The 144,179-nt window shown below is 48.9% G+C and overlaps 2 protein-coding genes across 5 annotated transcripts in view; one reads left to right on the forward strand and one right to left on the reverse strand.

The window, feature by feature from the left end:
* Positions 1 to 15,684: 15,684 nt before the first annotated feature.
* LOC140718646 (pre-B-cell leukemia transcription factor 2-like) lies at positions 15,685 to 66,281 on the reverse strand. 4 transcript variants are annotated; one of them, XM_073032682.1, is made up of 9 exons: positions 65,440 to 66,281; positions 65,142 to 65,215; positions 33,483 to 33,727; positions 32,400 to 32,590; positions 28,609 to 28,744; positions 27,262 to 27,310; positions 22,663 to 22,751; positions 21,941 to 22,024; positions 15,685 to 20,153 (listed from the first exon to the last, which is right to left on the reverse strand). In XM_073032682.1, the coding sequence occupies exons 1-9, from the start codon at positions 65,703 to 65,705 to the stop codon at positions 20,061 to 20,063; spliced, it is 1,227 nt and encodes a 408-aa protein (XP_072888783.1). In that variant the 5' UTR covers positions 65,706 to 66,281; the 3' UTR covers positions 15,685 to 20,060. The 4 variants fall into 4 exon arrangements, with proteins under 4 accessions (XP_072888783.1, XP_072888775.1, XP_072888779.1 ...); XM_073032674.1 differs by having other exon boundaries at positions 27,154 to 27,310; XM_073032678.1 differs by having other exon boundaries at positions 28,594 to 28,744.
* Positions 66,282 to 122,419: 56,138 nt separating this feature from the next.
* Positions 122,420 to 144,179, forward strand: part of LOC140718662 (uncharacterized) — a 42,478-nt gene continuing 20,718 nt past the window's right edge. The window contains exons 1-3 of the mRNA XM_073032694.1: positions 122,420 to 122,656; positions 141,746 to 142,077; positions 143,711 to 143,923. Coding sequence (XP_072888795.1) covers positions 141,772 to 142,077; positions 143,711 to 143,923 — 519 coding nt within the window. The 5' untranslated portion in view covers positions 122,420 to 122,656; positions 141,746 to 141,771. The remainder of the gene's footprint in view (positions 122,657 to 141,745; positions 142,078 to 143,710; positions 143,924 to 144,179) is intronic.

Genomic DNA, 144,179 nt, shown 5'->3' on the forward strand with positions numbered 1-144,179 from the left:
CTATGGGCACAGTAAGACTCTAAGGATCAAATGTCTGGGTAGCAAGGTTCTACAGACGTACCATGGAGAGCATTCTAACTGGCTGCATTTTCATCTGGTATAGGGGGGGGGGGTTGTGGTGGGGGTTACTGCACAGGATCAGAGTAAGCTGCAAGGAGTTGTAAAACAGGTCAGCTCCATCATGGGCACGAGCCTCTGTAGTATCCAGGACATCTTCAAGGAGCAGTGCCTCAGAAAGGCAGTGCCAATCATTATGGTCCCCCACCGCCCAGGACATGCCCTCTTTGCATTGTTACCATCAGGAAGGAAGTGCAGGAGCCAGAAGCCCCATACTCTCTGAATCGGGACCAGCTTCTTCCCCTCTGTCATCAGTTTTCTGAATGGACATTGAAACCATGAACACTACCTCACTTCTTTTTATTTCAAATTTTTGTATTAACTTAACTAGTCTATATATATATATATACACATATATTGTAATTTATGATAATTTTTTCTCTATATTATAACATATTGCATTGTACTGCTACCACAACATTAACAAATTTCACAACATATGCCGGTGATATTTAGCCTGGTTCTGATTCTGATTTTAAGGATGGAATATTCATGTCGGGAGATTCTAAGGATGGAGTATCCAACAAATGAGATGGAATGGTTCAAACATGAAGACGCTAAGAATTCCATCCCAAGTAACAGAATATCAGGGATGAAATTCTGCTCTCTAATCTCCTCAACTAACTGCTGATTCTCTATTACACATTACCAGTTTTCTTATCGAAGATTCTAGCTAGCCCTCTTTCTGGTTTGATCCCTCTGTTAGAGCCCTAAATCTCTACTAGCGTTTCCTCCTTCTTGACAATCCTAATGGTGTGTTTTGAGGATGTCATCAGGAGAACAGAAACATAGAAAACCTACAGCACAATACAGGCCCTTCGGCCCACAATGCTGAGCCGAACATGTACTTACTTTAGAAATTACCTAGGGTTACCCATAGCTCTCTATTTTCCTAAGCTCCATATACCTATCCAGGAGTCTCTTAAAAGACCCTTTCGTATCCACCTCCACCACCATTACTGGCAGCCTATTCCACGCACTCACCAGTCTCTACGTAAAAAAAACTTAACCCTGACATCTCCTCTGTACCTACTTCCAAGTACCTTAAAACTGTGACCTCCCGTGATAGCCATTTCAGCCCTGGGAAAAAGCCTCTGACTATCCACATGATCAATGCCTCTCATCGTCTTATACACCTCTATCAGGTCACCTCTCATCCTCCACTGCTCCAAGGAGAAAAGGCCGAGTTCACTCAATCTATTCTCATAAGACATGCTCCCCAATACAGGCTACATCCTTGTAAATCTCCTCTGTACCCTTTCTATGGTTTCCACATCCTTCCTGTAGTGAGGCGACCAGAACTGAGCACAGTACTCCAAGTGGGGTCTGAACAGGGTCCTGTGTAGCTACAACATTACCTCTTGGCTCTCAAACTCAATCCCACAGTTGATGAAGGCCAATGAACCGTATGTCTTCTTAACCACAGAGACAACCTGCACAGCAGCTTTTAATGTTCTAAGGACTCGGACCCCAAGATCCCTCTGATCCTCCACACTTCCAAGAGTCTTACCATAAATACTATAGTCTGCCATCATATTTGACCTACCAAAATGAACCACCTCACACTTATCTGGGTTGAACTCCATCTGCCACTTCTCAGCTCAGTTTTGCATCCTATCAATGTCCCATTATAACCTCTGAAAGCCCTCCACACTATCCACAACACCCCCAACCTTTGTGTCATCAGCAAATTTACTAACCCAACCCTCCACTTCCTCATTCAGGTCATTTATAAAAATCAAGAAGAGAAGTGGTCCCAGAACAGATCCCTGAGGCACACCACTGGTCACAGACCTCCATGCAGAGTATGACCCATCTACAATCACTCTTTGCCTTCTGTGGGCAAGCCAGTTCTGGATCCACAAAGAAAGGTCCCCTTGGATCCCATGCCTCCTTACTTTCTCAATAAGCCTTGCATGGGGTACTTTATCAAATGTCTTGCTACATCTACTGCTCTACCTTCATCAACGTGTTTAGTCACAACCTTCATCAATGTGTTTAGTCACACATATATATTACAAAGATATGGTACTTCCAGGAGGACTTCAATAAGCTGTCATATCACAGATTGTTGAATAAAATTAAAGCATGTGATATTAGGGGAAATATACTGAGATGAATAGAGCACTGGATAATAAGCGGAAAACAGAGGGTCAGAATAAATGGGGTATCTTTGGTTTGGTAGTGCATTGCAAGGTTTGATGCTGGAACCCCTGCTGTACATGATCATTTCAACTATTTACATTTGGGGACCAAGTGTAGTATATCTGAGCTTGCTGGTGAAACAACATAGGCTGTAAGAAGGATACATCTGGGCTTCAGGCAGTTGTAGACAGCTTGAGTGAAGAGATGAGGAACTGGAATAAGACCATAACACCAAAGATGGAACATAGCATGGAAAATGTGAGGTCATCCACTTCAGTGGAAAAAAAAGGGAAAGAGAACATTACTTAAATGGCAAGAAATTGGAAGAGATTGCTTTTCGGAGGGACCTGGTTCTCCTCTGCATATTCACAGGCAAGAAAAATGGGGAGGACTTTAAATATTAGCTTTATTTGTCTCACGTAGAGTGAGATGCGTCATTTGCATCGAATCAATCAGCAAGGATTATACTAAGGAACACACAAGTTTTGACACTTCTCCGTCACCAACAACTCACCTATCTATTGCATACCCGCAACTCACCAGCCCTAACAGGGAGGAAACCGGAACATCCCGAGGAGATCCACGGGGAGAACATACAAACTCTATACAGAGAGTGGAACTCGAGCCCTGGTCTTACAGCTGGCACTGTACAGAACTATGCTAGCCACTACACTAGTGTGCTGCCCTTTGAGAGGGTATTGCAACTGAACTGGGTCCTGGTGTGACAGAATGTGGTCTAGTCTCTCTAACCTGGGGAAGGACACACCTGGAATGATGGTCTAGTCTCTCTAACCTGGGGAAGGACGCACCTGGAATGATGGTCTAGTCTCTCTAACCTGGGGAAGGACGCACCTGGAATGATGGTCTAGTCTCTCTAACCTGGGGAAGGCCGCATCTGGAATGATGGTCTAGTCTCTCTAACCTGGGGAAGGCTGCACCTGGAATGATGGTCTAGTCTCTCTAACCTGGGGAAGGATGCACCTGGAATGATGGTGCTCCACAACTTTCTTCTGACGTTTGATAGGTTCGAATTGCATTTTGATACTCCTGCCAGAGTGAGCCTGAGGTCACAGTGTCAAGATAAGGTGTTGAACATTCTGGATGGAGAAGAGAAGGAACTTTCTATCCCAGAGGGTATTGAAATACAGTGGCTGAATATATTCCAGAACCAGGTCGTTACGTTTTTGCCATTTTAAGAGAATGAAGGAAGGTGGGAATAGTGCAGGGAAGTGAAGCTAAGGTGAACAAGCTGTCACAATCTGTTGTGCAGCAGACATGATAAGCCAACCGTCTTCCTTCTCCTATTCCTTTTGTTCATAATAATGACATAGCTGGTCATTTGAGGATTGGTTAGTCAATTACATACAGCTCAGTTGCAGTGTGTATTTAGGAACAGACGCCCCTGAGGATGCAGTGCTTGAGCTGCCAGCTCCAGTTGCCGTGTTCCCCTAAACAGCAATGGGGAAAAGGCAGGAAGGTGGAGATGAGTCCATGGTCAGATCAGCCATCATCTTATTGAATGGCGGAGCAGGTTCAACAGGCCAGATGGCCGACTCCTGCTCCTATTTCATCTGGTCTTATGTTCTAAGTAGCATCCCATGACAACTTCACCACTCCATATACTTGCCTTCCCACCCCCACCCCCACTCCCAGGCAACAATTGATCAATGACACTAGATTTCATGGAATCCAGGGGTAGATTAGCAGCTTTTTGGGGTAAGTCTAATCAGGAGGATTCAGCTGTATGTTCAATTCTGTATTTTTGAAAGTATTGCTGACCCCGGTGATGGATTGCATGGATAGGGAGATACTTTATTGATTCTAAAGGAAATTATAGTGTCACGATAGCATTACAAGTGCACAAATATACAAATATTACAAGAGAAGTAAGAAAGAGTAAAAAACAGTTACCTCAAACATTCTAACGGGGGGGGGGGGGGGGTCACCACTCCCCCAGCTATAGGGTGATTCATTATAGAGCCTAATGTCCGAGGGTAAGAATGACCTCATATAGCGCACAGTTGTCTTAGTCTATGGCTAAAATTGTTCCTCTGCTCAGCCAAGGATGAGAAACATTGTTCAGAATTGCCAGGATTTTCCATGGGATTCATTGTCTACCACAGCCTCCAGTGTGTCCAGTTTGACTCCTATAACAGAGCCAGCCTTTCTAATCAGTTTATTGAGCCTGTTGGCATCACCCGTGTTGACATTGTTGCCCCAGCACACAGAAGATTGTACTGGCGACAACAAACTGGCAGAACATGTGAAGGGGAGGCCTACGTACTCCAAAGGACCTCAGTCTCCTCAGGAATTAGAGGCGTCTCTGGTCCTTCTTGTACACAGCCTCTGTGTTGGTGCTCCACTCAAGTCTGTCATCCAGGTGCACCCCCAAGTACTTGTGGTTCTTAATCCACCTCCTAACCCTAGTAACAGGGAGCCGTGCAGGCTTATCATCTTCCTAAAGTCTGTCACCATCTCTTTTGTCTTACTGATATTCAGCTGCAAATGATTCAGCTTGCTCCATTTGACAAAGTCCTCCACCAGGGCCCTGTATTCGTCCTCCCATCCCCCCTTTATACACCCAACTATTGCTGAGTCATCAGAGAATTTCTGCAGATGACATGACTCAGTGTCGTATCTTAAGTCCGAGGTACACGGGGTAAACAGGAAAGGAACCACACGGCTCTGAAGCATGAGAGCAGCAGAGCAATTGAACAATAAAGCATTACTTCTTTAAAAATTCTTTCTGCTTGCTTTGATTTTTAAAATTTGTTAATTATGCTTTAAAGTGTTTCTAGTTGATTTAAAAATTATTTTTTGAAAGGTTTAAGTAACTTTATATTTTAAAAATTTATTTTGAGTGTTTATTACACAGTGAAAGACTGACTACATTGATGACTGAAAAGCTGGGGTCTGGGGTGTGCTGCATGTCAAAGGTTCACCTCACTTCATTTCCCAGATCAACACATCCCTCAAACCTCACCCAATGGACATCCCAACTTAGAATCTCACCACTCCGACATTCTGTCCTCTGAACCCTACTGCCCTGACATTCCAATCGTAGAACCTCACCAACCAGACCTCAGAACCTCACTACTTGGACATTCTATTCATGGATTTGCACCAGTCAGACATTCCACCTCACTCACAAAATCCCTCGAGACCTCGCAACCAGTTTGAACCTGGCCTCTCGACTCCATGTACATGTGGGCTGTGACAATGGCATTCCTGATCTTGAGAGGGCCAGCTTGAAGGAATAGGGACCAGGATTTTTCTTGTGTGTGTGTGTTTCTTTCTATATACGTATATGACTGTTATATTAATTAAAACACAGAGGGCCGCTTGACTCATTGAGTCCATGTTGACTATAAGAACAATCCCATTCCTCTAATTATTTACCGGTATCCCCTTCCTTCTTGCATTCCCATCAAATACACGTGCTTATACGGAGGGCATGCAAACTCCACACAGACAGCACCCAGGGTCAGGATTAAGCTCACCTTCCTAGAGCTGTGATGTGTGAGGTGACATGTCTCCATTGCCACCAATGACAGACTGCGTAGCTCTCTGTGCACTTGTTTCTTTTTGTTTCTGTGGGTGTGAGTGTTTGTGAGTAGAAGCATAGAAACCCTACAGCACAATACAGGCCCTTCAGCCCACAATGCTGTGTCAAACATGTCCCTACCTCAGAACTACCTAGGTTTTACCCATAGCCCTCTGTTTTTCTAAGCTCCATGTAGCCATCCAGGAGTCTTTTAAAAGACCCTATCGTTTCCGCCTCCACCACCACCACCGGCAGCCCATTCCACGCACTCACCGCGCTCTGTGTAAAAAACTTACTCCTGACACCTCCTCTGTACCTACTTCAAAGTTATTAACTTACCAACTACTGAAGTAAGACTCGCTGGCCTATAATTTCCTGGGCTATCCCTACTCCCTTTCTTCAATAAGGGAACTACATCCACAACCCTCCAATCCTCCAGAACCTCTCCCGTCCTGATTGATGATGCAAAGATCATTGCCAGAGGCTCAGCAATCTCCTCCCTTGCTTTCCACAGTAGCCTGGGGTACATCCCATCCGGTCCCGGTGACTTATCCAACTTGATGTTGTCCAAAAGCTCCATCACATCCTCTTCCTTAATATCTGCATGCTCAAGCTTTTCAGTCCGCTGCAAGTCATCTCTACAATCGCCAAGATCCTTTTCCGTAGTGAATACTGAAGCAAAGTATTCATTAAATACCTCTGCTATCTCCTCTGGTTCCATAAACACTTTTCCACTGTCACACTTGATTGGTTCTATTCTCTCACGTCTTATCCTCTTGCTCTTCACATACTCCACAGTGAAGACGGATACAAAGTACCCATTAAGTTCATCTGCCATTTCTTTGTCTCTCAACTACCTCACCAACATCATTTCCAGTGGTCCAATATCAACTCTCAGCTCCCTTTTACTCTTCATATAACTGAAAAACTTTTAGTATCTTGCTTTATATTACTGGCTAGTTTACCCTTGTATTTAATCTTTTTCCTTCATATAGCTTTTATAGTTAATAAACCAAAACCAACTCCAATTTCAATATGTGTGCTAGAGGGCATAAGTTCAAAGTGAGAGGGGGAAAGTTTAAAGGAGATTTAGAGCATAAGACCATTTGAAAGGTTGATTTTTTACATGGAAAATGTCTTGGTCTGAAACATCAACTGTATGTTCTTTTCCATAGATGTTGCCTAGCCTGCTGAATTCCTCCAGCATTTTGTGTGTTAGATCAGTCAGTGCTACTGCTACTGGGACCTGGGAAACCAGATTCAATCCTGATCTCTGTTGTCTTCTATGCAGAGTTCTTTCCGTGACTGTGCGGGTTTCCATCTCCCTTCCCTGGTGCTCCGGTCTCCTCCCAAAATGATGTGCAGCTCACTAAATTAGCAGTACACTAAACTGCTCCCATCAGCTGAAGAGTCTTGGGGGGGGGGGGGCATGGGGATCTGGAAATGTGGGGCAAGTATACAGGACAAATGTGTGGAATGTGATTGCATAGACTCAGTGGGCCAAACAGCCTCCTTGTAGGCTTGGGATGAAGACCGTGTTGGACTATTGCAATATGGATGGTGCAGATATAAAATGGTGTGTTTATTCTATTCTCCATCGGCAGGGGACCTACCACTTGTGTTTTTGACATACGCCCCGTGGCTAAGGAGTATTGCAACCAGGAGATGGCAACCTTGGTCTTCCTGAAGCAGGGGAATTAACTTCCGTGCTAAAGTTTAGTCATCGTGCCTGGTCATTGGTTCCTGCCTGGTGCGGAGGTTTGTTTCATTCCCAGTCTCCACCCAGTCACAGCAGGAAGTCAGGGCCTCCGTCATCTCCACAGGGCCTTGGGCAAACCTGTCCCACAGTTCTGGCTGTGGGGCTCACACCTCGGAGTCGAGGGTTCAATCCATCCCACAAATGGTGCTCCCCAGTGTGGGGCAGAAGGGCTCTGAGCAGTCAGCAGATGCAGAGCTCCTTCCCACCAAGCGCTTGCTGAACCACCACTGGGTATTCTGAAGGAGATGCAAGGATCCTGCAGCAGGACAGGGGGTGGGGGAACATCAGTCAGCAGACTGGCGACAGGCACCTGTTTGGAATGTCGATGGCTAAACACTGCCTAGGCCGCCTCTGAGGTCCCTACTTCTTGAGGGATGCTTCAGACAGGAGAGTCCACTCATAGGAAGGCCTGGGGCATAGCTTAGCACACTCCATGGTGAGGCACCCCAATTCTTTGGCATCGTTGACAGCGTGGCACTCCCACAGTGTGCCACTTGCAGTGAGTCACCACCACAGTGTGGCACTCCCACAATGCCAGACTTGCCAGCATGGCACTGCCACAGTGTGGCGCCCCTGTCAGTGTTGCACTCCAAAAATACCACTGAAGCCCTGTTTAGGCAGACGGTGGTTGGGTAGTGAGGGTGACCCAGTGAACTTGCCAAAGTGGTGTTTGGGTAGAGCAGGCACATCTTGTGACCCATTAGTTGACTGGTTTTCTTGCCTGTGACTAGTTGATTTGTTCTTTGACTCCGGACACAGACCAAACCTCTCCTCATAGGGCAAACCACCCGCATTTCCCCCCTTTGCCTTCTCCAGGTCTCAGTCTTTATCTCAGACCTTCAGCGGCTGCAGTATTTTTGCTCCCGTGTCGAGCGGGAATGACCTCTGACTCTCGCTGGGTTCTGAGCGTGAACCTTCGCCACCTCCTCTCCATCTGGGCCTCCGCTCCCAGACCACGGGAAGAATGTAAAAGTGAGATTTATGTGAACTCTTTTATATAGAGCCCTACGCTGTCCTTTTGAAGAGATTCCCAATAAACAGAAAGGAGGCCAGGCATGTCCAATGACATATTAATGACTTCAGCAGACAGCCGCTTTACTCTCTTTGACTGGGAAATATTTACTGCTCATAAATGTAATGGCAACCCTGGGATCTGTAAAAAGGGACTCTGCTCCTCACAACACAGTTGTGAAGTTCATTGTCATGTTCAGCTCTTTTCTGGGACATGATAGATGGGGATGATGGAGTGAGGGTAGGGGGAGGGGTGCTGGGATGTGGCGACTGTGTTAACACAGTACATTTATAGGAACTTTCCTTACCCGGCATTTCCTCAGGATTGAGAATGACTTGTTTCCTTCCCTTGTTAGTTGCTGCTTGTGGGATCTCCTGACTGATCCACAGGCATTGGGCTAGAGGGGAGCCAAGTGTGTTCAGGCAATCAGATGGTCATAGTGGCATCAGAAACTGGTCCTTTGACTAAACCCGTCCTTGCCATTCAAGGTGCTGTTTAATTTAGTCTCATTCGCCCGTGTTTGCCCCATAAACGTCAGGCATCCCTACCTCTGTATTTATCCCACTGTCTTAGAAATATTGCAATTGCTCACTTCCTCTGGCAATTAATTCCAATACCCCACTACCTCCTGTGTGAAGAAGTTGCCCCTCAGGTGCCCTTTTAAATCTCACCTTCTTGCTTTTAAACCTATGCCCTCGAATTACCCCTCAAGGATTAGAATTGGATTTAGCTTATTATTGTCACTTGCACCAAGGCACAAGGAACGACTTGTATTGCATACCGTCCATCATTACATAATGCATTGAGATGGGACAATAACAAATGCAGAATAAAGTGTTACAGTTGCAGAGACAGTGCAGTGTAGGTAGACAATAAGATGCAAGGTCATAACGAGGTAGAGTGAGCCAGGTAGTGTGTGGTTTTAGGGTTTTGTATTTTCTTCCCAATGGGAGGGAGGAGGAGAATGTCCGGGTGGGTGGTGTCTTTGATTGTGCTGGTTGCTTTACTGATGTAGTGAGATGCGTAGACAGAGTCTTTGGGGGGGTTGATTGGTTTCCATGATCAATGTGGCTGTCTGTGTGTGGAGCCACGCAAGATACAAGCAGCCTTTAATGAATATTTCTCATCTGTACTTACTGTGGTAAGAGGACAAGGGAAGCCAGTGAGTTCAGGGAAGAGACTGTCCTAAAATGTGTCAACAACAAAAGAGAAGATGTGTCGGCGGTCTTGACATCTGTGGTGCAGTGTATACCCTCTGCAGCTTCCAGCGCCATCCCTCGTGCTTTAACAGGGCCGAAACACCGCAGACTTTCCTGTGAAATATTGTTCACGCCCATGGGAGCACCAAGAGGGAGGTGAAATGTGGGCAATGTCCTATATCTCCTCAGCAAAGAGGGAAGGAGAGACAGAAGGCAGTCATGGACCAGGCTTCTGGAACGGCCAGAAAAGCAGTGAGGCTACACTGATACATCCTCAGCGTCTCAGGATGAAGTAGGGAGGGGCAATAAGTGCTAGCCTTGTTAGGGAACAGCAGATCCAGAAAGATGACTAACTAAAACATTTAAAACAAAATCAAAACCAAAGCATTGCTCAGCAAGACAGGCAACATCTATGAAGGGGAAGAAACTTAATGTTTCGGGTCAAGATGTGGTCCCGATAAAGGGTCTCAGGCCGAAACATTGACTGTTTGCTTTCCTTCATAGATGCTGCCTGGCTTGCTAGGTTCCTCCAGCATTTTGTGTGAGTTGCTTAAGATTTCCAGCATCTGCAGAATCTCACGATATGTACTTGCTGTTTTAAAGTGAGACCACCCACTAATATAACAATATCCACCAATCAGAAATGCCAGCATAAGGGACAGTCATATATGAGCAACAGGAACGGACTTTGTGGGAGAGAACACTGCTAGATACCCACTCACTAGGCCTGAGGTCTATCGGAAGCAATTCTGGTTGTCCCACTACACGAAGGGTGTGGGATCTTTGGGAAAAGTGCAGAATGGGTTCACCAGGAAGCTGCCTGGATTAGAGAGTATAAAGAGAGTTTGGACAAACTGGAGCTGTTTTCTCTGGAGCGACAGAGGTCTGGCTGGATAAAATTTTATTAGATTATAAAAGGCATAGGGTGGTGGGGTGGAGGTAAGTTTCTACCAAGAGAGGTATGATGTGGTCCTTCCCTCTGCTCGCCTGCAGGTCACTCTGGGCAAGGTGTGGCACCTGTTTCGCACCCCAATCAGGAAAACATGAAGCTGTTGGAGCAGGTGGCGGATGACTGAGTTGCTGGTGCACGTCACAAGTCCCAGTTATGCAACCACTGATGCCATGCAGACAATCTCTTTAGAATATTGCTAACAGCTGGGGTCACCCGTCTTGTAAAGACCCGGCCCAGAAGGTGGTAATGGCAAAAATTTGCCAAGACCAATCAGGGGTGTCAGAGCATGGCCTATGACAGAGTGGTGTTGACTGGAATGGGCTGCCGGGGTGGTGGAAGGGGCATTAATGAGGCTGTTGGACAAACACATTAATGTGCAGGGAATGGAGGGATGGACCATGTTCAGGCAGAACAGGTTTAGTTTAATTCGGCACTGTGTTCTTTGCAGACTTCAGATCAGTCCATGAACACTCTCTTATTCTACTTTTTCACTAATTACTTTTTATAACTTTATTGTAATTTTATATCTTTCTCTGTACTGCTGCAAAACAATATTATACAAGACAGTGAGAAGGAATCTTGATTCTAAATCTGTTCTACGTTCTATCTTTTGCGAGGACTGCAGTCAAACACAGCACAATGCAGCTGGAGACGGGGGACATGTCAGATGACAGGAGTATGTTGACTGTCTCTGATCGTCAAGAGCATTTTGAAACAGTGAAGGGGGTCTGGGACCCTTCTGGACATCAGAAGACCAGTAGGGAGGCCTGGTCAGGCCTTGGATTCCTGGTTAAGGCCTAAACTTCAGGGATGAAGCCTCTCCACCAGCCCGAGGTTGATTGCCAGGCCCAAGGGTTACTCGCCAGGCTGAGGTGACCACAGACCTCTCATAAGTGCAGGATCTTCCTAACGATCGACACAAAGGAGGAGTTAAGGCCTAGAGCACATCAACCATGATTATTCTTGCACAGAGGACCAGGGTTGAGAGGCTGAGTGGCCTGCTCCTGCTTCTAACATCCTCGGGTTCTCCTTCATATCCCAACTGGCACCGATGACGAGGTGGTGTCCTGGTGGGACTGGCCAGATGAACCACCTCCAAACACTACTTTATCCTTATCCTAACGGGAACAGAACTGCAAGCACACACTGCTGTGATGTTATGTACCCACCCGAGTCAAGCCTCAAGTCCCAACTGGCCATTGAGCCTCCACCCAGGGGTGTCAGTACACCTCAGGGGTGGGGCTTGTTCTACAATGACTGCCTTATGTGAATGGTTTAGTGAGGGCTTGGTGCTCGGAAAGAAGTCTGTCCGTCCAGAAGAATTCATAACTGGTTTCGTCTTTTTCATACCATGAAAGTCATCCAGCTTGAAAACAGGCCCTTCGGCCCACTGGTTCCATGCTGACCATCAACCACCCATTTACATTACTGTTCATTAATTCCATTTCCTCTATTCTCTCCACATCCTCACAAACTCCCTCATAGCAACAACACTGTAACCTCCATTCCCTTTTCTTTAAATGCCTCAGTGTAATTGCATATGATCTGTCAGGATGATACACTGAACAAAAGGCTTTCCCCTGCATCTCAGTACATGTGCCAACAAAAAAATAAAATTAGATACCCCATTCACCTGCACACAACGGACAATGCAGAATGACCAACTCCCACATTTTTGATTGTGGGAGGAGATTGGAGCATGGATCAGGACTGAACTTGGGTCTCTGGCACCATGAAGTAGTGGCTCTACTAGCTGTGCTGCTCTGCCTCCCTGTCCACTCTCAGCAGCCAAAAGCCTACAGGGTCTAACACGGGTAACAACAGAGTTAGTGGAACATATTCTCTGAACAATTGACCTCTAATAAGAATATTAGAAATTTAAAAACTTATTTAAAAAGTAGGGCAGTAACATGACCCAAGCCCTGGTTTGAAGAAAAATTATTTCAAAACAGTGCAAGAGATATTCTTTCAAAGACTGGCACTTTGTGCTTTAAAAGTAAAAGAAATGAATTAGCCCCTACCCTTCTGACCATTACTCTCTCAAAGGTCAGGTTGCAAGGTCACAGTGAAAATGCTAAATGGGGCCCTAAAGGTAGAGCAAGGGAAAGGCAGGGAGATTTCCAGACAAGGCCTGCGTTTGGAACCATTTTTGAAAATCAGAGTCAAAGATGGATTTGCCACTTTCATATCTCCATTTGGATAACCTGTCATTAGCTTAACCTGAGCTAAATGACTGTACCCGAATCTGTGGGTAAGTCCCTGCACCCACAGTAAACCCACACTACCCTAGAGAAGGCTTCAGGCTGTGACAGTAGTCCTGCTTCCTGTGGTTACTAATGGGAAATAGTTCCTCTCCCACGCCTCCAATGCTACAGAGTGACTCTGGGATGGAGAAAGACAGGAAAGTTCTAAAAGGTGCAGCCAGTGCATAAACATTTCTCCAACAATGGCTTAAGCTACCACAGTTCTCAGCTATCAGTAAGCTCCTTTCTCTTCCTCAAGTGTTGACCCATGGGTTTGGAGGATGAAGCTTTTGTTTCAGCATAGCTAAGATGCTGCCTCATTTTTTTTTATCTGACTCCCATGCCAATTTAATCCCCCAATTCACTGGCTGTCTCACAACCTCCTGCATTGTTTCACTCAGTGCAATTTTGTCTTCCATTTTCACCCTGCCTCTGCCCCCCCCCCCCTCAGCTCAGTTGCTATGGAAACCGGGCCTTCGTTCCCACACCGGTGACTAGGCCAAAGGCTTCTCTGCTCCTGGGGTCGCTTCCAATTATCTGGACCTGCAGGGCACTGAGCAACGCGATCCACTCAAAATTTATGAGCTGTTGGCTCATTGCCAGGAATTTCCAGCTGTTCTGAGTTTAACCTTGATCCCTGAACACTGCAAGATCACATCACCTCCAACAAGGGCAGTGGCTCCTGGCTTCATTCAAGGCTCTCCTTCCCTGCCATAACACTGCGCTGGTACCGGATGCGGAGCTTTAAACTACAGTTTTATCCATGGTCAGAATCTGGATGGAAGCGGCAAGGCCAGCATTTTTCCACCCATCCCTAACTGTCCCTTGAGAAGGCGGGGGTGAGCAGACACAGTCTTTCTGGTGAAGGCATCCCACTGTCAGGGGTCAAATTCCAGGATTTAGACTCAGCGACAATTATGGAGAAACAATTTATTTTCAAGTCACAGTGGTGCACGGTTTGCAGGTGGTGGTTTTCTCCTGCATCTGCTGCCTGTTAACCCTCCATCTCATCACAGAGACTCCAGATGCTGAAACCCAGAGCAGGACAAACTGACGCTCCGTCATGTTACCTCCATCTCACACACCCATCATCAACCCCATTTCCATTTATCATCTATTACGTACATTTCCTCTCCAAGAAGACTACAACCTTGTCGAGGTTTGGAGGCTTGTATGCCTCAATGAACCCGAGAGGTTGGCCGGAGTCAGGTGCTTTATGCTTTGGCTCTCATACGGTCGCTCAGGCCAAACAGGTCAAGGGATAGAAGCCAAACATTCCCTCCAAGTTCAGGGGTTCAGCTCAAGGCTAACAATCCTGACTGGTAAAACAAAACTGTTACGGAAACAGCAATGAAGAATCCTTCCACATCTGAGTACGATGGTATTTCTGAGTTTACACCTGGGACTTGCATGACTGACGGTAGTGAAAAGTGAGCTACTGACATGATGAAGGAAGCCCTGAACACTGCCAGAGACTGAGGATCTTCATTGCTGCCCTAAATGCCAGCAGTGTAATGGGCAGTAAGTTCACTCATTTCCATCGATGCTGCATGACCTGCTGAGTTCCTACAACATTTTGTACAGGCTCCTCATCGTCAACCCCACCTCTAATCCTTTCTACCTCTTACCCACTCACTATGGGGGCAGTTTTCAGCAATTAACCCACCAGCCTGTAGATGTGGGAAGAAACTAGAGCATGGAGGTGGTGGGGGCAGAGAACCCACAGGGTCATTTCCACACACGGACAGCACCTATGATTGGGATCATTTCCAGGTCTCTGGAGCTGAAGTCTGAGCCAGCTTGGTGGGACTCGAATTAGTATTCCTGGATAAGGATATTGCTTGTACCAAAACCTGAAAAAGTATGGTGAAATAAGATTCCCCTCTCCCTCAACACCCATGGCCATCGAAAGGTCCCCAACCTCAAACAACATAACCTGGCCCAGGAGTAAAGGGCTCATAGCCTCCAATTGGAGCACAGGTGGGGGTGGGTCAAGGTAGAGAGAAAGGTACAGCGTTAGGGAACTGTGAGAGGTTACTGAGAAGATCAACGTGCTCTGGACAAGAGGTTACAGTGACAGCGTGAGGGCTAATGGCAGAAGGGAGGAGGATAGAGACAGATGAAAGGGTGGGAAGATAGGTTGGGAGGGGAGAGCAGGAGTCAGATCAGAGGGAGGGAACAAGCAGAGGTGTCAAGGGTCAACATATAGACAGTGTTAAAGAAGGGAGATTTGAATGGAGAGGGAATTGGGACAATGAGAGGGTGGATGGATGACAACAAAGGGGATAAGTGAGAGCAAGTGGGAATTGCAAGCAATGAGAGAGAAGAGCAGGCATCAGCAGAGGAAGGTGGGAAGAGCCGTGGGACATTGAAGATCAGGACAGGACACAATGCGGTAAATTGGTCGGTTAAATGGCCGCTGTGGAAAGTAGGTAGGGTAAAGTCTGGGTGGGAGAAGAAGAGTGGGAACTTATGGGTGTTTGGGGCAAAAGGGATGGCAGGGAATGGATTGCCCTGAGAGCTGGCATTGACTCAAATGGCCAAATGGCTTTCTTTTATGTTTACAGAGATGACTTCCCTTCACTCGCTGGTTAGGACAGGAGCAGCTGACTGAAAATCTTTCACTGTAACCCTATGCGGTGTCCCAGGAAGTTAACCCACACTTGGGTATCCGGGAAGGAGAGAAACTCCTTAACAAGACACGGGAAGAAGGTTTGCATGGAACAATAAAGTTTATTGAAAGCAATCATGGTAACTTAGCAGCACAGAATGGCAGCATAACACTGGAGGAGACATTCCTGGTCTCGGCAAACCCCTTTACAAAACGTCATCTCAAAACAAAAACGAAGCCAAACTTACTTTTGGCAAACCTCTTGCTCAAGGCTCCTTGACACCGTCAGTCCTCAGCCCACAAGCCAGAGACTGGGGCAGGTGTTGGGGACAGGGCCTATGGAGAGCGAGGGGGTGGGGGTGTTGATAGTCTGGCTAGGGGTTGGGGAGGGCAGAGTAGGGGTGGACGAATGCCACGGACCTCTCTACCCCTGATGCCAGGATCTGTCTTGCACCACAGGTACCCCCTTCTGTCTCTCTGCCAATGACCATTCAAACGGAAAAAAAAACCCAAAACCACAGCCCATTCCCCATCACAGCCATTTTTTTTCCTTTCGCTCTTTTACTTAACAAAAAAAATGTGCACATTTGTAAAGCATAACAGAGAATACATTGAAACAGTTGGAAAAGAAGTATCAACTAAACATAATAGAAATTCAAAATCAGAAACCATTCAGAATTTCAAATCTAACCTGATAGGGCCCCTGAGTTGAGGCAATGTTCAAAGTTGGGCCTCTTCCCATCCAATCAGGGGCACTGTGCCATTTTATGGTGTTTAAGAACTGGCAAGGGAAATCTCATAACTCACAACTCCACATCCCCACCCCAGCAGGTTTACCTTCTTTAGGCTGGGGAAGAAAGGCACGAGTCCCAGGGTGGCACAGGAGGGCCAGTATTACTGTGTAAGGGCCAGTATTTTCAGTCGGCTATTTTGCCACTGGCGACTCCCTCTGCCATTTGCTTGGCTTGGACTGGAGTTGCTGTGGAACAGATAGATTTAGGAAGGGTGTGGGAACTAAGTCTTGAGTGTGGGTAACTATCTCTGGGCATTTTTCCCCTTCTGTATTTCTTGGGAACCATCTCAATGGTGTACAATGATGTACAACTTTCAGCACTTATTCCCTCCTCTCCTGCCCACCCAAAAATTAAGAGCCACACGTTCAAAGTGGACATTCTCCATGGACATGCAGAAGGCAACAGGAAATGTTATGGCGGACGCACACTTTCCCCCTCCCCCATGGAACAATCGCATAGTTGCACCAATAGTGGCTTTCCAGAGATAGTTGGCTGCAGCCAGTGCCTCTGGATGTTGGTGGTTGCCATGGTGCGTTTAGAAACCCTGGTGCTCTGGTAACCTGAAAGACAATTCCACTTGGTCCCTACCCTCCTGTGAGGGTGGAAGAAGAACACAGCAGGAGGCCACACATGGAACCTGAAGGGGCAGAAGCAACAGGCAAGTTGCCTGAGGCCCAAGAGCTGACACACTCACTCAGCCTAGGCCACAGCCTTTTCTAGCACCACTTATCAGGATGGAGTGAAAGCGGGGGTGGGGAATGACAATTTCCCCCAAAACAGATACACAAAAGATCAAACAAAAAATAACTCAAATCCATCTCTTATTTTGATCTTCATCCCCTCTCCCCTTTGAGCTCAGAAACCCTCCAAGTAAGATTTGAAAAATTTGAAAAAAAAACTGGTCTCTGATTCACAGATTTTAATAGGTAACAATCAGCCTGCCGCTGCCTATATCCCAGGATGCGTGAAAACCGTGACAAAATTATCTTTTTTTTTTGTCAGCGCCTTCAACTTAAAATCATTACACACTGCAATTTTGTGCTGACTTCAAAAACCACTTTACAAAGAAAAGAAAAATAAACAAAAAAATGTTCTAGTGTGAATGTCAGAGGTAGTATGTGAGCACTCTAAAACTGGTAAAACATGTAGTAATTCTATTGGTTTATATGAGCTTGCATGAGGTAATAAAGCCGTTTTTTATTTTTTTTTGATTGGCTAATCATGTACAAATACTTCTTTCTACAGTATATACACTGTGCCCGCGAGTTAGCACGACTAGTTCGCAGTGTTAAAAACGTCACTGTAAAACCCTAGTCATCAATGCGTGGCAGACAAAAAGAAAAAAAGTATTAAAACACTGAGAGAGATAGACCTGGAGAAAAGGAGGTCTTCTTCCCGCTTCCCCCGAAACCCGCGACAACGCAAAACCACCCTCCCGCCCGACCCCACCAAACGCAAAAACGTATAAAGTGTTCACCTCAGAGGAGGAGAGATTGGCTGAGGATTCCCCTCAATAAACCATGGGGGTTGCTGTACCAGTGACACCAAGCAGATGGGAGGAGGGTGGGGGGCTTTGGAGAGAGGAGTGATGTCCACTTTGGAAGGTAGGAATAATTCTCTTGAAATATGGAAGATCTGGTAACGTTGACCTCAATGGAAGCAGGGTATTGGGAGGGAGGGGAACGGGTTAAGATGATGCATGCTTAGCTGACGCAAGCACTTGAGGGATTTCTGCCCCTCTTCTATTTCTCTTGGCCTCTCCAAGAACTCTACACCTGCTTCCAATGCAACAGACGTATCAAACTGCCAGCTCATGAAGCAGTCCTAGCACCTGGGCCCCACCACCCCAAAAGTTTCCCCTGCCAGGTAATCTCCCTGCATTTACATCAATTCCACCCCTCACCCACACTCTTGGGGGCAATTTTCAGGTTCCATTAAACCTACTCTTTGGGATTTGGGAGGAAACTGGAGCAGCTGGGGGAAACCCAAGAATGTGCCAATGGCAAGCAGGACCTGTGGAGAAATCGAGGCCCAGAGGATATATTGGGGGTAGAGTCAGTGGGACCTCTGCACTAACCCTACATACTTGCCTGCGCCACCCACTCCGCCTCTACCACTGGCTGCCATTCCTGTCAATCTTACAGATTATGTAGACAATTGGTTGATTCTCAGGTCTCAAGGAAGGAGAGCAGTCAATGAACAATACAGGTTGAGGAAACAACCTTCTTTTTGACTGTTTCTGGCAGTTGCAGCTCCAGGAAACCTGGGCAGATGTGAGTTGGACAGGGACAGGCAGCAACAGCCAGGGCACAACTGGTGCCCCGGTCTCTCCTTCAGGTGAGTACCCCACACTAGGCCCAGGGTCATGGGGTGCTCCCAGATCTCTGGCCTGTGTGAGTGTGACTGAGGGTGGGGGGGCTCTATCATTCAGCTGGCAGGTCGCAGGTCTGGACCAACACAGGAAGCCATTCAGCCCATCAAGCTCTCGTTGGCTCATAGAGCAACATTATCTTTTTCTCTCTTCCACTCTAATTTTCCCTGTAAGCTGATCTCCCAGCATCTACCAATGCCACACTGTCCATGATGGAGAGCATACAGAGGATGTCAATCACACCACGCACTCACCACACTGAAAAATAGCACACACTCATACAGGCAGAAAAAACACGCAGCACACACACACACACAGAAAAACACAGATCAGACACACACAGATAAACCCAGACCACATACATGCATAGAAAAATTACGTATGCACACAGAAAACTCACCACATAAAAACACACACATACATACACCCTGAGGGAGAAGTAGAGAAAATGTAGCGGGGTAGAGAGGGGTTGAGGGAGAGAGGAGTGGGGGACAGGCAAGGGAGCATGGTGGAAAGACAGAGAGAAGAGTAAAAGAACAGTGGAGAGTGAGGATAGTGAGAGATAGAGGTGGAGAAAAAAAAGTGAATGGGCAAGAGGAAAGAGTACATTGAAGAGAGGAAGAGTGTAGGGGGTAAGGTGAGAGGGTGGCGGGACAGTAAGAGGAGAGATCACAGTGAGGACGAGAGTGTGAGGGAAGAAAAACAAGAGGGAGAGAGAGGGGGACAGTGGGGAGGGGGAGACTTGAGCTGAGAGGTTCAACCACACCACACAAACTGTGTGTGGGACAACCATAAATTGACTCTGTCCTACCTGGGCCAGGTCAACAGAAAGCCTTCCCTCAAACTCCTCCCCCAACAGAAAAGACAAAGGCCAAGGTGAGGTGCACCCATGCGTGCCTCCGATCTGCAAAGCCCCACACTTATATCCCACAGAACCACACACCTCATGAGTAACTGCACATCCCAGTGGAATGGTTGCCTTCCTGGACAACAGAGGGATGGGTTGACCCCACCAACGGTCCGTGTGTCATGAGCAACCATTTGTAGGGACAGGACAGGATGGAATGTGGGAGGGGTGGTGGTGAAGTGGCCCATCCTGGGAGTGACATCCCTCTTTAGGGGTTATTCCTCCAACACCTGCCACCCTCTGTACACTGAGGTCCAAGGTTTTACAGTGAAACACACAAGGAGATAGGTTAGTATCAAGGTCACCCCAATGTCTGAAATCATCCTCTCCTCTGTCCTCTTCTTTCTTATTGGTCAATGCTGGAGACAAGCCCATCAGATCAGGGAAAGGCCCGGTTTCTCGGAGATCAGTTGGAGGTATCAGAGTGCACACTTCCAGGCCCTTCTGTGGGAGAGGTTACAGAGGATGGGGTGGCTGCATCCTGCCAGCCTCCATTAGCCTGGAGTCAGAACGGAAGCAGAGTTACAACCTGGGTAGCACAGGGGGAGGTCACAAAGCTTGCGGGACCAAACTCCAAACACTACCACTGAATTAATGGTGACCCCCAACCCCTGACCAAATCCCATCAATGGCAAACTCCAATCCACCCCCAATGCCTGACCAAACCCCAGTCCAACTCCTGATAAAAACTTAAACCCAACCTGCTGATTAAACCATGAGCTCCCCAAGAACCAACCCCTGTCCAAACCCCAAATTAAACCCTCATCAAACCCCAAAACAAAACTCCTGGCCAATCCCCAATCCAACCCCGGGACAAACCCTAAACCCAATCCCTAACTAAACTACGAATCACAAACTCTGACCAAACCCTAAAAACCAGTGCTGACTAAACTGCAAATCCAACCTCTGAGCAAAGCAAAACGCCAACCCCTTACCAAATCCCAATCCCACTCCTGACCAAACTACAAGCCCCACTTTGGCCTGAGCCAAGCCCCAAAGGTGATTACATTTCAAGCCACCCCTTCCCCCCAGGATGCCATCTTCTCCACCACCTACCGAGGTCTCAACCCTTTTCCAACCATCCATTGCAAAGAAAACGTTGGTCTCTCCCAATGGGAAATCTGCCCTGAACTCTGCACCATTTCCTGGCTTCTGAATGTGTCCCCTTGGGCCGATCTCTTTGGCTCAAAGGGAGTAGCCTTTCCCTTTCTCCTCAGTCCCAGCTCTAATGCTCTCATGGGCGTAATGGGCAGGGACCCATGCTCCAGCTGTAGCCTCACTAGTAGCTCACACAGTGTTAGCAATAATATTCTTCAGGGCAAGAACAAGATCACCTAATGCTCATGCCAGTGGCATCAGGAACCCAGAGTAAGGGCTGGGGGTGATCCCAAACCTGGTGCCTTGTAACTCGCACTGTATCCTGCACACCCACCAGGCACCTCTCTGTAGCCCATGTCCCTGTTGCCCTATGGGCGATCTAATGGAATAGCAAGATCCACAGTAGGTCACAAGGACATTAGTCAGGCATCTTTTGGTATTATTCACGGTATCAAATGATATGGTGAGAAGGCAGGTGTATGGGGTCGAGTGGGATCTGGGATCAGCCATAATGGAATGGCAGAGGAGACTCGATGGGTTGAAGGGCCTAATTATGCTCCTATTTCTTATTGTCTTCTGGACACGCCAGGGTGACGGTGAACTGTGGGGTGTACATTGAGGAGCCATGGGCTTGTAGGAAGCAGAATTCTTTAAATCAGGGCCTATGGGATTATTCTGTGCAGTTGAGGGTTTTGGTCCTGTGACCCAACTGGGAGATGGTAGCCCAGTCAGAACAGGAACCCTCCAGATATCCGGACTTAGAGAGCTTCTCCGATTTTTTCCCCTCATCTCCTAAGTTTCCTCCTTCCATTTCTCGAGTTCCCCCCACCTTTGTCGCTCTCTCACTCCCTCATCGATGGAATTCCCTCTCTCCACATTGCCCACCTCCTTATTCCTTCCAACTGTTCCTCCAACCAACGGTTCATCCTAAAATAACCTTCCTTCATCCAACATCACCCAGTCACTGTCCCTCACACCCCTGTACATCCTGACACCCAGACCTTCCACCAACAGCACCCCCCTCCCCCACCCCACTGAGCTCACACCAGGCTATGGGTGGGCGAGACACGGAGGTGCTGGTGACTCTCATCCAAACTCAGGGATCCACCTCTGTGCTGCACCCCCAATCACCGACCCGACCTCCCCTCCACCGTTCCGTCACCCTTCCCCCAAATCCCTATGACCTACCCTCACGTCCCGTGGGCTGTACATCTGGTTGGCGGCCAGTCCTTCCCCATAGGGCTGGTTGAGGGAGTGATGGAGGGTCTCCACCTGCAGGGAGGGAAGACTAAACCATGAGTGTCACCCCAAGAGTCCTCCCTCCTTTTCACCCCCACATTCCCAACCCCACAAACCTCCACTGCCACCCCTTCAGTAGCCCAGCATCAGATGGGGCCTCGTCTTCTTTTCACAGGCCATTCAGCCCGCTCCCTCCCCTCTGTCTTGCAGTCAGACTGGGAATCTGGTGGGTAGAGTGGGCAGAAGGTTCGGGCGACAGCACCATGGTGAAATGGTTCCGCTCCTCCGTGTCTCACCCTCAGAGCTTCCACCCCAGGGTGCTCTGGCAGAAGGTTGCAGGAGGCTCACACCTGGGAGTGGATGGGTTGCCACAAGGGGGAGGGAAGGAATTGGGGTGGGAGGGAGAGAGATGGAAGGAACAGGTATGATCAGGGATAGTAAGGATGATAGAAGATGGGGGAGGACAATCGTGATTAGGAAGGACAGACTAAGGGTTGGATGGGGGTGCGATCGAGAGCGAGGTAGTGCTGAGGGAGGGAGATGGGACAAACATGAGAGGCTGATAATCACAGGTGACATCTGCTGCAGACCACACTCCTTCCCCCACCCCAGCGGAGCAGCCCCACCCATGATTCGCGAGAGCTCACGGGGTGAGGCTGCGAGTTACTGACCTGTGCCCCTGGGTAGGAGTCTCCATTTAACCCCTGCATCCCCATGAACATGTCTCCGGAAGCAGACAGATTGAACGAGCCAGAGGAACCTGGAGAGGGGGAGAAGGAGAGAACGAGAGCACTCGAGGTCAGCGGCAGGTCTCCATAGGGCACGGGGCTGGAGCAGCCAGTGACAGAATATTGCAGCAATAACCCCATTTTCAGTAAGTACCCCCTTCCCCTCCCTACCCACCAGCTTCTGCAACAAGAGCAAAGCACCAGCTGTTCAATCCCAGAGTAATTCTCAGTGAAATGAGGATCCTGTCACTGTGGTACCATGGACAAGTGTACACAGGGAGAAGTGGCTCCAGGCGCAAGGGACACAAAGGCAAAGGCAGACCGATACACACAGAGCCACCCAGTCCTTGTTGACCATCAATCATGCACTTACACAGCTCCCATTTTATCCCCTCACATTCACGGCCAACACCCCCACCCCCAGCTCCCACCTGTCATCCCACACTGGCCAATTAACCCAGGGTCTCTGGAGCACGTACTGCTTACTGATGACGTCAAGGGCAAGAAGACGTGCACAGGAGCGTGCCAGGGTCACACAAGGACTGTTACCGTGAGGGCACAATTTGTACACTGACCAATTGCTGGTTACTTTGGTGGAATTTCAACCGGAGAGGCAGTTGGAGCAGCCAACGGAACAGACGGGTAAGTTTTAGCCGAGGATCCAAACTCATTCTGTAGTAGTGGCTCAAAAAATGATAACAACCACCGGTCTGAGCAAAAGGACCTCACCCCAGCCCCCATGCTGAAGCAATCTGCGGGGAGGAGAGCGGGAGAAGCACAGGGCGGCCTTGAGCTGGGAGCTCCTGAGGGGCTGAGTGGTCTCCCCTCACTCCCATCTCTTGCACTGTCAAACCACCGGTGATGCAGTGTTCAGTGTTTGTCTGGATTTTCTGGAATTAACTGGCAGAAACATCAGTGGAACGGGGTTCATAAGGCAGGAGGCAGAATGAGAGTCTGAGGTTGGTGGAACCAGGTCATGGTAGGGTGAGACGGGGGGTGTGAAGTCCTTGCAATCGTGAGAATCAGATTACACCTCCTGCAGCGGCAGGTAGACACCCAGTCAATCAGAAAACCGGGCTGAGGTTTTGGGAGGCAAGACTGACAACTGGACCAGAGCCTCCCGCAGGTTCAAGTTCCAAGCACAGCAGCCCCAATGTGGACCCCAGACCAGGGAAATGCTGAGAACCAGCTATTAAACCAGAAATAGTGCTGCCACTCATTAAATGTGTGAATGCACAAGTTATTTTATCTTGGGGTAGCATAGCTTCTTTAAGCTAAAGTATACTCTGTTGCATTCAAACTGACGTTGATGGGACCGTAGAACCGCGTAGTGTGTCAGCCTCACAATGCAATAAAACACCCTGCACCAACAGACCATCAACTATTTTTAAGGTATAGGCACAAGAGATTCTGCAGATGCTGGAAATTCAGAGCAACACACACAAAATGCTGGAAGTCTCTGTAGGCCAGGCAGCATCCATGGAGGAGAATAAACAGCCAACGTTTCGATGAAGGGTCTTGGCTCCAAATGCTCACTGCTTATTTTCCTCCACTGATGCTGCCTGACCTGCGGAGCTTCTCCAGCATTTTTTCTGTTGCTCAACCCTTTTTAAATACCTTGAAAATAAACCTTTACCATTCTGTTGATAATTACATTATCAAGGAATAATTTAGGAACAGCTTCTTCCACCACCAGGTTCCTAAACGGACAATGAACTCATGAACAACATCTCACTAGTTTTGCTCTCTTTAGAGAGCAAAAAGTACTTATTAAAATTTTTAAAAATCAAACTTTTCCTGCTGTAATTTAGAGCCTATTTTTATGTATTGCACTGTATGGCTGTCATAAAACCAAGATCACGACATATGCAAGTGATAATAAACATGATTCTGATTATTACTCCTTCTTAAGTGAACGACCCCCAAATTCTGAAGTGGTTCTAGATTAAAAAAACTTGCATGATATATCTCCTTTCAACTACCCCATCTCATCTCAAATGCATGTCCTCCTGTAATTGACATTCCTACCCGGGGGAAAAGATTCCTTCCACTATATAAACTCCTTTCATCCTCCAACACGCCAAAGAAAACAACCCAAGTGCGTGCAACCTCTCCTTGGAGCTGATACACTCAAATCCTGAATAAACTTTTTCAGCACGTTTTCCAAAGCCAGTATATCCTCCAGATAACCCGACGACTACAGACTCCCCAGAGTCAAGTGTGTATCAACAAGTCACCTCTTGTTCTTCTAAACTCCATCAAATGCTGGCTCAACCCGCTCAATCAGTCCTCGTGAGGTGGCCTCTTCATCAGAGGGAACCCTGGATCCCTGGCAACCCATGGTCAGAAGTGTGACTGAAAGAAAGGTCATTCCAGCCCTTTGAGGACCATAGCAGCAGGGGTAGGCCACTGGGCCCCTCGAGCCTGACTCATCATTATTTAATCCACAGCCGATCAGACTGTAACATCAGCTTGATGTTCCCACCTAACACCAAACATTTCACCTCTCGGTTCATTAAGAATCTGTCCAGCTCTGTTATAAAAAATATTCAAAGATTGTTTCTACCACCCTCTGGGGAAGGCTGCTGAGGACTCTCAAAGAAAATGATCGCTCTATTTTTTCCCTGAAATGGGTAACACCTTGCTTTTAAACTATTAAGTGCCCGTGATGCTGCTGTATGCAAGATTTTCGTTACACCATGTATACGTTCTTGTACATTGAGAAGTTTCAGATTTTCCCCACATCCGCTCTATTGAGAATCCTTGGGATCTCAGCAAACAGATGACTGGAACACAGATCTCCCAACTGGAAAATCACTGCTCATATCCGGACACAAATCCTGGACAAGAACCAGGGGAGCAGGTGGGAGGACATTTGGTTGGCCTGGGAACAGGACTGAACAGTCCCAGTAGAGATCAATTCCCAGCAGAACCTGCATAGTCTGCCTTACAGTCCTATAGCAATATAGTATGGAAACAGGCCCTTCAGTCCACTGAATCCATGCTGACCATCAATCACCCATTTACAGTAATTCCTTCATTCTCCACACATTTGCATACCACCAGTACTACCAACCAATTACACGCTCATCAAATCTACAGTGGCCAATTAATCTATCCTTGGTATGTGGGAAGAAACCGGAGCAGCAGGGGGAAACCCACGCGGTCACAGAATGTGCAGACGGTGTTCGAGGTCAGGATCGAACCCGGATCTCTGGAGCTGTGAGGCAGTGGCTCTACCCACTGTGCCGCTCACTCGCCAGGATGTTAAAGCAAATAACATTAACCATCTAGGATTCCACCCCCACCTCTGGATCACTACATAACATCACCCTACCACATGCACACTCAGCAAAGCCAAGATGGATGTGTGATGCCCTGTGGTTAAATAGTAACCACTGGCCACTGGTCAGTGAAGCCACACTGTACAGTGTTGAGCGTTGGCAGGTCCACAGTGGGGATTCTGTTCACCGCAGGCTGGAAGAGATTGTGAGACAGCCAGAGAGCGCGCCAGAGAGTGCATGGGCAAGAGAGAGAACCTGGGGGAGCGAGCAAGCGAGCAGGAGAGGCTAAAGCGGGGATCAAGGGAGCGAGAGGAGCAGATATACAGAAATCATACAGAGTGAGCTCGACGGAGAATGGGAGAGATATAGAGCATGAACAAGAATGCATGAGTGTGGGAATGGGAAGGGAATGATATGGAGAGGGAGGGAACCAGTCTGGGAGAATAAGGGGAGAGTAAGGGGGTGAAGGGGTAGAGTATATTTGGTGGAATGGTAGGGAGAATGATGGAATGAGGAGAGTGATAATGGGAATAAAGGGGAAACAATGTGTAGAACAGGGATTTCCAACCTGGGGTCCACAGATCCCTCCGTTAATGGTAGGGGTCCATGGATAAACAAAGGTTGAGAACCCCTGAGGTAGAGTGAGGGTGGGTGGGGAGGCAAACATGCATTTCAGCGAAAGGTTGAGGTGCAAGGGGAGACCTCTCAACCAATGACTCAGCTGCTTCAGGAACTCATTGTCTGGGGTGGGACAACAATGTGCAGTCCCTCCTGCATTCACTGGGCCAGTTAGAAGCAGAGAGAACTACCCCAGCACCACCCCCAGGGGTCAGGAATAAGGGAATAGCATTGCAAGTGAGACAGGTAGCAGAGTAACATATCCCAGAGGCCACAGAACCAAGCCCCAGAGTACCAGCAAGCCACATCCCACAAGAGAAACAGCAGGAAATACTTGCAGCAAGGAAACAAACATCAAACCTCAGAAATACCAGAAAAGCACACACAGACCGGCAGGTACGGTTAAAGATACTGCGGGAGGAATTCTTTCTTGCCTTAAACCAATCGGGTTGTCCTTTTAATTTTTGCCCCACCCCTCCCCAATGACAGAGCCAATCAGTGCAGAGGAGATGTTGCTCAGTTAGCAGCCTACCTGCGGAGGTGGGAGTGGTGGGCGAGTTTGCTTGACTGTTCTGAGAGGCAGCAGTCGCATTGACGGCGGTCTTAACAGCGTAAATGTTAGCCTCCTCCTGGAACTTACCAATGTTCTTCTTATATCGAATGCGCTTGTTTCCAAACCAGTTGGACACCTGCAGGGAAAGACACGAGGTCAGACAGAGCAGCGAAGGGGGTTGGGTAAAGAGCAGTAGGTAGAGTGGGGAGGGGTGCGAGGTGGAGGGTGAGGGAGCACGGTGGAGGGGGTGAGAAGCTGGAGACAGAGAGGAAGGGGATGGTAAGGAGAAAGAGAAAGAGGAGATACTAGGAAGGAGGGGTGAGGCTGGACCCTGGACTTATCTCGGAGCTGCAGCAACCACTGCAGCCCCAGAGGTTTGCACTGACCTCAGCCACCCCATTTCCACCCCCCGCACCCCCCGCAGCGCTCTGAAACCACGGGGCTGAGGCTCAACAGGAAGCTATTGAAAACTTTGGGTAGGCTTCTACCCTACCCACCTCCCTGAGGTTCCCTCATCGACTCCTGCCAGACAAAGTAACCCTTTCCTTTCTCCCCTCCCATTTTCAGGCCTTCCTTTTACTCTCCGTATTCCGCTGCCCCGAACCCCTGGATATTAGATACTGCGGCTCTCAGACCCTCACCTCTGGTCCAAACCCAACCTCTCCCCTTTCTCGTCCCACGGACAGCCCTTCCTGGTGCACCATCTCCCCAGTACCCCCACTGAATTTCACCTCCCTCCTCCCCCACCCAAGTGCCCTCTTGCCCAGCGCCATCTGTGTGAGTCTCTATTCTGCCTGTGACCCACGTAGTGAATACTCCAGGTTCCTCCCACATCCCCAGTGACATGTGAGTCTGTAGGTTAATAGGCTGCTGTAATCTGCCCCTAGGGTGGGGTGAGCGGTAGAATCTGGGGGAGTTGATAAGGGAATAACTGGGGAGAGGGATGAGAATGCCTGACAAGCTGGCACAGACTTGATGGACTGAATAGCCTCCATCTAAGCTGTGCGAAATAGGGGCAATAAAACAGAAACTAGCACGCAACCATTTCCCCAGCCTGATGTCCTTTCTGCTGGGTATATGTTACTCAACAACCTCACCCGCTACCCCACAGACCAAACAAAATGCTTGCATCCCTCCTCACCACATCCTACCAGCTATTTGAGGAAAGGAGTACCTGTGTTTCCTCCCCAATCTTGTTCTAACTCTACAGCTGCTAGCTCTGTCAATCCCTTCTTGCAGTGGCCACCACTTGACCCAGCACTGATCATTTTGATGCACCTCCCCTTGTCCCAGAGCAGGGAACGTCTGAACACCACATGAGACCAACAGACCCTAGCGTGGCCTAAAATCCTCTCTTATGGCTGGCCCACCAGCAGGACACTCACACCGTATACCCAGAGAAGCTGAAACGGGCCTAACCTGGGATACACTGACCTGCGACACAGTGATGCCACACTTCTTAGCCAGTTCCTCCTTGGCCTCCTCACTGGGGTACGGGTTACTGAGGTGGGAGTAGAAGTACTCATTCAAGATTTCCGTGGCCTGCTTGCTGAAGTTGCGCCGCTTTCTCCTGTGGAAGTAAGGTTTGGAGGTTACTCCTGTGGGCTCAGACTGTGTCAGATAGGAAGGCCACTCAGCCCATCTAGCTTGCCTTGCTGTTCAGTATGATCTGGCGCATCTATTCCAGATCTCAATTCCACTAGATCCTCCACCCCTCACTTCAGTACTTCATCTGCCCCCACCAGTGATTCCTCCTGCACAACACGCCGGGGACAGAAATTCACTGCCCTCTGCCAAAAGAAATTACTACACGCATGGTTTTAATTGATACTAGTTTAAAAACAAGATTCCCTTGTTTGAGACAGTCCTGCTGGTGGAAGCAAAGAGCCACTGGATCCAGCATGAATCTAAAACAAGCTGGAAATCCAGCATGTGTTACTGTTTGTGGTACTAATTTCATCCCTCTTGTATCCCCTCCACCAGCTGTACAGAGTTTCCCAAGGGCCCAGACCCTAGGCTTCCCCCAACCTTAATTCTCCAAAACGAATTAATCAAATATACCCCTTAATCTTCCACAGGAAAGCTGGCCATTGTTTGTCTAATCTCCCTTGGAGTTTTGTCTCACTCTGATCAGCCTCCACAGCAACATTACCGCTGCACTCTTCACTCCATCTGCCTCTCATGTTATCTTCTCCCCGCTTTGCCTGCCTCCACCCATCATCCACCTGCTATTGCATCCAACTCTAACCCCCCCCAACTTCCTCAAGCTGCCCATCACCTTAACCCTCAGCCCTCATCATTCCACCAATCAACTTGTGCTCCTCTCCCAGTCCTTCCCCTCTCCTCCCGAAACCAGCAATCTCTCCTCTCCGCTCCCATCCCTCATGCAAGATCTCCACCCGAAACATTGGCAATTCCTCTCTCCCTCACAGATGCTTCTCAACCAGCTGAATTCCTCCAGCGGATTGTTTGTTGTTCAGTCTGGTTAGTCTACTCTAGTTGATCCAGGAGTGGGTACATGGGGCTTGGTAGTAAAAGAGGATGGTGTGGACTGTGTGGGCCAAAGGGCCTGCCTGCTTCTGTGCAGTAATGCTTGATGACACTTCTGACTTCTTAACTGTTTTAGATACTGGTCCACATTGCTTTCTATCCCTGTCCACAGTGCACTGGTGATTTTCGTCTCAAAACAACCCTCAGGCCCTTGATTGCCACTGGTTCCGGCTACACACACCATAGAATATACTGTGCCCCACCCTCCAACACAACCATGAGCTTGAAGACCTGCAGAGCTTCTCCCCAAGCGGGGGAGCCTTTCATGCACTCAGAGTCACAGACTGATCACGCTGATTGGCACTTCTCTAACTCCTGGAGGAACGTTGTTTCATTTTTAGTGAGTACTGTACCAGCAGTTTATGGTCAAAATGACAATAAACTTGACTTGACTTGAAGACTAATTCTGGATCGGGCACCCAACCGGGATAATCAGGGGCCATAGGATTAACAAGCCAGGCAGCATTTGGCACAGAAGTTTCATCATCGTATGCCAGAAAGTGACAAATCATCTGGAGATCGACTCAGTAAGCTCAGGGAATACTGAAACATACTAAATCACAGAGAAGAATCGGACAATAACTGTGAGGGAAGCACACTGTTTTGGAGGGCTATCATGGAAAGTCAGGGTACTGTTGCATTATTAATATGTGATTTCAGAAAGGACATTTTTTTTAAAAGGTGCATTGTATTACCACTGGTGGAAAAGGGCAGCACATTCACCCCACTGTGGGACTCCAGAGACGGGGTCGCAACCAAAAATGCCTACAGTCCATTTAATTAAAACCATAAGGCACAGGAGTAGAATTAGGCCATTTGACTCATCGAGTCTGCTCCGTTATTTCATTATGGCTGATCCATTTTTCCTCTCAGCCCCAATCTCCTGCCTTCTCCCCATATCCCATCATGCCTTGACCAATCAAGAATCTGCCTTAAATATACATAAAGACTTGGCCTTCACAGCTGCCTATCGGCAATGAATTCCACAGATTCACCACTCTCTGGCTAAAGAAATTCGTCCTCATCTCAGATCTAAAAGGACACCCCTCTATTTTGAGACAGAGTCCTCTGGTCTTAGACACTCCCACCATAGGAAACATCCTCTCCACATCCAGTCTATCAAAGCCTTTTACCATTTGGTAGGTTTCAATGAGGTCACCCCTCATTCTTCTGAATTCTAGTGAATTCTAGTGAATACAGGCCTACAGCCAGCAAACTGTCTTCATGTGACCAGCTGTTCAAAACTGGAATCATTTTCAGGAACCTCCTTTGAACCCTCTCCAGTTTCAGCACATCCATTCCAAGGGATCCAAAACTGCTCACAGTACTCCAAGTGAGGCCTAACCAGTACTTTATAAAGCCTCAACATTACATCCTTTTATATTCTAGTCCTCTTGAAATAAATGCTAACATCACATTTGCCTTTGTCATCAAACTCAATCTGCAAATTAACCTTTAGGGAATCCTGCGCAAAGACGCCCAAGTCCCTTTGCTCCTCATTGTTTTGCATTTTCTGTGCATTTAGAAAATAGTCAACCCCTTTATTTCTTCTACCAGAGTGCATGGCCATATACGTCCCAACACTGTATTCCATCTGCCACATCTTTGCCCTTTCTCTTAATCTGTCCAAGTCCTTCTGAAGCCTACCTGTCCCTCCACTTACCTTCAAATTGTCTGCAAATTTGCAACAAAGCCATTAATTCCAGTATTCAAATCATTAACAATATAATGTAAAAAGAATCAGTCCCAATATAGACCTCTGTGGAACAGCAGTGGTCAACCAGAAAAGGCTCCCTTTATTCCCACTCTTTTCCTCCTGCCAGTCAGCCTCTGCTTTATCCATGCTAGAATCTTCCCTGTAATACCACGGGCTCGTAGCTTGTTAAGCAACCTCAGGTGTGGCACCTTGTCAAAGGCCTTCTGGAGATCCAAGTTCACAACATCAACTGATTCTCCTTTGTCTATCCTGCTTGTTATTTCTTCAAAGAATTCCAACAGATTCATCAGGTATGATTTTCCCTTGAAGTAACCATGCTGACTATGGCCTATTTTATCATGTACCTCCCAGTACCCTAAAACCAAATCCTTAACAATCGACTCCAACATCTTCCAAACTACCAAGGTCAGACTAACTGGTCTATAAGCACAATATGCTGGAGAAACTCAGAGATGCCTCCACAATCTCTTCAGCCACCTCTTTCAGAACCCTGGGGTGTACACCATCTGGTCCATGTGTTTTATCTATCTTCAGACCTTTCAGTTTCCCAAGAACCTTCTCTTTTCTAATGGTAACATCACACACTCATGACCCCTGACTTGTGGAACTTCCAGCATACTACCAGTGTCTTTCACAGTGAAGACTGATGCAAAATACTTGTCCAGTTCGTCTGCCATTTCCTTTTCCCCCCATTACTACCTCTCCAGCATAATTTTCCAGTGGTCTGATATCCACTCTTGCTTTTTTTTTTACACTTCATGTATCTGAAGAAACTCCTCAGATGCTGCCTGACCTGCAGAGTTCTCAAATGTTTCAGATGTTGCTCCAAATTTAAAGCACCTGCGGGCATGTGCATCTATTCTGGGCTACCCCAGTCTGCTTTCAGGACCCTAGCAGTTCAAACTCCCCACAACCCCAACAAGCCCCCCTCCCCCCATCTGATTCCCCTGCCACTGACCTGGCGTCGAGGAACCTTGACCTCAGGATCATGACCGCCTCGCATGTGCTCTGCTTTAGCTGCATCTGGATGGAGCTAAACTTCCGATGGATGATCCCGACCATCCTCTCGATCTCCTTGGGAGAGATCGGCCGTGTCCGACTCTGTTCCCGAAGGAGGTTCATCACATGCGTGGTAAATTCGTTGCAGGCCTACGTGTGGACAAAAGCCAGTGGACAGTCAGGAGGAGTGGCCTGTGCTACAAGCTAGTGCGCAGCCCAGGAAAGTCAGGGCTGAGGTGGTGGTGGGGAGGGGGAGAGAAAGAGTTTCAAACACCCCCTGACTAACACGGCGCAGATCCCCAGAAAGGAAGGGGGAATCTTCATAGGACAACAAGTAGAAAGAGGGGGGTTGTGCAAGAGAGAGAGAGTCAAAGGCACAAAGCGTGTAGAGTGAGGAGGGAGAACAGGAAAAGGGTGGATGGAAGAGAAAGAGGAGAGAGAGAAAACAAAAATGAAAGGGGGAGAGTGAGAGAGACAAGAACGGAGAGGACAGAGAGAAGACAACGAAAGCCATAAATAATCTCAAGCTCTCACCCAGAGTACAGAACCATGAAGGCACAGAATGAAGACAAGAAGGCTTCATTTCATCTCCTTCACATTTCAAAGTATTATTGCCAATAGTGTAAGAAGAAGCTTTACTGTGTCAACGCTGTATTGTCCCTTGTCCCAGCAGTGTGTGATGAAATGGCGTGGAGGTGACTTCACTCTGTCCCTGCCCTGGGAGTGTGAGGTATGACACTGTGAGAAAAGTTCACCCTGAATATAGTCAATACTGCATGAGACAGGACGGTGTAGAGGGAGCTTCTTGCTGCGTCTAACCTGTGTGGTCTCTGCCCTAGGAATGTGGGACAGGGTGGCACGAACAAAGCTTTGTTCTTTTAACAAGTGCACTTCCAGTCACCATCATAAGATTTTGCAATGACCCGGGCAATGGTATTTCACAGTGAAGCCCAGTAACCCAACTTAACCCTCTGCACAGTTCCCCACCCCAGCGGACAGCCCCCACCCCCCCTCGCGATCCCAGAGCCCCCTCCCCCGCTACCTGCTCATATTTCTCCAGCTCCGTGTGGTAGATCTGCCGGATCTGGGCCAACTTGGCCCGGTAGTCAGAGTGCTCGATGGAGTTGTCAGGGGAGACCCCGCCGGAGGCAGCCGCTGCCGCTGCGGCCGCCGCTGAGCCCCCGCCCTTCTCGGGGCCAGCCACGCCCTCCGCCAGCAGCATGTTGTCCAACCGCATCAGCTGTGGGTCCACGGGCTCCTCCTCCTGGCTGCTTCGGATGCTCAAGCCTGCAATGGGCAGCAGCTGGGTCAGGTCATCCCCGTCAGGAACCCCCGTCCCCCACCTTGCAACTCCCCGCCCCAGGCATAACCATCCGAGCCGTCGGTGTCCACAGTGACGCCGTGCTTTAAGAGCAGGACATCTCGTGTATTACAAGGGAATCAGGATATTCCATCACTCCAAAACTCCACATGTCCCAAATCAAATTTATGGTCCAGTGCACAAGTACCAAGTATCTTGTAAGATAACATAGACCCTCCATCTCACAATCTACCTCACCATCTTCCACCTTATTATTTACCCGCACCGCACTTCCTCTGTAGCTTTTACACTTTATTCTGCATCCTGTTATACCCAAAAGACAGTGGGGGAGGGGGGTTCACAGTAATTCATGTGGTGGTCCGTAGTGTTTTGTTGCTAAGTTACAGTGAGGTCTGTGAGGCTCATTTCATGAACCTTTTGGTTGCAGGAAGGTAGCTGTTCTTGAACCTCTAGGTATGGGTCCAGGCTTCTGAACCTCCTGTCTGGAGGTGGTGAAGAGCACACAACCTGGATAGTGGGGATCCCTGGTGATTGCTGTCACATTCATGTTGTCAATGGTGGGGGGGGGAGGTTGTGCTCGTGATGGGCTAGGCTGTGTCCATAGCTCTCTACAGTCTTCAGTGCTCCTGGATGCTGGAATTGCCACACCCGGCTGTGATGCAGAGAGCATACGGAGTGGGATAGAGGCCAGGGTCCAGGATGCCGACTGGACAGAGTTTCGGAATCCACAACTGAGGAACAAGGATCATGGGGTGGTTTGCAACCGGAGAGAAGGTTCAGAGTACCAGTGTGTTCCCTGCTCCCTCTAAACTCACAATGTTCACTAGAAAGTCTAATATCCTACTGTGTAAATTGTTAAAAGTGAAATAAAAAGCTATCTGGGTATAAAGAGGAGACAAATCCAACAGTCTGGAAAACCGACCAGCCTGGCACTTTTGTAGTCCGGAGAGAGCTGAGCCAGATTATTGGAGTTACACACTACTTCCCTGCTCTCCGTACCCTTTGCTCGGTAAGTTCTCGGCCACGATAATAGATAAGTGGCAGCTGATCAGTGCATGGCAAACCCCAGGATCAGCGATGAAGAGGACCAAAGCATTTAAAGGTTGGCAATGGCCAGCCGGTAAAGCAGCATCAAAAGGGCCAGAAGGCACATGGCCTCATCGGTGGCATACCTTTGTTCTGCAACGAGGAGGCTCAGAGGATCACCCATGGAACTGGACCAGCATCCAATTGGTCATGGCCCCACGGGCACAGGGGTGCAGGCTGGGATGAGGCAGATGAGTAAAAGGGGATTAGGGGACGTGAGAAGGAGGGGGTGACAAAACTGGGGAGGGCAAGGATGGGTAGATGAGTGGGAGATGGGGTGGTTGAGGATGAAAGGAACTGGGGAACACAGGGAAGTGGAGGTGACAAGGGAATGGTGGGGGTGGTGAGGTTGGGCACGGAGGGCTTGACATGGGGATAATGCAAGTAAAGGGGAACTGATGGGGAGGTGGGGAGGTAAGGTTGGAGGAAGGTGAGAATGGGGGAGGTGGGGAGAATGAATGGAGGCAAGGACAGGGAGGTGAGGACAAGGGGAGATGGGAACAAGAAGGGGCAGTGGGGAGGGCAGGATTAGGGCAGAATTGGTGAGGATGGGAAAAGTGAGGTGGGGGTGGGCAAGAAAAGGGGAGGTTCGGTAGTTGAAGGTGGGGGGGGGTGAGAGTGATAGAGAGCAGGTTCCGAGTGAAGCTGGGAGAAAGGCAACAGATGCAGGTGGGGAAGGCGAGGACGAAGTGGCCTTTTGAATCAACCCCCCCCCCCCCCTCAACCATACACCTATGGGATGGTGCAGACTTCCGACCACCTTCATATTCCCTCCCGGTAATCCCCACAGGAAGTAGTGGTAGGGTTGAGAAGTCTTTATGTCTTCTAGACCCCCTTGGTGCCGCAGCTCCATCCGCACTCCCTAACCCTCCACATGGGTTCGGCCTGTGCCTCTACCGAGACTGTGCCCCTGTCCTTCAACAACCTCCAGAAGTGACCGCCTCCCCTCCCCTTTCAGGTAGGAGGAGTGGTTGGACATTTTTACGGGGGAAGAAGATTTATCCGCTGCCCCAACCTCGAGTGGTCGGGAGCTGGGGCCTCGGAATGGAGGCCTGCCCAGCTCTGGGAGGGGGTAGGAACCGTTGCCGGAGGACGGGACGGGACGGGGCGGGGAGGGGCCGAGGCAGCGGAGCGAGGCCCATGGTGCCGCCGCAGCGCCCAGGTACAATGCAATGGGGAAGGCCGGCCCCGCACTGCTTCACTCCAGAACTGTCGCCATGGCGACAACCTAGCAATGACCTCCTTCCCTCGCCGTCCCGCGGAGTGGGGGGAGGGTCGGGGAGCAGCCGCCACAGGAATGTCCGCAGCGGGGAGGGGAACTGGGGACGGCGGCCGAAAGGAGGCAGGCAGCTCCTCCTCCTCCTACCCCCATCTTCGCCCCGCACCTCAGTCCTACGGATTCACACACACTCCCCCATCCCTAGTATCGGTCACACACACACAAATGGACTCTCTCTCTCTCACACACAAACACACTATTGTGCTCTCCCGTTCTCTGTCACACACGAAATTGCACCCTCTCACAAACACACTACTGTGCTCTCTCTCACACACAAAACAATCGCACACACACTCAGATCACAAACAAGAGAAAATCTGCAGGTGCTGGAAATCCGAGCAACACACACAAAATGTTGGAGGATCTCAGCAGGCCAGGTGGCGTCAATGGAAAAAGCAGAGACTCCAGTCCTGCAGAAGGGTTTCGGCCCGAAACGTTAACCGTACTTTTTTCCATAGTTGCTGCCCGCTCTGCTGAGTTCCTCCAACATTTTGGGTGTGTTATACACACACACACATTCATTCTCTCTTCTCTCTCACACACACCCTCAAATTCTATATAAAATTGGTTTATTGTCACGTACCAAGATTCAGTGTATACTGTGTCTATAGATCAGATCATTACACAGTGCATTGAGGTAGGATAAGGTAAAACAATAATCTCTCTCTCACACACACACGCACCCACACACTTTGATACACTACACACCTGCCAACTCAAGGCAGAACTTGTTCATCCAGAAACTTTACACCTCAGGAACGCTGAGGCCGAAAATAAAATCCACCGCTGTCACTGCCCCATACAACTCCAGCTCGCCCATCCCCCGTCAATCATGGCAGCACCTCCGTGCCCAGTCCCATTTTCCCTCCCGAACCCCTCTCCCTGCACTGCCCCCACCCCCCGCAGAATCAGCCCTCAACCACGGGGTGTGTGCACTGACTGCAGATCGGAGGGAGGGAGCTGGACTGGCATCAACCCCCGCAGTAAAGTGCTTCTCAATGTCCCTGCAGTACCCCCCCCCCCACCCACCCCAACAACTTCAGGAAACCCTTTGCCAATTTTTCCTCTGCTGGAGAGACTGCTTTCTACTTGTGCACAGCAAGATCCCAAGGTCAGTAACGTGGCAATCATACACACACCACTTTCCCTTTAAGATATATTTGACAGAAATCAGTCCAAGGCCACCCCTCCACCCTAATGCCAAACAATGCCACGAACTTCACAAAATGGCAGGTCGATGCTCGGCTTAGCTCATCACCTGAGCGAGTGCACCCTCTGACACTGGCACTTCTTCAGTGCAGCCCAGCACTGCCCGCTGTCCTCCCCATACACCCAGGGCCGCCAAGGCTGTCCCATGGACCTGTTCCGCCATTCTGAGCAACGTCAGCCAATGCAACACGAGTGCGGGGAGGATGTGAGAGGGGGAGGGTGTTCACGCATCTTCCAGACACCCCAACATCCTGGAGCACCATCTCCATCTAGTCTCCCATGGGATCAAACTGTGCCCCTGGCCGTCACTCCAACGTTCCCTGAGATCCCTTCCAACATCCCTCCCTCCCCCAACATTCCTCAGGACACTCCCTTGTTGGAGGGTTTAAGACCAGAGATCCCTTTTCCAGCAAAGAAAAAGGGGAGGTTGGCTGGAATTCCCTGGAGGGGAGGGAGTTAGCTGAAGGAACTGGATTTATCCACAACCCAACTGCGGGCAATCAGCTGCTTACTCCAAGGGATGTTTAGTGCACTCCACTGGGGAACTGGATGCCCTCTCTCCCTCCTGTGTTGGGACCTTCTGGGGATTAGCCAGCCAAGCCTGGTCTAACCCTGGGACCCGGCACAGGCTGCATCTCTGTGAAGGAGCACTACATCTTATTTGAATGCAGTGCATGGATGCAGCATGTGAAGCACCTTACCCGATGCATCATGGATTCATATGGCAATTGCTCTGCCCGGGACCGTAAAAAACTGCAGAGTTGTGGACACAGCCCCAAGGTTCACAAAACTAATCCACTGACTCTGTCTACATTTCTCACTGCGGTTAACATAATTTAAAAAAACGTTCAACCCGGTCATTCTCTCTCCTCCCTCTCCCTTCGACAAAAGGTTGAGGACACAACCACCAGACTCGAGGACAGCTGCTAGCCCACTGTTACAAGAGTTCCTATACAAGACCTGTAGGATAAAGATGAGCTCGTGATCTCTCAGTGTCACGTTGAAGTTGGTTTTGTTGCCAGCCAAAAGCCACTTCCACTGTACTGGTCACCAATTGACCCGTTTAGAAGTTGTGGCCACTCTTTCCCATTGGCTGGCTTGCTTGCCACACCGCCGATTTCCAGTTTGGGGCGTCTCGGGTACGAGAATAGCATGCGAGGGAGGTTTGTGTTCTTTCTTCAGCGACCCAGTGCTGAAAGAGCGTTGCAGACTTAGACCCCACCCCCTCCCCCCACGAGTATCCGCTCATAAAATGCTTAGTTCTTTGGTTTTATAATTTGGGGAGATTTAGCGGAGTACCCATTCAACTAAAAGGCAACTGAATGTCCAGTTTTGTGGTTTTGGGTAGTTTGAACGAACACTTTTTCCAGTTAGAGGCCTGGTTTAGTGTTTCACTGTTCATTTTTAAACGAGTAGTTAATGTGTCTATTTTAAATCTGTATGCTGTTTCACTCGTTGGATCCTCAAACCTGCCCCCCCATTACACTCCATCTACCTCATCATTGCCCTTGCACCATATTTATCTGCCTGCGCCGTTTTCTCTGAGACTGTAACACTATATTCTGCCTTCTGTAATTAGTTTACTCTTCGTAGCACCACAATGTACCTATACATGAACTGGTGTGTCTGAATAGCGTGCCAAACAAAGCCTTTCACTGTAACACAGTACATGTTACAGTAATAAACCAATAACTAGTTACTAACCTGTCCCTGACTGTTTGAATCTTTGAAAAAAAAGCCTCTTTAACCAGGCCAGTTAACAACTGGAGAGACGTGTGGTGTCAAACTCCACAATCAGCCCTGGTGAGATTGTGCCTGACGGTAACAATCACAGTACCTCACCCGCCAGCACCCACACCCACCCTCCACCGCCAACCCCAAATTCTGCCCACCCCATGCACAGGTCAGAATCCATTAGAGAGTCTGCTACCTCTGCAGGTATCTGTCCCCAGGCAACCGCAAATCAGTTAGGCCTACTTGCTCAGGCCTCAACAGGCCCAGTCTCCAGGCAACGAGTGATCAGGTTAGAGCTTCAAGCTGAAATAACACATTCGTATTACACAGAATCTGTGCTGCACCTGGAATACGAGGCAGGTAATGGGCATGTTTAGGCAGGAAATGTGGATCCAGCTTACACGTACTGAGAAAGAGTATTGGCCTGCAAAGTCCCTGCTATAGTTTAATCTGGCATTGCCCTTTGCGTTCTCACATCTAGGGGAAGAAGGGCCAAAGGTCATTCGGTAAGCCAACTCCAGAAGTCTGGATTCCTTGCTGGAGTGGCGAAACTGCACATTCCTGAGGCCTGTGGGTACCTTCCATTGGAGTCGGTGCTAGAAAACAATCAAACCCGGCTGATGGAGTTGCAACACACTACATGGAGAAACACACACAAAATGCTGGCGGAATGCAGCAGGCCAGGCAGCATCTATCGGGAGAAGCACTGTCGACGTTTCGGGCCGAGACCCTTCGTCAGGACTAACTGAAAGAAAAGATAGTAAGAGATTTGAAAGTAGGAGGGGGAGGGGAAAATGCGAAATGATAGGAGAAGACCGGAGGGGGTGGGGTGAAGCTAAGAGCTGGAAAGGTGATTGGCAAAAGGGATACGGAGCTGGAGAAGGGTAAGGATCACGGGACGGGCATTTGGCCCAGCAAATTCATGCAGACCATCAGTCACTCATTCACTCTAATCCCATTTTGTTATATCCTCCAGTGCCATCAATCAGCCACCTCCCCACAGATCTACCATTCATCTAGATCCTAAGGTTAATTAATCTACCAACCCAAACAACCTTGGGGTGTGGGATGAAATTGGAGCATCGAGGGTCGCGTAGATCAGCCACAATCCCATGGAATGACAGGGCAGCTTTAATATGTGGAGTGTCCTTGCCCCACTCCTATTCCCTTGTGTTTCAGGGTGAGCAGAGGACTGGAGGAGGTGACGGAGACAGGGAGGGGTCAGACCAGTGGGGGTGGGGGGGAGTGGCATTTAAATCAGGTTGGAGGGGAGGGTGTGTCTGTTGAAAAGTTGAGGAGGGGTGGGGAGGGGGGGGGGCTTTCCAGGCCGAGAGATGTGGTAATCCTGGGGAGTGGGACAGTGGCCTAAACCACCTCACAACAGCCTGCTCCATCCCAGGGCAACAGAGCAGGCGCAGAATGAGGTCGAGACTGTCCTCATTGCGGCCCCGAGCCCTGTCCTCTCTGATTCCTCCAAACCTCATCAACGAGGCGGGATTCCCACACTGTTGAGCCCTTGACAGCTCACTTTGATTAAAGATTGTGTTAAACGTGGGATCCAGCACGCTGGCAACCTCCAGTGAGCGATACACTGTCAAACATGTTTAAAATTACACCCATCACAGGGAGCTCACACATTACTTGTGCTGAGGAATGAAATTATATCACTCTGGGGGTGCTGTAAAGAGGCAATGAGTGACTTGTGAGCTGTCTGTTTTATAGGGCTGCTGTTTAATACTGTAATGCATTACAGCCATCCTGTCCCCTTCACCCCAGCTACACAGAACAAGCTCACTGCGATAGAGAGCGGGAGTCGGCTCTGGAATTGCCGATGCTCTTCCCCGGCCACATCCGGGAAGGCTGCAAGAACACCGGGAATGCTGGCAGTACGTGGAGCCTGCCCCACTCACTGTGTGTGCCGGGGAGGGGTGGGGGGGTCACCCGAGCCTTCCTGAGAGATAGCAACAGCCTTCTTGCCAGCTCCATGGAATGCCAGGCCTGCCGTGGATCAAATTGCAGGGAGAAAGTGTTCAGGAAGGGGGAAATACGTCAGGGCAGCAGACTCCCATTGACCCGGATTTGGTGCTGTCCGTGTGGAGATTACAAATTCTTCCTGTGGTTTTGTAGTCACCAGAGGCACGGGACAGAACAAGGCTCTTCAGCCCACTGAGTCTGTGCTGACCACCAGACACTCATTTACGCTAAACCTACACTAATCCCTTTTTATTCCCATCTACAACTCCACCACCACCCCCTCCCTCACATTCAACCACCTACCCGTACACCGGGGGGGGGGATACTTACAGCAGACAGTTCACCCCAGCGACCTGCACGTCTGTGGAATGCGCAGGTAAACCGACATGGACGAGAGCTGAGATTTTTCTCTCTCAGTGGATGGTGAGTCTTTGCAACTCTCTCCCTCAACAGGTGGCAGAGAGACATGTGGAAGGGGATGCAAGTGTCAAGGTCACAGTCGGAGAGGTCACTGTATGGTGAAGCAGGTCCTGGGGCAAAATGCCTTCCTCTCACTCTTAAATCAATCATTGTAAGGTGACAGGGAGTGGTAGGCGCCTGGAATGTGCTTCCAGGGGCAGTGGTGGTAGGAGGTAGGACAGCAGTGCTCAAGAGTCTTTTGGACAGACACATGAACAGTCAGGGAGTTCTGTAGGAATACACAGCAAGTCCAACTTAAGTTGGCAACATATTCGGCACAGACATGGCAGTCCAAAAGACCTATTCTCGTGCTGGCACTGCACTGACACAACAAGGAGAGTGTGTCCTCTCTCGTCCAACACCCTCCCCTCTCTCTCTCTCTGCTGGTCACGGTGTCAATGGCAAGATGAGCCTGCGTCATGGGAAAGGTCAGGCGGAAAGTGTGCAAGGAACCGGGACGCGGATCCCAGAGACCCCTGAGAGCGCCAACACGGCCCCTCATCACACCCGCTAAAAATACCAAACGTAAAAATCAGCAGGAACCAGCACAGCAGAATCTCAAAATTCAGGTCAAACTCGGGATGAAAAAAGTAGCGAAAAAAAAAAACCAAGAATCTCATTGCTAATGTATGCAGAAATAGATTTAAAAATAACACCAAAGGATTTGTTCGAGATGACAGATATACCAGATGATAAATATGGCAGGAGCAGGCCACTCTGAGACTCCAAACTGTTCCACCACTCAGTGAGATCGTGGATTGTCCAACCCTCACGCCTCAGTGTTATTTCACCCCTCACTGGTCAGGCGTCTCCCCACCACCCATGGGTTAAGGGAGTTTCAAAGGCCCACCACCCCTGCAGAAAGAAATCTCAGCTTTAGGCAACCCCACCACTTGCAGTTCTAGCCACCCTCTTAACAAAAAAGGTGTGGAGGCTTTGGAGAGGGTGGTTCACCAAGTTGCTGCCTCAGTGAGAGAGTGTGGGCTACAAGCAGAGTTTGGGTGCTTTTTGCTCTGGAGCATTAGTGGTTGTGGAATGACCTAATAGAAGTATATAAAGTGTAGGCATAGCTTTAAGGTGGGACAGGGGAAATGTAAAGTTTATATGATAATTATTTTTTTTAAACGCAGAGTGCTGGGAGCGTGGAGGTACTGCCAGGGTAAGCATATACACGTAGGAGCCATTTAGACAAATTGCACAACGTGGCAGAATTGGACCATCGAGTCCACTTTACCATTCGATTGTAGCCAATTTATTTCCCTTCTCAACCCCATTCTCCTGCATCCTTTGACTAATGAAGAACCTATCAACATCCACGTTAAACATACCCAACGACTTGGCCTCCGTGGATTCACCACCCTCTGGCTAAGGGAACTCGTCCTCGTGGACAGGCAGGGAACAGAGAGAGACGGACCACGTACAGGCGGATGCACCGTTCGCACTGCGCCTCATGGTCCTCACCGACATCGTTTGGGCCTCTTCCCTGGTGTAGGATGGCACAGTACAGCAGCAGTTGGTGAACCAGTGATTAGGGTTCAATTCTTGGCTGCTGCCTGTAAGAAGATTGTACATTGTCCCTGCGGTCGCTTGGGTTTCCTCCGGGTGTTCCGGTTTCCTCCCACGTTCTGACGATGTATGGCTAGGGCAAGGTAAGTCTTTTGCACTAGAAGCACGTTGACACATGGGTTGTGCCTCACCTCCTCGGACTGTGTCGGTCACTGACGTAAACAGTACATTTCACTGTATGTTGCAAAGTGCACATGACAAATAAAACTAATCTTCCCGTGCTGCGTTCTGAAACCCCTTATTTTCAAACAGGGACCCTCAAAGCTGCAAGTTCTCCCACATCACCCAAGAAGATGGGGATCACCTCATTTCTCCCCACAAAACCTCTACCCCAGCCTCAATACAGTCACTGGCTGGCGGCATTTTCCCCACTTCCTGTCTCCCTCCACCTGCCTCCTCCCCTCTCCCTGCAGATGTTCATTAAATCTGTCATGTTCCCCGAGTTACCGCTCAGCAACCCTGACCGGATACGGCGTGGGTCACTCCCCCAGGAAGCAGTTTGGGCAGAGGAAGGCCACATTTCTCTGGATGTGACTGCTGGTGTGGTCTGGGCAGCGGTTAAAGGTCACTGTGGGGCCAGGACCACCGGGGATGATGCTGGGGGTGGAGTTGAACCGTCACTGTGAGGCCAGGACCACAGGGGATGATGCTGGGGGTGGAGTTGAACCGTCACTGTGGGGCCAGGACCACAGGGGATGATGCTGGGGGTGGAGTTGAACCGTCACTGTGGGGCCAGGACCACAGGGGATGAGGCTGGGGGTGGAGTTGAACTGTCACTGAGGGGCCAGGACCACGTGTGGGGATGATGCTGGGGGTGGAGTTGAACTGTCACTGAGGGGCCAGGACCACAGGGGATGATGCTGGGGGTGGAGTTGAACCGTCACTGTGGGGCCAGGACCACAGGGGATGATGCTGGGGGTGGAGTTGAACCGTCACTGTGGGGCCAGGACCACCGGGGATGATGCTGGGGGTGGAGTTGAACCGTCACTGTGGGGCCAGGACCACAGGGGATGATGCTGGGGGTGGAGTTGAACCGTCACTGAGGGGCCAGGACCACCGGGGATGATGCTGGGGGTGGAGTTGAACCGTCACTGAGGGGCCAGGACCACAGGGGATGATGCTAGGGGTGGAGTTGAACCGTCACTGAGGGGCCAGGACCACCGGGGATGATGCTGGGGGTGGAGTTGAACCATCACTGCGGGGCCAGGACCACAGGGGATGATGCTGGGGGTGGAGTTGAACCGTCACTGTGGGGCCAGGACCACAGGGGATGAGGCTGGGGGTAGAGTTGAACCGTCACTGTGGGGCCAGGACCACAGGGGATGATGCTGGGGGTGGAGTTGAACCGTCACTGAGGGGCCAGGACCACAGGGGATGATGCTGGGGGTGGAGTTGAACCATCACTGCGGGGCCAGGACCACAGGGGATGATGCTGGGGGTGGAGTTGAACCGTCACTGTGGGGCCAGGACCACCGGGGATGATGCTGGGGGTGGAGTTGAACCGTCACTGAGGGGCCAGGACCACAGGGGATGATGCTGGGGGTGGAGTTGAACCGTCACTGAGGGGCCAGGACCACCGGGGATGATGCTGGGGGTGGAGTTGAACCGTCACTGAGGGGCCAGGACCACAGGGGATGATGCTGGGGGTGGAGTTGAACCGTCACTGAGGGGCCAGGACCACCGGGGATGATGCTGGGAGTGGAGTTGAACCGTCACTGAGGGGCCAGGACCACCGGGGATGATGCTAGGGGTGGAGTTGAACCGTCACTGAGGGGCCAGGACCACCGGGGATGATGCTGGGGGTGGAGTTGAACCGTCACTGAGGGGCCAGGACCACAGGGGATGATGCTAGGGGTGGAGTTGAACCGTCACTGAGGGGCTAGGACCACCGGGGATGATGCTAGGGGTGGAGTTGAACCGTCACTGATGGGCCAGGACCACCGGGGATGATGCTGGGGGTGGAGTTGAACCGTCACTGAGGGGCCAGGACCACAGGGGATGATGATGGGGGTGGAGTTGAACCGTCACTGTGGGGCCAGGACCACCGGGGATGATGCTGGGGGTGGAGTTGAACCATCACTGAGGGGCCAGGACCACCGGGGATGATGCTGGGAGTGGAGTTGAACCATCACTGTGGGGCCAGGACCACAGGGGATGATGCTGGGGGTGGAGTTGAACCGTCACTGAGGGGCCAGGACCACCACGTGTGGGGATGCAAGGTCAGGTGGGAAGTAGGTCCGAGCAGAATGTGGTTAAAGATAGTTTAACCGGAGGCAACACAGTAATGGGTGCAGGGAACACACTGCCAGGGGTGGGGATGGAGGCAGATACATTAGGGACATTTAAGAGATTCTTAGATATGCACATGGATGAAAGAAAAACCGAGGTTTATGTGGACGGAAGGGTTAGACTGATCTTTAAATAGGTTATATTGTCGGCACATCATCGTCGGCCAACGGGCCTGTACTGTTATATGTCGTACGTTCTTTAACACCAGGCATGGGGGGGGGGGGGAGATTGCAGGAGAGTGGAAGTGCACAGAAGGGGGGGGGGTCTGAATATAGACAGTGGGAAAATGGCATGGGTGAGATCAGGACAGAAAGTAGATAAGAGACGGTAGGATGGGGGAGGGAGAATGAGGGGGTGACAGGGCTGCAAAGGTCCCATAACATCAGCACAAAGATAAGAGTTACCTCTGGGCCAACATTAACCCCTCAATCCAGTCATTATCACCCCCCAGCATTTATTACTAACTCCTTGGGCCACTGCAGACCTTCGGAAGCAGTCCCTATGGTGCTATTGGTGGAGGATTTGTTCCAGGGTTTGGACCCAGTGAAGGAACAACAGTAAATTTCTCAGTAAGGAAAATCTGGTGCCGTTTGTAGACGTTGCACACTGCAGCCTCTATGACCCAGTAGAGAAGGGAGGGAGTGATCAGGGTGGGAGAGGCAAGCCCGTGGAGAGGGCTGCTGGCTTCATCCTGGTTAGTGCCGAGCCTCCCGAGAGCTGTTGTAGCCACAATGACGCAGGAGGTGCCAAGTATCCCATCGTACTCCTGACCTCCAATCTGTCCTGCCTCTGAGAAAGAGGCCACCTGGATGTGACCAAATATCCCAAGATGTCCTTCTCTAATCAAAGGGTCCAACCACACCCCAAATCAAGGTCTATCTCAAAGCACCAATCTGACACAGGAAGGAAATTCTGACCGGCTGCTCCATAAGTCAAAGGGCACGAGGCTTCCCAACTGGGGACCCTCCCCATTTTACATCCCACCTCTCTGCACCCCTTCACCAACCTTCACTACAGTACAGCCAAGTGCACCCCTTCCCCTGGTGGTCCATGTACAATGACACCCACACCCCTCCCCTCTCCGCAGCAGCCGCTGAACCCCCCCACACTCGGACTGGACTCAGTTGCTGGGATAAGCTCACGGTCTGTCCCAGTGGACCACGTCCCAGGTTCTCCCGCGGGATGGCTTTGTGGATATAGGAAAATTTCATTCTGTCCTGTGGGAAAGCCACAGCCAATCTCACATCCGCCCCCGGGGAAACATTAGCAGAACAAACCAGAGTTTGACCTGATCCGAGCAGCGCATCCATCGCAGACTGAGGCGCAGGCAGGGAGTCATCGATCATACCCATTCCCTGCAGCCACCGGCTGGCTCCGTGGGGAATGTACTTGGCAATGCACAGGCACTCCCAGGATCCCGTAACCTCCCACTTCCAATTGCAGCAGAGTAGCTTCAGGATTTAATTCAATTAAAATCTTCAAAAAATCCAATTAGCTCCCAAATAAACTCAGGGCGGGTGTGAGACTGTGAGACTGCCGGTGGGGAGATGGTAACAGATCAGAAAGAAACAAAACCTCACCAGGCTCCGATAGGAACCGGCGGTTAGAGCTGCTGTCTGGAGGGGCCAGGTTCAATCCCAGCCTCCGCTGCTGTCTGGGTGCAGACTTTGCACATCCCCGTCACCCCACGGGTTGCCCCTTTTCCTCCTGCCTCCCTGACCTGAGACATGCGAGCTGATGGACCTAACTGGCTGCAGTAAATTGCGCTTGGTGGCCAGAATGTGAGGCGAATACCTTACAAGTAAAATCAGTGGAGAATTGTATTCCTCTGTGAGCTGGTATAGGCTCGATGGGCCAAATGGCCTCCACCAGGACTGACACCACAGAGGATTCAGGGTCACTCCCCACTAGCACCAGAGACTCAAACAGATCAGCCACTCAAGTACCATTATTACAGGTGCAGATAAGAGGCAGCATATCCTGTGGTGAGGGACACCCCTTCAGTCTTTCCACATCAACAAGGTATATATAGGTCAGTAATCTGAAAGAACACTCTATATTGACCTGTGTCCACCAACTCTCAACACCATCCAGGACAAAACAGCTGATCACCCTGTACGCTTGGCTTTCCCTTCTTCCATGACCAGCACACAGAGACAGAATGCAGCGCAGTCACTCTCCCAGGCTACTCCATCAGCATCTCCCAAACCTGCCATCTCCAGTGCCAAGAACACCAAGGGCAGAAGACACAGGAGCTCCACCTTCCCCACTTACAGATGATCCAAAGCCCAAAATCAAAAGAGACGGCAGAGTTTCAGACTCAGCCAACTCGATCACAGCCACAACCCTCCTCGCCATCGAGAACATCTTCAAACTGCGGTGCCTCAAGAATATCGCATCCTTCATTATGGCCCCTCACCTCCTGGGATATGCCCTCTTCTCATTACTACCACCAGGGAGATGCTGGAGCCTGAAGACCTACGCTCAATATTTTAGGAATTGCTTCTTCCCTCTGCCATTAGTTCTGAATGGTCCATAAACCCACAAAAACTACCTCACTGTTCATCTTTTATACTATTTTTATGTCTTGCGTTGTACTGCTAATGCAAAGCAAATTTAAAGGCCTACACTCAATGGTCATTTAATTAGATACACCTGCTCGTTAATGCAAATATCTAATCAGTCAACTCAATGCATAAAAACATGTCGACATGGATAAGAGGTTCAGCTGTTGTTCAGACCAAACATCAGAATGAGGAAGAAATGTGACCGAAGTGACTCTGACCATGGATTGACTGTTGGTGCCAGATGGGGTGGTTTGAGTACCACAGAAACTGCTGATCTCCTGGGAATTTCACACACAACATTCTCTAGAGTTTACAGAGAATGGTGTGAAAAATTAAAATCATCCAGCGCGTGGTAGATCTGTGGGCATGAATACCTTGTCATTGAGAAAGGTCAGAGGAGAATGGCTAGACTGGTTCAAGCAGATAGGAATGCGACAGTAAGTAATCGATGTCACTACAGTGCAGAACATCTCTGAATGCACACCTTGAACTCGGTGGATGGGCTGCAGCAGCAGAAGACCATGAACACACACTCAGTGGCCACCGAGTGCATTTCTCTGATAATAAACCCAATTCTGATTTTTGCAGTTGCCCGCCATACCAGCCTGACTAGGAAATCCATTGCCAGTCCCTCACCGTCACTGGGACTCAATCCTGGAACACCCCCTGACAGCACAGCGAGAGTACCTGCACGGACGGGATCACAGTGGCTCAGAAAGGCAGATCGAACCCCCACCCCCACGTGTCAGCTGGGGATGGCTGGCTACGGTACCAACGCTCAGGTCCTGATCAAATGAATGGTATGTGCTCCCTGCTCCTGTGAGAAGTTTACCAGGCAGCGAGCAACATCGAAACTTCACATCCAACTCCCACTCCCAAAAGCAAGTGTAGGACAGTGAAACCCCAGGTTTGACCCACAAGAACACTCTGGAACCCTCCACTCCCTCAAACCAGTCTCAGGAACTTCCTCAAAGTGGAAGAACGTGGCACTGAAGGATCGGGAGCAAGGCAGGGCACAGACCTGTGCTCTATTCTTCCGGTGGTTCTGCACCCCACCCACGTCAGGCCAGAAGTCACAAAGCAGTTGGGAACTGGACACCCTAGTCCAGTGTGATGGAATCAGCAGCCCCAAGTAGAGCAATGGGATTGAGTATTCTCCTTATAAGTCATAGATACAGGCCATTCAGCCCACCATGTCCCTGCTAATCCTTTTACTCACCTACACCAATCCCACTTCATAGCTCCCTGAAAGTGGCGGCACTGGTTAATAGGGTGGTTGCTTGCCCTTATTAGTCCAGGCACTGAATTCCAAAGTGAGGAAGTTACGTTGCAACTTTATAAACTTCTAATTAGGCCTTATCTGGAATATTGTACGCAGTTCCAGTCACCCCATTTATAGGAACGATGCCGAGACTTTTGAGAGGGTACAGAAGAGGTTTACCAGGATGCTGCCTGGATGAGAGGGCATGGGCTATAATGAGAGGCTGGACAAACTTGGATTGTTTTCTGTGGAGTGGGCAGAGGCTGACGGGAGATCTGTTAGGGGGTTGTAAGATTATGAGGGGTCTAGATACAGTGGACAAACAGTATCTTTTTCCCAGGGTCGAAAGGTCTAATGCCAGAGGGCATTCATTTAAGGTGAAAGGGGGTAATTTCAAAGGAAATGCGAAGGGCAAGTTTTTTTTAAAAACACTGAGTGGTGGATACCTTGAATACACTGTCTGTAGAGGAAGAATAGAGTCTTTTAAGAGGCATTTAAATAGGCACACGAATGTGAGCAGAATAGAATAAGGACATTGTGTAGGCAAAGGGGATTAATTAGGTTCTCCAATTGATTTCGACTTTAATTAGACTGGCACAACATTGTGGGCAAAGGGCCCGTTTCTGTGCTGTATTACCCTTAGACTATCACCCTTCTAATTAAGTGTCTGTCTCAATGCCTCCTGAATGTCTTGATTGGGTCCGATGTGAAAATCCTGCACTTGGAAGCAGCAAGAGCAAGCAGTAAAAACCAGTCTTACCACCGAGAAACGGGATCGCCCGGTTTCTGTCAACAGACCTCTGACTGCCTCCGGCAGCCATTTCAGAGAAAGGCTCACCTGTTTTCCAGCATCCTGGGAAGAACACGCCCCTCTGGAGTATCACTGAAATACTCGCCTCCTCCTTCCCAACTCTGCTCCATAAAGGACAATCGGGTCTACCCTGTCCCCAGAGGACAGGATCTTCCCAGCATCACCTGTCCTGAGTGCAGTGGTGAGGCCACATCTGGAGCATTCTGCACGGCTCTGCTGCCCTCAGTTAGGAAAGGATCTAATAGTACTGGAGATTCACTAGCCTAATTTCTGGGATGAAAGGTTTGTCCTGTCACCAGCAGTGAAAGAAGTTAGATCTACATAACTAAAGAGATTAAAGATTAGCTTTATTTATAACATGTACATCAAAAAAATAAAGTGAAATGCGTCGTTTGTATCAATAACCAACGTTGTCCAAGGATGTACTATCAGGAAGCCTGCAAGTATTGCCACGCTCCTGTCGCCAATGTGGCATGCCTGCAACTTTCTAAGCTTATCCGCGTCTTTGGAATGCGGGAGGAAACCAGAGAATGTGGAGGAAACCCATGCAGTCATGAGGAAAAGTTGCAAACTCTTTACAGTTAGAGGTGGGAATTAAAAATCACTGGCGTTGTAAAGCATTACGCTAACTGCCACACTACCGTGCTGCGCACTTCTTGGAATTCAGAAGCAGTAAGGTGAGAGGGGGAAATGTTCAAAAGGGATGCACAGGGCAAGCTTCTTTTATACAGATTGGTGGGTGCCTAGAACGTGCTGCCAGGGGTGGTGAAGGAGGCAAACACAATAGACAATAGTTTTAAGACAGACAGACACAGAAAACACAGGATGAATTCAGACAGTCAGGTAGCATTTATGGAGAGGAATACACAGTCATGGTTTCAGGCCAAGACCTTTCATCGGGACTGCTCCCTGCTCTCGAGACTACTTGACCTGCTAAGTTCCTCCACAAACAAGAGAAAATCTGCAGATGCTGGAAATCCAAGCAACACTCACAAAATGCTGAAGGAACTCAGCGGGCCAGGCAGCATCTATGGAAAAGAGTAAAGAGTTGACGTTTCAGCTGTCAAGAGGATCTAGGCCCAAAATGTCACCTCTTTACTCTTTTTCATAGATGCTGCCTGGCCTGCTGAGTTCCTTCAGCATTTTCTGTGTAGTGCTCAAGATATCCAGCATTTCCAGAATCCCATGTCTATCTTTTGAGGGATAAACAGAGGAATAATATTGCAGAGAATGGAAGGTTATGGACCACGTGCAGGCATAAAGAAATTAGTGTAATTAGGCACCCCTTTACCCTACTCTTTCCCCCTCCCTTTCTCTCCCTCACTTCATATCTTTCTTGTTCTCTCTCTCCCTCACCCGTATCCCTGCCTCTCCACTTACCTCTCTTCCTCAGTATCCCCCTTTCTGTCCCAAACCTATATCGATCTGTTTCCCTTCTCTCTCCCTGTCTGTCTGTCTGTCTGTGTGTCTCTCTCTCTCTTCCCCACCTCATCTCTTGTATCCCCAAAACCCTTCAACGATGGGTCAATGAGTTTACTCCTCGGCACCTACCGAAATTTAAATTTTTCATCACCAGGAGTCTTTAGTCTCAGGTATCTAGCCTGAAGCTACAGAAATAACTCCTCCCACCTCTGTGTGAGGTTTGCTTCCCACTCTATACTTCCTCCTAGGGTGGGAAGCAAGGCCTGGGGATGGTGTTGTCCCCTCTAATGAGCCTTCCGGATGGACCATGGGGTGAATTGGTGATGTGGAAGAGAGATAGTCCGGGAAGCGGGGGAGGTGGGTTAGTTTGCTGAGGTGGGACGTATTATGATTCATATCAGTCGCCAGCCCCCACTCTCCAGTAGGTCACTGGCAGATCTGAGAGACTATGCATGGCTTGTTAATTTACAGGCTTCAAAAAAAAAATTGTGCAAAATCAGCTTAAAAGGAAAACAAAATAGTGAGCAGGAAAAAAAAATCAGGTCAAAGAGAGAAAGAAAATGCACCTGTGAAGAAGAGGAGTGTGTTTGCTAAAGTACTGGATTCTGTCAGATTACAGAAATCAGAATCAGATTTAATATCACCAGCATATGTTATGAAATTTGTTGTCTTTACAGGGCAACAGTATAACGCAATTCACAATAAACCAGAAGACCATATGGGAGAAAATTAGGCCACTTGGCCCATCGAGTATGCTCCACCATTTCATCATGGCTGATCCATTTTCCCTTTCAATCCCAGTCTCGTCTTCTCCCCGAATCCCTTCATGCCCTGACTAACAAGAATCAACCTCTGCCTTAAGTATACCCAAAGACCTGGCCTCCACAGCCACCTGTAGCAACAAATTCCATAGATTCACCACTCCATGGCAATAATAATAGAGAAAAAATGCAAATTAAAGTCTAATTAATATATAATATTTAAATTAAAGAAGTAGTGCAAAAATAAAAAGTATTGAGGTATAGTGTTCATGGGGTCAATGTCCATTCAGAAATGGGATGGCAGAGCAGAAGAAGCTGTTCCTGGAGGGAATGAAGGGATTTCTTGCATAGCGAAGGGGGCGACCAGCAATGTAGAATGGACAACACCCACATCTTCAAGATCCACGAGGAGACCAGAACGCCTGGAGGAAGGCAGCACCGGAGGTTAGGACAGAAACAGGGTTTTGTGCCGCTTTATCGGTTTCATTCTCCCCACACTCCATAAGCCCAGAAGACGTAGAAGAATTAGGCAAACCAGCCCATCGAGTCTGCTCGGCCATCCCAGGGCTGATTTAATTACCTCCCCCCCCCTTCAACCGCATTCTCTTGCCTTCTCCCTGTAACACTGATGTCCTTACTAATCAAAAACCTATCAAACTCTGCTTTGAATACACCCAATGATTTGGTGGTCTGTGGAAAATAATTCCTCAAATTCACCACCCTCTGGCCACAGAAATTCCTCCTCAACTCTGTTTCATAGGGACGTCCTACCAACTCCACTTCCAGCCCCAGGTTATACCCCTCACCTACACTCTGGGGAATGGGTTCGGCAATTCGCAGCCACTCTGCCATGGCTCTGCATGTGTTCAAGATATGATTACACGGGGAGAATATGCAAACTCTGTGCAGACGGCCCCGGAGGGTGGGTGGAGGCAGTAATCAGAATTAATACAACTGGAATATGTTGTTCTCTGGAAGCAGTATATTGCAAAAGGTAACAAAAACTATAAATTAATTTTATATACAAATTTAAAAGTAGTGCAAAATGAGAGGAAAAAATAGTGAGGTAGTGTTCATGGGTTCATTGTCCATTCAGACATCTGATGGAGTGGAAGAAGCTGTTCCTGAAAAGTTGAGTATGTGTCTTCACTCTCCAGTAAGAAGATGACACGTCCTGGGTGAAGTGGGTCCTTAGTGATGGATACTGCCTTCTTAAGGCATTGCCTTTTCAAGGTGACCTCGTGCTGGGGAGGCTAGTGCGCATGAATTTACAACTTTTGCAGCTTTTCCGATCCTGGGCAGTGGCCTCACTATACCGGACAGTGATGCAACCAGTTAGAGTGCTCTCCAAGGCACATCTGCAGAAATTTTCAAGTATCCTTGGTGACATAACCAATTCTTCTCAAAACTCCTAATGACATTAACTGCATGACCCAGGATTGATCTTCAGGGATGCTAACACCCATGAACTTGAAGCTGCTCACCCTATCCACTGCTGGTTTCTCGATGAGGTCTGGTAGGTGTTCCCCTGACTGAAGTTCACAATCAATTCCTTGGTCTTACTGATGTTAAGTGCAAGGTTGTTGATGGGAACCCACTCAACCAGCTGATCTATCTCGCTCCTGTATGCTCTGCCAACAATAGTTGCGTCATGTGCAAATTTAGAGATGCCATTTGAGCTGTGTCTAGCCACATAATCGTGCATGCAGAGAGTAGAGTTGGGGTCTAAGCGCACGTCCATGAGGTGTTCCAGTGCTGATGGTCAGTCAGATGTCATTTCTGATCCACGCAGGTTGTGGTCACCCGGTGAGGAAATCGAGGATTCAGCTGCAGAGCGAGGACGGAGGTCCAAGTTTTGGAGCTTGTTGATTAGAACTGAGGGTATGATTGTGTTGAACGCTGAGCTACAATGAATAAACAGCAGACTGACGTGGGCATTACTATTGTCCAGGTAATTCAAAGCTGAGCGGAGATCAAGTGAGATTGCACCCACTGTAGGCCTATTGTGGTGATAGGCAAATTGCAGTGGGTCTAGGTCCCTGATTAGGCACTGAATGTTGCAGGGTCTCTGTTGATTCTAGCTATGACCAACCTCTCAAAGCATTTCATCTCATTAGATGTAAGTGCCACTGTGCTCTGGTATGATTGCTGGCCTTTTGAAGTAGGTGGGAACTTCCAACTGCAGCAGAGAGACACTGAAGATGTCCTGGAACACTCCCGCCAGTTGGTTGGCACAGGTCTTCAGAGCCCTACCAAGTGGGCCATCAAAGCCTGATGTTTTGTCCTCCTGATCTCTCACTCTCTTGAAAGATATTCTGACGTCAGCCTCCAAGACGGAGACCACAGGGTCACTGGATGCTGCAGGGATTTGCACAGATGTAGTTTTTTTCCACTCCCTTTCAAGGCATGTATAAAATGCTCATCTGGGAGTGAAGCATCACAGCTCTTCATGATGTTAGGTTTCCCTTTGTAGGAAGTAACGGCCTGCAAACACTGCCAGAGCATCCGATTCCGTCTCTGACCTCAATTGGAATTTTGCTCTTAAAAAAGCTTTCCATAGGTCTAGCCCTCAGAAGACCCTGGATCTGCCGGTTCATCCAAGGCTTTTGCTTTGGGAATGTCTGGTACATTCTCAACTCATCCCCACAGGTTTTGATGAAGTCGGTGACAAATGTGACTAATCATTCAGATTTGAAGATGAATCCCTGAATACTGTCCAGTCCACCAACTCAAAGCGCTCATCTGCTTCTCTTGACCCTTCTTGGCTTTCACCACTGGTGCTGTGATCTTTAGTCTCTGACCATGCTCTGGGAGAAAAGTACAGCCAGGCGATTAGACTTTCCGAAGTGTGGGCGTGGGATGGCATGGTAAGTTTTTTTTTGATAGTGGTCAAGTGTGTTGGCTCCTCTGGTTCCACGGGTGATATGTTGGTGGTAGTAATTCTGAGACTTCAAGCTGGCCTGGTTGAAATGCACTGCAAAGATAGGGTGCGCTCTTCCATGCCTGCTTAGCTTCCCGAGTGCCTGTCTGACATTGGCCTGAAATGGAATGCACACTGCTACCAGGATGATGGCGGAAAACCCCCTCAGCGGATAAAAGGACCCCATGTTCCAGATTGGGTGAGCAGGGTTGACACAGAACGCCATGTCTGTATACCACGATGAGTTAATCATAAAGCATATACGCCACCTCCATAGACCCTGGATATCTTCTTCCCCTAATGCCCCCCACCCCTCTGAACTAGAGCCAGGAATTACCTTTGGGGAGATGACCAATGTTTCCTCTAGTTTGTAACGACCAGTGTGCGCAAAATCAAAGTGGTTTTCGGTTTAACAGCTAGCAAAACACTGTCAATAAGAACTTTGATCTCCTCTGGGTTCGATCATTTTCGCTCTCGTTCATCTGCGCTCTCACAGAGCATACGTAGCAGGCCTGCAGCGGGTAATGAAGGATTTTCTCACTGGAGCTTTTGCACAATGTCCAAATGTGATTTGTTTGTTAAATAATGCTTTAAAAAGCCATATTTCCAAACATCACTTCACTTCTTCCCACCTTCGAATTCTCTAACAACTTTTGCATTGCGACAATACACGCAGGTAACACCAGTTTCTGTACTGTACAAAAATATTTCTCATAGCTGCACGCTCCTGACCTCATGAGCTTTTGGTGTAGCCGTTTCTACTGCTTCACTAAGCCATTCTGCTTCAAATGAATAGTTCTTTTGTGCTTCACCCCTTTGTTTCTTTGGAATTCGACATAGTGAATCAATAAATTCTTCAATGAAAACAGTGCTAATGCCAGTTCTAAAAAATCGACAAATCATCACAAACTCCACATTGTCAACACCACCCCCATCAGAAACCAGAAAAGGAAATGTGATTGTGTATGATTGTGAAATATATGTAACATGTCAATGAGGTAGAGGGCGGCAACCTTTGTGTGCAGTTTAAATTCCTTTGTGTGCTAGTAGCAAAAGATGTGTGCGCACACACACCTCAGAAGAAACATTAGGTGTGACGACGGAGCAGGTATCCCTGCAAGGGCAGCCCACCTAATCAGAGAGTAGCTTACATCAACATTGTCTGCAAAACAGCCACAAGAGGAAGAAATTTAAGTAACTTCCACCCCTCAAGGGAAGGATTATTCATCCTGTTAAAAGACGACAAGGACACTGGATAAAGATCCCATCGTAAAATACTCCTTCGAGGTCTTTCTCATCAACCTTAGAGGTGAGACTGCAGCAGGGCTCACAGACACTGAGTGTGCCCTCGCACTACAGACAGGGTGATCACATCCCCTTTAAGATGTCAGGAGCGCACACAAGCAAACCAGCTTTAATGGAGGCAGAAGGGGAATAAAGGAGACCCATAACATCTTATGAAGACATCGGTCATTTTAATGAGAGTTATAAAGTGCGCTCTCAGCCCATTTATAGAATGAATGAAAGATCAAATGTATCGAAAATCTCTACTTTAATGGAGTCTCATTTATTAAAAGGATACATGAGGTGTAATTATTGAACCACCTCCCTCAATGCTTCTAGAGAAAACTGCTGCAGGACACTGATGCTTCCTTATAATTTCAGTGGATCGCAACTTTTCCTGACACCCACACAATCCCAATAGATTGTGGCCATTCCATCTCTGCCAAATGGATCATAATTCTCGCCCATTCCTATAACTCCTGTGGGCCACAGACAATCCCACCCCACTCCGACAATCCCAATGGTTCACAAGGCTTCCCACTATTCCCAACAAATTTCACAACACATGCTGATTCCTGGCATGCAAGCAAGTGGGTGGGTGGTGGTAGGGTGAGAAAGGGGCTTGTTGTTCTGTTAGTTCATGTTAGTTCTGTTAGTTCCACGTTTTGTTCCGTGGAATATGGAGGACATGCTATGTTGGCACCGGAATGTGTGACGGCATTCATGGTCTTCTGCTGCTCACTGTGTTGGTTGTTAAGGTAAATGCGTTGCCGCATATTTTGATGTGCCTGAACCTGATAGCAGACATCCCAACCCGTGCCGAACAGATCACAATTCCTCCTACCTTCTCCTCATCTCTGAACAACTACGCTGGTTTTCACTGGACGGCGATCGGCCAGTCACACAATCCTGATGGATTGTAGGCAGCCCCACCATCCCAAATGATCGCACCAACACTGCCCCTTCCCGACAATCCCAACGGATCGCACCAACACTGCCCCTTCCCGACAATCCCAACGGATCGCACCAACACTGCCCATTCCCGACAATCCCAACGGATCGCACCAACACTTCCCCTTCCCGACAATCCCAACGGATCGCACCAACACTGCCCCTTCCCGACAATCCCAACGGATCGCACCAACACTGCCCCTTCCCGACAATCCCAACGGATCGCACCAACACTGCCCCTTCCCGACAATCCCAACGGATCGCACCAACACTGCCCCTTCCCGACAATCCCAACGGATCGCACCAACACTGCCCCTTCCCGACAATCCCAACGGATCGCACCAACACTGCCCCTTCCCGACAATCCCAACGGATCGCACCAACACTGCCCCTTCCCGACAATCCCAACGGATCGCACCAACACTGCCCCTTCCCGACAATCCCAACGGATCGCACCAACACCATCCCTGCAAACCTACTAAATAGTGCCCCTGCCCTGATGCACACCGGTGACCCAAGCTCTCTGCTTCCAGTCAGTGCCCCCCCCCTCCACACGTGCCATCAGTGCTCCACACCACACCCCTCCCCACAAAAGCGACTTGTTGAAGGGCCATGTGTCTGCACCACACAGCGAGAAGGCAGATGCTGCCAGACTCACAAACCTCGCGCAGGGCAGACTTTGGGGCCACAGTGAGGCAGGTAGCTGGGGAGAGTGAACTGAAAGACACAGGAGGCTGCTTGGCCCGTTGGTTCCATGCCAGCTCCCAGGTTTGCAGTCCCATTGGTCCATTTGTTCCTCCATGTGTGTCCACATTCTCTCATCTACATCCCCACTAACTGCCCTCAAATACAGTCTTTCATCCACACAGTAGAGACAATTTCCTGTGGCCAATTCACCTACCAGCCCACGTTTTTTGGATGTGGGAAGAAAATGGGGCATCTCAGGAAAGGCTCTTCGTCTCATGTTCTCAATATTGATTGCTTACTTATTTATTCTTCTTTCTTTCTCTTTGTACTTACGCACTGGTTGAACTCCCAAGTTGGTGTGGTCTTTCATTGATTCTATTATGGTTTATTAGTCTATTATGGATTTATTGAGTATGCCCACAAGAAAATGAATCCCAAGGTTGTATACGGTAACATACATGTACTTCGATAATAAATTTCCTTTGAACTTTGATCTGCAGCACTGCTTTCAATTCTCATCACCCCATTACAGCAAGGATGTGGAGGCTCCGAGGAGTGCCAAGAGGCCCCAGAACAGCTTCTTCCACCAGGCCATTATGCTGATAGAATTATATTTCCATGTTATATTGACTGTCCTGTTGAACGTACTATTTATTATAAATTACCATAAATTGCACATTGCACATTTGGATGTAACGTGAAGATTTTTACTCCTCGTGTATATGAGGGATTAAGGAAGGAAGTCAATTCAATGCAAGAGGTTCAGCAGATGCTGCCCGGATTGGAGGACACACGCTACGAGGAGAAGATGAACAAACTTGGGTTGTTTTCTCTGGAGCATCAGAGGCCGAGGGGAATTCTGACAGAATTTTATAAAATTGTCAGAGGCACAGATAGGACAGAGAAGTGGAATATTTTTCATAGTGCTAAAATGTCTAATACTAAAGGGAATGTGTTTTGGTCGAGAGGGGGAAAGTTTAAAAGAGATGTGCACAGATTTTTTTTTTTAAAACAGTCATGGGTGACAGTGGAGGCAGATGCAAAAGAGGCCTTTAAAAGGCTCTTAACTAGATATATGAATAAGCGGAGAATGGAGGGATATAGAACGTGCAGGCAGAAGGGATTAGGTATCATTAGCTGAATTAATTAAGCACACCTTGTGGACCAAAGGGCTTGTCCCTGTACTGCACTTGTTCTAGGTGTACACTGAAGGGGTATCTTGTATACATGCAAATTAGGAGCAAAAGGCCGCTCAGACTCTCGTCTGCTACGCCATTTTGCAAGTCATTGGCTAGTCTAACTGCAAGCCCATTCCCTCAGTCACCCCTCAGTCTCTCACTTACTAACCACATACCCGGCTCCGATCTAAAAAACGTTCAATGACTTTGCCTTTACCACCCCGTGAGGAAGGAGTTCCAAAGATACACCACTCTCGGTGAGGACATCTCCTCAGCTTCTTCCTAAATGGACACCTTTTGTTGAACGGCCTCCTTGGCGGTAATCAACACCTCTTCAGTGGAGACATAAAACATAGAACAGTACGGTCCAGGAACAGGCCCTTTGGCCTACAATGCCAAGGTAGCTCTTTAATGAAAGGACATCTTTAGGACCAATCCCCCACCCCTCGTTCTAGGCTGTCCCACTAGAGGAAGTGGGATTCTGTCAGACATCTTCAAGAGGATCAACATGTCAACATCACAGAAGGAGATGATTTTCCTCCAATGAGTTTGTAGTTCTATTGGGGGGGAGGGCTGCAGAGGGGTGGGGAGAGGATGCAGACCTGGGAAGCCATTGATTCAACAGAGATGGGCATCCATTTCAGACGGAGATCAGGCATTTCTTTGAGGTGTAAAGTCTTCACAACTCTCCTCAAAGGCAACATTCAAGTGAGGTGCTGAAACTTTCCATCCACCATCCCATCAGAAAGCAGACAGAGGTCACACAGCGGGTAGAGCCACTGCCTCACCGTTCTGAAGACCCGAGTTTGAACCCGACGGAGAGACAGAGAGAGAAAATATGTGGAATTTGCACTTTCTCCCTGTGACCACGTGAGTTTCCCTCCCAACCCCCGGTTACTCGGACCTCCCAGGTCCCAGCGTTGTGTAAGCCGGCCACTGAATTGTCCGCAGGGGGGTAGAATCTGAGGGAGAGGGCGACGGGGAGGTGGAGGAAATAAAAGTGACCATTGTAAATAGGTTGACACAGAATAAGTGGAGCAAAAGGCCTCTTTCCCTGTGGTGAATCTCTGAGAAGTTCGTCTGGGACAAATGCTGCTCCTCACGCCCATCCCGAGCTCGGAGGCCCCCTATCGCACGAGCAAAACCCAACAGACTCGAGCAGCCCCACCCCATGTATACTTGTGGTCAGTTTTGGTTGCCTGAGGCGACATGGAGTGAGTAGTGATGGCGAGGGGTGGGGCGTAGAGGCAGGGAGTTCCACACTGACGCCAGCGGTGGAGCCAAGAGCTGGGCACGGGCCCAAATCCAAGAGTCAGATTTCTTGGCAGAACCCTGGTCTGTTTACCAATATTCTGCCTGAATCCACTCCCTGCCCATTGTTGAGGGAGTTTCCCTTGCCAACTCGAGTGTTGTCTGGGAGACACCGAAGGGTCAAGGGACAAGCCTGGGCTGGAATCTCTCCTCCCACCTCCGCTGAACGCTGGCAGCTCAGCATTAACACCAAAGGGGTAAGGGGGTGTTGGATGCTGAAGGAAGAACACATTCCCGGAACTTCACCCTCTGCCCTGGAACCTGCTGTCACAGCTGCTCCCTCCCCCAACCATGTCCCACCGACAGGTGGGATCCCCCACCGTCAACTGGCTGCAGACCTTCCAGTGACAACGGAAGGTCCTGGTGGGAAGTGACAGCAGTCTGTATTACCCCGTGAGTTTCAGCCGTGAGCGAGCACTGCTCAGTGATCCCAGAGCGAGCCACGGATCCCAGAGTAACTGATACAGTGGCCCAGTGTTCACTACAGAATGGTCTCAGAGTGATCCAGTGCATATTGCAGTGAAATTTCCCCAGAGAGATCCCATTCACGTGACACGGGACAAACGATCCCGGAGACCCGGTGTAAGGGTATCCTGATGATCCAGCACATAATACGCCCAGCTCAACACATCAGTGATCCACAGCACCCCTGTGCTAGGAGGACTCCAGACCATTCAGCAAGGACATAGAGAGATCCAACGTGCACGATGGGGGGGGGGGGGGGGGGTGCTCATAGTACAGTGAAGACTCAGAGCTGATCTAGTGTCAACCATGCAGTGATCCAGTGCACACTGTAAATCCCCAGCAACTGATCTTGGCACATAGCATAGAACCAGAGATTCAACACACGTTCTCCACCAAAACCCCTGAACCCATTGCAGTCCACATCGTATATGTATTAAGAGCTACAGGCTCTGGCGACCAGTGCACACTGTGTGCTCATAGTAATCACTCCCAGTGAGCGCAGATCGTAACGTGACCCCGGTGCACACTGTACACCCACAGTAGTCGGTCCCAGAGTGACCGATCCCAGTAAATCAGCCTCATTGCATCTAAATCCCAGATCTCCTTCCCCAAACAGTATCTTCCCCGGAAGGACTGTGGCGGCTCAAGAAGGTGCCTCCTCCCCCACCGTCTAAAGGGCAGTTGGGGATGGTGAAGGCAGATTGTGAGAAATTATTTAATTAGGCACAGGCCACCTCTTGCTCTTTCTCGGTGGCACTGAGAGAGATGGGGGGGGAGGGGGTTGCAATGATCCAGCACAGGAAACCCATCAAATAGTTTGACCCTCCCCCCTTCCCATTATCCAAGCCTCCATGAGGCAAGAAGAGGTACCTGCACCCCAGGTTCAGCCTGGAGGCATGCAGGGGTTGGGGGGGAATACCCAATCACAGGTCATCACTACAATTCAGCCACATTTCCCAGGGAAGCTACCACCAACAATCTAAAGACAAAATATACAGCGATCAAGCTGCCACTTGTCAAAGCTTTGGCCAATAACAATTACTTATCCACCTCTCTTGGCAGAAGCTCTCCCTTCAGTTGCATAAGTCTGTCACAAGCACACTCCAAGGAGATTCCTTGGTTTATCACTGCTCCTGCCACCTCAGCACTATCCAACACAGGACCCACAGGCCCATTCTCTGGCTCCCTGGCCAGGGGCTGTTCCCAGCAGATGTGGAATACTCCCATCCACCTGATGGGACAGCAGAGGGCCCATTAATTTGTATACCTCTATCAAATCTCCCCTCGTTCTCCTACGCTCCGGGGAATAAAGTCCATTCCACAGAGCAGGGCTGTCAGCCCCCTGACCCACGCCCTTCTCTGTGCAGATCTGGCCCCAGCACCTCTTCCCCATTACGAGGGGCACGGGGCAAGGCCTGGGTCCAGAGCAGTCCAGGGCACCCCAGTATGGAAAAGGGCAAGAAAACAAATCTAATCTTCAGTAACGCATTCAGCACAAGCACGCTTGCACACGGCGGGTGACCACATGTCTGTGCAAGGGATCTGTGCACAAGGGGGTCACTCACGAGGGACTTTGCGCCTGTGTGAGGGATGGATGTGCAAGAGGAAGGCCACTTGCAAGGTGAGTGTGCAATTACACAAAGGTGTCAGAAACTGCTGCAGACATCAGAACAAGCCCACAGTGGCAAAAAAAATTACAGCGACCATTTACACACACAACCATCACCTGAACAGCCAGTTACTGCATAAAATTCACATAGTTATAGAAATACAAGTTTTCCAGATCACACAGAAGAGATTTTCATCCAATACAAAACTGGAGATTAAACTCACAAATCAACATTCCAGGATATACCTGCCACACAAATTCATCCTGACCAAATTTACTCCCAGAGTTTGGGGACCAAAATTTTAACAAGCATTTCGAGTTCAATCTGAACACCACCCTTCCTCCCCCCGCACAGCCCTTGCCCACACAGATAGACACACATCCACACACACTTTACACCAATGTTACAGCTACACACTGGGGTCAGGCAGCAGACAAAACAAATTCAAGAGCAGGCAAACGGTTTGTCAGACCCTCCAAGGTTAACACCAGTCGTGTTGAGTGTTCCCCTGGTGCGGCACAGCAGGGTGAAGGTTACATTGCCTGCGTGTGTGAGACCACGTGATTGGGCAAGACAGCCTGTGTCTCTGGGTGTAACACTGTATATCTTCGTATAATGGCTGTGCATCTGAGTGCCTGTGTCTGCATACATGTGGGTGTGCATCTCCGAGCGAGCCATGTGTGCCTGTGTCTCCATGTGCACTTTTGTGTGTGTACGTGTGTGCCCTTGTGTGGGTGCAAGTCTTTATGTGTGCAAAAATCAGCATGTGTGTGTGGTCAGTCTGAGGCTGTGTGCATGTGTGTGAGAGCCCAGAGTCTGCATGTCTGTCTGTGTGCGTCTGAAAGTTTGTGTGAAGTGTGAGTCTGTACATGAGAGAGAGAGTTTTTGTGTGTGGCCCAGTCTGTGTGACATAGTGTGTGTGTCTCGAGTCTGTGTCTTAGTCTGTGTGTGTAAGAGGGAGGGAGAAAGAGAGAGAGAGAGTTTTTGTGTGTGGCCCAGTCTGTGTGACATAGTGTGTGTGTGTGTCTTGAGTCTGTGTCTCAGTCTGTGTGTGTGAGAGGGAGGGGGAGAGAGAGAGAGAGAGAGAGAGATAGAGAGTTTTTGAGTGTGGCCCAGTCAGTGTGACATAGTGTGTGTGTGTCTTGAGTCTGTGTCTCAGTCTCTGTGTGTGAGAGGGAGGGAGAGAGAGAGAGAGAGGGAGAGAGAGAGAGAGAGAGAGAGAGAGAGAGAGTTTTTGAGTGTGGCCCAGTCTGTGTGACATAGTGTGTGTGTGTGTCCTGAGTCTGTGTGTCTCAGTCTCTGTGTGTAAGAGGGAGGGAGAGAGAGAGTTTTTGTGTGTGGCCCAGTCTGTGTGACATAGTGTGTGTGTGTCTTGAGTCTGTGTCTTAGTCTCTGTGTGTGAGAGGGAGGGAGAGAGAGAGAGAGAGAGAGAGTTTTTGTGTGTGGCCCAGTCTGTGTGAGATAGTGTGTGTGTGTCTTGGGTCTGTGTGTCTCAGTCTGTGTGTGTAAGAGGGAGGGAGAGAGAGAGAGAGAGAGTTTTTGAGTGTGGCCCAGTCTGTGTGAGATAGTGTGCGTGTGTCTTGAGTCTGTGTGTCTCAGTCTCTGTGTGTAAGAGGGAGGGAGGGAGAGAGAGAGAGAGAGTTTTTGAGTGTGGCCCTGTCAGTGTAACATAGTGTGTGTGTATGTCTTGGGTCTGTGTGTCTCAGTCTGTGTGTGTAAGAGGGAGGGAGAGGGAGAGAGAGAGTTTTTGAGTGTGGCCCAGTCTGTGTGAGATAGTGTGCGTGTGTCTTGAGTCTGTGTGTCTCAGTCTCTGTGTGTAAGAGAGGGAGAGAGAGAGGGAGAGAGAGAGGGAGGGAGAGAGGGAGGGAGAGAGAGAGGGAGGGAGAGAGAGAGGGAGGGAGAGAGAGAGGGAGGGAGAGAGAGAGGGAGGGAGAGAGAGAGGGAGGGAGAGAGATGGAAACAGTTGCGAATGGTGGGAAGATTGCCAAAATTGCTGAAATTCACAGTGTTGGGGAAACTAACCAAATAAACCCTTGCAATGCCAAACAACGATCTGAAGAAAGGGGGGGGGGGTGGCCAAGGACTGGAGAGAGAGAGAGAGAGAGAGGCGGGAAGATGAAGACAACAAACTGGAAAGGGAAATCTACAGAGAAAGAAGACGGGACCTGGGATATGCACTGATCAGTTTCACATGGTGGATAGGACGCAGGAAAACGCTTGGCTTTCTGCCGTCCAAGCTGCTGATCAGTGATCGGAAGCAGCGTTGTGACCCTCCCGGGAGGAGGCACGAGAGAGAGAGAGAGAAAAGAAGAAGAAAGTCACAAAGATTTGAGAAGGGCCCAGAGACACGCAACATACATATACACATACATACACACCCTGGGAAAAGCAGTCTGAGCTGGCCAAGATGGCGGGCAAGAAATCTTTTTCCTTTTTGTGTGTTTCTGAGTGAGTGAGTGTATATGAGTGAGTGAAAGAGGGAGACGGACGGAGGGAGATGATTATTTTACACCCTCCCCCCACACACATAGATTCACACAGAGAGGAAGCACTCACCCGTCTTCTCTTTGATCTCACATAAAACACTGAAGAGGGCAGGTTTCATTCTGTGACAATTCAGCGCGTGTTTCCTTAAACGGGAGAAATTCACATCAACACAAAAGGCAAATAAAAACTTCTAAACGCACTTTCCTGTGTAAAATATTCAATATATCTACGTATGAGGGGTTTTTAAACACAAGCGCGCACGAATATAAACAAAATGTGCAAATTTAAAGTCACAATTCAGTATTTTGAAGATATTCATTGTTTAAAAAAACAAGGAAATCACTAAGGATTAAAAAAATGAACCAACTTGGCTTGTGCTTCGTCCAGACTTTGATCGGTGATGGTCATGATCTGGTGGAGTATGTCCCCGATGTCTTGCTTCCTCCCGTCCCCATTATCCGTGGGGCTTTCGCGGAGATGGGTCGTCAGCGGCTGTAGGCCCGCCGATGCCGGGTGCACAGACATCGTTACCCCGCTGCCGCCGCCTCCTCCGCCTCCCCCTCCTCCTCCGCCTCCGCCTCCACCACCAGCCCCGGCTGCCCGGGCCTGCATCAAGCGGCTCTGCTCTTCCATCCGGACTCGCAAGCTGAAAACTGGCCGAGGGGGGTCCAGCGTGTTCCCGAACTCACGGAGAGAGGGAGAAAGGATGGGGGGGTGGGTGAGAGAAATTTCAGGCAGATCCCCTACAGATCCGGGCAAGCGGCGAGTTTTACTCTATGCCTTCTTTTTTCCGCCCTCTCTCCCTCCCTCAAATGAGGAGAGAGAGAGAGAGAAAAAGAGAGAGAGGGAGGGAGGAAGAGGGAGCGAGCGAGGAGTGCAGATCAACTGAAATGTTTACTTTCTATTTTGCTTGTCAGTTTTCACGGCCTTGTCAATTCCACTCAGTTCCCAGGTCGTCGCGGCCGCGGGGTGAAATTATCCAGGACACAAATGAAATACCTTTCCTTTCCTCCTGCTCCTCTCCTCTCCTCCCCCGCTGCCGCTGCCCCTCTTTCTCTTTCTTTCTCTCTCTCACCCTCTCTCTCTCTCTCTCTCACTCTCTCTCCCTCGCACAGAAGTAAAACTATCGCCGCTTACACCGTTTCTCTTCCATAATCAACTCAGTCCGTAGCTCGGCGCTGCCATTTACTTTGTGGTGTGGATAGATGTTAAGGGGGTGGGGGGGGGGGGGGGAGTGAAACTGATCGGGTGGGTGGGGGGGAAGGGGAATGGGCTTCTTAAAGAGACACTACCACCCGATATCTTCCCCCAAAAGAAAGTTCTTATCGAGTTATACGACACGGAAATAGGCCTTTTGGCCCGCTCTGTCCCTGCCAATCTTTCTGCTCCGGTCCCTTGGATCAGAACTCGCGATTCTAGATGTTTTTAAAAGCATTATGAGAGCCTCGGCTTCCACCACCATCCCATCTGGGGGAAGAAAATCGTCCTCAGAGCCCCTCCAAAGCTCCCTGCTCCTTCCTCCGTGTCCCCTGGCTTCAGGCGCTACTGTTATTGGAGGGAAAGGTTTGCTATTATCGACCCGAAATAAGCCTCTCACTATCGAGGTTCAAAGTAAATTTAGTATCAAAGAACATATACTACATACTACTACTCTGAGATTAATTTTCTTACGGGCATTCAAAATAAATACACAGAAACACAATAGAACTAATGAAAAAAAACCGCTCAAGACAGAGGCGAACAAAGAAATGAACAGTATCAGCCCCCAATCCACCCCAATCTCCCGTGCGCCAGGGAAATCCGCCCCCAGCCTGTCCAATAACTGGAGGCTCCCTCTCAGCCCTCTCTTCAGTGCATCATGTCCTTACCTTCTGAGGTGTCCAGGTCTGTGATGCTCAGTGTGGCTGGGGGTTTGGGTGGGGGGGGGGGGGAGGGTAGCTTTACTACAGGTTGAGAGAGGTTAGTTTGAGATTTCACCCTGGGTGCTGGGGAGGTATATAAAATTGTGAGGGGCCCAAGTCATTAAGCAGAAAAGGGTGTAGGAAAGAGACATGAGGATATCCCCCGGGACTGGAGGCCTTGAGGAGAGACTGCGTGGGCTGCGACTGTTTTAACTGGAGCAAAAGAGGCTGAGGTGTGACCCTGTGGAGGTTTATAAAATCACAGATAAGGTGGATGGTCACAGTCTTTCTCCCAGGACAGGGGAATCCCAAACTGGAAGGTCCGCATTTAGGGTGAGAAGGGAAAGATTCAAAGGGGACTTGAGGATCAGCTTCTTCGCACAGAGGGTCACAGAATCATAGAAAAACGACAACACAAAAACAGCCCCTCCAGCCCATCCTGTCTGTGTCAAACTATCTGCACTGCCTAAACCCATTGATCTGCACCCGCCCAATACTCCTCCCATCCATCTACCTATCCAAACTTCTCCTGAACGTCAAAATCAAAATTGCATCCACCACTTGTGCTAGCAGCTCATTCCACACTCTCACTACTCTCCGAGTGAAGAGGTTTCCCCTCATGTTCTCCTTGAACATTTCACCTTTCACCCTTAACCCATTACCTCTAGTTGTAATCTCACCTAACCTCAGTGGAAAAAAAGCCTGTTTGTATTTACCCTACCCATTCTCCTCATAATTCTGTATACATCTATCAAATCTCCCCTCAATCTTCTATGTTCAAAGGAATAAAGTCTGAACCTATTCGATCTTTCCTTATAAATCATGTCCTCCAGTCCCAGCAACATCCTTGTAAATTTCCTCCGTACTCTTCAAATCTTGTTTACATCTTTCCTGTAGGTAGGTGACCAAAACTGCACGCAGTACTCCAAATTAGGCCTCACCAATGTTACATACAACTTTAACATAACATCCCAATTCCAGTACTCAGTACCTTGATATATGAAGGCCAATGTACCAAAAGCTTTCTTAACAACCCAGTGTAGCTGTGATACCACTTTCAATGAATTATGGATCTGTATTCCCAGATCCCCCTCTTCTACCAAACTCCTCAATACCCTGCTGCTCACCGTGTAAGACATACCCTGGTTGGTTCTCAAAGTGCAAAGAGTTTGGTCCTCACACTTGTCTGCAATAAATTCCATCTGCCATTTTTTTTCCAGCTGGTCCAGGTCCTGCTGCAAGCTTTGAGAGTTTTTCTTGCCGTTCACTACACCGCCAATCTCGCTGACATCTGCAAATTTGATGATTCAGTTAACCACATTTTCATCCTGATCATTGTTATAGATGACAAACAACAAACACAGCGCTAATCCCTGTGGCTTCCAGTCAGGGAGGCCTGACTACCACCAAGCCAATGTCTAATCTAATTTACTACCTCATCTTGTGTGCCAAATGACTCAACCTTCTTGGCTAACCTCTCATGTGGGACTCATGCAGACATCGTCTACTGCCTTGCCTTCATCAACTTTCCTGCTAACATCCTTGAAAAATTCTATAATTTTGGTTGGACACTGCGTATCACTCACAAAACAATTCGGACTATCCCTAATCAATCCCTGTCTTCCCGAATACTGTACTCATATATCCACTCTCTTAGAATATAGAAACATTGAAAACCCACAGCACAATACAGGCCCTTCGGCCCACAAAGTTGTGCTGAACATGTTCTTACCTTAGAAATTACTAGGCTTACCCATAGCCCTCTATTTTACTAAGCTCCATGTACCTATCCAAAAGTCTCTTAAAAGACCCTATTGTATCCGCCTCCACCACCATTGCCGGCAGCCCATTCCACGCACTCACCCACTCTCTGCGTAAAAAACTTACCCCTGACATCTCCTCTGTACCTACTCCCCAGCACCTTAAACCTGTGTCCTCTTGTGGCAACCATTTCATCCCTGGGAAAAAGCCTCTGACTACCCACACAATCAATGCCTCTCATCATTTTATACATCTTTATCAGGTCACCTCTCATCCTCCGTTGCTCCAAGGAGAAAAGGCCGAGTTCACTCAACCTATTCTCATAAGGTATGTTCCCCAATTCAGGCAACATCATTGTAATCTCCTCTGCCCTTTCTATGGCTTCCACATCCTTTCTGTAGTGAGGTGACCAAAACTGAGCGCAGTTCTCCAAGTGGGGTCTGACCAGGGTCCTATATAGCTGCAACATTACCTCTCGGCTCCTAAATTCAATTCCACGATTGATGAAGGCCAATACACTGTATGCCTTCTTAACCTTCGCAGCTGCTTTGAGCAACCTATGGACTCGGACTCCAAGATCCCTCTGATCCTCCACACGGCCAAGAGTCTTACCTTCAATACTATCGTATTAATGGTATCGTATTTGACCTACCAAAATGTACCACTTCACACTTATCAGGGTTGAATCCATCTGCCACTTCTCAGCCCAGCTTTGCATCCTATCAATGTCCCGCTGTAATCTGACAGCCCTCCACACTATCCACAACACCTCCAACCTTTGTGTCATCAGCAAACTTACTAACCCATCCCTCCACTTCCTCATAACTTTCCCACTACTGATGTCAGGCTCATGGGCCTATAATTTCCTGTTTTTTTTCTAAGAGCCTTTCTGAAATAGCAGAACAACATTGGCAATCCACCAGTCCCCCCCGGTACCTCACCTGTCACTAAGTATGGTTTAAATAACTCTGCTTTGACTGCTGCAATTTCTGCATTTGCCTCCAGTGGGGTCCAAGGGGACACCTTGTCAGGCCCTGGGGATTTATCCACTCTGATTTGCCTCAGGGTAGCAAATGCCTCCTCCTCTTTAATCTGTATAGGGTCCACGAGCTTACTGCTGCTTTACCTCACATCTATCAACTCTGTGTCTATCTCACCAGTAAATACAGATGCAAAAAATCCACCTAAATATCTCCCCTATCTCTTTTGGCTCCTCATGCCGAATACCATTCTCATACTCCTTGTCTGCTAGAGCGACTCCTTGCCTTCTTTTAACCCTCCTGACTTCTTTCTCAAGTGTTCTCTTGCATTTCTTACACTCCTCAAGTACCTCATTTGTTTCTACCTGCCTCTACCTGCTCTGCAACCTCCTTTTTTTTTATTAACTAGGGCCTTAATATCTCTTGAAAACACAAGCCCTATGCCCAATTTTCTTTCATTTTATTCTAACAGGCACATGCAAGCTTTGTACTCTCAAATTTTCACTTTTGAAGACCTCCCACTTACCAAGTACAGCTTTGCCAGAAATAGACTGTCCCAGTCCATACCCAAGGATCAGACCTATCTGTTTCCATAATTACCTTGAAACTAATGGCACTACGATCATTAAATGGAAAGTCACTTGCTCCATATTATTCCCTAAGCAGATCATGTATGGCACACTCTCTCGTTGGGACTTCTAACTTTCCTGAATGCACTTGACAAACTCTATCCCGTCTAGTCCTTTGGGAGTCCCAGTCAATATGTGGAAAGTTAAAATCCCTTACCAGGATGCTGGGTATATGGAACAAATTGCCAGAGGAAGTGGTCGGGTTGGGTGCAGTTGCGAATTTTAAAAGGCATTTGGACAGGTACATAGATGGGAATTGTTAAGAGGGGTATGGACCAAATGTAGGTAAACACTTGACCAGCGTGGATGAGTTAGGCAGAAGGCCTGGTTACCCTCCGTGGTAGGAACTCACAGGAACACCGGAATAAAAACGGAACATGCTGAATACACTCAGAAGGTCAGGCAGCATTCATGCAGAGAGAGACAATATCTCGTGATTCCTCAGACAGAGAAGGAGGCCCTTTTAGCTCATGCTGGCTCACAGAGTAATCCCATCCCCCACTCAGTAACCTCCCCACCTTCCCATCAACTAGCAGAGGATGAGTGTAAATGGTCAGATTAGGCTCAATGGATCAAAGGTCTTAATATGGAGTCTACAACAGGGAAACCTGCCCTTCAGTCAAGCAGACCATTAAAAAGCCACTTACACCATTTACACATAATAATCTCATGTTATTCTCCCACATTCCCACAATTCTTCTTCCTCCCTGATTCTACCCCTCACTAGGGACAATTTACAGTGGCCTATTAACCCTCCAACCCTCCAAATTGCACATCTTTGACTCAGAGCACCCAGCGAAACCCCACACTGCAAAGAGAAATGCACGAACCCCTCACACAGAGCATCGGTGGACGGGATCGAACCGGTGTCTCTTGAGTTGGAAGGCAGCATCTCTACCCGCTGTGCCGCCAGCGTTTCTGGTCAAAGGTCCTTTGTCAGCTGTGATCAGTATGGACCCCAGATAGAGATAGATACAGACACAGGGTAGAGTTGGCCCTGGGTAGAGGTGGGTACAGACACTGGGTAGAATTGGTACTGATCTGGGGTAGAGCTGAGTAAAGCTGGGTATAGACCCTGGGTAGATGTGGGTATAGACCCTGAGGGCAAGTGGGTACAGACTGGGTAAATGTGTGTACATTTAAGGTGGCTCCAGACCTTGGATAGAGGTGGGTGCAGGCATATGGTAGAGGTGGGTACAGGCATATGGTAGAGGTTGGTGAAGACCCTGGGAGAAGTGGGTACAGGCATACGGTAGAGTTGGGTACAGGCATATGGTAGAGGTGGGTACAGACCTGGGCAAGAGGTGGCTGAGCACCTTGGGTAGTGATGGGTGCGGGCACTAGGAGGAGGTGGGTCCAGACCCTGGAGAGAGGAGGGCATGGATGATGGGTAGAGTAGGACAGAACAAACACGAGAAATTCTGCAGACACTGGAAATCCAGAGCAACACACACAAAATGCTGGAGGAACTCAGCAGGTCAGGCAGCATCTATGGAAATGAATAAACAGCGGATGTTTCGGGCCGAGACCTTTCATCAGACCAGTGTGTGTGTGTGTGTGTGTGTGTGTGTGTGTGTGTGTGTGTGTGTGTGTGTGTGTGTGTGTGTGTGTGTGTGTGTGTGTGTGTGTGTGTGTGTGTGTGTGTGTGTGTGTGTGTGTGTGTGTGTGTGTGTGTGTGTGTGTTGCTAGAGGATGTTATAAACTCTGCAGAGAGCTGAGTACAGAAATTGGGTACAAACCCCTGGATAGAGGTGGGCAGGGTCTCTGTCACACAACAAGGCCAACAACCCCGTTGATCCGGTTACTCCAGGGTTTGTGAGTGTTTTAGGGGATCACCATGGACTCAGTGGGCTGAAAGGTCTGATTCCATGCTGTATTTCTCTGTGACTGTACCCAGCATGAGTGCCATGGCGATACTCTGTGAGGGCCAGGCTGAGCGGAACCTCGATTCCTCACCAGGAAGGCAGCATCACTCTGTCAGAGCCACACTGGCAGGGTCCAGACACTATCTGTGACACTGTCGCTGTTAGGCTCCCGTCAATGTGATACTAGCACTGTCAGCCCTCTCCTGTGTGAGTCTGGGGATGAACAACAATTTCTCATTCAATGTCAGCAAAACCAAAGAGACCATAAGACCTAGGACTTTAATCACTGAACACAGAATATAGAATATACTGCATAACACATAACACAGAACATAAAACATAATGTATATCAGAATGCATAGAACATGGAATGCAGAACGCAAAATGTGGAACGCAGAACTGAACAGCACAGAATGGTCTCTTTGGCCAACGATGCTGTGCAGACTTTAACCTACTCTTTGGAAAGTAGGACAGGATGGTCTTATAGAGGAGTATAATATCAAAGTTCAAAATTCAAAGTAAATTTATTATCAAAGTGCATGTATGTCACCATATGCCACAACCCTGAGATTCATTTTCTTGAGGACATACTCAGTAAATTGAAGAACCATAATAGAGTCAATGAAAGACTGTGTCCAACAGGGGCACAGATAGGGTAAGCATATATAATCTTTTTCCCAGGGAAAAGAGGACTAAAATGCGAGATAGCAAAGGTTTAAGGTGAAGCAGGAAAGATTTAAAAGGGATCTGGGAGGAACTTCTTCACACAGAGAGTAACACGCATAAATGCTGAAGGAACTCAGCAGGCCAGGCAGCATCTATGGAAAAGATTAAATAGTTGATGTTTCGGGCCGAGACCCTTCATTAGGATAGTGCTGGGGGCCTGATGAAGGGTTTCGGCCCAAAACGCCAACTGTACTCTTTTCCATAGATGCTGCCTGGCCTGTTGAGTCCCTCCAGCATTTTGTGTGTGTTACTTTGGATTTCCTGCATCTGCGAATTTTCTCCTGTTTGTCATGCAGAGAGTAGTGGGTATACGGAATGAATTTCCAGAGAAAGTGGCCGAGGCAGGTACGATAGCAACATTCAAATGACATTTGGAGAAGTACATGGACAGGAAAGTTCAGAGGGATAGGGGCAAAATGCGGGCAAATGGGACTAGTTTGGAGGGCACCATGGTCAGCACGGATGAGTGGGGCTGAAGAGTTTGAGGAGATTCACTTTGTCATGAAAAGCTTTAGCAAATTTCTGCAGGTACACGATGGAGTGCGTTGTGACTGGTTGCATCGCAGCCTATAATGAGCCAGCTTCATCAGAGGCACAACTCTCCATCGAGGACATCTTCAAGGTGAGGCGCCTCAAGACAGTGGCGTCCAACATTAAGGACCGTCACCATCTGGGATATGCTCCCTTCTCATTACTGAAATCAGGAGGTACAGGAGCCGGAAGACACACACTCAGTGCTTTAGGAACAGTTTCTTCCCTCCCGCCATCCGATTTCTGATTGATCCATGGAGCCAGGAACACCACCCCGCTGTTCATCTTTCGCACTATTGTAAGTTAGAGTAAACTTTGGTCTTGCAATGAACTGCTGCCGCTAAACAACAGATTTCCCGACACACGCCAGTGACGGTAAGGCTGATTCAGAATCTCTTTCCATGCTGCGTGACTCTGCAAGTCCGCTCGGGGTGACCTCGGTTCTGGAGTGAGACACGGTCACTGTTAGTCCCGCGCATGAACCTCACTCTTCAGGAAGCTTGTTGGAGGAGCTGCGGCTGGGTGGTGGGAGAGGAGTGGGTGTTGGGGCAATGATGTGGCCACCAGGCTGAATCCACCGGTTAGGGTCTCACCACTTTTCCGACCGTGGGTAGAGTGGACGGATACACTGCCTTGGACTTTCAGCAACCGGGCTCGAACCCTGCCTCCAACGCAATCTATGTGGAGTCTGTACATTCTTCCCGTGTGCGCTTTCCCTCTTGAGTGCTCCAGGTTCCTCCCACCTCCCGAAGATGCACAGAGTCAGCGGGTTAAGTTGGCCGCTGTAAATTTGCCCTGAGTTGTTACTTGAGGAGTAGAACCTGGGGTAGTTGCGGAGAGAATGAAATTGTGGGGTGGGGGAAGCTGAAACAGAATGGGGCTTCTTCTGTGCTTCAATAAGAAGGGAGGAAAGTTTCTCCAGGTGAGAGAGACAGAGGACCCCAAGGCCAGTGCGACACCAACATCAGTATTGTCGACTACACTGTACAGTTACCACTAGAACACCCAGCACTGCCTACTGCACTGGCATAGGTAGCACTGGGCACACTGGCACAGTTAGTCCTGGAACTGTCAGCACTGGCAGTGTCAGCACTGCCCACTGGTAATTAATTATTGGTTTATCATAGTCACATGCATTGAGAGGCAGAGAAAATCACTGGTTTTGCGTGCAGTCTGGAAAGACTGTTTACATGTATATTTAAGGCAGAGGTTGATAGATTCCTGATTGGTCAGGGCATGAAGGGATACGGGGAGTGGATAGGAGATTGAGGCCAAGAGGAAAATTGGATCAGCCATGATGAAATGGCTGAGCAGACTTGATGGGCCAAATGGCCTAATTCTGCTCCTATATCTTATGGTCTAATATAAACACATCAGGATATCAACAGCATGCAGAGTATAGTGTGGTATTTACAGAGAAGGTAAGGTGTAAGGCCATACTGAGGTAGATTGGGAGATCAATGGTTCATCTTAGTCGTACAAGAGGTCCATTTGATAGCCTTACAACAGCAGGGTAGAAGCTGTCATTGAGCCTGGTAATATGCATTTTCAGGCCTTTGTCTATTCTGCCTGATGGGAGAGGGGAGAAGGGAGAATGTCTGGGGTGGGTGAAGTCTTTGATTATGTTGGCTGCTTTACGGAGGCAGTGGGGAAGTGTAGATGGTTTCCTCGAGGGATGGCCGGTTTCCATGACGTGCTGGGCCGTGTCCACAACTCTCTGCAGTTTCCTGTTGTACCAATACATCCAGATTGAATACTTTCTTTGTCCAGTGCACTGATACCATCAGCCCTGCCAGTGCTACACTGGGACTATCAGCACTTCCAGTGTTACAGAGAAAACTAATCGTGGGGTAATTTCGAGTGCCTGCTGTTGGAGTTGAATGAGCATAAGGTCCAATAGTAGGTTAATTGAAATTGCGAATTGCAACCCCTCCCTCGGTGTGTAAGTGAACAATTGAATCTAGGGGACAATAGGTTACAGGGAAAATCCCTGGGAGGGTGGGGTAGATCTGAGACGCAGAACTGACCTGATGGGCTGAAGGCCTCATACACGGTAAGGAGGAGTGGAATATGGAAGCTCACTCTCATCCCCAAGGCAGAGTGTGCAGGCAGAGACAATCGATCCATAAATAAAAGGTTGTATTGTTTTACGACTCCAGGACTCAATGGACTTTCTCTTCAAAGCAATTTAATCCCATCAGGTCATTAGTTTACAGTTCAACAATGCTGTTCTATTTTTATTGTATTGCGCATTGCTTCACTCCATTGGCATTAGAAGGAGCTCGACTTTTATCAAATGAGACGCCACTACAAAATTTGAAAATACTGAATCCCAATATTTGGCATTGTGGGAATAGATTCAGCATCAGTCTCCATCTACACTGTCCTGTCACACTCTCCCAGAGCAGAAACAATATGGGATAGATTCAGAGCGAAGCTCCCACTGCACCATCCCATCACACTCTCCCACGGCAGGAGTTAGACACAGACGGAAGCTCCCTATACTCTCACCCATTATATACTCCCAGCACAGGGACAGCATGGGTTAGACAGAGTTGAAAGCTTCCTCTACACTGCCCCATCCCAGGAGGTGGACAGAGGGTTATGTCCACACCTGGGTGACCGTGGGGAAGGAACGCGCCGTGTCCATGGATACCATCTAAGTGTTCTTGCATTGCAGGTAATAAACTTCATCCTAGACAGTGATGGGAACATTTTAATATAGTTTGTGTTATTGTCTCTGTGTTTGTTGTAGTAGTGCAGAATTGTAATTTGCAATTCTTGTAAAGAAAAGAACAGGGTCAGACACAGAGCCAGGCTCCTTCCACTCTGTCCCATCACACACTCACAAGGACAGGAACAAAGCTCCCTCCACACTGTCCCATCACACACTCCCAGGACAGTGACAGCACGGGTTAGACAGAGTGAAGCTCTCTCCACACTGTCCCATCACACACTCCCAGGACAGGGACAGCCCAGGTTAGACAGAGTGAAGCTCTCTCCACACTGTCCCATCACACACTCCCAGGACAGGGACAGTACGGGTTAGACAGAGTAAAGCTCTCTCCACACTGTCCCATCACACACTCCCAGGACAAGGACAGTACGGGTTAGACAGAGTAAAGCTCTCTCCACACTGTCCCATCACACACTCCCAGGACAGGGACAGTACGGGTTAGACAGAGTAAAGCTCTCTCCACACTGTCCCATCACACACTCCCAGGACAGGGACAGTACGGGTTAGACAGAGTAAAGCTCTCTCCACACTGTCCCATCACACACTCCCAGGACAAGGACAGCCCAGATTAGACACAGAGTAAAGCTCCCTCCACTCTGTCCCATCACACACTCCCAGGACAAGGACAGCCCAGGTTAGACACAGAGTAAAGCTCCCTCCACTCTGTCCCATCACACACTCCCAGGGCAAGGACAGCCCAGGTTAGACACAGAGTAAAGCTCCCTCCACTCTGTCCCATCACACACTCCCAGGACAAGGACAGCCCAGGTTAGACACAGAGTAAAGCTCTCTCCACTCTGTCCCATCACACACTCCCAGGACAAGGACAGCCCAGGTTAGACACAGAGTAAAGCTCTCTCCACTCTGTCCCATCATACACTCCCAGGACAAGGACAGCCCAGGTTAGACACAGAGAGAAGCTCACTCCACACTGTCCCATCACACACTCCCAGGACAAGGACAGCCCAGGTTAGACACAGAGAGAAGCTCCCTCCACTCTGTCCCATCACACACTCCCAGGACAGTGACAGCACGGGTTAGACACAGAGTAAAGCTCTCTCCACACTGTCCCGTCACACACTCCCAGGACAGAGAACACAAGGGTTAGACACAGAGAGAAGCTCCCTCCACTCTGTCCCATCACATACTCCCAGGACAAGGACAGCCCAGGTTAGACACAGAGTAAAGCTCCCTCCACTCTGTCCCATCACACACTCCCAGGACAAGGACAGCCCAGGTTAGACACAGAGTAAAGCTCTCTCCACACTGTCCCATCACACACTCCCAGGACAAGGACAGCCCAGGTTAGACACAGAGTAAAGCTCCCTCCACTCTGTCCCATCACACACTCCCAGGACAGGGACAGTATGGGTTAGACACAGAGAGAAGCTCTCTCCACTCTGTCCCATCACACACTCCCAGGACAAGGACAGCCCAGATTAGACACAGAGTAAAGCTCTCTCCACTCTGTCCCATCACACACTCCCAGGACAAGGACAGCCCAGGTTAGACACAGAGTAAAGCTCTCTCCACTCTGTCCCATCACACACTCCCAGGACAAGGACAGCCCAGATTAGACACAGAGTAAAGCTCTCTCCACTCTGTCCCATCACACACTCCCAGGACAAGGACAGCCCAGGTTAGACACAGAGTAAAGCTCTCTCCACTCTGTCCCATCACACACTCCCAGGACAAGGACAGCCCAGGTTAGACATAGAGTATAGCTCTCTCCACTTTGTCCCGTCACACACTCCCAGGACAGGGACAGTACGGGTTAGACACAGAGTGAAGCTCCCTCCACTCTGTCCCATCACACACTCCCAGGACAAGGACAGCCCAGATTAGACACAGAGTAAAGCTCTCTCCACACTGTCCCATCACACACTCCCAGGACAGGGACAGTACGGGTTAGACAGAGTGAAGCTCCTTCCACTCTGTCCCATCACACACTCCCAGGACAAGGACAGCCCAGGTTAGACACAGAGTAAAGCTCTCTCCACTCTGTCCCATCACACACTCCCAGGACAGGGACAGTATGGGTTAGACAGAGTAAAGCTCTCTCCACTCTGTCCCATCACACAATGCCAGGACATCCATGGCCTCCATAGAGGCATTCTGGAACTGTTGGGCTCCGCGGGGAGTTAACGTCATCGTTGACAGAGATGGAAACATTTTAGATTAACGTTGTTAAAGTAGTTCTATTAGTCATTGGTTGTATATATTGTAGCTCTGAATTTGTAATAAAGATAAAATAAAAATCAAAAAATTAAAAAAAGGCAGGGATAGTGTGGGTTAGACACAGAGTGAAGTTCCCTCTACACTGTGCAATCACACACCCCTAGGACAGGGACAACGAGGGTTGGATAGAGAGTGACGTTCCCTCCAAACTGTCCATTCACACAGTCCCAGAACAGACATGATGAGGATGGAAATGGGTGTTGGCCATCACATGGTCATTACCAGGGTCGAGCCTGAACCAAAATTCTCAGCGTTACAACTCGTTCTCAGTATTACTTTTATTTGTACATTGATTATTTATCAGTCTTGTTTATGTATAGCTCGTAAATTTGATTGCATTTATTTTCTTGTAAATGTCTGCAAGAAAATGAATCTCAAGGTAGTATATGAACTTGGATAATAAATTTTATTTTGACTTTGATATTGATACTGAAGCCGCTTGGTTTGTGTGTTTGACGGTGTTGAATGTGGAGTGAGTCTGTACTCCAAGTGTCCTATAGCCCCCTGTATCAGGGTGGGCTTCTGGTTAAACCTCATTCCTGCAGGATTACAATAAAAAGAGCAGAAACTGCTGTCTGCCCCTCCAAACCTCCTCCGGCTTTCCACAGGGCCTTTTCTGATGCTGGGGTAGAGAGTTCCAGTGATTCACTGGCCTCTGGATGAGCAAATTTCTCCCCAGCACAATCCTAGACAACTGGTCCCATATCCTGAGATGGTGCACCCTGATTCTATACTCCCCAGGCAGGGGCAATCCCGGCCTCTCCCAGACCCACTCAGTATTCTGTGCACCTTAAGGAGATTCCTCGTTGCTCCTTCATCCGGAAGTCAGCCAGTCGGTGGAGAGCGGTGCTGGGGATGTACTGGGACCTTGCCCCCTCACTCTGTCCTGACCCCTACTGGCCAGTTATTGTGGACCTCCCTCCCCCCAGAGCACAGCTGTTAGCACCACACTACAGAACCAGGTTCACTTCCAGCGCTGTCTGTCAGGAGTTTGCATGTTCTCCCCCGTGGCCGTGCGCTCCAGTTCCTCCCACATTCCGAAGACATAGAGGTTAGGATTAGCAAGTTGTGGGCACGCTATGCTTGTGACAGAAGCGGGCTGGACTGCGTTGGTTGTTGACGACGGTGACATATTTCACTGCATGGCTCCACGTACATGTGACAAACAGAGCTCATATTAATGAATCATTAATCTCCCTCCCTCCAGTGGGGAGGCGCACTCAGTGAGACACTGGGTAAGCACAAGGGAGAAAAGGTTGCTTCATTTGATAGGAAGTTGGGAGGGGGAGCAGTAGAGGGAAGGTTCAGCCTCCACCCTGGCCGCTATCCCTATCCCTTTTTGCTGTCTTTTCCAAAGGAAGTTCATTCAATAATTACAACATTGCACAATACAAGACAACAGCCTTCCATAATTCATGCTAGTTACAGTCTCTAGTTTCAAATTATAACATGGTCATCGCTGTCCAGAATGCATGAACTCCTATGCCGTATTCAAGTTTGCTGACGACACCACTGTCGTTGGCTGAATCAAAGATGGTGACAAATCTGCATACAGAAGGGAGGTTGAAAACCTGTTTGAGTGGTGCCACAGCATGAAACTCTCACTCAACATGAACAAACCCGAAGAGCTGACTGTGGACTACAGGCGGAGGAAACCGGAGATCTTTGAGTCAGTCCTCATCAGGGCACCAGAGGTGACGGGAGTCGATAACTAAATTCCTCGGCATTATTGCTCCAGGGGATCCATCCTGGAACCAGGATGTCGGTGCTATTATAAAGAAGGTACACCAGGACCTCTACTTTTCAGAAGTTTGCAAAAGTTCGGCATGTCATCTAAAACTTTGTCAAACTTCTGTAGATGCACGTGGAGGGTACGCACGTGGCTGCATCATGGCCTGGTAATGAAACACTAAGCCTTTCAAAAGTAATTAACACATCCGAGTCCATCACAGGTAAAGCTCTCCCCACCGCTGTGCACATCGACAAGGAGCTCTGTCGTAAGAAAGTATCATCAAGATTCAGAGATTCAATGGTTCAATTTAATGTCACAGTATACAAAAATGAAATCCTTATTCTTCGCCAACATCCACAAAACAGAGAGAAAACAAAACCCAAGGAAATGAAAAATGACAGAAAAACCCCAAAGCCCCCCTCCCATGCACAATCAGCAATAAAGCATCAACCCTCCCCCCACTTGTTCTAGCAAAAAGTATTAGCTCCCCCCCACCACCCACCAAGCAATAGCAAGCACCCAGAGACCATGACCTACAGACCATCAAAATCTACAGTCCATCCCAATGCTTCGACAGCTCAACAGGCCCTCTCACTAATGATGGAGAGAGAGATGTCACTCCTGCCACAGTGGAGGCCAACAGCTCGCAGTTTTGATGTTGCAGTCTACAGTGTCGCTTATTTCAAATTTCCCCCAACACAAGAATCAATATACTCTCTCTCACCATCAAGATATATATGCAGAGGCCTCTGAAGGCCTCAACTGTCTCAATATTTCGATCTGCCACGACATTTCAATCGGTAACATCGGCGAGGAATCGAGTCGTCCACGGGGCTGTATAGGGCTGCACCCTGAATGCTCACGTCTTCTAAGCTGCTCCTGAAGATCCGGAAACGCCAGGCCGCTTGGAGGTTTCCGAATGGATAGGATTCTCCACTATCCATGAAGAATGCAGTCTAGTATTGGGGTGCAGTGTGTGCGGTGCTCCCGGTGTGACCTCCTGGATATTGGTGAGATCCAACGTAGATTGACCCCAAACAGTCTCTCCAGGTGAGGCGACACTTCACCTGTGAGTATGTTGGGGTCATACACTGTGTCCGGTGCCCCTAATGTGGCCTCAGTGAGACACGACGTAGACTGGGAGACCGCTTCGTTGAGCATCAACGTTCCATCCGCCAGAAGAAGCAGGATCTCCCAGAGGCCACCCATTTTAATTCCACTTCCCATTCCCATTCCGATATGTCAGTCCAAGGCCTCCTCTCCTGTCACAATGAAGCCACACTCAGTTGGAGGAACAACACCTTATATTCCATCTGGGTAGCCTCCAACCTGATGGCATGAACATCAATTTCTCAGACTTCCGATAATGCCCCCTCCCCCACTTCACCATTCACCATCCCCTTTTCCCTCTCTCACCTTATCTCCTTACCTGCCCATCGCCTCCCTCCGGTGCTCCTACCCCTTTTCTTTCTTCCATGGCCTTCTGTCCTCTCCTGTCAGACTCCCCCTTCTCCAGCCCGGTATCTCTTTCACCAATCCACTTCCCAGCTCTCTACTTCATCGCTCCCCCTCTTGGTTTCACCTATCACCCCTTCTTCACTCCCTGTGTTGCCACCCACAGCTCCAATCTGCTAATTAAATTTGCTGATGGCACTACACTGATTGGTCTTAACTCAGACAACAACGAGGTAGCCTACAGGGAAGAAGATATCTCTCTACACAGTGATGTTAAGAAAGCAACGTCTCCCTCAATGTCACAAAAACAGAGGAGCTGGTTGTGCACTACAGGAGGAATGGAGACAGGTTAGCCCCTATTGATATCAGTGCATCTGGGGTTGCGAGGGTGAACAGCTTTAAGTTCCTCGGCATAAACATCAGCGAATATCTCACATGGTCTGTGCATACCAGCTGCGTGGTGAAAAAGGCACAACAGCGGTTGAAGAAGTTTGGTGTGGGCCCCCAAATCCTAAGAACTTTCGACAGGGGCACAATTGAGAGCATCCTGACTGGCTGCATCACTGCCTGATGTGGGAATTGGACTTCCCTCAATCGCAGGAGTTTGCAGAGAGTGGTGTGGGCAGCCCAGTGCATCTGTAGATGTGAACTTCCCAGTATTCAGCACATTTACAGAGACTGATGTGTAAAAAGGCCCGAAGGATCACTGGGGACCTGCGTCACCCCAACCACAAACTGTTCCAGCTGTTACCATCCGGGAAACAGAACCGCAGCATAACAGCCAGGACCAACAGGCTCCGGAATAGCTTCTTCCACCAGACCATCAGACTGCTTAGTTCATGCTGACACAACAGTATTTCTGTGTTATATTGACTATCCTATTGTACATACTATTTATTACAAATTACTATAAATTGCACATTTAGATGGAGACATAACCTAAAGATTTTTACTCCTCGTGTACATAAAGGATGTAAGTAATAAAGTTAATTCAATTCCCCCACCTTTTAAATCTATTCCTCATCTTTTTTTCTCCAGTGCTGCCAAAGGGTCCAAAACGTCGACTGTTAACTCTTTTCCATCGATGCTGCCTAGCCTGCTGAGTTCCTCCAGCATTTTGTGTGTGCTGCTCGGATTTCCAGCATCAGCAGATTTTCTCTTGCTTGCAGTTTGAGTACATCATGGTCTCTGACAGGACCCAGGCCACCTTGAAAACGAAAAAAATAGATCCGAGAACAGACAATTTAAACTGTTTCATGGATGAATTCAAAGAAGTTACCTAGGTCTGCAAAGTCCTCTGGTGTCATCTTTATCTCCTCCCACAATCTAGGCCACACTCTCCCCTTGTTGCCGTCCACAGGAAGGGGGCACAGGAGGCTTAGGTTTCACACCATCAGGTTCAGGAACAGTTATCATCTCTCAACCATCAGGCTCCCGGACCAACGAGGATAACTTCACCCATCGCAGCCCTGAACTGATTCGTCACCTATGAACTCACTTTCAAGGGCCCCACACCTCATGTTCTCAGTACGTATTATTGATTTATTTATTAATTGAAAATGAATCTCGGGATAGTATTTGGTGACATATACTATCGGCACACTTCACAATGTTTCTCAGTGATTATGAACCTGACTCCGACTCTGATTATGAGGAGATTCCCACCGATCACCCCCCTCCCACACTGGGTGACTAAAGATCAGGGTTGTGGGGTTGTGGGCTTGAAGGGCAGCAGTACCTGACCTGGGAGTGTGTGATGTGACAGTGTGGAGGGAGCCTCACTCTGTGTCTAACCCATTCCTTTCCCTGACCTGGGAGTGTGTGATGTGACAGTGTGGAGGGAGCCTCACTCTGTGTCTAACCCATTCCTTTCCCTGACATGGGAGTGTGTGATGTGACAGTGTGGAGGGAGCCTCACTCTGTGTCTAACCCATTCCTTTCCCTGACCTGGGAGTGTGTGATGTGACAGTGTGGAGGGAGCCTCACTCTGTGTCTAACCCATTCCTTTCCCTGACATGGGAGTGTGTGATGTGACAGTGTGGAGGGAGCCTCACTCTGTGTCTAACCCATTCCTTTCCCTGACCTGGGAGTGTGTGATGTGACAGTGTGGAGGGAGCCTCACTCTGTGTCTAACCCATTCCTTTCCCTGACCTGGGAGTGTGTGATGTGACAGTGTGGAGGGAGCCTCATTCTGTGTCTAACCCATGCCGTCCTGCTTATTCCTGAGGAACAGTCAGTGGAGATTAAGGGGGCACCCAGTCCAGAGAATGTGTCACCCAGATGCGTTCTGTTGTAAGTCTCTCATGGGCAGTCACAATCTTTGTCCGAGCTCCCAGCTACATCTGTGGCTGTCCACACTTCTCCGCAACTGGAACCCACTGTGGATTATTCAGGACTCTGTTTGGTGACACCTCTCCCGCCATCCCTCCAGATTGGCCCTTGCTTAACGACGTACACAAGGCCTCCCTCCTCACCCAAGAAGTTAGTCATCTTGCTCAATCCCGGTCCCGACGGCTTGGTATCCACACCGCGCCCAGTGAAGCCATGATGAAGTTTGTTAGGGCCATGACATCTCACAATTGTTATCATTGGCTTGGATGAAGACATTAACTGGATCCTGAAAAGCCTGGTTAGAGTGAAGCTGGAGGGAATGTGTTGATCAGGAGGAGAGTCTAGGGTCAGAAGGCACAGAAGGATCAGAATATAACTGGCTGCAGTGAATCCTGGTGCTGTGTGCTCCAGCTCGGACTCCTGTTTGCTTGCTTTAGTCTTTGCACAGGTTATTTATTTTTTGTTTTTTTTTCTCTGCACGATGGGTGCTCGACGGTCTAATTTTGTTCTGAATGAGTTCTGTTGGGTTTCTTTGCTTCGTGGCTGCCTGTAAGGAGACAATCCCAATGTTGTATAAATTATACATACTTTGATAATAAACGTACTTTGAATTTCGAACGTCCCTCTAGTACTGACACAAAAAGAAATTTATTTAGCCACAGGATGGTGAAGCTATGGAATTCATTGCCACAGACAGCTCTGGAGGGCAAGTCAATGGGAGGAACTTAAGAAAAAGGTTAAAGGTTCTTGATTGGTAAGGGGCAACCAGGTTGCATGAAGAAGATGGGAGAATGGGTTGAGAGGGGAAAAAATCAGCCTGGATGGGCTGAATGGTTTTATTCTGCTCTTGCATCTGATGATCTGATGGTGCTTCATCCGTCCTAAGACTGGGGCGTCGTAGTGGTTAGGGCAATCACTTTGCAGCGTCAGCAGTCACTGACTGGGGTTCGATTCCTGCTGTTGCCTGTGAGGAGTTCTCTCTGTGACTGTGTAGGTTTCCCCTCAATGCTCCAGTTCCCTTCCACAGTGTGGATTAGGGCTAGCGAGTTGTGAGCATGCTATGTTGGCACCAGGAGCGTGGCGACACTTGCGGGCTGTCGCCAGCTGATTTGATTTGGCACAAACAATGCATTTCACTACAGGCTTCGACGTATGTGTGAGAAATAATGAAAATCTTAATCTTCACCTGAGGCTGGAGGCCTGTGCTAGGGTATATGCCTGGGTGGGAGGGATGAATGTGGCTTGATCTGCTGTTGTTGCTTGTTGTGTTCTATGTTTTTCTGCCAGACATTGTGGGCACGCTATGTTGGCACCGGAATATGTGGCAGGCTTGGGATCTGAAGCATCGACTTTAACGCCCACAGATGTTGCGGTAGTGAGGAAGCCAAATGCAATGTTAGCATTCATTTCGAGATGACTAGAATATACTGTGTACTGTTAAGTTTTTGGAATAATACAACTAATAACAATAACTTAATCTATGGATCACGCAACAATGAGGATAGGAATAGAATGTGGTGGCAGATAAATGCATGGCTGAAGAATTGGAGCAGAGGGCAGGGATTCAAGTTTCTGGATAATTAGGACCTCTTCTGGGCAGGTGTGGCCTATACAAAGGGGACAGGTTGCACTTGAACCCGAGGGGGACCAATATGCTTGCGAGCTGTTGGGAGTGGTTTAACCTAATAAGGCAGCGTGATGAGGAACCAGGATGATAGAGCTGAGAATGAGCCAGCAGGTTTACAAGTAGATGACAGGGTGAAACATGAATGTAAGGAAGGACAAGCCGGTGATTGGGTACAAATGCAGACAGGGCAAAGAGTTCAATTGTACCACAGAGGCAAAATTCAAAAGGGTGAAGAATGCAGGACTGAAGGTGCTGTATTTAAATGCACGTAGCATTCGGAATAAGGTGGATGAACTCATGGCACCATTAGAGGTTGGTTGGTTTGATGTTGTGGGCATCACTGAGTCGTGGCTGAAAGAAGGCCATAATTGGGAGCTTAATATCAAAGGATATACTTTATATTGAAGGGACAGGCAGGAAGGTGTAGGCAGTGGTGTGGCTCTGTTGGTAAGAGATGGAATTACATCTTTAGAAAGAGGTGGCACAGGGTCAGAGAATGGTGAATCTCTATGGGTGGAGTTAAGAAATTGCAAGGGTGAACAAAACATTATGGGAATCATACCTAGGCCTCCAAACAGCAGCCAAGGTGTGGGGTTGAGATTGCAAATGGAGCTGGAAAAGGCATGTAACAAGGATAATGACACAATTGTAATGGGGGACTTCAATATACAAGCGGATTTGGAAAACCAGGTTGGTGTTGGATTGCAAGAGAGAGAATTTATTGAATACTTATGAGATGGCTTTTCAGAGCAGCTTGTGCTTGAGCCTACTCAGGGAAAGGCTTTTTTTAGATTGGGTGTTGTGTAATAACCCAGATCTTATTAGGGAGCTTATTGTAAAGGAGCTCTGAGGAGAGAGTGATTATAATATGATAGAATTCATGCTGCAATTTGAGATGGAGAAGCATTACTCACAAGTATCAGTATCGCAAGGGAATTACAGAGGCATGAGAGAGGAGCTTGCCCTGGTGAATTGGAGGAGGATACTGGCAGGGATGACGGCAGAGCAAAGATGGCTGAAGTTTCTGGGAATAGTTCACAAGGCGCAGGATAGATATGACCTACAGAGGAAGAAGTTCTCAAATGGCAAGGGTAGGCAGCCGTGGCCAACAAAGTTAAGGACTGCATAAAAAGCCAAGGAAGGGGCACATAAGGTAGCAAAGGTGAGTGAAAAGTTGGGTGATTGGGAAGCTTTTAAAATCCAACAAAAGGCAATGAGAAAAGCTATAAGAAGGGAACAGATGAAATATGAGGGCAAACTAGCCAATAATATAAAGCACGATACCAGAAGCTTTTTCAGATATATAAAAAGTAAAAAGGAGGGAGGTGAGAGTTGATATTGGACCACTGGAAATGATGCTGGTGAGGTAGTAATGGGGGGGGGGGGAGAAGAATGGCAGATGAACTTAATGGGTACTTTGCATCTGTCTTTACTGTGATAGACACTAGCAGTCTGCCAGAGGTCTGTGAGTGTCAGGCAGCAGGAGTGAGTGTCATTTCTATTATAAAGGAAAAAGTGAGAGGCAAACTGAAAGGTCTTAAGGTGGATAAGTCACCTGGGCGGAGTCCTGAGAGAGGTTGCTGAAGAGGTAACAGATGGTCATGATCTTTCAGGAATCACTTGATTCTGGCATGGTCCCAGAGGAAAGGAAGATTGCAAATGTCACTCCACTCTTTAAGAAGGGAGGAAGGCAAAAGAAAGGAAATTATAGGCAGTTAGGCTAACCTCAGTGGTTGGGGAAATGTTGGAGTCTATTATTAAGGATGAGGTTTCGGGGTACTTGGAGAATAATAAAATAAGTCAGCATGGTTTCTGTAAAGGGAAATCTTGCCTGACAAATGTGCTAGAGTTCTTCGACGAAGTAACAAGCAGCGTGGACAAAGGAGAGGCTTCGACAAATTGGAAGAATGGGCAATAAAGTGGCAGATGGAATGCAGTGTTGGGAAATGTACGATGATGGATTTTGGCAAAAGGAACAATAGTGCAGACTATTATCCAAATGGGGAGAAGGTTCAAAGATCAGGGGTGCAGAGGGGCTGAGGAGTGCTTGTGTAAGACTTCTAGAGGTTAATTTCCAGGTTGACTCTGTGGTAAAGATGACAAATCCAATGTTGACATTGTTCAAGGGGAATAGAATATAAAAGCAAGCAGATAATGCTGAGCCTTCATAAGACACTAGTTAGGCCGCAGTTGGAGTATTAGCAACCGTTTTGGACCCCATATCTCAGAAAGGATGTGTTGTCATTGGAGAAAGTCCAGAGGAAGTTTGTGGGAATGATTCCATGAATGAAGGGGTTAACATATGAGGTCTGTTTGGCAGCTTTAGGCCTGGACTCCGTGGAATTTTGAAGAATACAGGGGGATCTCATTGAAACCTACTGAATGTTGATAGGACTACACAGGGTGGATGTGGAGAGGATTTTTCCTGTGGTAGAGGTATCCGGAACTAGGGGGCACAGCCTCAAAATTGAGGGGCAACCTTTTAGAACAGAAGTATGGAGGAATCTTTTTTAGCCAGAGAGCAGTAAATCTGTGGAATGCTCTGTCACAGACTGTGGTGGAGGCCAAATCCAAGCAGAAGCTGATAGTTTCCTGATCGGCCAGGGCATCAAAATAAATGGTGAGAAGGCAGGTGTATAGGGTAGAGTGGGATCTGGGATCAGCCATGGTGGAAAAGTAGAGAAGACTCGATGGGCTGAATGGCCTAATTCTGCTCCTATGTCTTTTGGCTTTATTGTCTTATGGTCTTACTTTGTCCAGGGTAGAGTGCATTTTGCCAATCTTTGAAAGTTATCTTTTGAAGTTAACTCAGCCCGGAGGAATCGAAAGTAATTCCAATAACACATTTTAGTGCTTCAAAAGATTCCATCGAAGGTTCTATATATGCATTGGCTTGGAATGTTTAGCATCAAGGAGAATTTGTTTCTGATTGTTTTGCCTGTCGGAAACTTTGGTTCTTTGAAGACACAGGAGACAGCAGATGATAGAATGCGGGGCAACATACAACCAGCTGAATGAATTCAGCGGCTCAGCAGAATTTGTAGTAGAGAAGAAAGGAACTGCTGGCATTTTGTGTTTAAATTCTGATTCAGGGTTTCAACGTCAAAAGCCGACAATTTCTTTCTGCCCACAGACGCTGCTCGGCCCGCTGATTTCACCGTCCGCTCTAGCAGTTTCGTTGTTACTCATTAACCTTGCTTTCACCTTCAGAAGGGACGGCCATGCAAGAGTCGGCCAGGAAACTCAAGAGCGGGCAGCCGGTCAAGATGTTGCAGCAAGAAACCCGGGCACGGTTCTTGGACAAGACTGTTGTCCAGAATCCTGACTGACCGAGCAGAGGGCGGGACAAGGATTGTGGATATCTCCAGAGGATAGATTACCAGCATAGGAGTTCAGAATGAGAGCACGCGGGCAAAGGTACCAGCAGGGGGAGAGTGCAACACTGCAATGGAGACACTGAGGGGGGAACAACGGGGAAAAGGTGGCACCTATGGAGTGTATAGGTGAGGAAATGAACTGGAAATGGACAACACACAACCTTACAGATGGGAATAGAATGCACTCACTGGCACACACATCAATGTCGGCAGGGTGTAGTGTCTGGTTACAGAAACTCTCCGTCAGTACTCGGAGCATTGACTGTGTACGGGAACACTCCCTCAGTACTGTAGACTCAATGTCTGGTCTACACAGTCGTCCCAGTGGAACTGCTGTGGAATCTGAGGTGTGTGGTTCCCAGCATTTTGTCAGCTCCAACTCCTAATGCAGTCGTCATAATATAAGACAGTATGCATGCTTCACTCCCTTGCCTGTTTATCTACATGGCAGAACAGCTGTCCGTGCTCAAGCAGTGTATCAATATAAAATAAATCAGATTCATAAGAGGCCAAGTGGGCAAGCAGCCAGGGAGTGAATACCCTGGCAGTTAATTAGCAACTCATTAAACACACTGCTATAGCCAATATTAATTAAGTTTATTGGGAGTCACAAGATGGTAACAAAGTTGAAAACTGTATCATTTTCACTGCTTTTAATTAAACAAAACCAGGCAAGTAATTAGCCCTTAATTAGTCAGAGAAAAATAGGGAAGGATTTATGGGGAAGTGTCTGTTTTCCTGGTTGTATTGGTTATAATTTTGTATCAGAACTTCTCTGTACCACCTCCTTCACCATCCAGTGTGTGGTGACCCCCTTCACCGCTTGAACCTCTCTGATACCCCCCCAATCAATTTGCCCTTTCTTTGTGGCATGACCCACCACTCCTGCTTGAATCTAGGGGGCGCGGCAATTCCGGATGATGCAGTCACTGCCAATGGTCTGGTGCCCGTTGGAGGGCTCTGTGGGAGGCGAAAGTTAGATTGATCTTGAGCTAGGTTGAAAGTTCCAGTTTATTGTCCTCTACCTGTACATATTTACAACCGCAGGGAAGATCGTTCCTCTGGGGCACTGTGCACCGCAGGAAACTATCACAAACAGCACATAAACCAAAATATTACCATAAATAAGTCAATGAAATGTAATTCAAACTACAGGTAGCGCATAGCACAGGTAAACAATAACCAGCTCCCTGTCCAAGTGATGAGACCTCGCTGGTGGCAGGGTGTTCACTGATTTTTATCATGTTTACACAGTGCGGTGAGCCAAAGGGCCTGTGCTGAGCTATGCTGTTCGATGTCCTTGGATGGGTTGTCCGTGGTGGGACTCTCTTCCTCATCGCCGCCCCTTGCGGGGTGCCGTGTGTCTCCTCCACCTCCCAGTGAAAGTCAAGTGAGAGTGGATGGGATGCTGCGGGAGCTTAAGCTGGGGCTCTCCCGTGCCCTTCGTAAGTTTTGTAGGCGGTACGTTACTGGTCATAGAATATGGCACGTTGCACACCCCTCAGCCCACATCGTTTGTCAATATGATCACGCTCACGATACCTCATCTCTTCTGCTTGCCTGTGGTCCTTATCTCTCCATTCTCTGTGCATTTACGGTGATAAATCCAGGCACCTACCACCCTCCACGTAAAACAACTTCACTCTCATATGTCCTTCTCCCCCCCTCACTTTAAATGCATTGCTTCTCGTATTAGTCATTTTGACCCTGGTGAAAGATACCGGCTGTTTATTCTGTCTGTGGCTCTCATAATGTTGCCAACTTCTATCAGTTCTCCCCTCAGCCTCTGCCTCTCTAGAGAGAACACACCAAGTTCTTCTAACCTCTCCTCATAACACATGCCTTCTAATCCAGGCAACATCCTGGTAACACACTCAAAATGCTGGAGGAACTCGGCAGGCCAGGCAGCACCTATGGAAAAGTGTAAACAGTCGCCATTTCGGCCCGAGACCCCTTATCAGTGTCTCGGCTGAAGCATCAACAGTTTACTCTTCTCCATAGATGCTGCCTGGCCTGCTGAGTTCCTCCAACATTTTGTATACAGTATATTGCTTTGGATTTCCAGCATTCTCCTCTTTGTTCAGCATCCTAGTAAAGCACTTCTGCACCCTCTCCAATGTTCTTCCATGGCCTTTGATTTTGCTATGTGCAGTAAGTTCTTGTACACAGATTTTAATAAAGCTGCTGAGTACCTTTTCATAGTGGAAGGTGAATCCCTGAATACAGTCCAGTCCACCGATTCATAGCAGTCCTGGCAGCATCCTCCCTGGAATGGGTTTAACCAGAACAGAATGCAATAGTCCAGATGTAGCCAAACAGGAGTTTTATAAAATTGCAGAATAACTTCCTGACTTATGAACTCAATGCCTTGACTGATAAAGACAAGCATATCTTATGCCTTCTTTACCACACTGTCAAACTGTGTGACCACTTTCATAGATTTATGGACTAGCCGCTCAAGATCCCTCTGCATATTCACATTGTTCCGGGCTCTGCTATTAACAGGATTGTTTACATTTGATCTCCCAACACCTCGTGTTTGCTGAGATTAAACTCCATCTGCCATTTATCCACTTCTGCAATGGACTCCTACCCAGTTGAATCCTTTGGCAACCTTCCACAGGATCCACAATGCCACCAGTCTTCCTGTTGCTTGCAAACTTACTAACCCACCCATCCACATTTTAATCTACATCACAATATATTGTTGTGTTTCTTCCCAGCATCTTGTGGTGGGGAAAGAGTTCAGGATAGATTCAGCTGTCGTATCCACCCCTGAATAATGCTGGAAATCTCTGGGGAGGCGTAGAGCTGTGGGAGGACTCCACATCTTCCCTACCTCAGGGGTAGTAGCCCCTTTGGATGGGGTGCTGGGAGCAGGTGGTAAAGCACTGGACAACAAGAATTTTGCTTCCTGAATACTTTTTGGATACATCTTATGGATTTTGGGCTGTTGATCATGAAACTCGCATCAAGACTTCCCTATCATGCACCATCTTTTAAAAATCAGAATCAGAATCAGGTTTAATATCACCTTTAATATGTTGTGAAATTTGGCAGCAGTACAATGCAGTACATGATAATATAGGAAAAAAATAAACAAGTAAATCAATTACAGTAAGTATATAGTTCAGGTGCCTTGCCGTTCGGCGTGGGCAATCGTGTCTCTCCATCCATCACGGTCCTTGATCCTCTGAATTGTAGTTGTTGCCTCCCCTGTTTCTAACCGTGATGTTAATCCATCTATCATTCTCATTCTCTGCCTGCCTCTGCTTCTTTTTCCTGCCAGCTTTCCTGTTGTAGCTAAGTATTCTAATGTCTCTCTTCGCATGATGTGTCCAAAGAATTTTGATTGCTGTTTTCTGATTTTTTTAAAGTAATGTACGTTTTGCTTTCGTTCTCTGTAGAACTTCTGCGTTGGTTATCCTGTCCGTATATGATTTGCAGGTGGTGGGTGGTTTTTACAAGCGGATTCTACAAATTGGAATTTATGGTTGTAAAACTGAAAATGCTGGGCAGATGAATCTGCTGATGAATGGCCAGGGTTACCCGTCCAGTATGGACACTGTAACTGAAGAAGGCAGCGGGAAACCACTTCTGTATTCCTCCCTTGTACAATCAAGAACTCAAGTCAACTATGGTCTCAGCTCAAATTATATATACATATACTAAATAGATTAAAAAGGTGCAAAAACAGAAATTGCATACACACACACACAAATATATATACACGTATATGATACGTAAATATATACGTATAAATATATATATACGTATATAAAGTGAGGTACTGTTTGTAGGTTCAATGTCCATTTAGGAATCGGATGGCAGAGGGGAAGAAGCTGTTAGTGAATCGCTGAGTGTGTGACTTCAGAATTCTGTACATCCTTCCTGATTGTAACGAAGAGAAGAATGCATGTCTTGGGTGATGGCGGTCCTTAATAATGGATGTCGCTTTCTGAGGCACCGCTCCTTGAAGATGTCTTGAATAATACGGAGGCTAGTACCCTAGATGGAGCTGACTAATTCTACAACTTTCTGTAGCTTCTTTCGATCCTGTGCAGTACCACCCCCCACCCCCCCAAACACCAGATAGTGATGCAGCCTGTCAGAATGCTCTCCACATCTGTAGAAAGTTTCCAAGTGTTTTGGCAAACCAAATCTCCTCAAACTCCTAATGAACTATAGCACTGTCTTGTCTTATTTATAGCTGCATCAATATGTTGGGATCAGGTCAGTTCCTCAGAGATCTTGACCCTCAGGAACTTGAAATTGCTCATTTTCTCCACTTCTGATCCCACTGCAGACTGGTTTCATGTTCCTTCGTTTTACCCCTCCTGAAGTCCACAATCAGTTCTTTGGTCTTACTGACATTGAGTGCCAGGTTGTTTCTGTGACACCACTCAACTAGCTGGTAGATCTTGTTCCTGTACACCCTTGCGTCTCCTTCTGAGATTCTACCAACAATGGTTGTATCATCAGCAAATTTATAGATGCCATTTGAGCTGTGCCTAGCCACACAGTCATGAGTATAGAGAGAGTAGAGCAGTGGGCTAAGCACACATTCTGTGGTGTATCTTCAGCGAGGAGCAGATATTATTACCAGTTTTGGTCTGCCATTTAGGAAGTTGAGGATCCAATTGCAGAGGGAGGTGCAGAGGCCCAGGTTCTGTAATTTATTGATCAGATCTGAAGAAATGATGGTGCTAAACGCTGAGCTATTGTCAACAAACAGCATCTTGATATGGTTTTTGTATTGTCCAGGTGATCTTAGGCCATTGAGATTGCATCTGCTGTTGACCTATTGCGGTGATAGGCAAATTGCAGTGGGTCCAGCTCCTTGCTGAAGCAGGAGTTGATTCTAGCCATGACCAACCTCTCAAAGCATTTCATCACCGTTAATGTGAGTGCTACTGGGTGATAATCATTAAGGCAGCTCACATTATTGTTTTTGGGCACCGGTATAATAGTTGCCCTTTTAAAGCAGGTGGGAAATTCCGACCTTAACAATGAGAGTTTGAAAATGTCCTTGAATACACCCACCAGCTGGTTGGCACAGGTTTTCAGAGCCTGATCCGGAACTCCATAGGAGCCTGCCACATTGCAAGGGTTCATTCTCCTGAAAGACAGCTAGCCTCACATCGGCCTCCGAAACAGAGATCACAGGGTCAGTGGGTGGAGCTTCTTCACAGCTGTAGCTATATTCTCCCTGTTCAAGCAGTCGTAGAAGGTGGTGCGTTCATCTGGTAGTGAAGCATCGCTGCCATTCATGCTACTGCCTTTCACTCTGTAGGAAGGAAACCCTGCCAGAGTTGACGTGCATATGATGTCACCTCCAACCTCACTCGGAATTGTTCCTTTGCTCTTTGAAATAACCCTCTGCAAGTTTTTTTCTTGTACAGACCTTGAAATAGCCCTCCGCAACTCATAGCTGGTTTGGTTATACGGACTTGAGTTATCAGATATAGCCCTCAGCAGATGATGAACTCCTGGTTCATCAATGGCTTTTGGTTTGGGAATGTACAGCAAGTTTCCGTAGGGACACATCCATCCAGACAGGTTTTAACAAAGTCGATAACAACTGAGGCATACTCATCCTCGGTACCAGTGCTGCAGTCTTCGGTCTCTGCCTGTACTCAGGGAGCAGCAGTACAGCCTGGCCATCAGACTTCCTGAACTGTGGGTATGGAATAACGCGGTAAACATTCTTGACAGTGGTGTAACAGTGATCCAATGTGTTGCTTCCTCTGGTGCTACAAGTGATTTATTGATGATAGTTATTCAGTGACTTTTTCAAGCTGGCCTGGTTAAAATACCCCAAAGTAATTGCGGAGGTGTCAGAGTGTGCTGTTTTGTACATGTTGATCACATTGCTCAGATCAGCCTGTTTGACATTGGCTTGAGGTGGTAAGTACAGTGCTACTAAAATGATTGCAGAAATCTCCGGTGGTGGGTAAAATGGACAGCACTTAATTGTGAGATATTCCAGGTCTGGTGAGCAAAATTGGGACATCTCTGATAAGTTTGTGTACTACGAGGAGTTGATCATGAGGCATACATCCCCACCTCTGCTTTTGAGAGACTTGGCAGTCCTAACCCAATGGTGTATAGTGAACCTGCATAAGAAATAAGTTTTTAAAGTTTTTTATGTAGAGAGTGGTGCGTTGCTGGAATCGGCTTCTGGCAACGGTGGTGGAGGCGGATACGATAGGGTCTTTTAAGAGACTCCTGGATAGGTACATGGAGCTTAGAAAAATAGAGGGCTACGGGTAAGCCGAGGTAATTTCTAAGGTACGGACATGTTCGGCACAACTTTGTGGGCTGAAGGGCCTGCACTGTGCTGTAGGTTTTCTATGCTTCCATATTTCTAAATAGGATCAGGAGCAGACCATCTGGTCTGTCGAGCCCACTCTGTCATTAAATAAGATGATGTCTGATCTGACCATGGACTCATCTCCACCTACCTGCCGTTTCCCCATAACCCTTAATTCCCCTTCTATGCAAAAATCTATCCAACCTTGTCTTAAATATATTTACTGAGGTAGCCTCCACTGCTTCATTGGACAGAGAATTCCACAGATTCACCAATCTCTGGGAAAAGCAGCTCTTCCTCATTTCCATCCTAACTTTACTCCCCCAAATCTAGAGGCTATGTCCCCTCATTCTAAACAACTTTCTGCCTCTATCTTATCTACCCTTTTTGTAATTTTACATGTTTCTATAAGATCTTTTCACATTCTTCTGAATTCCAGCGAGTACAGTCCCATGCAACTCGATCTCTCCTCATAGTCTAACTGCTCATCCCTGGAATCATCGTGGTGAACCTCCTCTGCACCGCCTCCAAAGCCAGTACACTCTTCCTCAAGAAAGGAGACCAGAACTGCATGCAGTACTTCAAGTGCGGTCTCACAGTACCCTTTACAGATGTAGCATAACCTCCCTGCTCTTAAACTCAGTCCCTCTAGTAATGAAGGCCAACATTCCATTTGCCTTCTTGATAGCTGCTGTACCTGCAAACCAACCTTTTCAAGTCAAGTCAAGTCACTTTTATTGTCATTTCGACCATAATTGCTGGTACAGTACATAGTAAAAATGAGACAACGTTTTTTCAGGACCATGGTGTTACATGACACAGTACAAAAACCAGACTGAACTACGTAAAAAACAACACAGAGAAAAAAAAACACACAACTACACTAGACTACAGATTCATGCACAAACACTCCCAAGTCCCTTTGCACAGCAGCATGCTGCAATAATTTATCATTTAAATAATAACTGTTTGGTGAAGCTTAGGAGACGATGGCACCTAACGGCGACTCCTTAGCTTGCATCTTCGGAAACAGCTCTATTTCTATCTTTAATATCTTTACTTTCCCCTTTCAGGGTTCCTTTGAAGACCCTGACCTGGAGTTACACGCTGACTTCGGTTCTTTGCGGGAATGGGACACGCTCTCGGGGTTTCAGGACTGGCCACTATCCGATATACCAAGGACATGGCCTAGAAGTCTAGCGTACCTTCAGAGTTTCGGGATCTCGTGACTCTGGAGGCAGGCGGACTCGAGGTCGGTGCCACTGTCTGGAGTGTCGTGGGAGACGGAAGATCGTAAGCAGCGAGCTGGCTGATGGTTGTGTGCCCAGAGACCCGAGTTCTTTGGGCACGGAGATCAGAAAAAGCGACGCAACAGACTTTTAACATCGTAAATCAGTGAGTTGTTTGTTATGTCTCCCCTCTTGCTGTGAAACGGAAACACCGCTTTCTCCGTTCTTCGGGAGAGAGAGAGCCTGTGGTATGTCGAATTACCGGGTGAACGAGTAGTCTTTGGGGTACGGCAAGTCCGTGTCTTTATTGATGCTTTACTGCACGCCTGAGTGCCCGGTGGGGTGCAGATGCTTTTTTTGCTGGTGGGGGAGGAGGGGTCGTTAACTTGCTGCTGCTTGTGCATGGGTGGGGGAGCTGGGGGGATTTGGGGTTCTAACATTTTAACTGTCATTCACTCTTTGGGGCACTCCTCTGTTTTTGTGGATGGTTGCAAAGAAAAAGAATTTCCGGATATATATTATATACATTTTTCTGATATTAAATGTACCTTTGAAACCTTTGAATAAGCTGATCTTCCTTTTTTCCTTCCAAAGTGGATGACCTTGCATTAACAAACATTGTACTCCATCTGCCAGACCCTTGCCCACTCACTTAACCTATCTATATCTCTCTGCAGAGTCTCCATATCTTCTGCACATGGTTTTCCACTCAGTTTAGTGCCATCAGCAAACATAGATACACTACACTTTGTCCCCGATCCAGGTCATTAATGTTTATCCTGAAGAGTTGCGGACCCCACACCGACCCCTGAGGCACACCGCTCACCACTGATTGTCACTCAGAGAAACTCACATGTATCTCTAACTTCCGTAATGGCATGAACATTGACTTCTCTAACTTCCGTTAATGCCCCTCCTCCCCTTCTTACACCATCCCTGATATATTTAGTATTTTCCCCCCTCCTTTTTTACCCTCTCTTTCTCCATCTCTCTCTGGTGCTTCCCCCCACCCCCTTTCTTTCTCCCGAGGCCTCCCGTCCCATGATCCTTTCCCTTCTCCAGCTCTGTATCTCTTTCGCTAATCACCTTTCCGGCTCTCAGCTTCACACCACCCCCTCCGGTCTTCTCCTATCATTTCGCATTTTCCCCTCCCCCTCCTACTTTCAAATCTCTTACTATCTTTCCTTCCAGTTAGTCCTGACGAAGGGTCTAAAACGTCGACAGCGCTTCTCCTTATAGATGCTGCCTGGCCTGCTGTGTTCCACCAGCATTTTGTGTGTGTTGCTTGTATCCCAGTTCTCTGCTTTCTATTAGTTAACCAATCCTCTGCCCATGCTAATACATCACCCCCAACTCATGCATCCTCATCTTGTGGATAAGTCTTTACGTGGCGCCTTATCAAATCCTACAGGCAATCCAAGTAAATAAAGTCCATGTGTTCTCCTCTATCGACTGCACTCATTGTATCCTCAAAGAACTCCAGTGAGCTTGTCAAACAGGACCTACCTTTGCTGAATCCATGCCTGATGGATCCATTTATTTCCAGATGCTCACTATTTCTCCAATCATAGCTTCAAGCATTTTCCCAACTACAAACGTTAAACTAACTGGCCTATAGTTACCTGCCTTTTGCCTACATTCTTTTTTGAACAGCGGCATGCCATTGACCTTCTTTCAATCTGCCGGGACCTGTCTAAAGTCCAGAGAAGTTTGGTAAGTTACAAACAAACACTCTGCTATAACACTGCCATTTCTCTCAGTGCCCTGGGATGCATTCCATCAGGACCAGGGAACTTGTCTATCTTCAGGCCCACAAGTTTGCACAGCATTACCTCTTTAGTGATAGTTATTGTAGTGAGGTCCTCACCTCCCATCGCATCCATAGCATCTCTCTTTGACATGTTAGATGTGTCCTGCACCATGGAAACCGACACAAAATAGTCATTCAAAGCCTCTGCCATTTCCTCATTACCCAATATCAATTCCCTCTTCTCGTTATCCAAGGAACGTGCATTCACTTTAGCCATCCTTTTCCACTTTATATAATTGTAAAAACTTTTACCATCCATTTTTATATTTTGTGCTAGTTTATTTTCATAATCTATCTTCCCTTTCTTTATTGCTTGCTTAGTGGTTCTTTGTGGCTTTTTAGGTTTCCCAATCTTCCAGTTTCACATTACTCTCAGCGACTTTGTATGCACGCAAACTCGAGGAAATCTGCAAATGCTGGAAATTCAAACAACAACACACACAAAATGCTGGTGGACCGCAGCAGGCCAGGCAGCATCTATAGGGAGAAGTACAGTCTCAAATCTCTTACTATCTCTTCTTTCAGTTAGCCCTGACGAAGGGTCTCGGCCCGAAACGTTGACAGTGCTTCTCCCTATAGATGCTGCCTGGCCTGCTGCGTTCCACCAGCATTTTGTGTGACTTTGCATGCACGAGCTTTTAGTCTGATGCCTTCTTTTATTTCCTTAGTTTTCCAAACCTGGCTCTCCCCACCCTTACTGTCCTTGCTTTTAACTGGAATTTACTTTTGTTGAGCACCATGAAAAACATATTTGAAAGCCTTTCACTGTTCCTCAGCTGTCCCACTATATCGCCTGCGTTCCCAGTCTACACTAGTAAAATCCTCCTTCATCCCATTGTAGTCTCCATTGTTTAGGCATAATACACGGGATTTAGATCAGACTATTGCACTGTCCATTTGTATCAGAAACCCAGTCATTCTGTGATCACTCTTTCCAGGAGGATCCCTAACTACAAGATTGTCAATTTTACCCGTCTCATTGCACAGAACCAGATCTAAGATGGCACATTCCCTTGTAGGTTCAGTAACACGCTTTTCAAGAAAGCCATCACGGATTCATTCTATCAAGTTCTCCTCAAGCTCGCCTCGACCAACTTGATTCACCCAATCTATGTGCAAGTCCCTCATGATATCTGCTGCTCCATTCTTACATGCCTCAGATATTTCTCGGTTTATTGCCCGTGCCACTGTGATGTTACTATTCGGAGGCCGATAGACAACTCCCACCAGTGAATTTCTTTCCCCTCACTATTCCTAATCTCTACCCAGATGGATTCACTATTCTGCTCCTTAGATCGTATATCGTCTCTCACTATCACCCTGATCTCATCCTTAAGTAAGAGTGCTACCCCACCTCCCTTACCTTCCTGCCTATCCTTCCATATTACTGATACCCTTGGATATTTAATTCCCACTCTTCTCCACCCTGCAGCCACGTGCTGTAATGGCCACTAAATCATACCCCTTAATACTGATCTGTGCTACAAGTTCACTGAGCTTGTTTCAAATACTACAGGCAGTCAGATAAAGTGCCTTCACAATCATTGTGCTTTTAAAATACGGTAATCTTCGTCTCTTTTGCACTTGACTTTTCTGCACCCACCATTACTTTTCTCTTTTTTATCTTTTGCTTTGACTTTGTCTTTATCCACACCTGCCTTTATCCATAGCTTTCTTGAACCTGTCAGTCTGAACTGCTGCATCTGGTCCGGAAGAGGTTGACCAGGATTCTGTGAAGCAAAGAACACAAACGGTCCTAATGTCTCTCTGATACAGTACCCTGGCTCCGAGATTGTCAGTTTTATTTACTAGAGACTGTACATTGGCCGGGAATATAGCTGGTATTGAGAGTTGAAAGCCCCGTTTCTTTAAACGCATTGTAGGTCAAAGGGCCTGTATTGTGCTGTAGGTTTTCTATGTTTCTATGTATTTGTTGCCCTGAGCGACAGTGAAAAGTCCAACAAAGAGTACGGCCACAATCGGCATAATTTCCGTTGGTTTTAAGCAGCGATAGATTGTTCAACCTCTTTATTAACTGTACAGACTTTGGATGCAGTAGTGGTCTCGGGCTGAAATGGAAATAGTTAATCGTATCCATCGAGCTGCACCACAATGAGTTCTCCTCAGGTGTCCTGGAAATAGTTAATTGTATCCATCGAGCTGCACCACAGTGAGTTCCCCTCAAGTGTCCTGGAAATAGTTAATCGTATCCATCGAGCTGCACCACAGTGAGTTCCCCTCAAGTGTCCTGGAAATAGTTAATCGTATCCATCGAGCTGCACCACAGTGAGTTCCCCTCAAGTGTCCTGGAAATAGTTAATCGTATCCATCGAGCTGCACCACAGTGAGTTCCCCTCAAGTGTCCTGGAAATAGTTAATTGTATCCATCGAGCTGCACCACAGTGAGTTCCCCTCAAGTGTCCTGCAAGCAGCCCATGTTCGTTATTTCAAATCATAACTCAAGCCAGAATACCTGATGCCAAGATTTAGGAAGGCATTTTGTTGTTCCACAAATCAAACAGGCAATTTGAGGAATTCTGTTAGGACTGGAAAAAATGGCATGGAATGGTTTCAAGGCTGTTTCTGAAAAATTTCTTGGCAAACTCAAAGCATCAACCTATGTGCTGCTGGTTGACAACATGCTTCCAGCATACAGAACCACGAAGTGCAACATGCTTCCAGCATACAGAACCATGAAGTGCAACATGCTTCCAGCATACAGAACCTTGAAGTCCAACATGCTTCCAGCATACAGAACCATGAAGTGCAACATGCTTCCAGCATACAGAACCTTGAAGTCCAACATGCTTCCAGCATACAGAACCATGAAGTGCAACATGCTTCCAGCATACAGAACCTTGAAGTGCAACATGCTTCCAGCATACAGAACCATGAAGTGCAACATGCTTCCAGCATACAGAACCTTGAAGTCCAACATGCTTCCAGCATACAGAACCATGAAGTGCAACATGCTTCCAGCATACAGAACCTTGAAGTCCAACATGCTTCCAGCATACAGAACCATGAAGTGCAACATGCTTCCAGCATACAGAACCTTGAAGTGCAACATGCTTCCAGCATACAGAACCATGAAGTGCAACATGCTTCCAGCATACAGAAACATGAAGTGCAACATGCTTCCAGCATACAGAACCATGAAGTGCAACATGCTTCCAGCATACGGTACCATGAAGTGCAACATGCTTCCAGCATACAGAACCATGAAGTGCAACATGCTTCCAGCATACAGAACCATGAAGTGCAACATGCTTCCAGCATACAGAACCTTGAAGTGCAACATGCTTCCAGCATACGGAACCATGAAGTGCAACATGCTTCCAGCATACGGAACCACGAAGTGCAACATGCTTCCAGCATACGGAACCATGAAGTGCAACATGCTTCCAGCATACGGAACCATGAAGTGCAACATGCTTCCAGCATACAGAACCTTGAAGTCCAACATGCTTCCAGCATACGGAACCATGAAGTGCAACATGCTTCCAGCATACGGAACCACGAAGTGCAACATGCTTCCAGCATACGGAACCATGAAGTGCAACATGCTTCCAGCATACGGAACCATGAAGTGCAACATGCTTCCAGCATACAGAACCATGAAGTGCAACATGCTTCCAGCATACAGAACCTTGAAGTGCAACATGCTTCCAGCATACAGAACCATGAAGTGCAACATGCTTCCAGCATACAGAACCTTGAAGTCCAACATGCTTCCAGCATACGGAACCATGAAGTGCAACATGCTTCCAGCATACAGAACCATGAAGTGCAACATGCTTCCAGCATACAGAACCTTGAAGTCCAACATGCTTCCAGCATACGGAACCATGAAGTGCAACATGCTTCCAGCACACAGAACCACGAAGTGCAACATGCTTCCAGCATACGGAACCATGAAGTGCAACATGCTACCAGCATACAGAACCATGAAGTGCAACATGCTTCCAGCATACGGAACCATGAAATGCAACATGCTTCCAGCATACAGAACCTTGAAGTCCAACATGCTTCCAGCATACGGAACCATGAAGTGCAACATGCTTCCAGCACACAGAACCACGAAGTGCAACATGCTTCCAGCATACGGAACCATGAAGTGCAACATGCTACCAGCATACAGAACCATGAAGTGCAACATGCTTCCAGCATACGGAACCATGAAATGCAACATGCTTCCAGCATACAGAACCTTGAAGTGCAACATGCTTCCTTCATACAGAACCATGAAGTGCAACATGCTTCCAGCATACGGAACCATGAAGTGCAACATGCTTCCAGCATACAGAACCTTGAAGTGCAACATGCTTCCAGCATACAGAACCATGAAGTGCAACATGCTTCCAGCATACGGAACCTTGAAGTGCAACATGATTCCAGCATACAGAACCATGAAGTGCAACATGCTTCCAGCATACAGAACCATGAAGTGCAACATGCTTCCAGCATACAGAACCATGAAGTGCAACATGATTCCAGCATACAGAACCACGAAGTGCAACATGCTTCCAGCATACAGAACCATGAAGTGCAACATGCTTCCAGCATACGGAACCACGAAGTGCAACATGCTTCCAGCATACGGAACCATGAAGTGCAACATGCTTCCAGCATACAGAACCATGAAGTGCAACATGCTTCCAGCATACAGAACCACGAAGTGCAACATGCTTCCTTCATACAGAACCATGAAGTGCAACATGCTTCCAGCATACGGAACCATAAATGCAACATGCTTCCTTCATACAGAACCATGAAGTGCAACATGCTTCCAGCATACAGAACCTTGAAGTGCAACATGCTTCCAGCATACGGAACCATGAAGTGCAACATGCTTCCAGCATACGGAACCATGAAGTGCAACATGCTTCCTTCATACAGAACCATGAAGTGCAACATGCTTCCAGCATACAGAACCATGAAGTGCAACATGCTTCCAGCATACAGAACCTTGAAGTGCAACATGCTTCCAGCATACAGAACCAGGAAGTGCAACATGCTTCCAGCATACAGAACCACGAAGTGCAACATGCTTCCAGCATACAGAACCATGAAGTGCAACATGCTTCCAGCATACAGAACCATGAAGTGCAACATGCTTCCAGCATACAGAACCATGAAGTGCAACATGCTTCCAGCATACGGAACCATGAAATGCAACATGCTTCCTTCATACAGAACCATGAAGTGCAACATGCTTCCAGCATACGGAACCATTAAGTGCAACATGCTTCCAGCATACAGAACCTTGAAGTGCAACATGCTTCCAGCATACGGAACCATGAAGTGCAACTTGCTTCCAGCATACAGAACCTTGAAGTGCAACATGCTTCCAGCATACGGAACCATGAAGTGCAACATGCTTCCAGCATACGGAACCACGAAGTGCAACATGCTTCCAGCATACAGAACCATGAAGTGCAACATGCTTCCAGCATACGGAACCATGAAGTGCAACATGCTTCCAGCATACGGAACCATGAAGTGCAACATGCTTCCAGCATACGGAACCATGAAGTGCAACATGCTTCCTTCATACAGAACCATGAAGTGCAACATGCTTCCAGCATACGGAACCACGAAGTGCAACATGCTTCCAGCATACAGAACCTTGAAGTGCACCATGCTTCCAGCATACGGATCCATGAAGTGCAACATGCTTCCAGCATACAGAACCCTGAAGTGCAACATGCTTCCAGCATACAGAACCATGAAGTGCAACATGCTTCCAGCATACAGAACCACGAAGTGCAACATGCTTCCAGCATACAGAACCATGAAGTGCAACATGCTTCCAGCATACGGAACCTTGAAGTGCAACATGCTTCCAGCATACAGAACCACGAAGTGCAACATGCTTCCAGCATAGGGAACCATGAAGTGCAACATGCTTCCAGCATACAGAACCATGAAGTGCAACATGCTTCCAGCATACAGAACCATGAAGTGCAACAAGCTTCCAGCATACAGAACCACGAAGTGCAACATGCTTCCAGCATACGGAACCTTGAAGTGCAACATGCTTCCAGCATACAGAACCACAAAGTGCAACATGCTTTGAGCATACGGAACCATGAAGTGCAACATGCTTCCAGCATACGGAACCATGAAGTGCAACATGCTTCCAGCATACGGAACCATGAAGTGCAACATGCTTCCAGCATACAGAACCACAAAGTGCAACATGCTTTGAGCATACGGAACCATGAAGTGCAACATGCTTCCAGCATACAGAACCATGAAGTGCAACATGCTTCCAGCATACAGAACCACGAAGTGCAACATGCTTCAATCATACAGAACCATGAAATGCAACATGCTTCCAGCATACGGAACCACAAAGTGCAACATGCTTCCAGCATACAGAACCATGAAGTGCAACATGCTTCCAGCATACAGAACCTTGAAGTGCAACATGCTTCCAGCATACGGAACCATGAAGTGCAACATGCTTCCAGCATACGGAACCATGAAGTGCAACATGCTTCCAGCATACAGAACCTTGAAGTGCAACATGCTTCCAGCATACGGAACCATGAAGTGCAACATGCTTCCAGCATACAGAACCTTGAAGTGCAACATGCTTCCAGCATACGGAACCACGAAGTGCAACATGCTTCCAGCATACGGAACCACGAAGTGCAACATGCTTCCAGCATACGGAACCATGAAGTGCAACATGCTTCCAGCATACAGAACCTTGAAGTGCAACATGCTTCCAGCATACGGAACCATGAAGTGCAACAAGCTTCCAGCATACAGAACCATGAAATGCAACATGATTCCAGCATACAGAACCACGAAGTGCAACATGCTTCCAGCATACGGAACCAGGAAGTGCAACATGCTTTCAGCATACAGAACCTTGAAGTGCAACATGCTTCCAGCATACGGAACCACGAAGTGCAACATGCTTCCAGCATACGGAACCACGAAGTGCAACATGCTTCCAGCATACGGAACCTTGAAGTGCAACATGCTTCCAGCATACAGAACCACAAAGTGCAACATGCTTTGAGCATACAGAACCACGAAGTGCAACATGCTTCCAGCATACAGAACCATGAAGTGCAACATGCTTCCAGCATACAGAACCATGAAGTGCAACATGCTTCCAGCATACGGAACCATGAAATGCAACATGCTTCCTTCATACAGAACCATGAAGTGCAACATGCTTCCAGCATACGGAACCATTAAGTGCAACATGCTTCCAGCATACAGAACCTTGAAGTGCAACATGCTTCCAGCATACGGAACCATGAAGTGCAACTTGCTTCCAGCATACAGAACCTTGAAGTGCAACATGCTTCCAGCATACGTAACCATGAAGTGCAACATGCTTCCAGCATACGGAACCACGAAGTGCAACATGCTTCCAGCATACAGAACCATGAAGTGCAACATGCTTCCAGCATACGGAACCATGAAATGCAACATGCTTCCAGCATACAGAACCATGAAGTGCAACATGCTTCCAGCATACGGAACCACGAAGTGCAACATGCTTCCAGCATACAGAACCATGAAGTGCAACATGCTTCCAGCATACGGAACCATGAAATGCAACATGCTTCCTTCATACAGAACCATGAAGTGCAACATGCTTCCAGCATACAGAACCTTGAAGTGCACCATGCTTCCAGCATACGGATCCATGAAGTGCAACATGCTTCCAGCATACAGAACCCTGAAGTGCAACATGCTTCCAGCATACAGAACCATGAAGTGCAACATGCTTCCAGCATACAGAACCACGAAGTGCAACATGCTTCCAGCATACAGAACCATGAAGTGCAACATGCTTCCAGCATACGGAACCTTGAAGTGCAACATGCTTCCAGCATACAGAACCACGAAGTGCAACATGCTTCCAGCATAGGGAACCATGAAGTGCAACATGCTTCCAGCATACAGAACCATGAAGTGCAACATGCTTCCAGCATACAGAACCACGAAGTGCAACATGCTTCCAGCATACAGAACCATGAAGTGCAACATGCTTCCAGCATACGGAACCTTGAAGTGCAACATGCTTCCAGCATACAGAACCACGAAGTGCAACATGCTTCCAGCATAGGGAACCATGAAGTGCAACATGCTTCCAGCATACAGAACCATGAAGTGCAACATGCTTCCAGCATACGGAACCATGAAGTGCAACATGCTTCCAGCATAGGGAACCATGAAGTGCAACATGCTTCCAGCATACAGAACCACGAAGTGCAACATGCTTCCAGCATACGGAACCATGAAGTGCAACATGCTTCCAGCATACAGAACCATGAAGTGCAACATGCTTCCAGCATACGGAACCATGAAGTGCAACATGCTTCCAGCATAGGGAACCATGAAGTGCAACATGCTTCCAGCATACAGAACCATGAAGTGCAACATGCTTCCAGCATACGGAACCTTGAAGTGCAACATGCTTCCAGCATACAGAACCACAAAGTGCAACATGCTTTGAGCATACAGAACCATGAAGTGCAACATGCTTCCAGCATACGGAACCATGAAGTGCAACATGCTTCCAGCATACGGAACCATGAAGTGCAACATGCTTCCAGCATAGGGAACCATGAAGTGCAACATGCTTCCAGCATACAGAACCACGAAGTGCAACATGCTTCCAGCATACGGAACCTTGAAGTGCAACATGCTTCCAGCATACAGAACCACAAAGTGCAACATGCTTTGAGCATACAGAACCATGAAGTGCAACATGCTTCCAGCATACGGAACCATGAAGTGCAACATGCTTCCAGCATACGGAACCATGAAGTGCAACATGCTTCCAGCATACAGAACCACAAAGTGCAACATGCTTTGAGCATACGGAACCATGAAGTGCAACATGCTTCCAGCATACAGAACCATGAAGTGCAACATGCTTCCAGCATACAGAACCACGAAGTGCAACATGCTTCAATCATACGGAACCATGAAGTGCAACATGCTTCCAGCATACGGAACCACAAAGTGCAACATGCTTCCAGCATACGGAACCATGAAGTGCAACATGCTTCCAGCATACAGAACCACAAAGTGCAACATGCTTTGAGCATACGGAACCATGAAGTGCAACATGCTTCCAGCATACAGAACCATGAAGTGCAACATGCTTCCAGCATACAGAACCTTGAAGTGCAACATGCTTCCAGCATACGGAACCATGAAGTGCAACATGCTTCCAGCATACGGAACCATGAAGTGCAACATGCTTCCAGCATACGGAACCATGAAGTGCAACATGCTTCCAGCATACAGAACCTTGAAGTGCAACATGCTTCCAGCATACGGAACCATGAAGTGCAACATGCTTCCAGCATACGGAACCATGAAGTGCAACATGCTTCCAGCATACAGAACCTTGAAGTGCAACATGCTTCCAGCATACGGAACCATGAAGTGCATCAAGCTTCCAGCATACAGAACCACGAAGTGCAACATGCTTCCAGCATACGGAACCATGAAGTGCAACATGCTTCCAGCATACAGAACCTTGAAGTGCAACATGCTTCCAGCATACGGAACCACGAAGTGCAACATGCTTCCAGCATACGGAACCATGAAGTGCAACATGCTTCCAGCATACAGAACCTTGAAGTGCAACATGCTTCCAGCATACGGAACCATGAAGTGCAACATGCTTCCAGCATACGGAACCATGAAGTGCAACATGCTTCCAGCATACAGAACCATGAAGTGCAACATGCTTCCAGCATACAGAACCACGAAGTGCAACAAGCTTCCAGCATACAGAACCACGAAGTGCAACATGCTTCCAGCATACGGAACCATGAAATGCAACATGCTTCCTTCATACAGAACCATGAAGTGCAACATGCTTCCAGCATACAGAACCATGAAGTGCAACATGCTTCCAGCATACAGAACCCTGAAGTGCAACATGCTTCCAGCATACAGAACCATGAAGTGCAACATGCTTCCAGCATACGGAACCATGAAGTGCAACATGCTTCCAGCATACAGAACCACAAAGTGCAACATGCTTCAATCATACGGAACCATGAAGTGCAACATGCTTCCAGCATACAGAACCATGAAGTGCAACATGCTTCCAGCATACAGAACCATGAAGTGCAACATGCTTCCAGCATACAGAACCTTGAAGTGCAACATGCTTCAATCATACGGAACCATGAAGTGCAACATGCTTCCAGCATACGGAACCACGAAGTGCAACATGCTTCAATCATACGGAACCATGAAGTGCAACATGCTTCCAGCATACAGAACCACAAAGTGCAACATGCTTTGAGCATACGGAACCACGAAGTGCAACATGCTTCCAGCATACAGAACCATGAAGTGCAACATGCTTCCAGCATACAGAACCACGAAGTGCAACATGCTTCCAGCATACAGAACCATGAAGTGCAACATGCTTCCAGCATATGGAACCATGAAGTGCAACATGCTTCCAGCATACAGAACCACAAAGTGCAACATGCTTCCAGCATACGGAACCATGAAGTGCAACATGCTTCCAGCATACGGAACCATGAAGTGCAACATGCTTTGAGCATACAGAACCATGAAGTGCAACATGCTTCCAGCATACAGAACCATGAAGTGCAACATGCTTCCAGCATACGGAACCATGAAGTGCAACATGCTTCCAGCATACGGAACCATGAAGTGCAACATGCTTCCAGCATACAGAACCATGAAGTGCAACATGCTTCCAGCATACAGAACCATGAAGTGCAACATGCTTCCAGCATACGGAACCATGAAGTGCAACATGCTTTGAGCATACAGAACCATGAAGTGCAACATGCTTCCAGCATACGGAACCATGAAGTGCAACATGCTTCCAGCATACAGAACCATGAAGTGCAACATGCTTCCAGCATACGGAACCATGAAGTGCAACATGCTTTGAGCATACAGAACCATGAAGTGCAACATGCTTCCAGCATACGGAACCATGAAGTGCAACATGCTTCCAGCATACAGAACCATGAAGTGCAACATGCTTCCAGCATACAGAACCATGAAGTGCAACATGCTTCCAGCATACGGAACCATGAAGTGCAACATGCTTTGAGCATACAGAACCATGAAGTGCAACATGCTTCCAGCATACAGAACCATGAAGTGCAACATGCTTTGAGCATACAGAACCATGAAGTGCAACATGCTTCAATCATACGGAACCATGAAGTGCAACATGCTTCCAGCATACGGAACCATGAAGTGCAACATGCTTCCAGCATACAGAACCATGAAGTGCAACATGGTTTGAGCATACAGAACCATGAAGTGCAACATGCTTCCAGCATACGGAACCATGAAGTGCAACATGCTTCCAGCATACAGAACCATGAAGTGCAACATGCTTTGAGCATACAGAACCATGAAGTGCAACATGCTTCCAGCATACAGAACCATGAACTGCAACACGTCACTAAAGATTCATTTTCTGCATTCCCATTTGGGCTTCTTCCTGTAAATCTTGGCACTGTCTCTGACGAGCAGGCTGAAAGGTTTCACCAGGACATTGCGGTCATGGAGAAATGGCACAGGCCAACTGGAATCCATCAATGCTGGCTGTTTATTGTTGGAAGCATAAGTGAGAAGACTCGGACACTGAGTACAAATGAAAGTCAGTACAAAACATTTTTAGCTTAGTTAAACTATTGTAAAACATCAGCACTGTTATGCAATTAAACACATTCTATTCAATGAAAGCTAATTTCTTGTTTCTCCAAATTCCTATGTGATACAAATAGTCTGAAATTATATTTGTGCTCAGCTTTCAGCGGTCTGTCATAAACAAAAAAAAAATGCAGAGGAAGCCACACTTTCGAAAACATAAGTTGTCCCGTGTTGCATGTCACAAACACATAATGTCTGAGTGAAGAAGATTGGGAGCCAAGCAAAGGGTAAAAGTCAGTGTCATGTGACAGACAGAGCTGTGGTCAGGGAGGTGGGAGGGGAGCAGCAGTGTGGGCAGGATATTTAAATTGCAGAGGAGGTCCCAGGGATGGAGGAGGAAAATGAGGGATGGAAACTTCACCGAGAGAGGTATGGACGTCTCCGCATCAGGGGACAGTTGAGGGACTGCGGGGTATGTCCTGGAGGAGAGGGGATAAACTGCAGCTTGACTCGGAGCTGAGATTGACAGGGTTGGCTGCTGTATGGAGGGGTAAGGAGGAGGGGTGATGGGGTGGCAGGGTTGAAATAGGAACCAGGGGTGGAAATGGCTCCTATCCCGAGCACGTGGTCAGCTCCCCCATGCAGCCTGCAGGGGAGAGCAAGAAACTGGGAAGGTGGAGGGTGGGGATTCAAGAGGAGAGGGAGAAGGGGAAGGGACATTTGGAAGGAAAAGGGAAGAGAGTCAAGTTATCGAGTTTATGGTCATGTACACAAGTACAGTGAGGTACAGGTACAATGAAGAACATACTGCAGCATCACAAACACATAGATACAGACAACACACAGAACATCAATTATACAAGACAAACACACACAACTACATACTATGTCAGTGTATGTAACTCTGTAAGTGTTTTGAGTGAGTGTGTGTGTGTTTACTGTGTGCATTGTATGTGTTTGAGTGTGACACATGTGAGAGTGCTTGTGAGCATATGTGAATATGAGTCTCAGGGTGAGTGTGGCTGTACACATGTTTGTGTCTGTATGTGACTGTACTTGTGTAATTGTGCGTGTGAGATGTGTCAGTGTCTGTGGCTGAGTGACTATGCGTGAGGGAGAGGGAGAGGGAGAGGGAGAGAGAGAGAGAGAGAGAGAGAGAGAGAGAGAGAAAGCTTGTGTGAGTGTCTCTGTGTGTGTGTGTGTGTGTGTGTGTGTGTGTGTGTGTGTGTGTGTGTGTGTGTGTGTGTGTGTGTGTGTTCTTGTGAGTGTAGAGCCCTGCTGCCACCTAGCGGCTGCTCTTTCTGAATGTTTCTGTCATGACATCACCCTGCACCAATGAGGTAGAGCGAGAAGAGACAATGTGAGCCGGACTCCCCACATTCCCTCGCCAACATCCCCCTACCAGCCACAGCCATAGCCACACACACACACACACACACACACACACACACACACACACACACACACACACACACACACACACACACACACACACACACCACGCTCTTGCTCAGCCACCTGATATATTCCTCACTCCCCCTCCTTTGTTCCCCTTTTCCCACTCTATTCTTCACTCCCTGAAATCAGTAAGTTTCCTTCTCTCAGTTAGCCCACCGCTCTCTGCCCCTCCCCCCCCCCCCCCCCCCCCCACTACCCTAGCTCCCACCCAAACCCCGGAGACAGAGCGGGCTACAAGTTACAGGGAGGACCCGAACAGTTTGCAGAGAGATAGTGATAGGACAGGCAAGAGGCGAAAATCTGGCAAATGTCATATAATGAAGGATAAAGTGAAAGTGTTATTTTTTGAAGAACGCACGGAAGAGTATTATTTAAAAGGGGAGAAGGTCAGAGAAATTTGCGGTACAAAGGTCAGAAAGCCAGCGTACATCAGGGGGAAGCCCAGAAGGAAGGATGTTGGCCTAATTTCAAGGGACTTGTGATATATTTGTTGTCAGGTCTTTTTCGTGGTTCAAAAATATACATTATTCATGAAAATATAGATCGGAAATTTTAAAAACGGCAATCGGCATGCCTGTTTCTCAACAGATACGTCCTCCTTCCACGCATCAAGGTCATTCATGTTCGCTCCAGGAACGCGGTGCCCAGGTACAGGAACACAGTACCCAGGTACAGGGACACTGTGGCTGTGTACAGGAATGCAGTACCCAGGTACAGGGACACAGTGACTGTATACAGGAATGCAGTGCCCAGGTACAGGGACACAGTGCCCAGGTACAGGGACACCACCGTGACTGTATACAAGAACACGTTGTCCAGGTACAGGGACACCGTGACTGTATACAGGAATGCAGTACCCAGGTACAGGGACACAGTGCCCAGGTACAGGGACACAGTGTCCAGGTACAGGAACACCGTGACTGTGTACAGGAACACAGTACCCAGGTACAGCGACACTGTACCCAGGTACAGGGACACAGTGCCCAGGTACAGGGACACCACCGTGACTGTATACAAGAACACGTTGTCCAGGTACAGGGACACCGTGACTGTATACAGGAATGCAGTACCCAGGTACAGGGACACTGTGCCCAGGTACAGGGACACAGTGTCCAGGTACAGGAACACCGTGACTGTGTACAGGAACACAGTACCCAGGTACAGGGACACAGTACCCAGGTACAGGGACACAGTGTCCAGGTACAGGAACACCGTGACTGTGTACAGGAACACAGTACCCAGGTACAGGGACACAGTGCCCAGGTACAGGGACACAGTACCCAGGTACAGGGACACCGTGACTGTATACAGGAATGCAGTACCCAGGTACAGGGACACAGTGCCCAGGTACAGGGACACAGTGCCCATGTACAGGAATGCAGTACCCAGGTACAGGGACACAGTACCCAGGTACAGGAATGCAGTGTCCAGGTACAGGGACACAGTACCCAGGTACAGGGACACAGTGCCCATGTACAGGAATGCAGTACCCAGGTACAGGGACACAGTACCCAGGTACAGGAATGCAGTGTCCAGGTACAGGGACACAGTACCCAGGTACAGGGACACCGTGACTGTATACAAGAACACGTTGTCCAGGTACAGGGACACCGTGACTGTATACAGGAATGCAGTACCCAGGTACAGGGACACAGTGCCCAGGTACAGGAATGCAGTGTCCAGGTACAGGGACACAGTACCCAGGTACAGGGACACAGTGTCCAGGTACAGGGACACCGTGACTGTATACAAGAACACGTTGTCCAGGTACAGGGACACCGTGACTGTATACAGGAATGCAGTACCCAGGTACAGGGACACAGTGCCCAGGTACAGGGACACAGTGTCCAGGTACAGGAACACCGTGACTGTATACAGGAACACAGTACCCAGGTACAGCGACACAGTACCCAGGTACAGGGACACAGTGTCCAAGTACAGGAACACCGTGACTGTGTACAGGAACACAGTACCCAAGTACAGGGACACAGTGCCCAGGTACAGGGACACAGTACCCAGGTACAGGGACACAGTGTCCAGGTACAGGAACACAGTACCCAGGTACAAGGACACCGTGACTGTATACAGGAATGCAGTACCCAGGTACAGGGACACAGTGCCCAGGTACAGCGACACAGTGTCCAGGTACAGGAACACAGTGTCCAGATACAGGAACACCGTGACTGTGTACAGGAACACAGTACCCAGGTACAGGGACACAGTGCCCAGGTATTGGAACACAGTGTCCAGGTACAGGAACACAGTACCCAGGTACAGGGACACAGGGACACCGTGACTGTATACAAGAACACAGTGTCCAGGTACAGGAACACTGTGACTGTATACAAGAACACGGTGTCCAGGTACAGGAACACAGTATCCAGGTACAGGGACACAGAGTCCAGGTACAGGAACACAGTGCTCAGCAATAGGAACCCAGTAACTGGGCCTAGAGAAAGGTAAGGCCTCATTTAAGACCTTACGCTTTTCCTTGTGTCAGACCTGCTCATCATGCAATGCTGTGTCCTCATGCATAGCCTTGACCCTGAGTACAGTATACAAAGGGTCCAAAGTATTTTTGTGGACCCTACCACTATCCCACAGTCTCTAGGAGCATCTGGACCAGGACTGTCAGACTGGGTAACAGCTTCTTCTCCCAGGCTGTGGGGCTAATGATAAACCAGCCACCACTGTGGTCTCATTACTACAACAGTGAGCTGTTTACTGTATACTGTACTGTACTGCAAACTAAATGCGGTTTTGAATTATATTTTATTAGCATAAACATATTAACATATATTTTATTAATGATAAACTGAAACTTCAAAGTTCGAAGTCAATTTATTAACAAAGTGTATATATGTCACCGTACTTTCCTGGGTGGAGGGGATCCCTGATGATGAATACTGCTTTGCTGTGACAGTCTTCATGTGGATGTGTTCAGTGGTGGAGGGTTTTACCTGTGATGGACTGGGCCATATCCACTACTTTTTTGTATGATTTTCCATCGAAGGGCATTGGTATTTCCACACCTGGCTGTGATGTGGCCAGTCAATACACTCTCCACTACACATCTGTAGAAGTTTGTCAGATTTTTAGATGTTATGCTGAATCTTCACGAGCTCCTAAGGACGTAGAGACCCAACTGTGCTTCCTTCACAATCGCACTGACGTGCTGGGCCCAGCACAGGTCCTCCAAAATAATAACATGGAAGAACTTGAAGTTGTTGACCCTCTCCTCTGCTGATCTTCGGATGAGGACTGGTTCATGGACCTCTGATTTCCTTTTCCTGAAGTCAATGATCAGCTCCTTGGTCTTGCTAACCCTGAGTAAGAGATTATCTGTATGGCATCACTCAGCCAGATTTTCAATCTCTCTTCTATATGCTGATACATCACCACCTTTGATTCAACCAATGACAGTTGTGTCTTCAGCAGGCTAGGATACGGCGCTGGGGCAGTGCTTGGTCACAGTCACAAGTGTGAAGTGCATAGAGCAGCCTCTGGTGCAGCTGTGCTGATGGAGATTGTGGAGGAGGTGTTGTTGTCAATTCAAACTGACTGACAAGTGAGAAAATTGAAGGTCCAATTGCAAGGCCAAGGTCTTGGAGCTTCTTGTTTAATATTGAGGGGACGATGGTATTGAACGCTGAGCTGTAGGTGATAAGGAGCATCCTGATGTATGTGTCTTTATAGTCCAGACGTTCTAGGGTTGAGTGAGGAGTCAATGAGATGGCATCTGCTGTGGACCTGTTGCTCCTGTGGGCAAATTGGAGCAGATCTTTGTCTCTTCTCAGGAAGGATCTGATAATGTTTCATCACCAACCTCTCAAACTACATTATCACGGTGAATGTAAGTGCTACTGGATGATAGTAATTGAAGGAAGTTGCTATGTTCTTCTCAGGCACCGCTATATTACAAGCCTGCATGAAGCAGGCGGGTACCAAAGTGAGAGGTAAAGGGCCTCAGTGAACTCTTCCAGCCAGCTGATCAGCTCGGGACTTGGGCCAGGTACCTCATCCGGGCCGGGTGTTTTTCGTGGGTTCACCCTCCCGAAGGCTGTCCGCACGTCCGCCTCAGAGACTGAAATCACAGGATCATCAGGGACTGTGGGAGTTCGTGGTGGCTCCTCCATGTCTCACCGGTCAAAGCAAGCAAAGGAGGCATTGAGCTCGCCTGGAACTGAAGCCCTGCTGTCACCTGTGTCGCTTGATTTTACTTGAAAAGAGGCGTTAGCCCTGCCACAACTGTCGGGCATCCGCCGTTAAATCAAGTTGACTTTGGAATTGCCACTTCGCCTGTGAGAAGGCTTTCTGGATATCATGCCCGGATCTTTTGGTCACTAGACTGGTGATCAGAGGCTTTGTCACCATGCCTCTGATCTGGCTCTCCGCAGATTGCAGATCTCGTGGTTCATCAGAGCTTGAGTGGGGAAGATTCTGAATGATTTTGAGGGGACAACGCTCGGTTTTAATAAAGTCCGTTACAACCATGGCGTACTCATTCGGAGCCTCTGATGAGTGCTGAACACGGTTCAGTCCGCTGAGTCGGGCCGCTCCTTTGCCCCGTGACCTGTTCTAATTTTTGGAGCTTTGCTCTTTAACCTCTTCCTGTATGCAGGCCGGAGAGCGATAGCCAAGTGGTCTGATTTGCAGAAATGCAGTCTTGCATTTTAAAAGCATCCGTTGACAGGTCTCATGTTAGTAGGAGGATGTGCGGGGGGAAGAGCAGGGAGTTCGGCGCTCTGGTAGCCAGAGCCGCGGTTAACAACTGGACTCAGTTAAACAGGCAGTCAGTGCGCACCCGACGGGCCGAAGGGCTTGCTTTACAACCCTGTGAGTTACGTATTCCCCCGCCACGTCCCAGTCCCCTCATCAACTCTCCATCTCCCCACGGACAACCCTGCTTGTCTCTGGTGCACGGGACGATTGCGGGGCTGGAACAGGAGAGGCGGGGACAAGGGTCCAGGTTTATTATCACCGGCATGTGACGCGAAATTTGTTAACTTAGTAGCAGCAGTTCAATGCAGTATACAATCTAGCAGAGAAAATAATAATAAATAAAATAACAATAAACAAAATAATAATAAATAAACAAGTAAATCAATTACGTATGTTGAATAGATTAAAAACATACAAAAACAGAAACACTGTATATTAAAAAAAAGTGAGGTCACGTTCATGGGTTCAATGTCGATTTAGGAATCGGATGGCGGAGAGGAAGAGGCTGTTCCTGAATCGCTGAGTGTGTACCTTCAGACTGTACCTCCTACCTGATGGTAACAGTGAGAAAAGGGTATGGCCTGGGTGCAGGGGGTCCTTAATAATGGACGCTGCCTTTCTGAGACACCGCTCCCTGAAGATGTCCTGGGTACTTTGTAGGCTGGTACCCAAGATGGAGCTGACTAGATTTACAAACCTCTGCAGCTTCTTTCGGTACTGTGCAGCAGCCCCTCCATACCAGACAGTGATGCAGCCTGTCAGAATGCTCTCCACGGTACAACTAGAGAAGTTTTTGAGTGTATGTGTTGACATTTTTTAAGTGCATTTGTTGGCGGGGTGAGTTTCTGACCAGAGCCGCACACGCCGCCGCTCATGCCACAACAGGCACCAACCCCCTGCCCTCCTGTTTACTAACAACCCCCTTTGCGATTTGAAGAAATCGTCGGAAACACTCAGAGCCCTTTCGACGTGCACGGCCTGCTGCGAGGCGAAGTGCCTTGCTGTTTTTAATGAAGCCGGGGACTTCGAAGGCAGGAAAACCACAGCGCTGAAAGGCCCCACTCAATCCCGCCGCAGCCTGTCCGCTCCCGGGAGATCGAGGCTCCGCCGGCTGCTGGCGGCAGCGCTCGGCTTCAGCACTTTCCCACACGGGACGACATGGGATGAATGAGGGGAAGGGGCGGGGAGTGGCGGTGTGCAGGAGGTGGGGCGGTGAGAGGGAGGAGAGGGCGAGCGAACAAGTGGATGAGATAGAGAGAGGAGAAAGGGAGAGAGAGGGGGCAGAAAAAGGGGGAGGGGAGGTAGGGAAAGAGAGGGAGAGAAAGACACGGGAACGGGCGAGAGAGGGAGAACACGAGGGAAGAGTGGATAGATAGGGGAAAGGGGAAGAGTGGATAGGTAGAGGAAAGGGGGAAGAGTGGATAGATAGAGGAAAGGGGGAAGAATGGATAGATAGAGGAAAGGGGGAAGAGTGGATAGGTAGAGGAAAGGGGGAAGAGTGGATAGATAGAGGAAAGGGGGAAGAGTGGATAGGTAGAGGAAAGGGGGAAGAGTGGATAGATAGAGGAAAGGGGAAGAGTGGATAGGTAGAGGAAAGGGGGAAGAGTGGATAGATAGAGGAAAGGGGAAGAGTGGATAGGTAGAGGAAAGGGGGAAGAGTGGATAGATAGAGGAAAGGGGAAGAGTGGATAGGTAGAGGAAAGGGGAAGAGTGGATAGATAGAGGAAAGGGGGAAGAGTGGATAGGTAGAGGAAAGGGGGAAGAGTGGGAGAAGAGGATGAGGGAGAGAGCGGAGAGAGACTGTTGTTATGGGATGAGGAGAGGAGAGACACACACAGCCAGAATGAGTGAAAGGGAAAGAGAAAGCAGCTGCGGAGATGGAGGAGGGAAGAGGAAGTGGTATGGGAGGACGTAGAGCCGAGATCTCTATCGCTCTCGGGCTGCAAACTCTTCACACTCTCACACCTCACGCGCTTTGAAGTAACTCAGCTGGCGCAGCTCGGAAAGTCCGCAGTTTGTACTGAGGCTGTTGGGGGCAAAAGTGCTGGGGCAAAGTTTAGCAACACTGGGGTGGAACAGTGATCCCTACGGTGCCCTATTCGCCCCCTGATATCAGGGCAGTACTCTCCGCCATTCGGGCAGTAACCAGCGACAGGACTGAACGGCATTCCGGCGATCACCTGAAGGGGTGGGAGGGGGAAGGAAGGGGGGGGGGGTTGAGTGAAGGAGAGAGAGGGGGGCATGGGTGAGAGAGAAAAGGGGGGATGGAGAGAGAGAAGGAAGGAGGGAGAGAGGAGATGGGAGAGAGAAGGGATAAAGTGAAAAAATGGGGAACAGAGTGAGTGGAAGACAGGGAGGAGGAAGAGGAGAAAGAGGAAGAGGAGGAGAGGGAAGAAAGGAGAGACGAGAGAAATTTGGGATGAGAAAGGAGACAAACGGAAGGGAAGAGAATGGGAGGAAGTTTGGGGGGAGAAGGAGGCAAGACAGCAGGAAGGGAGGGACATGGGGAGAGAGGACAGTCAAGGGCAGAGAGGGTGACAAGGTTGACGGAAACGAGTGAGAAGAACAGAGAGAGGGGGTGTAGGTGGAGAAAATAATACATAAAAATTGTGTAACAATGAATTTCTGCAGGGTATGAGTTGGGAAGGAAACCCTCAGGGATGGTCCCAAAGGTGACTCTGAGACCCAGAGAGGAGAGGGTGTTGGGAGGAGGGGGGGGTGTCAGCGAGGGGTGAGGATTGTTACTGAACTGGGAGGAAGTAAGGGGAGGTCTGTGAGGGGAGTCAGTGAGGTGCAGTCAGTGAAGGGGGAGCGGTTGGTCCATTGTTCAAGGATGGTAGCAAGGGCAGGCTATGGATCATAAGCCAATGAGTATGACTTCTGTTGTAGGGAAGCTACTGAAGACAAGGTCTACCATCATTTAGATAGTCAGGGCTTGATCAGGAATAGTCAGTATGGTTCTGTGCATGGGTGGTCAAGTCTGACAAATCTTTTGGAGTTTTACAAAGAGGTAACTAAGGGGAAGGATGAAGGCAGTGCAGATAATGCTTTCTACATGGCCCTTAGTAAGAAGGCCTTTGACAAGGTCCCGCATGGTAGCATGATCTGGAAGTTAGGTTGCATGAGATATGGGACAGCTAGAGAGGTGGATTCAGAATGGATTCGATGATAAGAAGCAGAGGGTGCTGGGTGAAGGTCAATTCTCTAATAAGAAGCCTATGACTAGTGGGTGTCCCAGGGGTCAGTATTGGGACCCCTGTTATTCAATACGTCTGTTAATGATTTGGATATGAACGTACATGGAACAATTAACAAGCTTGCTCATGATACTAATGATACTCATTAAACTAATTTGGCAGGGGGTTGGGAACTGGAGTGATAGTGCTGAGGGTGAGGGAGTTGGTTCACAAACAGTGGCAATGTGTAGTGAGACTCCTAGCAAGAAGAGGCTGATGGTAGGGTAAAACTACAGTCAGCAGGATGAGCTGCAATGTAAAAGGTGGACAAAATCACAAAGAGTGAATACAGAATGAAAGGTGTTATATTTCAAAGTGTGCAGGGCACAGAACAAGGCCGGCAAACTTGTGGCACAGTTCCAGATTGGCAAGTATGATGTTGTAGGCATCACTGAATCCTGACCGAAAGAAGATGATAGCTGGGAGCTCAATGTCCAAAGGTGCACATTGTATCAAAAGCACAGGCAGGAAGGCAGAGGGGTGGCCTTGCTCTGTCAGTAAAAAATGAAATCAAATCTTTAGAAAGAGGTTGGAAGGTGTTTTATCATTGTAAATAGAGCTAAGGAACTACAAGGGTAAAAATACCCTGATGGGAGTTATATACAGACCCCCGTACAGTAGTAAGACCATGGCCTACAAATGACAGCAGGAGATAGAAAATGCACGCCCAAAGGACAGTGTTACAATAGTCATGGAGATTTCAATATGCAGGTAGATTGGAAAAACCAGGTTAGCGCTGGATACAAGAGGGGGGAGTTTCTAGAATGCCGACCAGATGGCATTTTAGAGAAGCTCAGGGTTGAGCACACTAGGGGATCAACAATTCTGGATTGGGTATTGTGCAATCAACTGGAATCGATTAGAGAGCTTAAAGTAAAAGAACTCTCGGGGGAAAGTGATCATAGTATGATCAAATTTGCTCTGAAATTTGAGAAGGAGAAGCTAAAGTCAGATGTATTGGTATTACAGCGGAGGGAAAGGAATTAAAGAGGCATGAGAGAGGAGTTGGCCAGAAATGATTGGAAAAGACCACCGGCAGGGATAAGAGCAAAGCAGCAATTTCTGGAAGCAATTCGGAAGGCACAGAGTATATACATCCTGAAGAGGAAGAAGCATTCTAAAGGCAAGTTGACACAACTGTGGCTAACAAGGTCAAAGCTGAGATAAAAGCAAAACAGATTTTATATAATAGAGAAAAATTTAGAGAGAAGTCAGGGGATTGGGAAGCTTTTAAATACCAACAAAAGGCAACTACAAAGTCATTAAGAAGGTAAAGATGGAATATGAAAGTATGCTGGCCAATAGTATTAAAGAGGATACCAAAAATTTCTTCAGATACGCAAAGTGTAAAAGAGAGGCAAGAATGGATATTTGGACCACTGGAAAATGATGCTGGAGAGGTAGTAATGAGGGGAAAGGAAATGGCAGATGAACAGACTAAGTATTTTGCATCATTCTTCACTGAGGATGACACTAGAACTATGGTGGAAGTTCCAGGTGTCAGGGGTCATGAAGTGTGTGAAGTTTCCATTATTAGGGAGAAGGTTCTTGGGAAACTGAATGGTCTGAAGGTGGATATGTCAAAAGTGTTTGATGGTTGTGGGTCTGTATTCACTAGAATACAGGGTCTGTAAACCTATCCACAACAAGGTAAAAGACCTTGATAGATTGGATGTGGAGAAGATGCTTCCTTTAGTGGGAGAATCAAAGTCCAGAGGACACAGCCTCAGAATAGAGGGGTGTCCTTTTAGAATGGAGACAAAGAGGAATTTCTTTAGCCAGAGAGCGGTTGATCTGCAGAATTCTTTGTACAGCAGCTGTGGGAGCCAAGTTTTTATGTGTATTCAAGACAGAGCTCAATAAATTCTTGATTGGTTGGAGCATGAAAGCATAAGGCAGGAGACTGAGGCTGAGAGGAGAAATAGATCAGCCATGGTGAAATGGCAGAGCAGTCTTGATGGGCCGAATGGCCTAATTCTGATGTTATGGTTTTATGATACTAAGTTAGGGGGTCTTATTGATAGTGAAGCAGGTTACAATGAACTGCAAAGAGATCTTGATCAGCTACGGAGATGGGCTGAGGCAAATGGATTGCAACTTCGGTAAGCGTGAGGTGATACATTTTGGTCATTCAAGTCAGGGTAGGACCTATACAGCGAGTGGCGGGGCACCCGGTGAGTGTCGTGGAACTGCGGCACCAGGTAGTGGTGAAAGCGGCCGAGCAGGTGGACGTCACGGTGAAGAAGGCGTGCTGGCCTTCATCAGTCAGGGCACAGAGTTCCAGGGAAGAAACGTTATGTTGCAGTTATGCAAGTCTCTGGTGAGGCTGCACTTGGAGTATTACGTACAGCTTTGGTCACCCTGTTAGAGGGAAGACGGTCTCAAGCTGGAGAGGGTGCAGAAGAGATTTACAAGGAGGCTGCCTGGACTAGAGATCCTGAATTATAGATAGAGGGAGGCCACACTGGATCTTTATTCCCTGGAGGGTGGGAGAATAAAGGGTGACCTCACAGAAGTTTATAAATGCATGTGGTGTGTGTGGCTAAGGTGGAGAGTGATAGACTTGCCTCCAGGGCTGGGGAGTCCAAAACTAAAGTGTGCAGATTCAAGCTAAGAGGAAAGAGCTTTAAAAGAGACTTGAGAGGTACCTGCAATGAGCTGCCAGAGGAAGTGGTTGAGGCTGGTACAATTACACCACTTAAGCGGCATTTGGATTGGTATGTGAAGGGAAGGGGTTTGGAGGGTCACAGGATGAATGCAGGCAACTGGGACTTGTAAGGAGGATGCTGTGGTCGGCATAGACTAGATGGGATGAAGGGCTTGTTTCTGCATTGTTTGACTCTGACTCAGAATTGAGCTGTTGCCTTGGCTCCGGCTGTAGTGTGTCCACCTGCTGGTCTTCCATCCCCCCCTCCCCCCAGCCTCTGTCTCCTCAACCACCCCCCGCCCCCCACCAATCTGCGCCCCTCCCACCCCCAGCCCTGTGACGCAGCTCCGAGGCCCCGGCAGGAGGCGGAAGTGGCTCCTCGGTTCCTTCCTGCAGTCAGACAGCGGCTCGGCAAACAGAGGGGGAGGGAGGGAGACGGACAAAGGGAACGAGTGAGGCGGCTGGAGGGAGGGAGCGAGCAAGGCGGCTGGCTCGCCCCGTCAACAACCCCTACCCCCACCCGGCGCAATCACCCCCCAACCGCCCTTGCTCACGGGCATAGGTGGGCTGGAACCCAGATCGGAGCCATGAGACGCCCAACACTACTGGAGGACCCCTCGCTCCCAAACTGAGGTAAGTCCTTTCCCTACAGAGGCTTCCCTCCTCCCTGCCCTTCCGATGGGACCACGGAGGACCCCGAGGAGAAGCCTGACCAACCTTCGGGAGGGGGATGCAGAACGAGAATCAGGGTTGAGAGGAGGGAATTGGATTTGATTGACATAGAGAGGCAGTTGTGGGGTGTGTGGGAGCAGAGTCGGCTCTCTGCAAGCTGGGGCAAAATGTTAGCGTCAGCCAGAAAGTACTGTCTCGCTGGAAGAGCCTTGAGTATAACCGCCCTTCCCCTCGCCACAGCAGACCTTGTGCCTCCTCCCCTCCTCTCGCGAAATGGCGTTTGCCTCCATTTTGTGGGCTGCAGTGTTTGTGGCCTGGTGCTGCGGAGAAGGGTGGGTGGGGCCGCTGGGTCAGGTGAGCAGGAGTGGGGAGGAACGGGGTTAGCGGGACAGTCAGGGTGGGGGTCTGTAGGGACCTCTTGCCTCTCCCCCGGAAACGCCGGCAGATCTCCCCCATGTTCGTGGTCTGTGCCTGAGTCCCCCACCGTTCCCCGCTCTCCACCGTCACTAACCTTCCCCACCCCTTGTCTCTACTTTTCCCACCCCTCTGCTGACTGTACAGGCCCTCACCACTTCCTCTCCTGGGTCACTGAGTCATCAACCCCCACCACCCATCCCACAAGTGAAAGACTCTCTTTCAATTCCCCATACATCTCTGTCAGTCTGTCTGTCTGTCTGTTAATCTGTCTCTCTTTTCTCAACTGGCACACACACACTCTCTCTCTCTCCCCCTCCCTCTCTTTCCAGCTCTCTGTCTCTCTGTTGCTTTCTTCCTGTCTCTGTCTCTCTCCTTTCCTCTTTCTCTCACTCTGCCTGGGGATATCCTGCACCTCCCCTGTCTGTCCGACACTAGGCTGGTGTCTCCCCGGCGATTCAGAGCTGGCTTTTGAGTGGGAAGCTTTGCCAGGGGCTGGGCAAGGGGTGGTCTCACACAGAGGGCTGGGCAAGGGGTCTTCTGTGGATCTTCATATCACCCCAGGCTGGCCGATCTGTCACTGGGCCCCTCTGCGCCTGACCTTTCCCCACTAGGTACAGCGACCCACCCGGGGTTTCAGGATGAGGGGACTGGAAGTCACCCCATTCCAACTCCACTTCCTAATGAGGAACCTTTCGGCAACTTTTCACCCCTGCACCCATCCCAACACCGTCCTGTCTTCCAGTGAGGAGCAACACTTCCTCTTTCACCTCATGGATCAAAGGCCTTCTAGAGACACCAATTTCTATGCTTCCAATTCCTCCTCATCGTACCCCCGCCACCCTCGCCCACACACACACACACACACACACACACACACACACACACACACACACACACACACACACACACACACACACACACACACACACACACACACACACACACACACACACACACCTCAAGAACAAGAGTCAAGGAGTGAAAGGAGGGAAGTAATTTATTCAGCCCTACTCCCCCTCCCCCCAAACCTGCTCCACCAGTCACCTGGACTGTGGCAGTGTTTCTTGCCTCGCTCCCCCCTCCCATTTTCCATTCTCATTGTCCCGGGATTCCCAGACTATCCAGAAGCCTGTCACTTCCTGCTTGAAGTTTGGGGGGGGGGGGGCTTCCTGTGACAGAGCAGTGGCAAATAGTTAAGACAGGCGGTTGTTTGCCAAGCCCGGTTCCTAGAAAGGGGAAGTGGCGTTGCTGGCTGAGACAGGATTGGCATCTCAAACCCATAGGCTCTGCAGGTTCCCTGTCCTCCAGGCTCCAGGAGGGTGGGGAGGGAGGAGATCTGACAGAGGCAGCGTGGAAGATATCTCAGATGGCTCAGGGGTCGTGAGCCGTGTATACGTGGAGCGTTATTGGAATGAGATGGGAACAAACTCTTTACTGCTCCTGTTCTCAGGAGTATTTTTGATTTGAACTCTGTCTTCTTTTGCATATTGGTTGTTTGTCAGTCTCGATCTGTTACATAGTTTTTGTTTTGTAAGTTCAATTGCATTTATTCCCCCTGTGAATGCCTGCGTGAAACTGAATCTCAGGGTAGCATGTGGTAACTTTGATAATAAATTTACTTTGAACTCCTCCACTCGGGATTCTCTCTCCCAGTGTGCTGTTCGAGTGGGACCAACTGACAGAATTTTGGATAATTAAGGGAATGGAGGGAAGAGCTCAGTTTAATGCAGGAGAGGTCAGGAAGATGTCAGTGGCCCACCCTCCCACACCCGTCAGTAAACAGTAGTCCCTATGAAGTTGTAGATATTGAGTCACACAGCATGGACCTTTGGCCCATCGATTCTGTGCTGACTCTTGAGCATCTATTCAAACCAATCTCATTTTATTCTCCTCATGTTCCCATTAACTAGCCCCCCCCCAGATTCTACCCCCTTGGTGTCATGCCCCAGAGGGAATTAACCTGCCATCCCACATATCTGCAAGGTGTATGAGGAATCTGGAGCCTGGGACGAGCGCAGGCAAATGGTGCTGAGGGGAAGGGGGAATCTGATGAACGATGGGATAGACTGGAAGTACTGAATGGCCTCCCCTACTCCTGTTTTGTATGTTGTTGAGCTGAGGGTGGCAACTCAATTGGAGATGTGAGCGGTGTCAATGAAATAACTTCTGGGGTGAGGAGGCCCCACCACAAGTTCCTTACCCTGTTGGGCCTGTACCCGATTCTAGACCCTGTGGTGGGCCTGCAGGCAACTGGGCTCGTGGGCATTTGGGGTTGGGCCATAAATGCTGGGCTCAGTGCCTCCAGTTCCAGAGGTCTGACGCTGGCTGTGTGTGGAGTTGTTACATTCTCCTTGAGACCGGGTGGGTTCGCTCCGGACACCCTGGTTTCCTGCTCATTCCAGTGACGTACAGGACAGTGGGCTCACTTTCCACTAGTGTGTCGGTAAAATCTGGCTGTGGGTGGGGGAGCTGACAAGAGCCTGGGGGTGGTGGGGTGGTGGAATAGGTTACGAGGAGGTAAGTGGGGGAAGGGGGTTGATGGGTTTGCCCTGAGAGCTGGCTCACACTCAATGGTTTGAATGTTTTCTTATCGTGTGAGGAAGTGAGAGACTATCAACGCATTGCGACAGTCGTGTCCTGTGAGAAAAATAAACAACAGTGACCTAGTGGTGGATGTATGAGTGTCATTAATTTAAATTAGCCCGCTGGATCCTGCTGCCCTGGGGTTTTGGATCTCAGGGATCATGCAGCAGGGATCCGCTGGGTTTCTCGGTCATACCAGTCACACAGTAGTAACCTACTAGCTCTCTGGCACGTGGGGATCAGGCCACATAGTGACGGGATGGTGGAGTGTTCACTGGGTGACTGAAATCATACCACAGTGATCCACTTGTACACCAGGTTAGGGGGATCATGCAGCAGGGATCTACTGGCTCCCTGGTAGATGGATGTCGTACAGCAGAGACCTACGAGCTCCCGGGGATCCTCCAGCAGTGATCCAGTGGTGAGAGGGCTTGCTTGGATCACTGGACCACTGGATCTGTCAGGTCATTGCAAAGCCGAGTGATCTGAGATCCCCGCTGTCCGGGGCGTGTAGTGTGGAATCTGCCAGGAAACCAGCCGGAGAACCACTGGCAGGAGTGATCACCTCCACTGGCCGGGGGGGGGGGGGGTCACCTCCACTGGCAGGGGTGATCACTTCCACTGGCAGGGGGATCACCTCCACTGGCAGGGGTGGTCACCTCCACTGGCAGGGTGGTCACCTCCACTGGCAGGGTGATCACCTCCACTGGCATGGGTGGTCACCTCCACTGGCAGGGTGATCACCTCCACTGGCAGGGGTGGTCACCTCCACTGGCAGGGGTGGTCACCTCCACTGGCAGGGGTGGTCACCTCCACTGGCCATTGATGGAGCTCACTCAGAAAGAACAGGAAGGTCACTGCAGGTCAACACGGAGGGCCAGTCCCTCGCTGGGCAGTCAGTGGCTTTTTGCTAATCACCCGATCCCAGGTGTGGACATGGTGGAGGGGGTGTGGATGGGGTTGAAGTGTCCCTCCACTTCTGATTGGACATAAAGCCCAGGGGAGAGGACTGCCCAACAATAATCCCCTCCAATTGGCAGCCGAGCATGTCCATCATTGCAAAACCTCAGCTGGTCTGGAGGCGGAAAGGAGATGCTCGGGGAGATCACAGAGGATCACATGGCCAGTTGGAGGGTTGTCGGAGCACTGAACCTCACAGAGAGGGATGGGAATGCCATCTGGATAGAACATTGAACATTGAACATAGAAATCTACGGCACATTACAGGCCCCTCGCTCACAATGTTGTGCTGACCATGTAACCTACTCTAGAAGCTGCCTAGAATTTCCCTCGCACAAGCCCTCTATTTTGCTAAGCTCCATGTAGTTATCTAAGAGTCAGTTAAAAGTTAAAGTCTGTCCTGAGCCATATAGGCTCATCAGGCCAATGCTTATTTCCGGTTTCCGTGGCGTGAAGCGACTGAGAGTACGAGACTCTCCCCCGGCTAGGATGCCAGTCTATCGCGAGGTTAACCCCCAGCATTTTTGCTGGAACCCATTTTCAGCTGGGTGGACTGGAGCAGTGTGTGGTTCAGTGCCTTGCTCAAGGACACAACACACTACCCTGGCTGGGGCTCGAACTCGCGACCTTCAGATCGCTAGTCCAACACCTTAACCACTTGGACACGTGCCACACAAGAGTCAGTTAAGAGACCCTATTATACCCACTTCCACCACCGCCGCTGGCAGTGCAATCCACGCATCCACCACTCCCTGTGTGAAAAACTTACTCCTGACATCCCCTCAGCACCTATTTCCAAGCTCCTTAAAACTATGTATGCCCCTCATGCTAGCCATTTCAGCTTTGGGAAAAAGCCTCTGGCTATCCACATGATCAATGACCATCATCATCTTGTAAACCTCTATCAGGTCATGTCTCATCCTCCGTCGCTCCAAGGAGAGAAGGCCAAGTTCACTCAACCTCCAATCCGGGCAACATCCTTGTAATTCTCCTCTGCACTCTCTCTATAGTATCCACATCCTTCCTGTAGTGAGCTGACTAGAACTGAGCACAGTACTCCAAGTGGGGTCTGACCAAGGTCTTATATTGCTCTAACATTACCTCACGGCTCTTGAACTCAAACCCACAGTTGACGAATGCCAACACACCATACACCTTCTTAACAACACTGTCAACCTGTGCAGCAGCTTTGAGTGTCCTATGGACATGGACCAAAGATCTTTCAGATCGTCCACACTGCCAAGAGTCTTACCATTAATATTATATTCTGCCTTCAAATTTGACCTACCAAACTGAACCACTTCACAGTTACCTGTGTTGAACTCCATCTGCCACTTCTCAGACCAGTTCTGCATCCTGTCAATGTCCCACTGTAACCTCTGACAACCCTCCAGACTATCCACAACACCCCCAACCTTTGTCTCATCAGCAGATTTACTAACCCACCCTTCTACTTCTTCATCCAGGTCATTTATAAAAATCACAAAGAGGAGGGGTCCCAGAACAGATCCCTGCGGAACACCACCAGTCCCTGACCTCCATGTAGAAACAAACCATCTACAACTACTCTTTGCCTTCTGTGGGCAAGCCAATTCTGCATCCACAAAGCAAGGTCTCACTGGATCCCATGCCTCCTTACTTTCTGAAGGAGCCTTGCATGAGGAATCTTATCAAATGCCTTACTGAAATCCAAATACGCTACATCCACTGCTCTATCTTCAGAAATGTGTTTTGTTACTTCCTCAAAGAATTCAGTCAGAGTTGTAAGGCACAACCTGCCCTTGACAAAGCCATGCTGACTATCCCTAATCAGATTATGTCTCTCCAAATGCTCATAAATCCTGCCTCTCAGGATCTTCTCCAACAACTTGCCCACCACTAAAGTTAGACTCACTTGTTTATAATTTCCTGAGTTATCTCTACTACCTTTCTTCAACAAGGGGACAACATTTGCAACCTTCCAATTCTCTGGTACTTCTCCCGTCCCTATTGATGATGCAAAGGTCATTGCAAGCATCTCAGCAATCTCCTCCCTCGCTTCCCATAGTAGCCTGGGGTATAGCTCATCTGGTCCTGGTTACTTTTCTAAATTAATGCTTTTCAAAAACTCCAGCATATCCTCCTTCTTAATGTCTATATGCTCAAGCGTTTCAGTCCACTGTAAATCATCCCCACAATTGCCAAGGTCTTTTTCTCTGGTGAATACTGAAGCAAAGTATTCATTAAGTACCTCCACTACCTCCTCTGACTCCATGCACACATTTCCACTGTCGCTCCTGATTGGTCCTATACTCACACGGCTCATCCTCTTGCTCTTCACATACTTGTAGAATGCCTTGGGGTTTTCCTTAATCCTGCTCACCAAGGCCCTCTCATGGCCCCTTCTGGCTCTCCTAATTCAATTCTTAAGCTCCTTCCTAGCAACCTTGTAATTTTCGAGAGCTCTACCTAGTTTCTTGAACCTTTCAGAAGCTTTTCTTTACTTCTTAAGTAGATTTTCTACATCTTTTGTACACCATGGCTTTTTAACCCTACCATCCTTTCCCTGCCTCAGTGGAACATACCTATGCAGAAAGCCATGCAAATATCCCTTGAACATTTGCCACATTTCTGCCTTGCATTTCCCTGAGAAAATCTGCTCCCAATCTATGCTCCCAAGTTCCTGCCTAAAAGAGTCATATTTCCTCCACCCCAATTAAGTGTTTTCCCAAATTGTCTGCTCCTATCCCTCTCCAATGCTATGGTGAAGGAGATAGAGGTGGTCACTACCTCCAAAATACTCTTGCACCGAGAGATCTGACACCTGACCAGGTTCATTTCCCAACACCAGATCAAGTACAGCCTCTCCTCTAGTTGGCTTATCGAATGGAGAATGGAAGACTGGAAGTCTAGAGGGATGGATACAAAGGGCTGGGGAGATGTCTGGGTTGGACCACAGCCGGAATTCAGGGAACCACTTGCAAGAGGAGAGGCTGGGATGCAAAGAGGCAGAGGGTGTTGGGAGGGTTGAGGTGGCAATACTGTAATGTGGGCAGTGTGGATTCAACAGGCTGCACATTCTTACCCCCCCATCCTCCTCCTGCCACCAGCAACTTCACTTCCTCCCATCGTAATGAGCAGGGTGCACTCCCTTGGCAGGTAGTCAGATCTGCGTGCAGTACGATGCCACAGAATGCCCTGTAGTGCATAGATTGAGTACAGTGTGATCCTGTCTGGAAGAAAATACTGCTGGCAGTTCACTCCTGCCACACTGTGCAGGTACTGGAGTGGTTGTGAGGCTGGGGTCCAGCTCACTGTGTGCACTGTTGACCCAGTGAGGAGTGTCACAGTGGTTCCCACTGATCACACCCTCCCACTCCCCACCAGGTGCACTCCTGCACAACCCAGCCAAGCACCCCCACCTCGGCTGAGTGCGAACCGTTGCAACACAATCTACAGTTCAACAGCCTGCCGGGACCAGGGCAGGTGGAATCAGAACTGGTTTAGTATTGTCATATGTACTGAGATAGTGTGAAAAGCTTGTCTTGCATACTGTGCATTCAGACCAAGTCATTCATTCAAAGTTCAAAAAGTTCAAAGTAAATTTATTGTCGAAGTACATATATGTCACCATAAATAATGCTGAGATTCATTTTCTTATGGGCATAATCAATGTCAATAATGGAATAATAACTATAATAGAATCAATGAAAGACTGCACCAGCTTGAGCATTCAACCAGTGTGCAAAAGACAACAAACTGCGAATACAAACAGAAATAAATAATAATAATAAACAATTAAACAATAAATATCAAGAACATGAGGTGAAGAGTCCTTGAAATTGAGGCAAGTGAAGCTGGGTGAAGTTGTCTCCTTTGTTTCAAGAGCCTGGTGGTTGAGGGGAAATAACTGTTCCTGAACCTGGTGGTGTGAATCCTGAGGCTCCTGTACCTTCTCCCTGATGGCAGCAGTGAGAAGAGTGCACGGCTTGGGTGGTGGGAGTCCCTGATGGTGGATCACAAACATGAGAAAATCTACAGATACTGAAAATCGAAAGTAACACAAAAGTGTTGGAGGAACTCAGCCAGTCAGGCAGCATCTATGGAAAAGAGTAAACAATGTTCTGACGAAGGGTCTCAGACCAAAATGTCAACTCTTTACTCTTTTCCATAAATGCTGCCTGGTTTGCTGAGTTCCTCCAGAATTTTGTGTGTTGCCCTGATGATGGATGCTGCTTTCTTGCAACAATGCTTTGTGTGGCTGTGTTCAATGCTGGGGAGGGCTTTACCCATGATACATTACACAGTGCATAAAAGTAAGTGCAAGGTAAAACAATGAAAGAATGTAGAATAATTGAAACAGTTACGGAGAAGGTGCGGTGCAGGTAGACAATAAGGTGCAAGATTATTACGAGGTAGATTCTGTGATTTTCTCTGACTAGGGAAACATTCAACTGTCTTACTAGAAGGTAGGGTCTGTCTTTGAGATTTGTTGGTACATGCTTACTTGATTTGAGCAGTTAGCACAGCAATATACAGATCAACAATTTTTCCAAGTGAACAAAATATCGAATTTCCAAATTTGCTTATGATACTAAACAAAGCTACTGTGAGTGCAGAGGAATACAGTGCCTTGTAAAAACAATCAGCCTCCACAACTATTCTCACATTTCACTCTCGTTTTCTAAATGTAAAATATATTGAAATAGGATATTTTGAGCTAATCTAAAAAACATTGTGCATCATGCCAAATCAAAATAAAATACCAAAACCTGTCAACAATTTACTAAAAATTAAAAACCAAAATTCTGAGGCTGAAGAAGTATTCATCCCCTCTACAATTACTACATTAACTTTCCCCAGGAGCAATACTGTATATTACCTTACCAGCTCACCCAATTTGTTGACGCAGAAAATTGGAGGATCACCTGAAAAAATGTCCCTCTCTCGGTAAGGACCAACAGTGTGGTAGATTTTCAACAGTGCAAACCAAAGTGAAGGCAAAAGAGTATTCACAGGAAGTCAAGGAAATGATAAGAGAGATTCACAGAACTCAGGAAGCATACAAGCCCATATCAAAGGCACTGAATGTACCTTGGAGCTCAGTGCAGTCCCTTATGAAAAAGTGGAAAAAGTATATACCACAGCCACACTGCCTCGGTCTGGTTGCCCCTCTAAAACGAGTCACCAGAGAAGACTGGCACCTGCGAGAGAGGCGACTGTGATGCCAACAGTCACTCTGAGTGAGCTGCATAAGTCCGTGGCTGCAACTGCGATGAAGTTCATGGGTCCACAATCTCTAATGCCTCGCACAAAATGGGTATTTATGGAAGAGTGGCAGGGAAAAAGCCCCGGCTAAAAAGAAAGCACATCCTTGGCTGTAAAGATTTTGCAAGGCATCACTTTAAAGACAATGTAAAGATGTGGAAGAAGGTCTTGTGGTCAGATAAGACTAACATGTAACCTTTTAGCCTCAACACTAGGCAGTAGGTGTAGATTAAATCTAGGTGACATCAGCCCTAATGGAAAGTATACTGAAGGTAGCATCGTGCTATGGGGGTGCTATTCAGCAGCAGGGACTGGAAATCTAATCGGGATTGATGGGAAAATGAATGCTGCTATATACAGAGAGATCCTGGATAAAAACATAACAGTCCATGGCCTCCTCTACTGCCGCAATGAGGCCACACAGGTTGGAGGAGCAACATGTTATATTCTGTCTGGGTAGTCTCCAAACTGATGGCATGAACATTGATTTCTCAAACTTCTGGTAATGCACTCCCCTCCCCCCCATTTTCCTTTAGTATCCCCCACTCCATTTCCCTCCCTCACCTTATCTCCTTACCTGCCCATCGTCTCCCTCTTGTGCTCCTCCCCCTTCCCGTTCTTCCATGGCCTTCCTATCAGATTCCTTCTTTGCCAGCCCTTTATCTTTCACCAATTAACTTCCCAGCTCTTTACTTCACCTCTCCCCCTCTCTGGGTCTTACCTAACACCTACCTTGTATTTCTTCCTCCCCTCCTCCCACCTTCTTACTCCGACTCGTCATCCTTTCCTCCAGTCCTGATGAAGGGTCTTGGCCCAAAACGTCGACTGTTTACCCTTTTCCACAGATGCTGCCTGGCCTGCTGAGTTCCTCCAGCATTTTGTGTGTGTTGCTCTGGAGCAAAACCTGCCAGACTCAGCAAGAAAGTTTAAACTGGCGAGGAACTTCATTTTGTCATCAGGACAATGGTCCAAAGCACACTGCCAGAGCAACTATGGTGTGGCTTCAACTGAAGAAAATTGATGTCCTTGAGTGGCCCTTTCAGGGTCCTGACATCCTGATCAAATATCGCTGGCAAGACCTTAGGATTGCTGTCCAATGCCACTCCCCAACTAATCTGGCACAGCTTGAACAATTTTGCAAGGAGAAATGGTCAAAACTTGCTCCATCATATTGTGCAAAGCTAACAGAGACTTATTCAAAACAAGTCTGTAATAACTGTGAGGAGTGGTTCAACTAAGTCCTGAGCAACGTGCGGATGAATACTTTTGAACTGCTGACATTTCAGGTTTTTAATTTTTAATTTTTTATGCTTTACAAATTTCCCTGCTTTCTTTTGTCTCTACTCTGCAAAAAAAGCATGTAATTCACAAATAAAAATCCTCAGTTAAATTGATTTAAATCCCTCATTGTACTACCCGTTAATGTGAACAAAGGGTTGGGGCTGAATACTGACGAGGCACTCTGTGTCAGGAGTAATCAGGTAATAGGCTGAGTGAGAGGTAAATTGGTTTATTGGTTCTGAGGTACAGTGCCAAATCATTGAAGAGGGCACAGGGTAAATCAATAATAGAATAAAGTGCTACAGTTACTAAGAAAGTGCAGTGCAGGTAAAGATTGAGGTGTAAACTCATAACAGGGTAGACTGTGAGATCAAGGGGCCATCTTGTCATACAGTACTAGGAAACCATTCATTCAATAGCGTTGCCGGCTGGTGGCATCAGCGCTGGACTTCGGGGCGAAGTCTCCTGAGTTTGTATCCAGCCGGCTCCCTTCCATCCGTGCTGGGTCGAGCGTCGAGCTAGCAACTCGGCCTCGTAAAGGCAAGAAGTCCTGCTAAAAAAAAATCGCTGTCACGACGGCGTCCCGATGACTCCAGTCGGACCCAAGGGCTTTCTTCTTCTCCGTCTATTCGATAGCGTGCTAACAGCGCGGCCGCGCTCAGCGCTCCGTGAGTTCAGGCACTTGCATCTTCTGCCCAACGAAAGGGGAGAAGAGAGAATGTCCGGGCTGGGTGATTATGTTGGCCACTTTACTGAGGCGGCCACAAGTGCAGAGAGTCCATGGAGGGGAGGCTGGTTTCCGTGATGCGCTGAGCTGTGTCCACAAGTTCCAGCAGCTTCTTGTGGTCACAGTTCCCTTCCCAAGCCGTGATGCGCCCAGACAGGCGGCGTTCCACAGTGCTTCGACAAAAACAAGGCAAAGGTTGAGGGGGAAATGCCCAATTTCTTTAGCCTCCAGAGGCACCGGAGAACTCCTGGCCATACGATCTGTATGGTTGGTCCAAGACAGGTTATTGGTGATATTTACTACCAGGAACTTGAGTCTCTGGTTATATAAACAGGAACAAGTGCACGCCCCCACCCAATCCAGAGGCCAATGAGTATCTCTTTTGTTCTGCTGACACCAAGGAAAAGTTTCCATCAGCACTGCTGGCCGAGCAGGGCCTGGGCTCGCTGCGGGGTGAAGGCAGAGCAGGAGATGGAGGAGACGAAAAGCTGAAGTGTGGGAGGAGTGGCATGGCAAGAGGCGGAAGCTGGCACTGCCCGTGGGTGGGCAGGGTCACGTCCTGCAGCTGCACGGGAGCTGGACTGCACAGCTGCTCTCGGCAGCGGGCAGTGCGGCCCTGCGGTACTTGTGGAGAGCGCACTGCAGCTGCAAGGCTGCACGAGCCTGCTGAGCACGAAAGCGGTTCAGGATGCATTGCTGCAACCTGAGCAGCACCGTGCAGGCAGCAACAAACCCACACGTGTTACAGCTCTCAAAATTTCCTGTTACCCACACCTAGAGCAAAGCGCTCAGTTCTGGTTGCCTCAGTACAGGAAGAATGAGGGAGTGTTCCTGTACCCACTCGCTGTGTCCTCGGTACTGAGGGAGTGTTCCTGTACACTTCACCGTGTCCTCGGTACTGAGGGAGTGTTCCTGTACAAATTACCGTGTCCTCGGTACTGAGGGTGTGTTCCTGTACCCACTCGCTGTGTCCTCGGTACTGAGGGAGTGTTCCTGTACACTTCACCGTGTCCTCGGTACTGAGGGAGTGTTCTTGTACACTTCACCGTGTCCTCGGTACTGAGGGAGTGTTCCTGAACCCACTCGCTGTGTCCTCGGTACTGAGGGAGTGTTCCTGTACACATCACCGTGTTCTCGGTACTGAGAGAGAGTTCCCGTACACAGTCACCGTGTCCTCGGTACTGAGGGAGTGTTCCTGTACACTTCACCGTGTCCTCGGTACTGAGGGAGTGTTCTTGTACACTTCACCGTGTCCTCGGTACTGAGGGAGTGTTCACGTACACAGTCACCGTGTCCTCGGTACTGAGGGAGTGTTCCCGTACACATCACCGTGTCCTCGGTACTGAGGGAGTGTTCCCATACACAGTCACCGTGTCCTCGGTACTGAGGGAGTGTTCCTGTACACTTCACCGTGTCCTCGGTACTGAGGGAGTGTTCCCGTACACATCACCGTGTCCTCGGTACTGAGGGAATGTTCCCGTACACAGTCACCGTGTCCTCGGTACTGAGGGAATGTTCCCGTACACATCACCGTGTCCTCGGTACTGAGGGAATGTTCCCGTACACAGTCACCGTGTCCTCGGTACTGAGGGAATGTTCCCGTACACAGTCACCGTGTCCTCGGTACTGAGGGAGTGTTCCCGTATACATCACCGTGTCCTCGGTACTGAGGGAATGTTCCCGTACACAGTCACCGTGTCCTCGGTACTGAGGGAGTGTTCCCGTACACATCACCGTGTCCTCGGTACTGAGGGAGTGTTCCCGTACACATCACCGTGTCCTCGGTACTGAGGGTGTGTTCCCGTACACATCACCGTGTCCTCGGTACTGAGGGAGTGTTCCCGTACACATCACCGTGTCCTTGGTACTGAGGGAGTGTTCCCGTAGACAGTCACCGTGTCCTCGGTACTGAGGGAGTGTTCCCGTACACATCACCGTGTCCTCGGTACTGAGGGAGTGTTCCCGTACACATCACCGTGTCCTCGGTACTGAGGGAGTGTTCCCGTACACATCACCGTGTCCTCGGTACTGAGGGAGTGTTCCTGTACACAGTCACCGTGTCCTCGGTACTGAGGGTGTGTTCCCGTACACATCACTGTGTCCTCGGTACTGAGGGAGTGTTCCCGTACACAGTCACCGTGTCCTCGGTACTGAGGGTGTGTTCCCGTACACATCACCGTGTCCTCGGTACTGAGGTAGTGTTCCCGTACACAGTCACCGTGTCCTCGGTACTGAGGGAGTGTTCCCATACACATCACCGTGTCCTCGGTACTGAGGGAGTGTTCCCGTACACAGTCACCGTGTCCTCGGTACTGAGGGAGTGTTCCTGTACACAGTCACCGTGTCCTCGGTACTGAGGGAGTGTTCCCGTACACATCACCGTGTCCTCGGTACTGAGGGAGTGTTCCCGTACACAGTCACCGTGTCCTCGGTACTGAGGGAGTGTTCCCGTACACATCACCGTGTCCTCGGTACTGAGGGAGTGTTCCCGTACACATCACCGTGTCCTCGGTACTGAGGGAGTGTTCCCGTACACAGTCACCGTGTCCTCGGTACTGAGGGAGTGTTCCCGTACACATCACCGTGTCCTCGGTACTGAGGGAGTGTTCCCATACACATCACCGTGTCCTCGGTACTGAGGGAGTGTTCCCGTACACAGTCACCGTGTCCTCGGTACTGAGGGTGTGTTCCAGTACACATCACCGTGTCCTCGGTACTGAGGGAGTGTTCCCGTACACATCACCGTGTCCTCGGTACTGAGGGAGTGTTCCTGTACCCACTCGCTGTGTCCTCGGTACTGAGGGAGTGATCCTGTACACATCACCGTGTCCTCGGTACTGAGGGAGTGTTCCCGTACACATCACCGTGTCCTCGGTACTGAGAGTGTGTTCCCGTACACATCACCGTGTCCTCGGTACTGAGGGAGTGTTCCTGTACCCACTCGCTGTGTCCTCGGTACTGAGGGAGTGTTCCTGTACCCACTCGCTGTGTCCTCGGTACTGAGGGAGTGTTCCCGTACACATCACCGTGTCCTCGGTACTGAGGGAGTGTTCCCGTACACATCACCGTGTCCTCGGTACTGAGAGTGTGTTCCCGTAGACAGTCACCGTGTCCTCGGTACTGAGGGTGTTTTCCCGTACACATCACCGTGTCCTCGGTACTGAGGGAGTGTTCCCATACACAGTCACCGTGTCCTCGGTACTGAGGGAGTGTTCCTGTACACAGTCACCGTGTCCTCGGTACTGAGGGAGTGTTCCCGTACACATCACCGTGTCCTCGGTACTGAGGGAGTGTTCCCGTACACAGTCACCGTGTCCTCGGTACTGAGGGTGTTTTCCCGTACACATCACCGTGTCCTCGGTACTGAGGGAGTGTTCCCGTACACAGTCACCATGTCCTCGGTACTGAGGGTGTGTTCCCGTGCACAGTCACCGTGTCCTCAGTACTGAGGGAGTGTTCCCGTACACATCACCGTGTCCTCGGTACTGAGGGAGTGTTCCCGTACACATCACCGTGTCCTCGGTACTGACAGTGTGTTCCCGTACACAGTCACCGTGTCCTCGGTACTGAGGGAGTGTTCCCGTACACAGTCACCGTGTCCTCGGTACTGAGGGAGTGTTCCCGTACACATCACCGTGTCCTCGGTACTGAGGGAGTGTTCCCGTACACAGTCACCGTGTCCTCGGTACTGACAGTGTGTTCCCGTACACATCACCGTGTCCTCGGTACTGAGGGAATGTTCCCGTACACATCACCGTGTCCTCGGTACTGACAGTGTGTTCCCGTACACAGTCACCGTGTCCTCGGTACTGAGGGTGTGTTCCCGTACACATCACCGTGTCCTCGGTACTGAGGGAGTGTTCCCATACACATCACCGTGTCCTCGGTACTGAGGGAGTGCTCCCGTACACATCACCGTGTCCTCGGTACTGAGGGAATGTTCCCGTACACATCACCGTGTCCTCGGTACTGAGGGAGTGTTCCTGTACACATCACCGTGTCCTCGGTACTGAGGGAGTGTTCCCGTACACATCACCGTGTCCTCGGTACTGAGGGTGTGTTCCTGTACACATCACCGTGTCCTCGGTACTGAGGGAGTGTTCCCGTACACATCACCGTGTCCTCGGTACTGAGGGTGTGTTCCTGTACATATCACCGTGTCCTCGGTACTGAGGGAGTGTTCCCGTACACATCACAGTGTCCTCGGTACTGAGGGAGTGTTCCCGTACACATCACCGTGTCCTCGGTACTGAGGGAGTGTTCCTGTACCCACTCGCTGTGTCCTCGGTACTGAGGGAGTGTTCCTGTACACATCACCGTGTTCTCGGTACTGAGGGAGTGTTCCCATACACATCACCGTGTCCTCGGTACTGAGGGAGTGTTCCTGTACACAGTCACCGTGTCCTCGGTACTGAGGGAGTGTTCCCGTACACAGTCACCGTGTCCTCGGTACTGAGGGAGTGTTCCCGTACACATCACCGTGTCCTCGGTACTGACAGTGTGTTCCCGTACACAGTCACCGTGTCCTCGGTACTGAGAGTGTGTTCCCGTACACAGTCACCGTGTCCTCGGTACTGAGGGAGTGTTCCCGTACACATCACCGTGTCCTCGGTACTGAGGGAGTGTTCCCGTACACAGTCACCATGTCCTCGGTACTGAGGGTGTGTTCCCGTGCACAGTCACCGTGTCCTCGGTACTGAGGGAGTGTTCCCGTACACATCACAGTGTCCTCGGTACTGAGGGAGTGTTCCCGTACACAGTCACCGTGTCCTCGGTACTGAGGGAGTGTTCCCGTACACAGTCACCGTGTCCTCGGTACTGAGGGTGTGTTCCCGTACACATCACCGTGTCCTCGGTACTGAGGGAGTGTTCCCATACACATCACCGTGTCCTCGGTACTGAGGGAATGTTCCCGTACACATCACCGTGTCCTCGGTACTGAGGGAGTGTTCCCGTACACAGTCACCGTGTCCTCGGTACTGAGGGAGTGTTCCCGTACACATCACCGTGTCCTCGGTACTGAGGGAGTGTTCCCGTACACATCACCGTGTCCTCGGTACTGAGGGAGTGCTCCCATACACAACACCGTGTCCTCGGTACTGAGGGAGTGTTCCTGTACCCACTCGCTGTGTCCTCGGTACTGAGGGAGTGTTCCTGTACACATCACAGTGTCCTCGGTACTGAGGGTGTGTTCCCGTACACATCACCGTGTCCTCGGTACTGAGGGAGTGTTCCTGTACCCACTCGCTGTGTCCTCGGTACTGAGGGAGTGTTCCTGTACACATCACCGTGTTCTCGGTACTGAGGGAGTGTTCCCGTACACAGTCACCGTGTCCTCGGTACTGAGGGAGTGTTCCTGTACACAGTCACCGTGTCCTCGGTACTGAGGGAGTGTTCCGGTACACATCACCGTGTCCTCGGTACTGAGGGAGTGTTCCCGTACACAGTCACCGTGTCCTCGGTACTGAGGGAGTGTTCCCGTACACAGTCACCGTGTCCTCGGTACTGAGGGAGTGTTCCCGTACACAGTCACCGTGTCCTCGGTACTGAGGGAGTGTTCCTGTACACATCACCGTGTCCTCAGTACTGAGGTTGTGTTCCTGTACACATCACCGTGTCCTCGGTACTGAGGGAGTGTTCCCGTACACATCACCGTGTCCTCGGTACTGAGGGTGTGTTCCTGTACACAGTCACCGTGTCCTTGGTACTGAGGGAGTGTTCCCGTACACATCACCGTGTCCTCGGTACTGAGGGAGTGTTCCCGTACACATCACGTGTCCTCGGTACTGAGGGAGTGTTCCCGTACACAGTCACCGTGTCCTCGGTACTGAGGGAGTGTTCCCGTACACATCACCGTGTCCTCGGTACTGAGGGAGTGTTCCCGTACACATCACAGTGTCCTCGGTACTGAGAGTGTGTTCCCGTACACAGTCACCGTGTCCTCGGTACTGAGGGAGTGTTCCCGTACACAGTCACCGTGTCCTCGGTACTGAGGGAGTGTTCCCGTACACATCACCGTGTCCTCGGTACTGAGGGTGTGTTCCCGTACACATCACCGTGTCCTCGGTACTGAGGGAGTGTTCCCGTACACAGTCACCGTGTCCTCGGTACTGAGGGAGTGTTCCCGTACACATCACCGTGTCCTCGGTACTGATGGAGTGTTCCTGTACACAGTCACCGTGTCCTCGGTACTGAGCGAGTGTTCCCGTACACATCACCATGTCCTCGGTACTGAGGGAGTGTTCCCATACACATCACCATGTACTCGGTACTGAGGGAGTGTTCCTGTACCCACTCGCTGTGTCCTCGGTACTGAGGGAGTGTTCCTGTATACATCACCCTGTTCTCGGTACTGAGGGAGTGTTCCCGTACACAGTCACCGTGTCCTCGGTACTGAGGGAGTGTTCCTGTACACATCACCGTGTCCTCGGTACTGAGGGAGTGTTCCCGTACACAGTCACCGTGTCCTCGGTACTGAGGGAGTGTTCCTGTACACAGTCACCGTGTCCTCGGTACTGAGGGAGTGTTCCTGTACACATCACCGTGTCCTCGGTACTGAGGGTGTGTTCCCGTACACATCACCGTGTCCTCGGTACTGAGGGAGTGTTCCCATACACAGTCACCGTGTCCTCGGTACTGAGGGTGTGTTCCAGTACACAGTCACCGTGTCCTCGGTACTGAGGGAGTGTTCCCGTACACATCACCGTGTCCTCGGTACTGAGGGAGTGTTCCCGTACACATCACCGTGTCCTCGGTACTGAGGGAGTGTTCCCGTACACAGTCACCGTGTCCTCGGTACTGAGGGAGTGTTCCTGTACACAGTCACCGTGTCCTCGGTACTGAGGGAGTGTTCCCGTACACATCACCGTGTCCTCGGTACTGAGGGAGTGTTCCCGTACACAGTCACCGTGTCCTCGGTACTGAGGGAGTGTTCCCGTACACAGTCACCGTGTCCTCGGTACTGAGGGAGTGTTCCCGTACACATCACCGTGTCCTCGGTACTGAGGGAGTGTTCCCGTACACAGTCACCGTGTCCTCGGTACTGAGGGAGTGTTCCCGTACACAGTCACCGTGTCCTCGGTACTGAGGGAGTGTTCCCGTACACAGTCACCGTGTCCTCGGTACTGAGGGTGTGTTCCCGTACACAGTCACCGTGTCCTCGGTACTGAGGGATTGTTCCTGTACACAGTCACCGTGTCCTCGGTGCTGAGGGAGTGTTCCCATACACATCACCGTGTCCTCGGTACTGAGGGAGTGTTCCCGTACACAGTCACCATGTCCTTGGTACTGAGGGAATGTTCCTGTACACTTCACCGTGTCCTCGGTACTGAGGGAGTGTTCCCGTACACATCACCGTGTCCTCGGTACTGAGGGAATGTTCCTGTACACTTCACCGTGTCCTCAGTACTGAGGGATTGTTCCCGTACACAGTCACCGTGTCCTGTATTGTAATTGGGTTAACTGACTCTGTAGAACAATCTATGGCACCCCTTCCCTTGCTAGGATTTCGCCAACACTTGGAGGTGGGTGGGGGCTGGTGTCTGTGGTGTGGCTTGCCATTTCCCGAGTTTCCTCGCCGACTTTCCGACCATCCGCGCTAATTCCGATGAACTGCCCTTGCCATTTCCCGAGTTTCCTCGCCGACTTTCCGACCATCCGCGCTAATTCCGATGAACTGCCCTTGCCATTTGTGGCTCTTTCTGTGTGCTGCAGAATCGGATTGCCCGGAACGCACCACGTGCTCTCTTCCGAGGGTCAGGTGGATCAGGGGTGTTGTCGGGTTTGGGGGGGTGGTCGCTGTATCTCCATGCTGACGATCCCTTTCTCTCTCGCAGTAGAGGAGCAGACGACGGCAGCAGTAATGGAGATGGAAGGGTCGCGGGAGCCAGGAACCCCGCACACGGCCGATGACCTTCCCCGGCCCGATCCCGCACGGCCTGCCTCGGCCCCCGGGGGAGAAGGAGGAGTGGGCATGTCGGAACCCGTTGCAGAAGGCAGAGGGGCGGAGGTGAGGTGCCAAGTCTCCTGCTACCTGGAGGTCCTGGCTCCGCCCAATCTCCCTTCCGGCGGGACATCAGCGGGAGGCGACACTCCGGGTGAGATGCCCACCCAGATTTCACCTGTTTCCGAGACTTCGGAGCTGGATACCAGTGCAGACAGCGGCCTGGTGAGTGTTCTCCCCACTGCCTCTCCCCCTGCTCCACGTTGCTACCCCCGTCTCTCTAAACACATCCAGAAAGACCAACAGAGAGTTGGGAAACTGCTATGAGAGCATGCGACCACCGCCAAGGTAAAGTTCTGTGTACGTTAAGGCAACCGAGGGATGGTGGGTGGGGTGTGGCTATCAGGAGAGGCACTCTGAGGAAAAAGGTCACCCACGCCCTGTTGGACAGAGGAGCTTGATGGGCCAAATGGCCTCGGCCTAAGGATGGGGTTAAATTTAAGGGGAGAGGATAAAGACCAGACCTCAGTGGCGGGAGGCTGAAAATCAAGGGATAGCCTGCACTGGCCCCCAGTGACCCGCGTTCATATAGCAAGTCCAGCATGGGGCTGGGTTTGACCTCAGTCCTTAATGACCAAATGAGGCATCCTTGGACAGGACTTCCAACGTCCCGGGTCAGTCCCCCGACCCGCATAGCCAGGAAATACTTGGTTGGGAGGTAAAAGGAAAGGTAAACGCGTGAAGTTCTCGAGATGATGCCCATACTTTGGGCTTTCCGTCTGGTGGGGACTTAGCAGCAGACTTGCCCAGTTTTCTGCCCAGAAGCCATCTTACCAACGTCAAGCCCAAACCTATGGGCTTCACCTGGCTGACCTTGGGGGGACCCCTTAGCACAGATATGACAGGGACAGGGCTTGGCGGCGTCCACTACAGCTGTCTACCTTACTCCTTCCCCTCCCCACCCATGACATCTTTTGGGGAAGCAATGTGTAGCAAGAGGATCAGCTGACAGGTCCAGACACCCACAGGTGACCTGTTTTTGTGTGAAGCGTGGAGCTTTAACCTTCGCAGGCGGGGGCTGGCGTTGGTCGCTCTCTGGGGTGGGGGAAGTCCCTAGCTGATACCTTGCCAATGCTAAAGGTCACCAGATCCTCAGCCAATGTTCACCCAGCACCGGGTGACAGTCTGTGGCTGGGACAGAACAGGGTCCCAGTGGGGGAGGAGGGTGCTGAGTGGATGTCGATCCTCAGGGAAGGGGGCGTGGATCTCAGGGTTGGAAGGGCCTTGGGCTCAGAGAGATTCTGGGATTCTGGAGAAGATTCTGGAACTCGGGCTCTCGCAGTGAGTCAGGGGTCTTCCAATGAGTTGGGAGGCAGATATCTCATGGCTGAATGGATCTCAGGGACAGAGAATCCCATGTTGGAAGCTTCCCACTGAGTTGGGCTCTCCCACTGCATCAGTGTCTCCAGTTTAGTAGCGGGCTCTACCGATAAGTCTGGGGTCCCGCGGTTCCCAGTGAGTCTGAGTCGGGGTGGAGAGGTTCTCTTTGGGTTGGGCTCACCTAGTGTCTGAAGTCTCCCGGAGAGACGGGGGTTTCTAGATTTGTGTTGTCCCTGTGAGCGGGGTCCTCCAAGTGTCAGGGATATCCTGGCGAGGCTGGGTTCTCCTGGTGAATAAGGGGTCTCCCAGTGTGTTGAGGGCCTCTCCAGGGGAAATCAGGCAGATACACTAACCTGTTTGGTCTCTGTGGTTGGGAGGATCCTGTATTCAGAGGTTTTCCAGTGCATCTGGGGTATCCTGGTATCAGGGATTCCTGTCCCAGTGTCCGAAGGTAACCCGCGAATCTTTCTCACCACAGACTGGGGACAGTGAGGAGGTGGAAGAGGAGGAGGGCGAGGGGGACCACTGCCAATCGGCACCTCCTGACCCCGTGCAGCCATGCCAGCCTAGCGGAAGCCCAGACAGGGCTGAGGACGGGACCGGCGTCGCGGCAAGGGGGAGCTGTCGCCTGCAGGGTGTCCGGCACCTTAGCCTGGACCCGCTCCTCACGCTGACCAATCACGGACTCACGGTAGGTGCCGCCGGCCTCTCCCTGCGGCAGGCAGGGTTACGGGTTTACTGTGGGGGCGGGGGTCTTCCTCGCTCCCTGCCCCCACCCACACTGGGACAGAGCAGTGCGCTCACAGTGAGTGGGAGCCCGTGGCCAGTGCCCAGTAACTCGCGCACTCTGCGTGTGCCTGGCTAAATAGACGCTGGTTTATAAATTTAAAATGCACCGAGATACGGTGATAAGCCTATGTTTCAGATTCAGGATTATTGTCACTGAC

Source organism: Hemitrygon akajei, chromosome 2 (assembly GCF_048418815.1).
Source record: "Hemitrygon akajei chromosome 2, sHemAka1.3, whole genome shotgun sequence".
NCBI classification, from domain to species: Eukaryota; Metazoa; Chordata; class Chondrichthyes; order Myliobatiformes; family Dasyatidae; genus Hemitrygon; species Hemitrygon akajei.

Bases quoted from the DNA above. Each gene is read 5' to 3' on its own strand.
- LOC140718646 (XM_073032664.1), bottom strand. From the start codon at position 65,705: ATGGAAGAGCAGAGCCGCTTGATGCAGGCCCGGGCAGCCGGGGCTGGT. The intron at 22,752-27,153 runs GTAGGCTGCTAA...CCCCCTCTCCAG, and splicing joins CACCACTCCCACCTCCGCAG to GTTCCTCTGGCTCGTTCAAT. The intron at 20,154-21,940 runs GTAGGTCATAGG...TTCTGACTCCAG, and splicing joins ACAGCCCACGGGACGTGAGG to GCTAATGGAGGCTGGCAGGA.